General features: G+C 49.3%; 2 protein-coding genes and 2 pseudogenes across 3 annotated transcripts in view; 3 read left to right on the top strand and 1 right to left on the bottom strand.

Moving 5' to 3' along the window:
- Window positions 1–12,110: 12,110 nt before the first annotated feature.
- SBK1 (SH3 domain binding kinase 1) lies at window positions 12,111–65,356 on the bottom strand. The gene is made up of 4 exons (XM_040259105.1): window positions 64,537–65,356; window positions 18,744–18,976; window positions 16,799–17,001; window positions 12,111–15,748 (listed from the first exon to the last, which is right to left on the bottom strand). Exons 2-4 carry the CDS (start codon window positions 18,967–18,969, stop codon window positions 14,909–14,911), a joined length of 1,269 nt encoding a protein of 422 aa, XP_040115039.1. The 5' UTR covers window positions 18,970–18,976; window positions 64,537–65,356; the 3' UTR covers window positions 12,111–14,908.
- Window positions 65,357–90,795: 25,439 nt separating this feature from the next.
- LOC120877409 lies at window positions 90,796–91,765 on the top strand (annotated as a pseudogene).
- A 17,586-nt stretch (window positions 91,766–109,351) lies between these two features.
- Window positions 109,352–125,939, top strand: part of XPO6 (exportin 6) — a 107,043-nt gene continuing 90,455 nt past the window's right edge. For both annotated transcript variants that reach the window (XM_040258494.1, XM_040258487.1), the window contains exon 1: window positions 109,352–109,573. In XM_040258494.1, the coding sequence (XP_040114428.1) occupies window positions 109,571–109,573 (3 nt within the window). In that variant the 5' untranslated portion in view covers window positions 109,352–109,570. The remainder of the gene's footprint in view (window positions 109,574–125,939) is intronic.
- LOC120860172 lies at window positions 114,385–114,617 on the top strand (annotated as a pseudogene).

Below are 125,939 nucleotides of genomic sequence, written 5' to 3'. Positions count from 1 at the left end.
CAGAAATGGATCCCATTATCTATAATAATTACAAAAGTGGAACTTCACATCAGTCAGAGAAGGAAATTTATTTATTTTAAACTTTTTTTTTGGCCCACACTGGTGGCCTGTGGGAGCCTAATTCCCTGATCAGGGATTAAAAATCGAACCTGTACCCCCCATGCAGTAGCACCTCGGAGCCCTAACCCCTGGACACCAAGGAAGTACCAGAAGAGGGCAGTTTATATAGTAATATGTTCCAGCACAACTGGCTGTTTGGAAGAAATAAATAAATAAAATTGAATCAATATCCCCTCACATCATAGGCAAAAGTAAATTAAATATGAATTAAAATCTTAATAATAGTCTTAGAAGAGGGACTTCCTTGGTAGTCCAGTGGTTGAGAATCCTCCTGCCAATGCAGGGGACATGAGTTTGATCCCTAGTCCTGGAAGATTCCATATGCTGTGGGGCAGGAGCCACGACTGCTGGGGCCTGCATGCCCCAGAGCCAGTGCTCTGAAACAAGAGAAGCCTCTGCAGTGAGAAACCCGAGGACTGCAACTAGAGAGTGGCCTCTGCTTGCCATAGCTAGAGAAAGCCTGCGGGCAGCAACAAAGACCCAGTGTAGCGCAAAAAAATTCTTAGAGGAAAATTCAGGAAATTAGATTTACAATCTAGGGCTTGGGGGAAATATTTTCAAACCAAGTCAAAAAGCCCAGAGGCCGCCAAAAATCTTTAGATGATTCTATGTTAAAATTAGAGGGAAAGGTATGGGAAGATACCATCAGTAGAGTTAAAACAATAATTAGGGACTTCTCTGATGGCTCCAGGGTAAAGAATCTGCCTGCCAATGCAGGAGACAGGGGTTTAATCTCTGATGCAGCAAGATTCCACATGCCTCAGAGCATCTAAGCCTGTGCACCCTAACTAGTGAACCCCAAGTGCCCTAGAGCCTGTGCTCTGCAACAAGAGAAGCCACCGCAATAAGCCTGCACACCACAACTAGAGAGTAGCCCCCACCACATCACAACTAGGGAAAAGCCTGAGCAGCAATGAAGACCCAGCACAGCCAAAACTAAATAAATAAAATTATTTTTTTTTTAAAAAGGGATGATTTATATTTGCAAAGATGGTCCAGGCTTGTTCCGCTCAGATAATCCTTACAGGTAGACAGCAAATCCAAATGGCAAATTATTAAACTAAAAATGTTCAATCTCATAGGCAACAGGGAAAGGCAAATTAAAGCTCCAATGAGCTGGCAATTTATACCCAGCAGGTAGGCAAAAATGAAAGAACTGGAGGGGTCTGGGGTTCGTATATTGCTGATGGAAATGCAAACTGTTAACAACTCTTTTAGAAAGCAATTTAGCAACATCCCATAACAATTTTTGCAAGATTTTATGCACATTTTATTGAGCAACTGCAAAAGAACGTGCTCCACCAAAACAAGAGAGGAAATCAAGGAGGCTAAACATAATTTCATATAGAAATAGGAGCTCCAACATAGAAAAGAGGGAAGGGACTCCTCTGGGAAATATTGAGAGACAGACCCCAGGATGACATGGCAACAGGTTCAGAGAGTGGTCAGTCCACCTTGGAGCAGGGCGAGGGGCTCCAGCAGAGATTTTCTTCAAGAAGATTAGATTTGTAAACCAGTTAATCCAACCGAACATCTTGAGAAACAATTTAAACAACTGGTGGAGAGTCTGAGGTTGAATTAACACATGCATGGCTTTTTCTAAGCAAATGGGGAAAAAAGAAAGAAAATTACTAACACCAGGAAAACCAAAAGTGCAGAAAGGGAAGGTAATTATAATTTAATACTTGGCTCAGCACTGAGTAGTGTTTACATGTCTCAGCGACATTGGCTGAGATTCTTGGATGGACAGATTAATCTCTTTCATCAAGTTTAGGAAGTTTTCAGCCATATTTTTCCTCCCTGCCCCAATATGTTTTTCTGTTTTCCCGTAGTTTATTTATTGATTTTTGACTGCACAGGGTCTTCACTGCTGCTCATGGGTTTTCTCTAGTTGCAGTGCTCGGGCTTCTCATTGCAGCGGCTTCTCTTGTTGCAGAGCACCGGCTCTAGAGTGCATGGGGTTTCAGTAGTTGTGGGGCAGGGGCTTGCTTGCTCCACGGCTCGTGTGATCTTCCCGCACCAGGGACTGAACCTGTGTCTCCTGCCTTGGCAGGCAGATTCGTTACCACTGAAACCACCAGGGAAGTCCCGTTATTATTTTTTGGCTGTGTTGCATGGCTTGTTAGTTCCCTAACCACAAATTGAACCGGCACTCTCAGAGGTGGAGGCACCAGTCTTAACCACTGGACCCCCAGGGAAGTCCCTGTGTTATTAATAATAAGTTATATGTAAGTGATTATGAGATTTTGTTTTCATGCAGCTTTGGGGAACCCAAACCCTAAACCCAATTTAGTTTTATTCAGAATGATGAACACATGTGGTGTCTTCTGGTTTATAATTTGATAATTATGCTTTCCTGGTGCAAACTGGCAGCTCTCTGGGGCTTGGCCATGAACCATTTTCTAGGTCATCCATTTTGCCAAGCCTCAAAAGGAAAACATCTTTTTTTAAAACTATAAATTAAAAAAAATAAAATCAGATCATGTCACACCCTGCTTGAAACCTTCCAGGGCTTCCTCACGCACTCAGGATAGAATCCAAGGTCCTTAAATGACCCAGAAGGGCTGACAATAGCAGCCTCTACTCAATTAGGCTGCAGCCATACCTTCTCCCCAGCTTTTTATTTTTCAAATATTCAAACACGGAGGACCTGAAGGAATGGTATAACAATCACTCATCATCTGATTCAATAATTACCAATAATTGCTTTATTGCTTGGGCCATGTGTGTGTATTTTGCTAAAACATTTTAGTTACTTGCAGGCAACATGACGTGCATGCATGCTAAGTCGATTCAGTCATGTCGGTCTCTTTGCAGCCCTATGGATTGTAGCTTGCCAGTCTTCTCCGTCCATGGGATTCTTCAGGCAAAAATACTGGAGTGGGTTGCCATGCCCTCTTCCAGGGGATCTTTCCAATCCAGGGATCGAACCCGAGTCTCTTACATCCCCTTCATTGGCAGGCAGGTTCTTCACCACTAATGTCACCTGGGAAGCACAGAGCTCCTGACACTTTACCCTTAAAGACCTCAGCATGAATCTGCTAAAAATAGGGACATCTTCCTTCACAGTCCCATGCCCTCATCATATCCAAGAAAATTAACAGTAATCCTCAAATATCTTCTAATACTGAAGGAGGAAACAGAACAGGCTCTATCTTGAAAGCAGGACTCCATCTTGGGCCAGACTGTGGACTTTGAGCTATATGCCCAGTATCTATGGAAACGACATACTGACTGGAAAACCAGGCCTCCAGAAGGAAGAGCCCCAGGGCTCTCCATAACCTAAAAGAATACCCTAATTATCTGTGTAACTGAATAGAATCATACATTCTATTATGCTTACTGGGGTATGACCACAGGCCTATTGATAATTGTCCACTGTTAACTACCTAGGCTTAAGGCATATGATCGTGGGTTAACTTTGTATCTTTCTTTTTCCTTTGTTCAGACTAGTTTCAGGGAACCTTATACACTTAGGGTATATAAGGTTTTCACAAAAACTGGTCAAGGTCCTTGGCTAAGAGGAGACTCTGTCTTGGGCCCGCCGGTGGGAAAAACTGCACTCCACTATCTGCATTGTCCTTCTGAGTGAATTTGTTTCCCGGAACCCATGGTTACAACGATACTGAGTCCACATTCAAATGAACCCAGTTATTTTCCAAATGAGTTTATAGATGTTTATTTCTTAAATCAGGACCCAGTAAGATTAATATGTTGCATTTTTTCCAGCCTCTGGTAGTCTAGAACAGCTACGCATGGTGAGGGTCGGGACCGCAGATTAGAGCACCTGGAGCCTGTTAGTGATGCAGCTTCTTTGGCCCTGCTCCTGACCTGCTGTCTCCAAACTCTGGGGGGGTGGAGCCTGGGAATCTGTGTTTCAACCAGCCACGTGATTCTTATTCATGCACAAGTTTGCAAATCACTGATAGACCAGCCTAGCTTTTCTTCCCCCTGCTTCCTTGTCCTTCACCATCTCCCGGAGATTGCTCAAACTCGTGTCCATCATCAAGTCAGTGATGCCATCCAACCATCTTGTCCTCTGTTGTCCCCTTCTCCTCCTGCCTTCAATCTTTCCCAGCATCAGGGTCTTTTCCATTGAGTCAGCTCTTCACATCAGGCGGCCAAAATATTAGAGTCTAGGAATTTAGAACCAGAAAATTGGTAAGTATGCAGCCAGTTATCTTCATGATCATTTCTGGCCATTTCTCTCCACTTTACTCTATCAGTTTCCTCCCTCTTGCTCTCTCTCTCCAGTCCTGTAGCAGAGAAATGTGGCTCCTTTCCTCTTGGGCATCTATTTCCCAGCCTCCTGTATGGTTAGTTATTGTTTAGTCGTTCTGTCATGTCTGACTCTTTGCGACCCTATGGACTATAGCCCATCAGGCTCCTCTGTCCATGGAATTTTCCGGGCAAGAATACTGGAGTAAGTTGCCATTTCTCCAGGGGATCTTTAGATGTGGTCATATGACCAGTTCCAGCCAATGGGATGTGAGTGGAAGGTGTGTTCCATTTCTGGGACAAAGAGAGAGAATTTATCCTCTCTCTATATTGTTTGCCATCTCCCAACTGAGGCCCCAGGGGGAGCAGAACCACAGAGAGAGATCCTTAAATCACCATGCAGAAGACCAGCCTCAGACTGTTTGGTGAGGCAGATAGAATGTTTGCCACATCAGTTACGATGTTAAGCCACAGAGATTTAGAGTTTCATGTGTTACAGCATCAGTTTAACCAACACATTGACTGTTCCTGCTTCTCTAGGCTCAGATTAAACACAGCTTCCCCGTGACTTCTACGCATTCATATTTTATTGAGATTTTGAAGCAGGTATTGATCAACTTCTCAGTTTCAATTCTACACCTCTGGGAGAAAGACTCAAACTGGCCCAACTTGGGACAGCTTGAGACTACCCATAAAGTTACCAGCTATGGCACAAACATGGTAGCGGACCCCTCCATTGCCAGTGGAGGGACAGGACCATTCTTAAAGAAGATAACTATTTCAATACTTTCTAGTCCTTAAAAACATACGCGTATGCAGATAAGGAGTAAAGAAAAATAGGGGGTGAAACTCCCTGGTGGTCCGGCAGTTAGGACTCTGTGCTTTCACTGGGTTTGATCCGTGATAGGGGAATTAGGATCCTGCAAGCCATGTGGCACAGCCGAAAGATAATAAAAATAAAAGATGACATTCTGATGTTAGTTTGCAGGCTTCCATGTGTTGTGCTGTGCTTAGTCACTGAGTTGTGTCCAGCTCTTTGCGAACACACGGACTGTGAAGTAGTACATAAAAAAAAAGAAAAATGGGGAAAAATACAAAGGCAGTTATCCTCAGATCCATGAAGAAGAAACAAACATGGTTTCGTGGCAATGGGAGAAAGTAAGAGACATTGAGCACCCAGGAGCAAACCCCCTTTCAAGCCTCAGGATCACACCTGGGCTCACATTGGGCTACTACCTCATTGACTGCAAGTCATACGCTTTGACCCCAGATTCAAGAGAATGGGCAGGTCATCCTGCCCGTGGTTGGAGGGCACTGCAAAATAATCTGGCAAAGGACGTGGGTGGAGAGAAAGGTGAAGAATTGGAGGCAAAGGATACATCCCCCACACCCCATCTGAATTTTCCTTGGGAGAATACACCCTCTCTGTCAGTTCCTTGAGTGAGGTTCCACCTCCGGCTCAGGGGTGGAGTAGCTGACAAGGCGTCAGCCAATCAGAGAACTTCATTGCCCTGGCTACTGGTGATTGGCTCATCCATGATACAGGATCCATTCAGGACCAACCAAACACAAGGCAAACACTAGCCAGGACAAGACTGAGAGGAAGGGGACTCGCACTCTTTCCAGCTGGGAATCACTGAGATGACGCTGGTTGGGGGGACTGGCAGCCATCCTACACCACCGGCAGAGAGGAAGGCCCAGAATAAGTTGACACAGAGGGGGCCGAGCTGGTGGAGAGGGAAATCCATCGCGGTGTTGAAATTGAAGCCTCTGCATAAGCTGCCCCTGATTTGTGCTTCACTTTTACAAATCAGTTTCAAATCAGCCAGTCTGTGTTGGTTTATCTTTTCCTGCTGCTGCTGCTGCTTAGTCACTTCAGTTGTGTCCAACTCTGTGGGACCCTATGGACTGTAGGTCGCGCCAGGCTCCTCTGTCCATGGGATTCTCCAGGCAAGAATACTGGAGTGGGTCGCCATTCCTTCTCCAGGGGATCTTCCCAACCCAGGGAACCTGGGTCTCCTGCATTGCAGGCAGATTCTTTACCACTAAGCCACCAGGGAAGCCCCATTTATCTGTTATTTGGGATCAAATAGATCCTGATGAACACTCAGGTAATCTCAGCCTGAGAAGTGAGAATCTAGACCCAGAAGGGCTCAGTGGCTTCTAGAAATCAATGTTACCTATGCTGATCCGTGGCTGCTGTGGGACAGGACCCCATAGATACTGGTGGTTTCAGGGGTCTTACAGATTAGGTTTCTCTGCCTACCAGTCAGAGCTCTCTCTCTCTCTCTGTTTAAACTTATTTGGCTGCATTGGATCTTAGTTGCAGCACACCAACTTAGTTGCCCTGTGGCATATGGAATCTTCCCGAATCAAAGATAGAACCTGTGCCCCTTGCATTCCAAGGTGGGTTCTTTACCATTGGGCCCGCAGGGAAGTCCAGTTAGAGCTCTTTGTTTGCAAGGGACAGACAATGAACTCAAATAGATTTGTGAGGATATGTTGGCTCATGTAACTGCAAAACCCATTTTGATCTAATTTCAGTCATGGAAGCATGCTAAGTTGCTTCAGTTGTATCGGACTCTTTGCAACCCTATGGATCGCAGCCCTGCAGGCTCCTCCAACTGACTCTTTGTGAGCCTGTGGACCATAACCCGCCAGGCTTCTCTGTCTATGAGATTCTCCAGGCAAGAATACTGGAGTGGGTTGCCATTTCCTCCTCCAGGGGATCTTCCGAACCCAGGTATTGAACCTGTGTCTCTTATGTCTCCTGCATTGGCAGGCAGGTTCTTTACCACTAGCGCCACCTGGGAAGCCCATGGATCATTCATGGATCCTTGTATTCAAATAATGTCATCAGAGTCCATCACTCCTTGTCTCAACTCCACTTCACTCACTGTGTCGGTTTCATGCTTAACGAGAATCTCCCAAGTGGTGGCAATGATGGCCACCAGGCTTACATCTCATAGGTTACAGCTCTAATGAAAAGAGCATACTTTTTCCTCTAATAGGTGTGGAGAAGAGCCAGGAGCTGCCTAAACGTAGTTATACAACCTGGGCTGTAATACCCAGTTCTGTAAACCTGAGCCAATCGCTGTAGCTCATGAGTAGGAAGATGCTGCTTGACCAGACCTGGGTCATGCGATCACCCCATGGAGCCAAGGGAGTGAGTTAGCCCCACCAGAACCACGTAGATCAAGAACATGCGAGGGAAACTTGGGTTGCTGTCACCCAGAGAGGGCCACATGAGTGCTGAACAGGAAACAGCAGCTAAGTCTTCTGTTATTCTTAGCATCCCATGGTCCTTATCACAGCTGTAATTAATTATAACCCCCAGTCCTCTACTTTCTGCAGTCGCCCCCATTTTCCTTAAACATCAGGATAAAATGTCATGAGCCCCTCACCACATGCTAAGGATATCCAGGCCCCTCCATGATCTTTCTGAGGATTCCCAAGGTGGGGCTCACTGTCTCTTTTTTTTTGGTTGAACCACCTGGCATGTGGGATTTTAGTTGCCTGACCAAGGTTTGAACCCACATGCCCTGCCAAAGTCCTAGCCACAGAACCACCAGGGAAGTACCAGGGCTCACTGTCTCTTGAGTTAGACCATCCTAGTTTATTACTTTTTTTTCCTTAGCTTTATTGAGGTTTAATTGACAAAATAAAATTCTTATATTTAGGGTGTACAATGGGGCTTCCCAGGTGGCGCTAGTGGTAAAGAATCTGCTTGCCGATGCAGGAGACATGGGTTCGATCTCTGAGTTGGGAGGAAATGGCAAACCCACTCCAGTATTCTGGCCTGGGAAATCCCATGGACAGAGGAGCCTGGAGGGCTGCAGTCCATGGGGTCGCAGAGAGTCGGACACCACTGAGCATGCACACCTGCCATGTACGCTGTACAACTTGATGTTTTGACATAAGAGTATATTATGAAATGATCACCACCATCATTAGCTAATTAATATACCTTCAACTCCCATAGTTCAAATTTTATGTGGTGAGAACACAAGGTATACCTTTGTGGCAAATGTCATGTATACAATACAGTATGTTAATTATACAGCCTACTCTGTGGCTGTCCCCATATGCTCTCAGCCTCTGAAGCCACCATCCTCTTTCTGCCCTTTTGGTTCCACATGGAAACCCCTGAATTCCTCCACTGCCCCAAAGCTCTGTTAACCCAAGGCTGGGTGATGAATATTCTCCTCCCCTCAACTTCTAGTAAATACCTCAAATTTACTTTTCCTCCACCCACATTTCCACCCCAATCCAGGCACTAGATGGCTGGGTAGGGCTTGACATTTTTGAGACAGAGATGCTGTGTGGGGACTGTCTTCCTGAGTGATGTAAGTTTAGTAGGCATCGACTGTCTGGCATGAAGGGTATACTGGGAGCTTTGAGGTTGCCCCCGCCAGTGCTCCTTGTCTTGACAGCCTTAGCTGTCACTGGCGAGGACTGGGGAAATTTTGCCTGGGGTTCAAGGAGCACCTTGGGGAAAAAGGAACCGAAGAATAAAATCTCTTCTCTTCTGAAGTTCAGTGTCATAGGAAATCTTTTGAGGGACTAAATTAATCTAGACTGAAGACTATGGGCAGGAAAGGACACTAAATGCTGTGGAGAAGAAACTTTCCATGATCAAGGGGAGGTTCAGTTCAGTTCAGTTCAGTCGCTCAGTTGTGTCCGACTCTTTGTGACCCCATGAACCGAGTATGCCAGGCCTCCCTGTCCATCACCAACTCCCGGAGTCCACCCAAACCCATGTCTATTGAGTTGGTGATGCCATCCAACCATCTCATCCTCTGTCATCCCCTTCTCCTCCTGCCCTCAACCTTTCCCAGCATCAGGGTCTTTTCAAATGAGTTAGCTCTTTGCATCAGGTGGCTAAAGTATTGGAGTTTCAGCCTCAACATCAGTCCTTCCAATGAACACCCAGGACTTCAAAAGCGTCAATTCTTCTGTGCTCAGCTTTCTTTATAGTTCAACTCTCACATCCATACATGACCACTGGAAAAACCATAGCCTTGAGTAGATGGACCTTTGTTGACAAAGTAATGTCTCTGCTTTTTAATATGCTGTGGCCTGGGCTAAACAGAAGGATCCAAGGGATTTCCGGGGGTTGGTTGGGTTCTGAAACAGTGTGATGTTTTATGGAAACCCTTCTTGTCAAGCCCTTTGACCTGGCAGGACGATGACTTCTATCACCTGGAGGATGCCTGAGTTCAGCAGTGGTACTGAATGGCAGACAGAAGCAACAGCGCAGAAAACCAACGCCCCCTAGTGGCAAGTCCTGGCATTCTCTGACACATTGTGCAGTAGCTAAGCTGTGTCCTGCTCCTTGGAGTCCCATGAACTGCAGCACACCAGGCTTGACACACTGCGCGTCACAAAGAGGGGATTTGTACATTTGTACATTTCCCTTCCATCCCCATGTTGTTGTTGTTTAGTTGCTAAGTCGTGTCCAACTCTTGCAATCCCATGGACTGTAGCCTGCCAGGCTCCGCGGTCCATGGGATTCTCCAGGTAAGAATACTGGAGTGGGTTGCCATTTGCTTCAGGGGATCTTCTTGACCCAGGGATCGAACCCATGTCTCCTGTATTAGCAGGCAGATTCTTTACCACTGATTCACCAAAGTGTTCTGTTTCATAGGGGACTGCTCCCAGGTATCCACCTTTATCATTGCAAACAAATAGCAGACATTTTCAAAAAATTCTTGGGTAGGATTCCATCCCCATCTGATCTAGTCTGGGTGGATTTTTTTTCCCTTGCTCTCTCTCTTTTTTTTAAATTTGTTTTTATTTATTTATTTGGCTGTGTCAGGTCTTAGCTGTGGGATCTTCCATCTTTGTTGCCTCTTGTGGACTCTTTGGTTGTAACATGCAAACTCTTTAGTTGTGGCATTTGGGATCTAGTTCCCAACCAGGGTCTGAACCCAGACTCCCTGCATTGGGAGTGCGGAGTCCTAGCCACTGGACCACTAAAGAGGTCTTTTTTCCCGCTTATTTCACACCTTTCTCTTTTATCTCCATGCCTCTCAGTTTCATAGATAGTTTTGTAACCCAGTTAATGCCTGTTTTTAGGAAGTAAGCTTCAGGAGATATGGATTGTATATCTTGTTCATTGCTGTGTCCTCGGCCCCTAAAATAGTATTAGGCATTCATTCATTCAGTTGACAAATTCTTATGGAGTGTTGTGTGCCAGGCCCTGTACTAGGCATCGGGTGGGGGTGGGGAAGGGAGTAGCAATTTGCCAAATACTGACTCTGCGCTTATGGAACTTATGTTCTAGTGGGGAGAGATGGAGAACAAACCAATACTCGGTATCGGGAATGGTGGGGTGTGAAGCAGGGTGAGGAGTGTCTGCTGCCGGAAGTGGACTCTGATCATTGACATTGGAGCAGGTACCTGAAGGAGGGGAAAGGGAGCTGCAGGGAGATTTGGGAGAGTCCAAGGCAAGGACTCAAGTCCTGAGGGTAGGGTGTACCTGGCTGACCTAGAGGCCAACAGGGTCTGAAGGCAGCACAGGCTTGGAGTAGGGAGTGGGACCTTTGACGTCTACTGTAAGGACTTCAGCTCTGATTTGGAGTGAAGTAGGGAGACTTTCTGGGGCTTCCCAGGTGGTGCTGATGGTGAAGAATCCCCAGCTAATGCAGGAGATGCAGGAGACACAGGTTCTATTCCTGGGTCAGGAAGATCCCCTGGAGGACGGCATGGCAACCCACTCCAATATTCTTGCCTGGAGAATCCCATGGACAGAGGAATCTGGTGGGCTGCCATTCATAGAGTTGCAAAGAGTTGGACACAACTGAAGCGACTTAGCATGCATGCATGCAGGGAGCTTTTGTAGGCTTTCCAACAGGATGACAGGTGTCACCGATGCGCAGACTCATTCTGGCTGCTGTCCTGATAAGACCCTGAAGAGGCTCAGGAGAGGAAGCTGGGAGTGAGTGAGGGGCACCACGCAAACAAGGGGTGCCAACTTCCTTGCTGGCAGTGCACGCACTCAGATTCTGGGTAGAGCTGTGGCTGAAGGCAGAGCCAACAGAACTGTTCTGTTGTCAGGAGTACGTAATTAATAAATATTTGCTGAATGAATGTTGAATCATGAAACTCCTCATCGCCCGCCTGACTCCCGAGTTAGAACGTCCATTTGCCTGCTGCCTTGAGTCTGCAGCCTCAGCCAATCAGCTTTTTTGCACCCGCTGTGCCTGCCACCCAGACAACAAGCCTCTGGTCTCCGTCTTTGGGGAGTTCCTGCCGCCTCCGAACTTGACCAGCTTCCCGGTTACATAATTTCGCGGCCCCCTAGCCTTCCACGTGGGTGATGTCTGCTACATCAGTAGGCCACTGGCTGCCCGAGGATGGGGCCCCATCTGTCCTGTTTACTGGCACATGCCCAGGCCCCGCTAGGAAGCCAGGTGCACAGAACGCGTCTGGTAAACATTTGCTGCTGGGCGGCTGGATGAGTCGCCTACTCTGGTCCTCTGGGCTTTTTGGCCGCTATTTCCTGCCCAGTCTGTAGGGCTCCACACTGAAGCTGGAGTCCAGTTCAGGGAAAGCTCCCTACTTCTCCCCCACAGAACCCAGGTCCTTGTTCCTTTCATGCTCCATCATCCCTGGCTGGGGCCTCCTCTAGCTCACACAAGAGGTCACATGGGGTGGCTGCCTTTGGACCCTGCAGACCCCACCTTAAACCATGTGTTGTCTTGTTTCCAGTTAATTCTGTGTACCTCCCTCTCTAGGCCCTATCTGAGACAACTCAAGACACCCAGTGGTAATTTTTCTAAACTTTTCTTTATTTTATAGCAATTGTCATGATTAGAGAAGTAAATAACACATTTAAAAACCTTCTCAGGGCCAAAGGATGCCAGAGTATTTACAAACACACGGTGGAGGACGGTGGCAACATGAGGGTCTGGGGCTGCGGGGCTGGGATCCCACCCAGGCCCCGAGTCAGGCTGGAATGCTGACACCAGCCACCAGGATGGTCCCACCGGCCACAGCGTGGGCCCGGGGAGCATTGGCAGCCTTAGGGCTCTGCTCAGCTGGCCTAGTGGCAGACCGCTTAGTTAACCTGTGGCCCTGCCTCCTGCCCAGGGGCTTGCCACACCCCACAGGCCAGCTCTGAGGGGGCTCTGGGAAGCACCGAAGGACAGGGGGCAGTGTAGGGGGCGCGGGGCTGGGACAGAGGTCGGGGATGACCTGGCCGGCCCCGGGTGGGACAGAGACACGCGCGTGTGTGCGCACACACAAACACCTGCACAGAAGAATCGCGAGGGTTTTTTTCCTAAGTCTTCAGGTCTACGGTATGATTCATTTTTTTGCTATTTACTTGTTCTTTGACAGTGACATAAACTGAGGTAAACATCTGTGACCAACACCTCTCCTAAGGGGCAAAGGGTCCCAGCACCCCCAGCAGAGGTGGTGGCGGTGGCAGCGGTGGCGGCAGCAAGGCCCCAACGGGGAGGGCAGGCACAGAACCGGTTCCAGTCCTGCTTTGCTGTCGGCTGCCGCTGCCCCCCTCTGTGCCTCTGACAACAGGGGCTGGACTACAGAACTACGGTCCCTTCCCAACTCTAACATCCTAGATACTACGACGAGGGAGAGACTCTCAAACAAGATCTTAACAGAGAGAGAGAGAGAGAAAGAGGGCGCACGCGAGGGGTGTCTACTTGGAATCTCGCTTCCGTGTTATTGCAGGAGAGACGGGATGTCGAGAGGCCTAAGGCAAAAGGAGAAGTCGCGGCTGGGAGAGGTGCCCAGATGGGCTCCAGGTGGGCTGGGGCGGGGACAGTGATGGGGAGGCAGGCCCTGCTCCAAGGCTTGGCCCTTGGTGGGAGGAGGGGGGGGGTTGCTACTTACCTGGCATGTGTTGGGCCCCCATGCCCGCCGGGGAGGTGGGTCTCTAGATGGGCGGGCACACTGAGGAGGGAGGGGGACCAGGCCCTGGGGCAACCGCACACTGTAAACTGGACCCGGGCAGGGCGGGGGGACCTGTAGCCCTTTTGCGTGGTGGGAATGAGGGTGAACGGAGAAGTGGGGGCTCCCGGCCAGAGGGTCCCCTCTGGTCAGCGTGGCCCACTAGGGAGCCCCCTCAAATGGCCGAGAACCCCGGAAGGGACCCTGGAAGGTGTGGCCTGGGACAGCGGGCGGGGTGCTGCCAGGCAGAGGGAGCAGCCTCTCCCAGGTTGAGGTTATTGCGGGGTCCCAGGCCTCCACGGACAGGGCAGGAGTTGTGAGGGCGGGCTTTGTGAGTCTGGGCTCCTCTGGCCTGCGGGTGCCTCCTTGCCAGGCTCCCTGAGGGGTGTGCTGAGCCGGGGGCCTGAGCGTCCTCTGGCAGCTGCCCGCTGAGAATCCTGGGGCGGAGTGACTGGGGTGTCTGCGTACAGTCACTGAACACATGAGGCTACATGCACACAGGTGCCTTCTGCATGTGCTCACACTGCACAGGTACCTGTTCACATGCTCACCCCCTCCCATTTCCAGGGCCCCTTGTTCTCACACCCACACCCCAGTACGAGAAACTTGGGAGACGTGGGGACGGAGTCAGCCCCAGGCTCAGATGTTGGACTCCAGCAGAAATTCGGGAGAAATTCCTGGCACAAGTAACCTCGCCGCCTGCTCAAAGTCCAGGCCACTGTCTGGGCTGGGGCAGCGAGTATTGAGAGGATCTGAGCAAGGTTTCCCTGGCCTGGGGAAGGTGCCGGTCGGCAGGCTAAGCTGGGGCAGGCCAAGCTGGGGCGCGCCCGGGCTCTGAACTCATTCCCCGGGCCTGGTGATGCAGGGGCATGAGGCCCCTGGCCACGGAAGCCAGTTGTCCTGAAATCCCTGTAAGGGGAGGGGGAGGGCTGCGGCCTCTCTGGCTGTGTGGTCTTGGCCGGCCGCCCTCCTTTTGGGCTCTGTGTCCTCATGGGTTGGGGGGAAGGACTGGGTGGTGGGAGAGTCACTGGAATCTTGGGGCCTGTGTTTACACACACACACACACACACACTGCTGTGACATCCAGATGTTTGCTACATTTTTGCAGGGGGCGTGGTCCCTCCCCTCTAACCCTCCCTGGAAAGGGGCCGGTCTCGGATGAGCAACACCCCTGCCCTCGGCTCACCGCCCTCCTCCCAGCCAGTGAGTGCCTAGAAGCCCTAAGCCCTTTCTCGGCCCCAACACTTGAGTTCCTTTTCGTTCCCAGCGTGGAGGTGGGGGCGGGAAGGTTGGGAGGGGGGCAGGAAAAGGGGTAGGGCTGCTGGATGATCTGCCGGGGAGGGGGGGGGTGCAAAGGGCCCGGAGCCACTAGTTCAGGGTCCCAGGTTCAGGGAGGTGTGGGGGAGTCTGCCGGCAAGCTCCCTTGCTCCTGGTGTCGGGGGTGGGGGGTGGGGGGGCCTCTGAATCCTCGGGTCTGTGGGGCTGGGCTCCTTTGGTGGCATCTCACCGGCCCGCCGCCGGGCCGGGCGCCTGCCTCGCCTACCACTACTCCCTCCTGCCGCCGCAGGGGGCTGGCCGCTTCGGCCAGGGCGGCTCCCTGCGCCCCGGCCTGGCTGCTGCTCGGCGCCCGGGCCCCGAGGGCGGCGGGGGCGGCTCAGACGCAGATCTCGATGGCCGTGGCCAGCACCACCTGCCCTTTGCTTTTGTCCGAACGGCCGTCGGTCCTGCCGGGAGGCCCCGGGGGGGCCAGGCCGGGCTCGGGCACGGGGACCGGCACGGGCACGGGGACGGGGACCGGCACAGGTCCGGGCCCGACGGCGGGAGGCGCGGGCCGAGAGCCGCTGCCGCTCTCGGTCAGCACCGTCCGCTTGAGCGGCCCGGGCGCCTCGAGGCGCAGCGGCCCGGCGGCCGGCGGGCGGTCCCCGGCGGGCTTGCGCGCGCGGTGCGAGGGCCGGCGCCGCAGCTCGGACGTGAGCTCGTGCTTGAGGAAGCGAAAGACCTCCTTAGCCGGCCCGCGGCGCTCTGGCTCCAGCGCCAGGAGCCGCTGGAACATGCGCAGCGCTGGCTCGGTGAAGCGGCGCCACTGCGACGGCAGCCCCGGCAGGCGGCCCCGCTGCCAGCGCACGAACTCCTCGAAGAAGGCGTCGGCGCCCGACGCCGCCTCCCACGGGAAGTTGCCAGTGAGCACGCAGAAGATGAGCACGCCGAAGGCCCACACATCCACGCCAGTGTCCACCGCGAAGCCGTCGGCGCGGCCCGCCTGGCACACCTCGGGCGCTGTGTACGGGATGGTGCCGCTCACCCGCTTCACGCGGCAGCCCACGCGGCGCGTCATGCCGAAGTCGGCCAGCTTCACGCGCCGGCACTCGCGGTCGAACAGCAGCACGTTCTCCGGCTTGATGTCGCGGTGCACCAGCTGCCGACCGTGCATGAAGTCCAGCGCCAGGCCCAGCTGCTGCACGCAGCGCTTCACGGTGTCCTCGGGGAGCCCCACCTGAGGCCGGAGAAGAGGGCGGGAGGGCGGCTAAGGGGCGCGGACAGGTTCCACCCCGCCCTCTCCTTCCACCCCCGCCCCGCCCGGCCCTCTCCTCCCCATCCCCGCCCCCCCAACCGCCCCCTCCTTCCCCTCCCCGCCCCCTCCTTCCCCTCCCCGCCCCGCCCGGCCCTCTCTTTTCTCCGCCCCCCAACCGCCCCCTCCTTCTCATCCCCGCCCACGCCCCGCCCCGTCCCTCTACCCGAACTCCTTGCGGGGTCCCTTTCCTGGGCATATCCGGGGTCAGCCGCCCTTCCTTATCCTACTTGGGCATCCCCGGCTCCCTCCCTGGCCCCCGGGTTTTCACACACCCCTCGAACATTCCCCACCTTTTCCTCCGGTACCTATACGGAGCGCCTACTTTGGGCCAAGTACTGGGCTAATAAGGACCCTATCCCGCATGGTCTGCTGTATGCCCATCTCCCTTAAACGGCGGCTCTGAGAGGCCTTGTCACTTATCCCGTGAGCGGCAGGGCAGTGTTTCATCCTGGCCGACTGCAAAGCCAGGTGCCGGGAATCCCCGGGGGCAGTCTCCCCATCCCCGGCACCTCCTCTGGGAAGGCCGGTGGCCCTGCCACCTCCCCTCTTGGGTCCCCACCTCTTACGCAGCAGCGGAGGAGGGGGCTGCTGGACTTCATCCCACACACCGGCCGGTCCTTATCACAGTACGGTGCCTAAGTCACTTCAGTCGTGTCTGACTCTGCGACCCTGTGAACTGTAGCAGGCCAGGCTCCTCTGTCCCTGGGATTCTCCAGGCAAGAATACCGGAGTGGGTTGCCATTCCCTTCTCCATCATCTTAGTGCCTCATCTGGCTAACTGTGGAGTGTCTGTTTCCCCCACTAGGCCCATAGCAGGACCTTTTTGTTCACTGTGTATCCGCAGCCCTCCAAACAATGACTGATATACAGTAGATGCCTAATAAATGATTTAAGCGAGTGGCCTGACTCCTCAGCTCTCACACTCGGGGACCCAGAAGAGCCTCTCCCCTCCCTCAGCCACCGCCCAAGTACCTGAGGAGGAATAATGTCGAACAGGTCCCCGGCGGGCGCGTACTCCTGGGCGAAGACATAGCAGTCTTCAGTCTCAAACACGACGTCAAAGACCTTGATGATGAAGGGGCTGGAGGAGAGGCTGTTGGTAATGCTCACCTCCCGCAGGAAGTTCTTCAGCTTGGTTTTGCTCTTGTTCACAAACTTCAGCGCCATCTTCGTGCCTAGCGGGGCGACAGTGAGAGTGGTGAGGACCCCCTCTCCCTGCGCCCCTGCGCCTCACACAGCCGGGCCTGTCTGCGCAGCCTGTCCAGCCGCAGCGCACGACTCCACGGGAGCCCCAGTGGGCAGGCTGTCGTCTCACAGGTAGGAAACTGAGGCCCAGAGAGGGGAAGGCCCTGCAGCAAGCCAGGGGTCAGCCTGGTCCTCTCTGCCCCGCCTGCAGCCCTCCATGAGGCGGGCCTGCTGCTTCCTCCACCCTCTCGTTTTCCTCCTGACACACTGTGTACTTACGCATCTTGTCTGTCTGCCCCTGGTCCCTTGAGCACAGGAAACTTTTTTTTTTTTAAGATTTTTTTGTTGTGGAACATTTTTTCAAGTCTTTCATGAATTTGTTACATTATTGCTTCTGTTCCTTGGCTGTGAGGCATGTGCCATCCCAGTTCCCTGACCAGGGATGGAACGGGCACTCCCCTGCACTGGGAGCTGAAGTCCCAACCACTGGACCACCAGGGAAGTCCCAGGAACCTGGGTCTTGTTTGCTGTTGAATCTCCAGCACTCATGGAAGAGCCTGGTGCACTGCAGGTGCTCTGAAAACGTTTGTTAAGCAGATGAATAAGTAAGAAGGCACTAGACACATAAAGGTGAGGGCCTGCAAGGCACGTGTCCCCGACTCTGAGCTTGAGCAGCCATCTGTACCTACCTGGGTACAGAGCTGCGTGACACGTGTATGTTCACAGAGAGCTTACACATTGCGGGTCCTGCCTTCTGCACTTCATGTTCACAACTCACTTTTTACAAAAACCCTATCAACTGGGCATTAATATGCCTCTATTTTACAAAGGAGGAAACTTAGGCACAGAGAGGTTAAGTCACTTGCCCCAGGTCACACAGCAAGCAAGCAGCCAAGCTCAGGTGACCCCATGTCCAAGGATCCTCCTCCTGGCCCGGTCCCCTCTGAATGCAGCTGTGGGCACCTATGCAGCCCCCATCCCTGGCTGGCTGATGGGAACCGCAGTGAGCTTACACTGTGGGGAAGGCATCACGTTTAGCAGTTACGCGAGAAGGCTCTGGAGCTGATGACTGGGGGTTCATCCTAGCTCACACTTTCTGTAGTTGCATGACCTGGGCTGAGTGACTGCATCTTTCTGGGTCTCAGTGTCCTCGGGATCTGAGGAATGGAGCAGCCACGTGGACTTCACAGGGCCCTCTTCCACCTGCTGTTAAGCATGGTGCTCTGTTCGCGAGGACCCCAGTTCAGTTTGGTCCACCCTCCTGGGGACAGCTATCACATATATGCTGGTCATCCCCCAAACACCACTGCCAGCCCTGACCTTTCCCCTGATTCCACATGTCCCCAGGCACACCTCCTCGACTGTCCCGAGGGCACTTTTGTTCAGTTGCTCAGTCATGTCTGACTCTTGGTGACCCCATGGACTGCAGCATGCCAGGCTTCCCTGTCCTTCACTATCTCCCGGAGTTTGCTGATACTCATGTCCATTGAGTCAGTGATGCCATCCCACCATCTCGTCCTCTTTGGCTGTCTTCAGGGCACTGTGGATGGCCCCAGAGCAGCCCACGCTCCCCAGAGATTCCTCTCTTGTCCCCTCCTTCCTGGGCTGCTTCACGCCACACTCTCTCCACTGGTAGCACAGACTCTCCTTCCCTGCTAGCCATCTGGCCCCACAGAGAGCCCCCGCCAGGTCCCCGCTCCTGTCTTACAGCGGGCACCCTGCAGACACTCACCCGTGCCCTTGTAGGCCACGAGGTCAACCTTCCCATAGGTGCCCTTGCCCAGCTCCCGGACGAGTTCGTAGTGCTTGGTGACGTCACTCGCGGCCACTGTGCGGAGGGTCAGTGCCTGCATGTCTTCGGTGAGGAGGGGCACGCCGGCACCCAGACCGGGGGCGGTCCCTGGCCCGCAGCAGGGCAGGGAGTGGGGCGGCTCGGGCTCTGGGCAGCCCACGCTCATCTTCTCCCTGGTATGGGGGTGGGGAGAGGGATGGAGTGTGACATCAGACCCCTCTACTCCCCACCTCCTCCCTGTCCAGGGCCCAGGATGTCTGGGGCTGGGCCCGATGCCAGGCCTAAGATGACCACCAGGCGGCGACAAGCATCTTTGCTACAAATGGTTGGTTGGTTAGTTGCTAAGGCGTGTCCAAACTCTTTGAGACCCCACAGACTTGTGGCCCACCAGGCTCCTCTGTCCATGGGATTCTCCAGGCAAGAATACTGGAGGGGGTTGTCAGCCTCCGCCAGGGGATCTTCCTGACCCAGGGTTCAAACCTGCATCTCTTATGTCTCAGGACAGGTAAAGCGGGTTCTTTACCACTGAGTCACTTGGTTCAGTGGTAAAGAAGAATCAGCTGGGAAGTCCCCATCCTTTCCCTGAAGCTTCAGGGTCAGGCCTGAGCCAGCGATCCCGAGACACGGCCACTGTCCCACCGCTCCCTACTTGGGCGTCTCATGCTATCATCCAGACACAGTGTCAGGCAAGGCACACGTGTTTATGTCACACAAAGACATGCCACATACTGAGTTCACACGGGTGCTCCCATTCACAAGTATTGATCAGCACCTGCTGTTTGCCAGGTGTGGTTTGGAGCCCTGGGGACACAGCCTTGAACACACAGACTTACGTTCAAGGTGGGGAAATGGACAATACACAGTGAGCCCACAAATTATATATTGCGATAAAAGGTGACATTGGCTATAGAGAAAATAAGGCTGGGGAGGGGCAGGTGGGGTGTGAGGGGAGGTTGTTCAGTCGTGCAGTCCTTTCGGCTCTTTGCGACCCCATGGACTGCAGCACGCCAGGTTCTGCTGTTCCTGGGGTTTCTCAAGCAAGAATACTGGACTGGGTAGCCATTTCCTTCTCCAGGGGATCTTCCCGACCCAGAGATGGAACCCAGGTGTCCTGCATTGCAGGCGGATTCTTCACCGACTGAGCCACCAGGGAAGCCGGAACAGGCGGCAGAAGTCTCAGACAAAACCCTGGCAGGGCGGCGCAGGCTGGCCACATCCCCACCACGGCCTTATAATCCGTCCCCCGACCTCAGACGACCGCACACAGCCCAGCTCAAGTACACAACTGCAGCTGTAGCTCCTGGGTCCCTGCCCAGGCTCCTCGGATACAAGGACAGAATGCCTGTTCTACCACGACCCATCCTCCACAGTCACCGCTGGTCCCCTTCCGTGGGGAGGGGGCTTCCTGGACACACCCACCCCTTTGGGGATACTGAGTTTGCCTCCTGATGGTGCTGGGGGCGCAGAGAGCTGCAGTGGGAAGCGTTCAGGGGTGGGTGACAGCGAACGCTTATCTGGGGTTTGCATTTCTCGTCCGTCTAACGGGGCGGGGGTGGGGGGGGAGGCTTAGACCAGGGAGCCGAGCATCTGGGAGCAAGTGTCTGCGTGCCCATGTCTGCCTGTGCACCAGTGAAGGAGGCCACTGATGAACCCCCTCTGGGCTGAGCTTCAGCAGCCGTCCCCGGGGGCAGCTCCTCTGCCCTCGCTCCCTTCTCCCTCCTGTAGGTGGCCCACCAGCGCTCTCGGTACCCATAGCCCGCCGCTCAGCCCCCAGCTCTGCCCTCACGGTTCAGAGTGAAGGCCCAGACTTGGAGCCAGCCTCCCTAGTTGGAAGCCGGGCTCGATGACTTGCTAGCTGGATGTCCTTTCACAAGTTACTTCCTGTCTTTGTGCCTCGGTTTCCCCATCTTATAAAGAGAATACAGTAGTATCTTTTCCCTGAGGGTTATAGGACATGAAGTGGTTGGTCCCTGGTGCACAGTAAGTGCCCCTCAAGAGGCAGGTGTGGTTGGGTTCTCATTCCGATGATGCTCGCCCGCTGAGCTGGGGTGAGCCCAGCCTGGGAGCCTGGTGTCTCTACCCTGGCCCGGCCGCTCCCCTTCCAGGCCCAAACCCTCTTTTCCTCCTCTGCTTTCCCCTTCCCCCTCGGCACGACCCAGCCTCCCACTTCACGCGGAGAAGAAGAACATCAGGAGGGAACTTCCTGCCTCCCACCCAGCCCCAAACGGAGCTCCATCTGCACGTCCTCCTGGCTGGCTGCGGGGCGGGGTGGGGGGGGGCGGGGGACGGTGGCGGGGACAGGGAGGGCGACAGGGAGGGCGGTGCAGGGAGCCATCCTCCCCTCCTCTGCTCTGGCTCCTGCCCCCTGCTTCTTCCTCGGTATCCTGCTCCCCCACACAGGCCCCTCCCCTCCATTCATGAAGTCCCATAAGGTGCTCTCCCCTCCGAGCGTCTCCAGCGAGAACCTAGGACCCCCAACCCTGCTTCCTCCACCAGCGACAGTGTGTCGAACCCAGCCCTGCCTGGCATGGCCACCGAGTCTATGCAGTGCCTGCTCAGGGCAGGACAGCACTGGGCATCTCCCTGCTGCAGGGCTAAAGTAGGGTGACATCTCCCCATGACAGTCTCCAGGCTAAAAGGGTCAGCTCTCCCTATCCCGGTCACATGTCCGCCCACTGCCTGGGTGGAGAGGACTCCAAGAGGGAACAGCCAGGTCACGGGCTCTGGTGCAGCCTGGGGAGTAGGGGGGTCAGGCTGTTCCTGTGGAATGAGTGGGGCTCCCCCCTGCCCCCTGGGTGCTGATGAGTACGCATCCTCTTCACCTGGAGCTCTTCCCCCCTGCCCATCAAGAGACCCTGGGCTGCCTTGCTGACCTACTTCTCCTGATGTGTGTGTGGACTCCCCAAGGGCTGCCTCGTGTGTGCAGGCACCTGTGTGCACACGTGTGGCGACGCTCCCGCTTCGGGTTTTGGTTCTGTCAGGTCCCTTTGGGGCTGTTTTCTGCATCCCCTGGGAGTTTGACTGGCAACTGCAAGTTGCTAGAAGCCCTTCTTCCCTCCCCCAGGGACTGTGGGGTGCCTGCTTCTCTCTGCCGCTTTGGCCTCAAGAGTTGCCCTGGGCAGGTTCCGCGGGCTGGGTGGGGGGCACACCGGCTTCCTCATCTTCAGGCTCAGCCCAGGCTCTGACCACTGCCCAGCAATGCTGCTCATCAGCTTGAATGTGCCTCTCCAGCACCCTCTGCCATTCCTGCTGGCCTGCCCTCCCTGGCCCCTGCCCCTTATCACATTATCCTTAGGTCCCACTCCTCCAGGAAGTCTTTCCTGCTGACCCAGGTGTCAATTCCTGTCTCTGAGGGGCCCCAGGGTTCAGGCAGGGTCTGTATGCCTCTTCCAGCCCCTGTTGAATATCTTGGGTGGTCGCAGCTTTATCCTGTCAGTCCCCATCAACAGGCCAAGACTACCCTGGGGGCTAGTGCTACATCAAACCCAACTCTCCATGGTCCCTTCCCTTGGTTCTGAGGGTCCAGGTTGTGGGACCTCCATTTCTTGCCCCCACTCCCTTCTTCAACCCCCCTCTTCCTCCAGGCCTGTTCTCTGCAAGGTGTCAGCAGGAGACAAGGGATTGACCTGCACCCGTCACCGATTGATGCTGCCGTGTCATCTCCCAGGTACGCTGCCTCTGACCCAGTTACTACGCACGTGACTTCAGAGGTGCAGTGGGGAAGAGATGGAAACAGCACGGGCCTTGGGGCTCAGCAGGTTTGGCCTTGATCCTAAGGTTTGCCACTTTTTAGCTGGGTGACCTTGAGTAAGTCACATCCGCTCTCGGCCTCAGCTTCCTCATCCGTAAGATGAAGAAAATAACAGTAGTAACAGGGGTGACGGCTGACACTTAAATGTACTCACTGCATGTCAAGCCCTGTTTGGAGGCTGACCTCATCTCTCATTTTCACAATTCCAGGCGTTCGTGCATGCTGAGTCCCTCCAGTTGTGTCTGACTCTTTGCAACCCTGTGGACTGTAGCCTGCCAGGCTCCTTTGTCCATGGGATTTTCCAGGCAAGAATACTGGAGTGGGTTGCTCTTTCCTCTTCCAGGGGATCTTCTTGACACAGGGACTGAACCTGTGTCTCTTATGTCTCCTGCATTGGCAGGCGGGTTCTCTACCACTAACATCACCTGGGAAGCCCACAATTCCATGAGGTAGCTGGTATTATCATTGTTATTGTTACTACTACTATTATTATTTTTGGCTGCACTGCACAGCTTGTGGGATCTTAGTTCCCTGACCAGGGACTGAACCCATGCCTCCTGCAGTGGAAGCATGAAGTTTTAGTCTCTGGACCACCAGGGAAGTCTTCAAGGTAGGGATCCCCATTTTAGGGGTGATGAGCACGAGGCACAGAGACTGTATAACTCGCCCAATGTCATCTCGCTAGTGCTGGCACTGGCTCCAAAGTTGGTGCTTTTAACCACCTCTATTTTTTGCCCCAAGACAGAATGTGGGAACATCACCTCCAGATCCCTCAGTATCCGAGCAGGGAAATGGAGGCCCAGAGGGGGCACAGCCTCAGCCAGGGATGCACATGCCCTCCTGGAGCTCCTGTGGCGAGTCGACTGGGGGCCAGGCACTGGTCCAGGTATTAACTCACTTAGTTCTCACAACAGTCCCTGCGGCAGGTGTGTGCGCATGCTCAGTCGCTAAGTTGTGTCCAGCTCCTTGCGACCCCTTGGACTATAGCCCTCCAGGCTCCTCTGTCCATGGGATTTCCCAGGCAAGAACACTGGGTGGGTTACCGTTCCCTTCTCCAGGGGATCTTCCCAACTCAAGGGGTTGAACCATGCATCTCCTGCATTGGCAGGTGGGTTCTTTACCTCTGAGCCACCTGAGAAGCTGAGGTATACCAGCTCCTTTTTTCAGGTGGAGACTTGAGCCCTCGGCCTCGCTAGGTGGTTGAGGGCATAGATGTCTGGTATCATGGGGAACTTGACCTTAAGCTATTTCACCTTCAGCATCATTACTTCCTCCCCTTGGAGGAGCAGCTCAGAACTTGGTGGCCGTGAACTTCCCAGCACCAGGCGTGGAGGCCCTGGCTGGCCTCCGTTCACCCTGTGTAGTTGGGACTGCGTCTGTGCACACTCCAGGGCTGTGCTGCCCTTGGGGACCCCATGTGACCTGCACCTCCAGTGTGTGTCCTTGCTGATCCCAAGGGAGGCCCTCAATTTCCCATCTGTGGCGAAGGCAAGAGGGCCTCGCCCAGTCTTCGTGGCAGCGGTTGTGGCCCTGACCACAAAGGCTCCAGCCCTGTGGGCTGGGTCTTCCGCCACAGGCTGGGCGGGCCACGGTGGTGGGGGAGAGTTTCCTAAGCAAGATCGAACCACCTACCACTTCCTGTTGGCAGGTGACTCGAGCTGGGTCCCACCTTTGTGAAAACAACACCCAATGTGTAACCCAAGTCAGGTCTACACTGGGACCCCCTTTCCCACCACACGTGTGCACACGCGTGTGCACACACACACACACACACACAGTGCCAGACTGGCAAAATTTCACTCACTGAGTCCTCATAAGTGCCCTCAGAAGGGGGCAAGATGCCTTTATTTTTAAAAATCTGCTTAACTGAGGTGTAACTGGTATATCTAGGCTTCCCTGGTGGCTCAGTGGTAAATAATCCACCTGCCAACGCAGGAGTCATGGGTTTGATCCCTGGGTCGGGAAGATCCCCTGGAGAAGGAAATGGCAACCCATACCAGTATCCTTGCCTGGGGAATCCCACGGACAGAGAAGCGTGGTAGGCTACAGTCCATGGGGTCGCAGAGTCAGACACGACTTAGTGACTGAACAACAATTGGCATATCACAAAACTCCCCCATAGCAAGTGATTTCAGTAAACGTACAGAGCTGTGCAGCCGCTGCCTCCATCAAGTCATCTCCCTCACGGATGAAGGGCAGAGGCCCAAGAGGTGGATGACTTCTTGTGGTTATCACAAAGACGGCCAACTGCCTGTCAGAGCTTTGTGTTCCCTCTTCTGTGATACAGAGCGGTTCTGGAGGGTGGCGGTCAGCAGGGAGCTACATCCCTCCCCTCCCTTGCATCCAGGTGTGGTCACCCGTGGCAGGTTTTCCCCAGTGGCATGTGAACAGAAATGAGGTGTCACTTTCTAGGCTGGGGCTTTTAAGAGTGGCTAAAGTGTTTCTCTTCTTCTGTGCCTTGATGCAGAGGACCCCAAGACTCTAAAAGATGGTGGTGGAACTAAAGATGGGAGGAACCTGGTTCCCCAAGTGTTGGAGGCCTGCTGCTGACCAGTATTACCTGCTCTGGTATTTTGTGAGCTGGAAGTAACATGCTGTCCTGTTAGGCTGCTGACATCACCCTGACTCAAGGATTATGCTGCAGGTAAGCAAAAGAGCTGAGATTTACACCTCAGTGTTTGGACTTCTGGGATGTGGCCAGAGAAGGCAACCCAGATGGTGGTAACACTGGCAACCAAGCGACAAGAATTCAGTTACTGGATTAGGTGGAGGGTGACCAGTCTGTGAAGGTAAGTGAATCTGCTCTTCTCCTGTCTTGTGGGAGAATCATCATCCCGGCAGATATTTACCGAGTGTTGACTATATGCCAGGTGGTATGCAAACAGTGGATTAAATCATTTTATCCCAACAAGTCTGGGAGGTGGGCGCTACTATTCTTATCCCCATTTTACAGAAAGGGATACTGAGGCACAGATAGGTTGAATAACTTGCCCCAGAGCTAATAAATAGCAGAGTGGGATTTGAACTCAGGCTGTGAGGTTTTAGATCCCATGCTCTCATGTGCTGTGTCCTGCGAGGCTCCTGTAGGCAGACAGCAACTCAAAAATGAGACAGTTCTCACAGTCTCACAGTCTCACAGCAGGGAGGAAGTGCGTTCTTCGTCGCTGGAAGCAGAGAAGCAGATACTGGAAGCCCATCTGTTGGGGGGAACCGGTGGGGGATGAGATTGGACTGAGCCAGCCCTCTCGAACTGTCACTCTGGGATTCTGAGATTCTCAGTCCCCATGCCGGGGCCCCCTTCACTCAGGTCACTGGACCCATGCTCTGCCCTTTGCACAGGCAAACCCCAAGGGTGTCCTTAAAAAGCCCTGGCCTGGAAGGATGCCATCAAACAGTGATTGTGCCTTGGGGGAGGGGTCCCCTCTCTGCATCTGCACTATCACTAAAAGTTCCCATGAGAAAGCAGCCAAGATGTGGAATTTCAGGTGATGAATCGGGATGGAAGTTGGCCTCTCTCACCTGCTTCACTTTGCTTCTGTGTCAAATGAGAGGCTGGGCTTCCCTGGTGGCTCAATGGTAAAGAACCTGCCTGCCAAAGCAGGTGACCTAGGTTTGATCCCTGGGTCGGGAAGGTCCCCTGGAGAAGGAAATGGCAACCCACTCCAGTATTCTTGCCTGGAAGACCCCATAGAAAGAGGAGTCTGGCAGCCTGCAGCCCAGGCTTAGCAACCAAACAACAATAACACCAGCGAGGGGCTGTCACTTCATTCCTTCAGCCTGTGTGGCTGAGCCAGCTCTCTGCACCCCACATTCTCCCCTAGCCTGTCTCCAGGTTTCTCCCCTCTAGTCCTCCCCACCTGTGGGGTCAGATAAATTGTCTCAAGGCCAGAGTTGACCTGATCCTTGCCTTGTTCGCATTTTTGGTGGTTTCTTGTGTCGGCCTATAGTGTTGTCTCCTGTTCAGCATCACTTCCCCTTTCTCTGGGGAGTGGTTCTCTCCTTCAGTCCACTGGTTCAGTAGGGCTGTCCCCACCCTGACTCTCAACGCAGGCCTGGTCCAGGGCCAGTCAACCAGGGAGTGCCTCCCATCTGCAAGGTCACTCTGGCAGGTTCTAAGATGAACATGTGCTCCAAGGTGACCCACTGAGATCTCACTTTAGGACTCTTGCTTAAGTTATGAGAAAAGAGATACCTCTGACCCCTGGCCTACAAAGCTGGAGAACACAGGCCTGGAGCTGCTGGGGGCTGGCTTGGCCAGCATGAGGGTAGCCTGAGAAAGAGGCAACAAAGATATAAGCAGCGCTGAAAGATGGAGAGATTTCTGATGACTCTGAGTATCTGGCTCCAGATATGCCTAAAGTCAGTCATACTCCTGAAAGTTTGTTTCCTGAATCAATACATTTCCTTTCAGCTTAAGCCAATTTGAGTTGAATTTATGTAGCTTACAGCCTAAAGCCTCCAGACAAGTATATCTGTTCAAGCCCAGGCACTGTGCTGGGTACTGGCACTGGGTGAGTAGGTTAGATAGAAGGTATGAGCCTACAAATCAAGGAGGCAAACCAAAGAAGGACTCAGGTAATCATAAGGCCAGGAAGGCCATGATCAGTGCTCTGCCATTTCCAAGAAGGACACTGGCAGTGGGGGTCAGGGTGCCTTCCTGGAGGAGGTGACACCCGAATGGGCCTTGAAGAGGATTGACAATCTAACAAGAAACCCAAGAGCTCCTTGAAAGCAAGCCCCATGCCTTAATCATCTTGCTATTCCTAGCTCTTAGCCAGGGTGTGACAAATGCTGGGTGAATAATTCTTTACGTGTTTGGGAAGCTGTAACTTTTTATATCTTGGCTTTCCTGAATGTGACCCTGCAGGCACATAGCTATTTTCCCAAGGGTCTGCATGAGATATCACTAGCCCCATTTTACAGGTGCAGAGACTGATGGCCAGAAGGGAACAATGATTTGCTAAAAAATCACAGAGTCAGTGGCAGGGCTGGACTAGAAGCTAGGGCGTCTGCAGGACAAGGTGCTATCTCCCTATAACAGCCCTCAGCCCCAAACACAGCAGAGATGGGAGTGGCAGTGAGCGACACTGGTCACTGTGAACAGAGAGGCTGGGGTGCCATGATCAGAATGCTGAATACAAGGGAGAGGAAGTTGACAGCAACAACTAACACTTGAGGAACCCCTGTCCTGTGCCAAGTCCCTCATGTAAATGAACTCATCCACTCTATTATTCACTCCAGTTTACAGACAAGGACACTGAAGCATAGAGCAAGTCATGTCACTTGATCAAGACCATCCATCCAGTAAGTGGTGGGGCCAGGATTCCAATCTAGGCATTATCACTGCAGTGTCCAAACGCTTCTCCACTATGCATTACAGCCTCTTAAATGATACATTAATAGTCAAAATGACTATTTTCTCAATTGCCAATGCTTTACATTGCTGCTGCCATTCAAGCTTCACAGCAACCCCATTTTACAAATAAGGATCCTGAGGTTCATAGGGGTTAAGCAATTTGCCCAAGGTCACCTAGCTGGTAAGAGGAAGAGCTGGGAATTGAACCTTGAATGCTTCCTGCTCTGTCTCCCTTTTCCTATCTTTGGTCTCTGGTTTGCAGCCCAGACCTCCCTCCAGCTCCATTATCTTCAGCACCACAGGTGTGGACAGCACCCAGGCTGGCATTAAATGCAAGGCTAGGGGAGGTTCAAGGAGCCTGGACAGCAGGACAGAGGAACTGCTGACAGACCAAGGTCCCCAGGGCATGAAAAGGTTTGTCTGAATATAGGTTGTTGCTGTTGTTTAGTTGCTAAGTCATGTCCAACTCTAATGCAACCCCATTGACTGTAGCCTGCCAGGCTCCTCTGTCCACGAGATTTCCTAGTCAAGAATATTGGAGTGGGTAGCCATTTCCTTCTCCACGGGATCTCCCTGACCCAGGGATCAAACCCACATCTCCTGCATTGCAGGTGGATTTTTTAACCATTGATTCACCTGGGAAGCCCATGGATATAGACACTGCCATTTATTTAACCAACTGATAATGTTGACTGTATACATTCAACCTTTTGCTGCCACGAACAATGAGCAGCCTTGTACATAAGTCCTGTGGCAGTTGGCAGGTGTGTCTGTAGGATCGATTCTAGAAGTGGGTTGCCAGGTTAAAGGATGAGTGCACCTGGGATTTCTATACGGAGCCTGATGTCCCCCAGGGGGCTGTGCCACTGGCCCACCCCAGTCATCAGGAGAGGGCTGTGGGACACAGCTGCTGCCACCCGCTTCCTGGCTCTCTCTGGGCCTCCATATCACTTTGTTTAGTACGTTATTTTGAAGTGAGGGGAGAAACAGGAATAGGTTTCTTATTTGCTTGCATTTGCATAAAGTAACTCTGGATGCAACCAGACACTAATGAAGGTGCTTGACCATCTTCAGCACTCACTCCCACTGTTCTGAGCCATCATCAGGGCTCAGCTACTGTTCCCTACCCCCCTCAACCTCTCCTTAACACAGCAGCCAGGGAGCCCATCAAACACCAATCAGACCACATTACTCCCCAGCGCATCACCCTCCAGGGGCTCCCAATCTCAGTTCAAGTCCTTACAACAGCCCTTGATTTATCCCTCTGACCTGTCTCGTCCCTCCTGCTGCTCCAGACACACTGGTCTCCCTGCTGTTCCCTGAACATGCCAGCTCCCCACCCGGGAGCTGTTCCCTCTGCCCCCAGACATCCACATGGCTCATTTCCTCCAAGTTCTGTTCCAACAGCACCTTCTCAACTAGTGCTATCCTACCGCACTCCTCTTTTCCTGTTTTACTTTCTCCCCCAGCAGAGCATAGCCCTGTCTAACATAACGTCTATTGTGGATGTCTCTTTTCCCCACAAGAATGTAATCATCAGGAGGGCAGGGACTCTGTCAGGCTGGTCTCGTTCACTGCTGTATCCCCAGCTAGCACAGTGCATGGCACATAGTAGAAAACTTAATAAATATTGGTGAATGAATGAATGAATGTCTGGGGAAAGAAGTGGAAACTGAATGACCAGGAGCAGGGCGAGAATTAAATTTTCACTGGGTACAGTCCTGTTGGATCTAGGGGGATATAAGGAACCAGGCATGGTTAGGGGGCCAGACAATCCCAAGGGAGAGTGTGAGGGGAGTTGGTGCCCACTCACCCAGGCTCAGCACCCTGGGGTGGACATCCCCAGAGAGGGGGCTGGTGGGGAGGAGTGGCCCAGCTTGGTTGCCCTGAATCACCACATGGAGCTGGCCCAGGCTCAGGAAGGTGGGGGAGCTGGGAACCCCCCTGACACTCACCCCTGAGGGGAGCCCTCCCCCCTCCTCCCCCACGGCCAGTGCCCCAGTCTGGTTCTCTGTCACTTCACACCTTCTCAGAAGGGTGTCCCTGACCCTCCTGGTTTTTACCCCAGGGCAGAAATCAGTTCACATGTGAGCTCTCCCATCCACTGCAAGTGAGGCGGGGGCGGGGGCCGGGGGCAGGTGGTCCAGAGCTGGGTCCTCTCACCCCAGAAAGAGAAGTGTGAGTTGCCTGGGAAAGCTCCGGCCTTTGCTGCTCATGCCCGGGGAACCTTGTGCAGCCCCGCCCCCAGACCCTTCTCTGCACAAGTTTCCAATCTAGGAAATGAGCTATTTCATGTTCCTTCATGGGTCACCACAGTCTCAGTTCTCTTTACCCTGAAAAATGTCCCCAGCCACTACCTACACACTTCTGCATACGACGTCAGGGCCCCGAGAAGCCCGTAAGAGAGGCCAGGGAAGTCCTCTCCCTCTCCTTGGTCTTTTGACAATAATAACAGACTCCACCAAACATTCCGTTCTGGCTCAAGAGGAAGAGGGGAATATTCTCAGATCTTTTCATCTTCCTCTCGTGGTGCATGTTCTGGCTCTATCCCCTGCCTAAGCCTGACTAAGCCTCAGTTTGTCCATCAGTAAAATGGGATGAGAACGCCCATTTAACATGATGAGCTTCTGTGAGAATTAAAGGGGCACTTCCTACAGTGCTTGGCACAGAGCACATGCTTGGTAAGAATTTGCTGCATGGAGGGGACTGAGACCTTGGTTCCATCCTGGACCCTGAAGACGCTGTACTGTCTTGAGTGTCTTGGTTTTCTAGGCTGGACATGGGGGCCATCCTGGCTCTGCTAAATCTCACCCCCCAGACCTGCCTGAGCCAGGAGGGACCTTGGAGATCACGTAGCGTCCCCCGCCCCCCACATCTCCCAGGTGAGGAGACTGAGCGGGAGAGCTGAGACTGACCCAAGGTCAAGCAGCAGAAGCTGGCAACGACCTGCTTCCTGCTGCCCTCCCCACCAGGGGCGGCCTGGGGTTCCCTGTGCTGCCAGGTTGCTTCTGGCTCCAGCCTTTGCCTCAGCCTCCTGCCCAGCTGGCGCAGTCTGCCCCTTCCCCAGGGCACAGCCTTTGTGGTTATTAATAGTCTGTGCTACGCCTGCCTGCAGCTGGTGCCCAGAGCTGGGATAGGCGTTCTAGCCAGGCCCTGAGGGGAGGTGGGAGCCCTGGGCCTCCTCGTTCCCAACCTACCTGGGGCAGCCCCTATGGGTGCGGGAGGAGGCATGAGCCTTGTTGCTGGGTGATGCGGGCAGCCTGGCCCTCAGGGTCCTTGGCTGATCGGCCACCAGTGGAAGGGGGCAGTCACTGGGTGGGTGAACAAGAGGCTCCCTGCAGAGCTGAGCCCTTCCCCAGCCCTCTCTGCGGCCCCCTGCCCTGACCCCTAGCGAGGGATAGAAGGGGAGATGAAGCCTAGTTTGGGAGCCTGGAGCCCAGTTTCAGTCCCCCCTGGGTGGAACCAGGTCACCACCACATCCTGCCATGAAGAAGTCACTTGGGTAAGTCACTTGCTTTCTCTGTGCTTCCATTTCCTTGTCAGGAAATAGGGTTAATAGTGGTCTGGGTTAAAGTGTTATTAATAATAGCTGACATTTATGAACCACCTAAAGTACTTTAGACATATTGACTCATTCATACTTCCCAACCATTTTAGGAGAAGCTGCTCTTGCTGTTCCCATTATATCCCTCACTGCACAGGAGACTTGAGACTCAGAGAAGGGGCGACTAAGTGACGTGTCCAGTGGCACTCAGTGAGGGCATGGCTTACAGAGCTCTGCCTGGCTCCAGAACATTCAGTAGATGTTTGCTGAGCACCTACTATGTGCTTGGAGGTGGAATACATTCATGAACCAGATGAATAGCCCTGTCCTCAAGGACCTTACATTCTTATTTGCAGACAGACAATGATAAAGATAAGTGAGAGGATGTTCTAAACAAAAAAACAAAGCAGGAAGAGGCAAGGAAATGCTGGGGGTGGGGAATGGGACTGTAGAAGGGCAGGGGACGAGGGGGTCAGGAAAGGCCCTACTGAGAAGGTTGTAAGCACGTGGAGGACTATAGGCTTGTGAGTCTTTTTTCTTTTTAATATTTATTTATTTGGCTCCACTGGGTCTTAGTTGTAGCACACGGGGTCTTTAATTGCAGCCTGTGGGATCTAGTTCCCTGACCAGGGATCCAACCTGGGCCCCCTGCACTGGAAGCTTGGAATCTTAGCCACTGGACACCCAGGCAAGTCCTATGGAGACTGTGGATCTTGCAGGGGAAGAGTCCTCCTGGCAGAGGCATGTGCTGTGCTTGGTGTGCTCAGGGAACTGTGAGGAGGCCGGCATGGCTTGAAGTAGGGGGTAAGGGACAAGGGCCAGAGGGGAGGGCAGAGGTAAGGGGTGGAGGGCAGTGGACAGGGCCTCGGAGGCCGCAGTGAGGACCTGCCTTTCACTCTGAGTAAGATGCGTGCCAGTCTCTGGACCTGAGCAAATCTTTCCTGAAGCTAGCCCATGCGCCAGGCCCCAAGAGGCCAAGAGACAGCAGGAACCTGGCCCTGCTGCACTCAGAGACCCGTTCAGGCCAGCAGCATCCCACCACTGTCCTTGGAGAGACCGAGAGAAGAAGGAGTGGGGAGCCTTTCAGGCTTCCTTCGAAGATTCCTCGGTGCTGCAGCTCTCAGCTGCTGTGGCCCCAGATGAGGTGTGAGGGCAGTATGTCCAGTAACACAGCCAGAGCCCAAGTTAGTTTCTGGCAGTTCCTTCTGTCTGGCCATGCCCTGTGGGCTTCATGTGAATGATGGAAGGATGGATAGAATCCTCTCTGAATCCTAGATATGGACGCTTGAGTAAAGACCTTTAGCCCAATCCTCTTTTTTTTTTTCCCCACCTGTAAAATGGGGCTAACATTCCCCTTCTGCTCAGGGCTTCAGGGGGCTGATATTAACAGCAAAGCATAGAGGGTACTTGGTGCCATTCACAGCACTTTACACAGCTTCATCACTGAGTCTTCACTATGATGCTACAAGTCAGGGACTAGTCTCATCCCCTTTTTTTGCAGCTGAGGGATCTGAGGCACAGAGAGGCTAAGCACCTTGCCCAAGGTCACACAGCAGGTCGAGAAGTTGTGCTTTTGGCCACTAACCCTGTTAACTGCAGGTCCCGCTGCACTTCCTGGAGACATGTAGGGTCAGGGCTGGCAGGTACCTGAGCTCTCAGAGTGGGATGATCTGATCTGCCTTAGGACTTGTGGGCCCCCAGTTTGAGAGAGCAAGACACCTTCTTGCAATGTTGCGGGCCCATCAGATGAGGCGCTATCCTGGGGTGGGGATCGGTACAGCCTCTACAGGGCCTGACCAGGAGGAGGCTCTATCCTGTCCACTATCCAGTCCCCATCCCTGCTCCTCAGGGTCATCCCAACACGCAGAGGCAGCTGGAACATTCTCTGCCTCTCCCAGGACTGGCTAAGGCCACGAGGAAGGGAGTCGCAGTGGCTGGACCCACTCTTCACGGACCCTGCGGCCGGTGGCAGGACTCATAAGTGAATGCTCAAGGAGCAGGTGCTATTAAAAGTGCTCGATCACGTAAACCTCCCCACACTAGGAAGGAGCTCGTACGGTTCCCATTCTTCACCAGAGGAAACTGAGGATGGAGGAGACTGCCTCATCCAAGGTCACACAGCTGGACAGGGGTAGAGGCAGGTCTGATGTTAGTTTCACACGAACCTTTGGGAGTTCACGGGGCTGGGCTCAAATCCCCACACTGGGTTAATGAGGCGCTGTTCTCCGTGCTATGGGAGAGGGGATGTCTAGAGACCGGCGCGGGACACCTGACACTAAAAAATGCTTCCCTGAACCCCGATATTACAGGCTTGCCGAATCGGGGCCGAGCTGGGAGTCTAGACCTGTCCCCTCTCAGGCTGTGGCCAAGCTATATGGTGGGGGCGGTGGATGGGGAGAAGAAGGACAGGAGAGGAGAGGTGCTCTTAGGGCCCCACAGGGCTTTATGCCACCGGTTTCTGAGACCGAAGGGGGACTAAGGAAGTTGGGGAGGGAGGGGGAAGCCTGGAGCAGAACACATCTGTTGGAGATGCTGGTCTGGCTCTGGCCAGAGGCCCATCTGCCTGGACAGGAAGTCTGGGGACACAAGCCTGGCAAGTACCTCACCTGGAAAGCAGCTCTGGTCAGGAAGAGGACCTCAGCTACAGCTAACGTAGATCCCACCCCTCAGGCTTGACTCTCACCCTACCCCCACCCGTAGCAGGGCCATGTCATTAAACACCACACAGAACAGCTCAAACACCCACCTCCCCTTTCCTGAGGTGGAAAAGCCCTCTGGCTTCCCCAGTAGGAAAATCGAGAATAGTTGCTGAGCAAGACTGGCTCCTATTGGAAAGGGCATTGGCAAGTGGATGAGTAACCCTTGGCGGTAATGCCGCCTGGCAGATCCTGTCCAAAGCCTTCTTCATGCTTTAGTTCACTTAATCCCCCTGCTGACCCTGAAGTAGGTATTATCCTTGTTTTCCACATAAGTAAAATGAAGCTCAGAGAGGTTAAGTGACTTGCCCGAGGTCACACAGTGGCGATTCAAACCCCAGAAGTCCAGAGCTCAACTACAGAGCTCTGCTGATTCCTTTGGCCTCAGGATGCTGTTGACCTTTATCCAGGAAGACAGCACACCCCCTTCTAGGGACATGCCCTGTGCCTGGGGCCCACTGCTGACTCCTGACCCCTGTGCAGCTACTTAGTATCACCCTTTGGTTTCCTCAGTGTTTAGGGTAAGTTAATATTTTTGCATGACTTTGGCATGACTTTGAGACACCCCCCCCCCCGACCTCTTCTGCCTGACCAAAACTTAGAGCACTTTAGATTCAGTCCTAGAGTATTAGAACAGCGAGGAAGATTACAGCTGACAGAACCTCTAGTCCAATTCCTCCCTGACACATGGGGAAACTGAGGCCTGGAGGGCAGTCCTCCCCGACGAGGCCTCAGCAAGACCTTGGTCTAGAACCTGGGACTTTTGCTCCTGGGGCATGTGGGACAGTTAAAACAGGATTCTGCTGGCTGAATCCTTCTAGAAGAGAGGAAGGGGCATAAGATGGGGCCCAGAGTGTAAAGTGAGACCAGGGTAGAGATGCTTCTGGCTAATGGAGGAATTCAGGCTCACTTCATCTCTTGGCCTAAAAGACCTTGGAGAGCTGCTGCTCTGTGGTTGTTCTAACCTGGCCACGCGGGAGGCAGGGAAGACCTGAGTGCACAGATATACAGAGACAAAGGTCACCCGCTGAGCAAACATTTTCCGGCCTCTACCTTAGGCCTGCAAAGCTAGATGCTACAAGAGGGACCAGCAGGTCATGTAAATAAGTGAACAGGGCAGGTGGGGCCTGGGGCCAGCTAGATGATGACAGCTTGCCTAAAGGAGGTCATCATTCTTCAGCTCTGGTCTGGGCTTGTCACAGCATTTGATTTTTCAAGAGGACCCCCAGATCAATATTTGTATGTGACACTGCATGTTTGTTTAGCATTGGCAACAAACAGGGGAAAAACACTGTTTGGATCAACAAAATGTGTCGAGAAGTTGTGTTTGACAACATGTGCTGTACAATATGCTGGGCTCTGGGTTAGGCAAAGCCGATGCTGCGGGGAGTGGGGGACAGACCTGGTCCTGTCTCCTGGAGTTCGGAGTCTGGAGGTGGAGATACACTCTCACAGCCACCAACCATCACCCAGCCCAGCTCTGCTCTCCATTCTGTGCCAGCCCAGGTGAGAGCAAAAGGGGAGGGTGGAGACAGAGAGCTGCCCATGAGCCATCCTGCAGTGGGGCTTTTCAGGTCGGGGGAACAACACGTGGTGGAAGGAAGGAGCTGGGGGACAGAGATGAGCCCGAAGTAGAGGATGGAGAGTGAGGAATGAACAGGAGGTGATGCTTGGGAGGTGGTTTCAGGTCACACTGCAAAGGGCTCATTCCAGACTCAATGGGGAGCCATCGCAGGTGAGCCTGGAGGGAAGAGCTTACTCTCTGTCTCCCTCTGGTCTCTTGGTGGTTTTCCCTAGTCACAGTGACTCAAATCTCCACTCATTTAGCCACCGACTCCACTCCTTTGCCGGTGGGTTGTCTGACAAGGCCTTGGGCTCTTGGAAACCCAGTGGGGGAAGAGGAGCTCCTTTAGAGACGGAGAGGGCACACCTGGATACTTCTGTGGGCCCAGGTGCACTCCACATCCACCCTGCCAGCTGCAGAGTGAATGGCTTGCTGTCGTTCTCTTTGGGAGATGCCACATGCTTGCCCAAGGTCACCCAGTCTTCAGGGCAATTGGCTCCCCCACAGCCTGAGCTGAGGCTGGGGGCTGTCTCAAATGTCCTTGAATTTGAAGGTGGGGCCGCCAGGGGTCTGACCTGGAGCCCCCAAGCCTCTTCTCTTGCTGACCACATCCCACCCTTTAAGTCAACACCAGTAGCACGTAGGGGTGGGGGCACTTGGTACTGGGAAGTGGGGAGAAGAGGAATCTGCTACCCAGGCTCAGATGCTTCAGGTGTGGGATCAGAACTGACCAGACCCACCTCAACTGGTCCAACCAAGTACGGGCAAATGGAGACCAGCCCAGAGAGGTGAGGAACAGGAAAGATCAGGAAAGGGGATGAAGTGGGAAGAAGGACCTTGATTCCAGTACCTGGTACCTCACAGACACTAGCTAAAAGGTCTGTTGAATGAACCAGTGAACAAAGGAACTCCTGGTGGAGCTACCTGTACCCAGAGTCGTACCTTCTTCAGCATCACTGTTCGCATGCAGAGGGCTGAGAGAGGAGGCTGGCGGAAACCCCAGTAGCTCCGTGTGTTCCCTTGCACGGTCCCGTCCCTTCTCAGGACCTCTGATCCAGAATTCAAGGATAAAACATCCCCTGGGCCTCTCATCCTCCCATGAGCTGCAGGGGCTGGGGTTCAGGACCTCACTGATGGCCGGGCGGGGATACTGCTTTGTACACCACCTGTAAAGCTGAAGCCGGAACCTAGAATGGTTCCTTGGTTGTCCAGGACACACTGACCCCACCTGAGGTTTGGCCCTGGGTGTCCTGGAGGTCAGAGGACAAGGGAGAGCCTTGGCTTTGCTGCCCCTGGGGCAAATGGGGACAGAAAGCTGCCCTGACCTGAAATGGCTCCCTGATCCAGACTTCTTCCCCTCCCCAGAAACCAGAGCCTCACTTTAGAAAGGGCTTGTTTCCCCCTCCTTGTCCTGCAGGGAGCACAAAGTATGGCCTGGGTGAAGATTCTCCCACGCCCCCTGTAGTTTGGGTGGGTGGGTGGGGTGCAATGGGATCATAGAGAAAAGAAGGGGATCCCACTCATTCTCTCAAACACACCCCTTCCTTGACTTTCACAGACAAAGACACACACCCAAAGCCCCAGCCATCACCCTAGGGCCACCCACTGCAGGCCCCCTCACCTGTGGACACCCCAAATCTTCTCTTCCCAGGAGAGGACTTCATTTGAGAACTCAGCCTGGCCTTGGGAGGAGGGGTGTATATCCTCCAAGGACCAAGGGTCCCAACAGCTCCAGGCTCGCGATTTTGGGGGTGGACTCCCCACCCTCTTCTCCCTTCTTCGCGGCCGAAGGGTCTCTGCCACCACTCCCCCGCGGTCTGGGGAGCTGTGCCCGAACCCCAGGGATAGGGTGGGGGGTGGGGGAAGGGAGAGGAGGAGGGGGCGGCTCCTCCAAGCGAGACACAAAGAGACGTCCTTCAGCCTCGGCTCCATGGCGACGCTGGGGAGGGGGCCGTGCGCACCCCATACTTCCTTCCCGACCTGCAGGGCTAGGGACCTCGGCGGCCACTCACCTGCTGCCCCTCACCTGGGCCCGGCTTACCTGAGCTGGGGCCGCGGGGACGCCGCGGCAGGGGGCCTGGGCGCCGTCTCGGTTTCCGTCGTCAGCCCGGCCCGGGGGGCTCAGGGCGCCACGATCATGGGCCGGGATGAGAAAGGGGCCGCGAGGAGCTCAGTCGCCCTGGAGCTTTCAGTGGGGGTCCCCGAAGCCTCTTGCTGGTGAGGGATAGCTCTTGCTGTCCTCGGGTCCCTAGATTTAGGGCTTCTGTGCGCCAGAATCGGGGGATCTAAGACCCCTGATCTAGGGGCATTCTGAGCTGGATCTTCGTGTCTTGAGGTGTGGAGTTGTAATGGCCAGGATCTTGAGAAGGGGTCCCCACAATCCCGGACAGGGGGTCACTGCGTCCTAGGTCTTGTGGGGGCCCAGACTGAAGAGGGGGAGTCCGCGGAACCGCAGGGAGGTCGCTGTCTTCTGAATACGGAGGTAGTCTCCGCTTTCCCCGGGTGGGGAGTCGATCTCTGTTGGATCTGGGGGGCCACTCGCTTTCCTAAAGGTCTCTGGGTCCTGGATGTGGTGGGGGATCCCCGCGCTCCCCGGCTGCGGGGGCTTGCCGAGTCCCGGCCACCGGCAGGAGCTGGGAGGAAGCCCCTCAGCCGCTGGGGGGCTCCGTCGCCGCCGCTACGAGCAGCCCGGCCCTGCGGTCCCGGACCCCGGCCTGGTCCGGGCTCCGGCTGTGGCTCCGGCTCGCGCTCCGCCCGGTGCTCGGGCCCCGGCCCCGGCGCCCGCCCGGGCAGCGCTCCATCGCGGCATCGCGGCTCCGCCCTCCGGCCTGCGCGCACCTGCCCGCCTAGCCCGCGGCTCCGCCCTCCGGCTCGCGCGCCACCGCCCGCCCCTTTGTCCGCCCCGCTTGGCGCGCGCCCTCGCGCACGCGCACTATCCCCGGCGCGCGCTCGCCCTCCCGCCGCGCCCTCCTGCCGCGCGCCGCGGGGCGCAGATTTTCCCCGCGCGGAGCGAGTGGCGCGCGGCGCCCCCACCCCGCCTTCCGGCCGCGCTGGGTCCTAGCGCCCGTGGGCTGCTTCTCTTTCCTTCATTCCCCGTCTTTTCTAGGTCAGAGCCCACAAGGGGGCGAGAATGAGGTTAGAGAGGACTCGGGGGAGTCTGAGAGGGTCACCTGGTCCACCCTCCAGGCCCCTGCGGGACCAGACTGTCTCAGACTGTCCCAGTCTGTTGTGGGGCGGAGCCTGTGTCTTTTTCAAGGAGGGAAACATCTGAGCTCTGCAATCCGATATAAATTCATCAATCCGTCCGTCCATCCATCCATCCATCCATCCATCCGAGCAGGACCTCAGAGAACTAACTCAGGAAATCCTACTTAGGAAAGAGGTCGTAAACTGGGGCTTTCAGGGTCAAGTCAGCCCAGGTTGCGTTTTCGACCCCTATTGTAAACAGGCAGTAGCCAGTCATGAGATGCAGCTGGGATTCACAGAGTTCACCAGATAGAAGGGAGGGAAGGGGATTCCAGGCAGCAGCATGTGCAAAGGCACTACCCAGGTATGAAGGACCACTGTCTGGTAACTGGAAATTGATGACCTGGAAGGAAGTGGGGTGGATGAGGATGGAGATGAGATGGGAACAGCTCACCCTCCCAGGCTCTATTTTCCTTTCTTTCCCAGCCTCAGCCATGCAGCCTCACCCACACTGTTCCCTAAGGAGAAAACCCCTGCACCTTTCCTGTTTGTCCACCCAGCAGACTCTTTCCAACCACACCTCTCCGTTCTTCTAGAAGCTTGAGTTTGTTTCTGGCTGTGCCACACAGCTTGTGGGATGTTAATTCTCTGACCAGGGATTGAACCCGCCTAATTACTAGTCTGCCAGGGAATTCCCCATTTCTAGAAGTTTGAGAGCCATTGATTGCAAACTGACTAGGGTCAGGCGTGACAACGTAGGGAATGGTGGAGATGAAGCAAACTGAAGTATCATGGGCCCTGTGTGGACAGATGATTTTTCAAGCAGGGAATCCATATTCTAAAATACAATTTTGGCCATGCCACGCAACTTGTGGGATTTTATTTTCCCACCCAGGGATTGAACCCAGGCCCTCAGCAGTGGGAGTATGGAGTCCTGACCACTAGACCACCAGGGAATTCCCCAATTGTCCAACTTTTAAATGTTTGAGATGAATTCCCCAAATTCAGAAATACTGAATGGGTCAAATGAAACATTGGTGTTTTAGTTGCTAAGTCGTGTCTGACTCTTTGCGACCCTGTGGACTATAGCCCACAGGGCTACTCTGTCTATGGGATTTCCCAGGCAAGAATACTGGAGTGGATTGCCATTTCCATCTCCAAGGAATCTTCCCGACCCAGGGATAGGCTCCTGAATTGGCAGGTGGGGTACTTTACCACTAAGCCACCAAACATTCTTTGGGACCAAATCTGGCCCAGGGCCATCAAACCTCTGCCGGGAAGAATATTGCCTTACTTCCTATCTTGTCTCCCTCCAGCCTCTATCGAAGCTTTTAAAAAAGAATCCAAGTCTATGTGACCATCAGCTCCGTAAAGTACAAAGTAGATTGGGTTAGTCCCCTACATAAAATTACCAGTAACTTCCTGTTACCTCTGAAAATACTTTTGAATTGTGATGCTGGAGAAGACGCTTGAGAGTCCCTTGGACTTGGAGGAGGTCAAACCAGTCAACCCTAAAAGAAATCAACCTCGAATAATCTTTGGAAGAACTGATGCTGAAGTGGAAGCTCCAATACCTAGGCAAAGAGACAATTCATTGGAAAAGACCCTGATGCTGGGAAAGATTAAGGGCAAAAGGAGAAGGGGGCAGCAGAGGACGAGATGATGAGAGAGTGTCACAGACTCAATGGACATGAGTTTGAGCAAACTCTGGGAGATAGTGAAGGACAGGAAAGGCTGGTGTGCTGCAGTCCATGGTGTTGCAAAGAGTCAGACACGACTTAGCAATTGTACAACCACCACCTCTGAAAAAATCTAACCTTATCCTGGCATTCAAAGCCCTCAGCCTTTGGAGTCTCCTACTTTTGCTTCTTCTCCATTCGGCCCTGACCTCAGCTGGCGTTCCTAGAACGTCCTAGAACCCCTCTCTGTTTTTCTGTCTCCTCTGTCTAGAACATGTTCTCTTCCTTGTACTCCAAACAGCTTTCCTCCAAGCTACCTCCTCTGTGGGGATTTCCCTGGTGGCCCAGTGCTTAGGACTTCGCGCTCCCACTGCAGGGGCACTGATTCAATCCCCAGGCAGGGAACTAAGATGACCCCACACGCAGTGTGGTTGGGGGGCGTGGGGATTGAAGATGTCTCCTCTATGTCTGTCTGCTTTTCCTCTCTCCTCCCTGTCCTGCCAGTGTTTCAGATTTCATCCTAACTGTGTTCTAATCCTGTCCACCTGCGGCCTTATTGCCCAAATCAAATGAATGGAGGGGTTTGAGTTACTGGGCAGCTCGTAGAGGGAGACTAGAGAGGGAGGAAGGGGGAAGGGTCTGAGTCTAACACCTGAGTCCCAGAACATTAGCTTTTAGAGAGTACTTTCTCTTTTTGCAGATGAGGAAACTGAGGCCTAGAGAAGGGCAGAGGTGGAATTGAAATGTTCCCAGCCATGGTTATCAAGGGTAGTGCTGTTCAAGGCCACTTTCAGCAGAAGCCGTCCCTGATTTTTCAACTGAGGATTTGATTCCTACCACTGTGATTAGTGGGCTTTCCAGGTGGTGCTAGTGGTAAAGAACCCACCTGCCAATGCAGGGCACATTAGAGACATGGGTTCGATCCCTGGATCAGGAAGACCCCCTGGAGTAGGAAATGGCAACCCGCTGCAGTATTCTTGCCTGGAAAATTCTATGGGCAGAGGAGTCTGGCAGGCTATAGTTCTTGGGGTTGCAAAGAATTGGACGCAGCTGAGTGCGTGTGATTAGTAAGTTTGCCAAAATGCACTGTGGGTAATTGGCCTTCCCACCCCCCAGCTCTGCAGGGTTGGAAGTTCTGGTCCCCAAAGGGGGCAAACTCTTACTAGGGGACACAGCATGGGTCTCATTAAAATTTAAGCAGCTATGGTTGCTGCCAGGACACTCTGGAAACTCTGTGTTGTGGGACCAGCAGGTAAGAAGAGAAGTCACTGTTCTGGTGGTAGACACCGACCCTGATTGTTTAATAGAAGTTACTAGAAGTACCCTGGCCAATTATTAAAACTGGTAATTCTAGTACCAATTAGGTAAAAGCAGGGCTGCTTACCTAATTACAAAGTGGGAGCAGGAAGATATACACGTGGAACCCAGTGAGCCATCAGAGTGATCTATTGGTTATGATAACCAAGAGTTTGGCTTTTTAAACTTTTTGTAACTTTTGTTTTTGGTTGTGCTGGGTTGCTGCACGTGGGCTTAGTTGCTCCGCGGCATGTGTGATCTTCCCGGACCAGGGATCAAACCTGTGTCTGCTGCATTGCACTGTGGATTCTTAACCACTAGACCATCAGAGAAGCCCCTAACCTGCCTGGGCTTCCCAGGTGGTGCTGGTGGTAAACAATCCATCTGTCAGTGCAGGAGATGTAAGAGACCCAAGTTCGATCCCTTGGTCGGGAAGATCCCCTAGAGGAGGGCATGGCGACCCACTCCAACATTCTTGCCTGGAGAATCTCATGGACAGAGGAAGCCTGGTGGGGTACAGTTCATAGAGTCGGACATGACTGAAGCGATTTTACATGCAACCCAGAGTTGAGACCCTTCAGGACTAAAGGTCACACTACCAGGTAACCCACCAAGATCTTCCCAGGTGACAGTTGAGCGTTCGGATAATTGAGAATGGGTGTTGGTGGGGGTGGGGGAGATGAGTACCACTTATGTCCTCAGGTCAAGGGCAGCAGAGGGGAGGGGAGCTGTAGTTCGTTCCACTATGCTCCCTCTTGAAAGTTTCTGCTTGGAAAAAGAGGTTCAGGGCACCCATGGAAGAGCCATGCAGCACAAGGGGCGGGATGGGGCAGTCCTGAAAACACACCTCCCGGAGCTCTGACTGCAGGGCTGCTGACTCTGGGGGCAGCAGTCGTGGAGTCTGCAGAGTTCACAGGAGGTGCCTTTGATCCCCTCCAGCCCATCCCAGCTAATGACTGAGTGTGGCAGGGACTCTCAAACATCTAGTTCCTGGGAGACACAGGGCTTCTCTGATGGGCCACTTGAGATCAAGGACTCTCCATTGGCTTTGTGGGACCTTTCTTAACCTTGCACTGCAGTTGAAGACTCTTCCTATCCCCTATTCCTTCCTTCTTTCCCTTTGCCAAATATCGGCTCTCTTGCAGTCTGATGGTTCTCCCAGCTTTCTCTGGCTCCTTCTGTATGTTCCTTCTCAAGCATTCCCTGCCCCGTACTGTAAATCCCTTGCACATCTGACCCCATCGTGGCTCGCCTCTTGGAAGGCTGAACCAATACAGTGTATCTGAAGAGAAGAACTAGACCATCTGTTTGAATGCTGCAAACATTGTTTGACATTCAGAGACAATCCACCTTGGCCCCCTCACAGTTTTGTATCCACAGCAAATGCTGCCTTTGCAAGAGAGGGTCTTGATGGCTGCGGTTTGCATTTATTTATTTAATTTTATTTTTGGCTGCACTGGGTCTTCGTTGTTGCGCTCAGGCTTTCTTTAGTTGAGGTGAGTGGGGGGTATCTCATTTTTATAGCTTCTCTTATGGAGCACAGGCTCTAGGGCGCGCAGGTTTAGTGGCTCCGCAGCATATGAGATCTTCAGGGATCAAACCGGTGTCCCCTGCATTGCGGGATGGATTCTTCACCACTGGACCACCAGGAAGTCTGATGGGGGTGATTTGAACACAAAGTAAACTTTGACTGTGACCTCCATAGCGACACAGAAGAAACGCTGGAAACCAGAGATCTCCATTTAGATTCCCTTGCCCATATCCCTCTCCAGTGCTGACATGTCCTCATTCTCCCGGGCGGTCACTTGCTGATCTCCTTGCAGGGAGGCAAGTGAGACCAGGAACTTCAGGATTTCTGATGATTTATGCACCTTCCCCCCAGTTGGCTGCATTTTATATTCATTGATGTGTCAGGAGTTCCTGTTACCACTGCGGGAAGCAGAGAAATCGAAATAGAATCCTTGTCCTGTGGTAGGAGGAGGGTCTTTGTGGCTCAGATCATAAAACAGTCTGCCCGCAGTGTGGGACACGATATCGTGTTTCAAACTGTATGAGTTTGGGTAACTCTACCAGCCGTACTGAAAGGGCTCTGTTGGGACAGTGTCTTGGCCATATCGATTGTCTCCATCAGTGGAACAATGATGGCTCTTGTAGTCTGTGTTCTGTGGTGCTCCTTATCACCTCTGGCCCCAGTCATGATAGGGAGAGGACGTTCCTGGCTCGTTGATCTGCATTACGATTGGCTTGTGCAGAGACAATCTCCTCTCCTGGATGGCTACCATCAAGTCCAGGACCTTGCTGGTGGCAACTGGCTCGTGCAGCATGATCAGGGACCCTGGTGGCACAGTAGCTCAGAGCTGATCAGGCTTAGGATGCTGAAGACAACGGCATCTTAGGCAAAGGTCCAAAAGCTTCTGGGGCTTCCCTGGAGACTCAGTGGTAAAGCATCGGCTGCCAATGCAGGAGACACAGATTCAATCCCTGGGTCGGGGAGATCCCCTGGAGAAGTAAATGGCAACCAGTGTTCCAGTATTCTTGCCTGGGAAGTCCCATGGTGAGAGGACCCTGGCGGGCTACAGTCCATGGGGTCTCACAGAGTCGGACACGACTTAGCGACTGAACACGCGCGCACCAAAGCTGCTCACAGCCAGGGGTGGGAACATTCAGGGCCACTGGGAGACACAAGTCAATTTGTAGCTGATAAGGAAAACCATGAATCCACCAGAACCCACGATGGATCAGAGAGAAGGCGGTGGGGCAGTCCAGGACATATGACAGCTGGAGGCCATGGATCTTTGAATCTCTCATCACCTTTTTGGAGAATATATTCTGAAGTGAAAAACATTGTGTTCAGCAACAGTCCTGATGGGCTCCACAGCTCCCCGGTGGAAATACAACTCTGTGATGGCAGCCAGCAGGATGCCAAGGATGACGGGAAGTACAGAGAGGAAAGAACCCACTTTTTATGACATCGCAGAGCTACTGAGTTGTACTTGGAGCTGCTTTGAAGGGAATTCTGTCCCTTGCAGCTGAAAGCATGCCAGCTGATTTGAGAAGACATCTGTGGTTGCCCCTTAGGGATGGAATCCAGGAAACGGGACTGGGGCTGGGGCAGATCATGGGAATTCACTTTTATCTGTTATATTTTAGTCTTTTTTGTTCAAAACATCTGACACAAATACAATAAAATGTTACCATTGATTTTAGTTATGGATAGGCACAGGGATACCCTTTTCTGTTTTCTTTTTCAAAATAAAAATTACTAACTGGGAATGCTTTTAAATGGGATCTGGAAAAAAGAGAGGAAAGGGACTTCCCTCGGGGTCCAGTGGCTGGGACTCTGAGCTCCCAGTGCTGGGGGTCTGGGTTCGATCCCTGGTCAGGAAACTAGATCCCCCATACTGCATCTAAAGATCCCACATTCTGCAGCTAAGACCTGGTGCAGCCAAATAAATGTTTAAAAAAGAGAGAGAGAAAGAGAGAGGAAAAAAAGAACTTTTTCACTTGGGGATTCTGTTTTCTAAAGCCAGGTCTAAGAGCTATCTGAAATGATCTCATCTCTTGCTCTCTGAAGGCAGAAGAGAGTGACAGAGGATGAGATGGTTGGATGGCATCACCAGCTCAATAGACATGAACTCAGGCACACTCTAGGAGATGGTGAGGGAAAGGGAAGCCTGGTGTGCTGCAGTCCCTGGGGGTAGCGAAGAGTCAGAAACAGCCTGGAGACTGAATAACAACAACTCGACCTCTGAGGATTGTAGGAATGGGTAGTATCGAGTTGGCCAAAAAGTTCCTTTGGGTTACAGAAACGCGCGAATGAACATCTTGGGAAACCCAATACATTTGGCTCCCGGGCCCCCAATACCAGTCCCTACTGCTCACGGGAGATCAGGACACTCAGGCCCCTTAGGGCTGGATGTGGCTGCTTCCCTGGAGGTTGTGACCTGAGGATCTGAGAGGTCTTTGCCCCTCCGCTTTCACACTTACTGCAGGGGGACCAGGGAGCTTCCTTGGAGCAGAGGCTACTCAGAGCCCATTCAGTCTCTGCTCCTGCCTCAGGAACGTAGACATTCTGAAGGAAGCCAGTGTGGTCTGGTATGCATCCCTGGGGGGCTGGCTTTGACGATGTCCTAGTTTGGGTTTCCTAGAAACAGACCCTGAACCAGGAATTTGAGATCAGTTTCTTTTGTTGTTGATGTGATCCCAGGTAGAGGGGTAGAGAAAAGAGACAGGGAGGCAGGGAGGCACCTCAAGTTAGCACTGCGGGCAACTAGAGGTAAACCGACTGGAGAGCCCTCAGAGATAGTGTAGAACACACACGGACACACACTGAACACGTAGGATATCCCATCTTGTGTCAGTCATTGTTGAGAGCTGCCGGTTGAGGGGTGCAGACTGTGCTGTGGGCCTGGGCAGAGCAGACTGGAACAGAGAAGGTACTCAGGAAGAGAGGCAAGGATGCGCGTGAGGAGAAGTGGGGAAGGGGCCCAGGGAGATCTGAGGCTCCCCAGGTGGCACAGTGATAAAGAATCTGCCTGCCAAGCAGGAGACCTGGGTTCGATCCCTGAGTTGAGATGATCCCCTGGAAGAGGAAATGGCAACCCACGCCAGTATTCTTGCCTGGAGAATCCCATAGACAGAGGAGTCTGGCGGGCTACAGTCCATGGGGTCACAAAGAGTCAGCCACGACTAAGCATGAGCATGCATGCATTCCAAGGAGACACAGGCAGAGAAGGGACAGTGTCTGCCACAAATAACCAGCACTTAGAACAGGGCCCTGGGGCTGGCTTGATGCTCATCTATTCCAACTGGAGTGGAATTCTGGTACCCAGTATCACCTGTCCCTCATTTTTACCAACAGAACCCCAATTTTCCTTTGGGGACTCACATTCCTTGACATACCTTTCCCTACTCATTAGGGGTTCTGAAGGTGGGGCTTACCTCTTCGGTTCTAGGGCTAGGCTTGTGACCCCAGCTCCCATCAATTAGCATATGCCAGCCCCCTGGCCACAGTGATTGTTTCTGAGACAGGTCTGTGATCCATGCCAGCCTGATATGCCAGAACTTACTATTGCACTGAAAGAGCGTGGGATGTCAGCCTGGAGTTGCTTCCACCAGGGAGAACATCCCAGAGGAAGAAGCCAACATAGCAGAGAGCAGTCAAGAGATGGAGAGTACCAGAAGACACATGCCATCATTTGAACCCCTGGATCCAGCCATGCCTGAAGTCCCTGGACTTTTCAGTCTTATAACCTGATAAAGTCCCTTTCGTGCTGAAGTCAGGTGGAATTGGGTCTCTGTCACTTACACCCCCAAGTGTAAACTATGTGTAAATGGGGGTTTCTAAAGTGTTTAAGGATGCAGGTGTAAGTGAAAGGTTTTCCTCTCTGTCTGCCATAATCACTATTTGCTCAGCACCCCAGGATGTCTGAGGAGATTCTCAGAGGGAGCTCAGTGTGTCCAGGAACAGGAGTTTGGAATCCTGGGAGTTCCAGCTCCTGTCTCCTTAGGGTATTGCTCTTGGGGTCATGTGAGGAGCTGGGGGGCTCACAGCTGAGCATGCAGGGTGGGAACCTGGGCTGCCATGTGGCCCACTTCCCTCTAAGCATCAGGAACCTCTGGGTTCCTGCATGCACGCATGCATTCATACATTCACACTTATTCGTGGGCACCTACTGCATAAAGGGGGCTTCCCCGATGGCTCAGGGGTAAAGAATCCACCTGCAATGTAGGAGACCCAGGTTCAGTTCCTGGGTTTGGAAGGTCTCCTGGAGAAGGGAATAGCAACCCACTCCACTCTTGCCTGGGAAATACCATGGACAGAGGAACTTGGCGGGCTACAGTCTATGGGGTCACAAAAGAGTCAGACCGAGTGACTAAATAACAACAACTGTAAAAGGGTACCAGGATAAAAAGGTGGGCTAAACAGACAATCCTTGCTTTCAGGAGCTTCCAGTCTAGTGGGGGGTGGGGGTGGGAATCTCTATACTAATTATACCAATAAATGTCAGATTCTGAGCTAAGTAGGTAAAGGGCCACGCCAGTGTTCAGGGCCTCATCTTACTCCCTTCTGATTCTTGATGACTGCCCATCTCTCCCCTGGAGCCCGCTCAGCAGCTCAGACACACTTTTTCTCCTTCACACCTTCTGGATCTTGTACTCCTCAACCCCAGAAGTCCCACCTCAGGTCTAATCTGCATCCTGCCTGCTGCCTGCTCAGCCCGCTTTCTTTGCTTTGGTCCCCAGGGAGGTGAAGGCCATTGAGCCTCTTTTTGTGTCACCTCACTGCTCAGGGATGAGTCTCTAGACATTTATCAAGCATTGAGGGTGTGCCAGGTGCTTGCAGAAGGCTAGACCTTCCCCAGATGGAGAAACTGGGGCATGACCGTGGCAGTCCTGCGCTAACAAGGCCAGCCTCTCCCGTCCCCTGGAGTAGGAACGGGACACCCTGTCCTGTGCCCTTGCTACTTGTCCTCTTAACCTCTCCCAGGCCAAGGGTTTCACTAGATTGAGGGCAGGAGGAAAAAGGGGCAACAGAGGATGAGACGGTTGGATGGCATCACCGATTCAATGGACATGAACTTGGGTAAATTACGGGAGATGGTGAGGGACAGAGAGGCCTGGCGCGCTGCGGTCCATGGGGTCACAGAGTCAGACACGACTTGGTGACTCAACAACAGCAACAACAACAACAGGCCAAGGGTCCCTCCCAGTTGGCAGCCCCTGCTTGCAGTTCCTAGGCCCAGTCCACTGCCTGCACCCCAGAGCCTGCCTGGGGGTGGGGGGGTCTCCCTGACCCCTGAGGGATGGCCCCTTCTGCCTGTCTCCTCCCCTCCTCCAGCCCCTCCTACTTATTTAACAAACACAGATTTGGCCAGATTTGAAGCATGAACTCATTTAAACTTCATAATATACTTACTGTGTGGGTGAGTGATCATTTTGTATCTGAGATGCAGGGAGGGAAGAGGTTGCCGAGGCTGACCCATTAGCTGGGGCTCGAATCCAGGCCGGCTCTGGAGTCCAGGCCCCTAACCACCTGGCTGCCCAGCCCCTCCAGCCCCCACCATCCTGGCCTCCTCTCACCTGATTCCACTGATCTCACCTGCATCCCTCTTCCCACCCACCTCTCACTCTCGATTTCCAATCCTTTGGTCCTGGGCTGCAGCCCGGGGAGAGGCACTGGGCTGGTCCTACCAGAGGGAGGGACACTGGGTGGAGGCCTGAGAGCTGGGGGGCCCAGCCCCGCCCCCACCAGTTCCCAGTCCTGAGTGGATGAGAGGATGGGCTGTTCCAGGGCCCTCGAGGAGGTGGGCAGGGTTGCAGCAGGGAGGGGAGGCTGGGTGGAGCCAGGCCTGCAAGCCCTAATTAAGTCAGTTAATTAGGTGGGGAGGAGAAGCCTGTGGGAATTAATGAGCTTGGCTAATTAAGTGGATCTGGCAGAATGGCTCCGATCCTAGTGGCTCCGGAGAGATGGGGGCTTAGGCAGGACACAGGGTCGGAGGCAAAGTGCTGGGCACCTCCCCTTTTCACCAGATCTGCAGCCTCCACTGGGCTAAGGCCACTACCAGGGCCCGCACTGACCATCAGGGTCTGCGGCCACCTCCTGAAGTTACAGGCCATGCATGCTACTGATGCTTGGGTTGAAGTCCTCATCGACAACCTGGTGCCCTGTTACCCATCCCTCAGGGGTTAAAGCTCTATCCCTCCTTTGAACATTTCGGAGATGGAGGCTGAAAATGAGCCCCGACCAGGCTCCTAGCAGAGCAGCCACTACAATCCCTGACCAGGAACCATGACTGCCACCCACACGTCCCCCAGGTTTCAGAGGGAAACCTGCCTGGTGCTCTCCCAGCTCACAGATGCTGCAACTGAGGCCGAGAGGAAGGGGCGTGGCTTGTCTTCCACCCATTCCTTACAGCAGTGGCTGGCCCGGGAGCCTGGGGGCTTTCTCTTGCTGGGCACTATTTCCCTCTGATCGTGGGCCGTTGAGTAACAACAGCAACAGTGCCCATGGCTGGAGTACATACTGTTTGTGAGGTGTGTGTCCTTGACACAAGGGCCAGCTACAGAATGTGAGGCTTCTTGTCTAGAAAGCAGGAGAGAAGCTTTCCCTTCCTACCCAAGCCTCTCTCTGCCTGCCGCAGTGTTCTATATTTGCTATTGAACATGCTGCTGCCTTGGGCATCATGGATGCCTCGGGCCCCTTGATGCACACCTGACGTGGAACCTTGCTGGTATCCAGGCCACTGCTAGACCAAGCACATCAAACTTGACTGTGGCATGCAGGACTGTAGTTCTCCGACCAGGGATTGAACCTGGGGCCCTGCAGTGGAAGCACAGAGTCTTAACCACTGGACCGCCAGGGAAGTTTCGCTTGTGCCACTGACACTCAGACTTCACTTACACTTGAAAGATGATATAATGAAAAATGGCAAGCTGCTGGGAATACCCTGGCAGTCCAGCGGTTAGGACTCTGTACTAACCTGAGGGCATGGGTTCAATCCCTGCTTGGGGAACTAAGATCCCACAAGCTGCATGGCACAGACAGAAAAAGAAAAGAAAAAATTCTAAGATACCAACCACAGAGCATTAGAGCCCAAGTTTGGGGCCCTGCGTGATACATATTAACTGAGTTCTCACAGCCACTCTGCTTACTGGGATTGTTACTGCCCTCGTTTCACATATTTGTTCATTCATCCATTAAATTACTAAATATTATCAAGTGCCTCCTATGTACCAGGCAACATTTGCAGTGAACAAAACAGAAAAATCACTGCCCTCGTCCATTGTAGTGAGGGGAGAAGACAACAAACAGGGTATGTGAAGAAAGGACCATACTTCACGGGATTCATGGAGGGAAAACATAAAGCAGGGAGGGCTTCACAGAGAAGGTTCCTTTTGAGCAGAAACTTGAAGGAGGTGAGGGAGGAAGGGAGCCATGCTGAAATGAGGGCAGGCAGGCAGAGGGAAGAGCCAGTGCAAAGGCCCTGAGGCCAGAGTGTATGCTTGGGGGTGCCCAGGAACAACGAGGCTGATGGAGCCTGGGAGGAGATGAGAGGTGATGGGGACAGTTCATCCAGGGCCACAGTAAGCCTTTGCCTTTGACTCTGAGAGCAGTGGCAGTCCTTAGAGGGTTTTCAGCAGAGGGAGAAGGTGGATTATAGATTTTAACAGGCTCCCTCTGGCGGCGCCAGAAGGGAAGTGAGGAGGCTCCAGTACCCGGCGAAGTGAAACAAGATAGCAAGGGACCAGGTAGTAGGACCCGAAGTGATGAGAAGTGACAGGATCTGCTGACAGATTGGACAGTGGGGTGGGGTGTGTGTGTGTGTGTTATTTGCCTTCAGCCTCTGGACCGTGAAATTCCACCAACAGCTGAGGACACCGAGCAGCTCTCTGGCCCCTGGATTCCTTGCCCCTGAAGGTCTGCTCTCATTTCCGGGAGCTTATCTCTTCCCCTCTGCATTTCTGCCTGCCTGGGGCCAGTGGCTGCAACATGGACAAGGTACGTGAAGCCTCTCGGGCACGGTTCTCCTTTCATGGAGTCAGACTGAGACACTGGGTCCCCAGGGAGGGACTGTGAATGGGGTGCGTGACCTGGGTGCGGGACAGTGGTGAGCGGGAGAGCCCTAGCCCATCTGAGTGGTGGCCTCCCCTCCCCTGTGGCCCATTGCTGTCACGTGGGAATGTGAACTCAGGTTTTCAGAGCTTCTAATTTTCCAGAAGTTAGAAACCTGGATCTGATTTGTAAAATGTTAGCAAATCATTGATTAAAAAAAGTCAGGCAGCCTAGACCCCCTCTGAGGGACCAAGGATAAGACAAGAGGGGCTGCTTCTGTGGGTCTTCTACACACCGCGACCTCCATACCAGCGGCCTCAGCCAGCCTGGGAATACAGACACACAAAGACACTTCTCCCCGAGGTGTGGCCTCGTAGGCCAGCTCTTGGCTGGTCTGGGCAGGATCCTGGAAGGACTCGGGCAGTTAGGATGGAGTACCCCTTCTGAGCCCTTGGAGGGGGCACCAGATGGTGACATTTCTCAAGGATGATATGGTTGCCAGGAAAGGGCAACTGCTGGTCCCCTGGCTGCCCGGAGGAGCAGGAGAAGGCCTGGGATCAGAAGGAGAAGACCATGGCCAGGAATGAGCCACAGGGTGAAGTCTGCTCCCAAACAAAGAGAACCAGCAAGACTAACAGGAAAGGGAGGCACCCAGGCTTGTTCCTGCCTTACAGGCCACCCTTAACTCTGCCTCTGCTCTGGAACATTCCAGAAGTTGACCTCTGTTTCTTCCCCTGGATCTAGGCTGGGCAGGGCTGGGCTGAGGGGCTGCAGGAGAAGCAGAGAGAGAGAGGCGGTGGCAGAACCTCCGGCACTGTCAGATCGGGTTAGCCATCGCTCAGTGTGGCGCAGCGCTTCACACGCCTGACCTCATTCATCCTCTGAACCGTCTCAGGTCAGAGTTACAGCTGTACGGAGGACGAAACTGGGTCACAGAACGGTCGGGTAACTGGCTAAGGTTACGTAGCCTAAAAGTAGCGGGACCTGGAGTTAAACCCAGGGGTATGTACCTGCAGAATCTGAGCTTGGACATAAAATCTGTCAGAAAAAGACCGAAGCATCACGGACGGACGAACGAGCGGTGCCGTCCCTGCATATGCGGGCGCGGCGCTCCCTCTAGTGGCAAACTTCCCGCAGTGCAGGACAGACGAGGGGCTTGCCGGCCGCCGGACTCGCTGTCTCTGGGTCTCTGTCTGTCTCACACGCCTGCACGCACGCACGCACGAGCGCGCACACGCATTCAGTTTTCCAGCGGGAAGACCGCAACATCTCCACCTTCTCACCTGCCACAAGCGGCCCCTACCCGGCTTCCTCTTTCCCCCTGGTCAGGCTCCATCAGCGATGCCAGCACCAGGGAGCCTTTCGGTTACTCCCCTGTGTCTCTTTCTCTCTGTCAGAACCTGGGTGTCCTTGTCTATACCCGTGGTTCTCAAACTCTGCTGCACATTCTAGTCTGCCTGGGAGCTTTCAGAAGTCCTCATGCACGGCCACGCCCAGAGCAAAGGAATCAGCCTCTTCTCTCACCATCACTAGACCTTCGGAGTTCAAACCTCAGGTGGAGGGTGGAGATCTCAGCCTCTTGGTTCTCTGGCCTTTTCTGACACCTTTAACCCTCTCTGCTCCCTTCCTCCTCCGAGGCTCACATCCCAGACCATATAATTACCCCACACCCCACCCGCTCTGAGATTCTGTTTTGATCACCTCCCTCTGTGTTTCCCTCTCCATCCTCTTCATCTGGTACCCACAAGCAACAGTTTTTTGACCCCATCGAGGCCACCAGTCCACGGCCCCCATCCCTTTCTCACTGCCCATCAGCCCCCTTCTGCCATGATGGTCCACCGTGCCCTGCTTGGGCTCTGCACACCATCACCATGGCTGCTCCCTGGCACTCTCATTTCCACCCCGCTGTGTCCAGCTCTCCTGTTGGAGAACCTGCCTGGCAAAACGCCAACCATCGCCTGCTTTCTGCCTGCACCATACAAGCCAGCACTGGTCTGAGGGTCCCCCACCAAGTAGAGAGTTTCCCTTCATGGTCTTCAAGGGGCACTCGCTGCCACCCCACAACCCCAGTATGCCTGCCATGGCCCTTCCCCACTCTCTCTGACCAGGCCTTCTCAAATTTTAATTTGCTTGCACCTCTCCTAGGAATCTTGGTGAGGCCTGAGCTTCTTCTGCATGTCTAACCAGCCCCCGAGGGGTGCAGATGCTGTTGGCCTCTGCACCCTCCTCTGAGCGGCAATGTCCTCCAACCTTCTCCTCACTTCTCAAACCACGGTTCCCATTTCACTGAGAATACAGGTGGACCAGATGCAGTTTCACTGGCTCCTTTTATCAAAGCACAAACCCACCCAGCCCCTCACTCTCACTTCTTCCAGCAGCTTCAGTGGGGGTGGGGAGGCCCTTCTCCTGAGGCCAACCCCTCCTTTGGGCCCTGGATTCTTCAGGACTCCCCTCCACCACACGTCTCCATCCATTTCTACCAAGAAACACGGGCAGCTCTCACTCCCATTTCCCACTGCTTTGGGACAATCATTTCCATTCTTTTAGCTGATTATTAGTAATATCATTCCTATGTTTCCTGCGTAGCATGTTTTAGGTTGTGCCTTTTATCTGCACTTCTCATCTGGAGGATGAAGATGAAGCCACTTCCTGTCTCCCACCCTCCAGGAACAGTTGCATCATAGCATTGATAAGATTGGTAGTGTTGGCGGGACTTCCTTGGTGGTCCAGTGGTTAAGAATCCACCTGCAAATGCAGAGGACATGGGTTCGATTCTTGGTCCAGGAAGATCCCGCGTACCGCGAGGCTATAAAGGCCATGTGCCACAATGACTGCACCCTCCTCTAGTTTAGACCTCCTTTAGACCATGCCCTAAATCCTGTGCACCTCAATCAGAGAAGCCTGAGAAGCCTGCAAATGGCATCTAGAGAGTAGCGCACACTTGCCATGACTAGAGAAAGCCCTCGTGCGGCAACGAAGACCCGGTACAGCCAAAAATAAATAAATAAATAAAATAAAATAAAAACGATTGATAGTGTTGGGGACTTTCCTAGTTGCCCAGTGGTTAGGGCTCTGTGCTTCCACTACAGGGGGCGTGGGTTCGATCCCTGGTTGGGGAACTTTGCCGCACAGCCAAAAGGGAAAAAAAAAAAAAAGATTGGTAGTATTTACATAGTGTGTAAACACAACTTTCTGTGGGATACTATGATTTCTTTCCCCCTTTTTCCCTTTTATGATAGATTTTCTGTTTTAGTTTTAGATTTATAGAACAACTGAACACAAAGTACAGAGACTTTTCACGTATACTTCCCCCCTCTGCATTTTCTCTGATTATCAGCATTTTGCATTAGTGTGGTGAGCTTGTTACAACTGATGAACCAGTGCTGATAAACTAATATTAACTAAAATCCAGTTTACATGAGGGCTCCCTCTGTTGTACAGTCTATGGGTTTTGACAGATGGATGGGGTCACAGACCCATCGTTCCAGTATCATACAGAATAGTTCCACTGCCCTAAAAATCCTCCGTGCTCCACCTACTCACTCCCCGCTCCCCACCAGCCCCTGGCAACCACTGATCTTTTTCCTGTCTCTAGTGTTGACTTTTTCAGAATGTCATAGAGTTGGAGGCATACAGCTCATAGCCTTTTCAGACTGGCTTCTTTCACCTTGTGGGGTGGTTGTTGTTTAGCCGCTGAGTCATGTCTGACTCTCTGCCACCCCATGGACTACAGCTTCTCTGTCCATGGGATTCCCCAGGCGAGAATGTTGAGTAGACTTCCTTCTCCAGGGGACCTTCCTGACCCGGGAATTGAACCCCCCGTCTCCTGCATCGGCAGGCGGGTTCTTTACCGCTGAGCCACCAAGGCCATATGCATTTAAGATTCTTGTATGTCTCTTTGTGGCTTCATGGCTCATTTTTATCAGCGAATAATATTTCATTGTGTGGATATATCATAGTTTGTTCATCTATTCGCCTGTTGAAGGACATTTTAGATGCTCCCAAGTTTTCAGGCAATTATGAAAAAGAGCTTTTATAAACATCCATGTGCAGGGTTTTGTTCAGACATACGTTTTCAACTCATTTGGGTGAGTACCAAGGAACGCTATTGTTGGATCGTATGGTAAGACTATGTTTAGCTTTGTAAGAAACTGCCAGACCGTCTTCCAAAGTGACTGTATCATTTTTGAGTTCTCACAGCAATGAACGAGAGTTCCTGTTGCTCCACATCCTCACCAGCATTCGTAGTTGTCAATATTTTGGGTCAGTGTGTAAATGTATCTCACTGCGGTTTGAATTTGCTATTTCCTCATGACATCTGATGTTGAGCATCTTTCATAAGCTTATTTGCTGTCTGTATATCATCTTTGACCTAGTGACCGTTCAGATCTTTGGCCCCCTTCTTTAATGGAGCCGTTCATTCCCTTTCTTCCTTTTCTCTTTCTTTCTTTCAGCTGCACTGGGTTTTCATTTCAGTGCGTGAGCTTCTCATTGCAGTGGCTTCTCTTGTTGCAGAGCACAGGCTCTAAGCTGCTTGGCCTTCGGTGGTTGCTGCACGTGCGCTCAGTAGTTGCAGTTCCCGGGCTCTAGAGCACAGGCTCAGTAGTTGTGGCGCACGGGCTTAGTTTCTCCTTGGCATGTGGGATCTTCCTGGACCAGGGATCGAACCCGTGTCTCCTGCATTGGCAGGCGGATTCACCACTGAGCCACCAGGGAATCCCTGTCCTAACTCTTTTAAATGTTTTCCATTTCTGCTATGATTTCCTTTAGGATTGACGGAAATCAGTCAGTCTTAAAGGAACATCAATCCTAGAGGAAATCAGTCCTGAATATTCATTGGAAGGACTGATGCTGAAACTGAAACTCCAATACTTTGGCTACCTGATGCAAAGAACCGACTTGTTGGAAAAGACCCTGATGCTGGGAAAGATTAAAGGTGGGAGGAGATGGGGATGACAGAGGATGAGATGATTGGATCGCATTACTGACGTGATGGACATGAGTTTGAGTAGGCCCTGGGAGTTGGTGATGGACAGAGAAGCCTGCCGTGCTGCAGTCCATGGGGTCTCAAAGAGTTGGACACGACTGAGTGACTGAACTGATCTGAACTGAAATCTGCTATGATACCCTTTTTTTGAAAATTGAAGTACAGTTGATTTACAATGTTGTGTTAATTTCTGCTGTACAGCAAACTTATTCAGTTATACATACATATATATGTACATATATACATATATAATATATATTCTTTTTCATATTCCTTTTCATTCTGACTTACCACAGGATATTGAAGATCATTCCCTGTTCTGTAGAGTAGGACCTGTAGTTTACCCATTCTATGTATACTAGTTTGCATCTGCTAACCCCAAACTCCCATTGCTATAATATTCTTAAATTTTAAGAACTTTTTTGTTTTGTTCATCCTCGGAGGTTTGTTTTCTTTCAAAACAGCATCTAGTTTTCATTTCATAGTTACAATATATATTCCTAAATCTCTGAGTATTGGAGTAGTTTTTTTGGGGGGGCTCTCCAGGTGGCATTAGTGGTAAAGAACCGGCCTGCCAACACAGGAGACGTGAGACACAGGTATGATCCTTGGGTTGGGAGGATCCCTTGGAGGAGCTCATGGCAACCCACTCCAGTATTCACAACTGGAGAATTCCATGGACAGAGGAGCCTGGCGGGCTACGGTCCACGGGGTCTCACAGAATTGGACACGACTGAAGCAACTTTGCATGCATGCAGGGAGAGAAGAAAACTAAAACCGGAAATAAGAGACCAGCAAGAACAAAATACCCATTGTCAACATATTCCGAGGCTGAAGGGAGTGAACTCTGCTGTGTCCTGCCTGGAGAGTCTGGACCAGATTTCAGTGTGCTGGGAGCCGAGGTGGGAAGGACGCTCCAGGTGATGGGGGCAGGGGCAGGACACCCCACATTCAAGATGCAAATATTCAAATAATCCCTCCAGTAGAGCATAGAACTCCTCCTTATCCTCTGGGTGCCCTGTCCTGCAGTTCACAGACCCTGTGTTTTATCCTCTCTGGGGAATAAGCCTTCAGTCTTTGTCAGGGTGGGGGAGGGGCAGCTGCCCCGCGGAGCTGAGCAGAGAAAGAAATCTGAGAATTAAAGCCCTTCTTAGACCAATCCTCCTGGTTTTGGCCCTAGCTTTACTCCCTCTTCCAGAGGTACTTAGTCCATTAACACTAGGGCCTTTTGAGGTTTTGTGGTGGAGATTGTGGTGCCCCTTGTTTTTTTTTCTCATGCCCAGTTTAGGGTTCCCTTGAGGCACCACGTCACTGGACTGCTATATCCCTCACCGTGTTCATCTGTTTTCTAGATTCCAACATCGTGTTGCTCTTGTCTCCTTTTTCACTGTATAAGTTCTTGCTGATTCATGCTGTGGGAGGCAGAATAATGCCCCACCTAATTCCATTAATGTCTATGTCCTCATCCCCAGAACCTGGGAGTATGTTACCTTAGGTGACAGAAAGAGGCTTTGCAGGTGTGATTAAGGTTAAGGACCTTGGACTGGGAAGATAATCCTGGCTTGTTCAGGTGAGCCCAAGATAATAGCATGCAGCATTAAAAGCTGAGAACATTTCCCAGCTGTGGTCCAAGAAAGATGTTGAGAGAAGCAGGGCCAGAGAGACGCTGCCTCGCTGGAAGGAGGGGGGCCCTCTGGAAGGCGGTACCTTGGAAAAGATAAGGGGGTGGATTTTCCCTGGAACTTCCAGAAAGTTCTTCCAGAAAGAGTTCCCAAGAGCAGCCCTGTCAACATCTTGACTTTAGCCCAGGGAGACCCATGTTGGACTTCTGACATATAGTCAGTAAGATAATCAATTTGGTTTTGAACAACTAAATTTGCAGTAGTTTGCACCTTAAAACCCACTCACACGTGGAGAAAAGGGCTTCTTACACTGTTGGTGGGAATGTAATCGATGCAGCCACTGTAGACAACAGTATGGAGTTTCCTTAAAAAGCTAAAGTAGAGTTGCCCTACAACCCTACATTCCCACTTCTGGGCCATATATCCAGGGAAAACCCTAGTTTGAAAAGATACACGTACCCCCAATGTTCGTAGAAGCACTATTTACAATAGCCGAGATGTGGAAACAATCTCGATGTCCACTGACAGACAAATGGATAACTAAGAGGTGGTATATTATGCACAGTGGGATATTACTCAGCCGTAAAAATGAAATAATACTATTTGCAGAAAAATGGCTGGATCTTGAGATGATCATCCTAAATGAAGTCAGACAAAGACAAGTATCAGATGATATCACATATGTGGATCTAAAATATGGTACAGACGAATTTATTTGCAAAACAGAAGCAGACTCACATAGAAAACAAATTTGTGGTTACCAAAGAGGAAAGGAAGGGGGAGGGATAAATTAGCAGTTTGGGATTAATTGATGCACACTACTATATATTAAATAGATAAGCAACAAGGTCCTGATATGTAGCACAGGGAACTATATTCAATATCTTTTAATAAACCATAATGGAAAAGAAAAAAATAAACCCCACTCGTTTCTTTTTCATGGGGTTTCAGGACACAGAGAACTTAAATGTGTGTATTCAATCCACCATTTTTAACCGGAAGTCTCCACTCACCCCAGCTCCTGTCTCCACCCCGCCAGGAATTGTAATTATCCAGGTCACTTTTGACTTCTGTGCTGCTAGATCGATTCTTCTTTTCCTTGGCTGTTCAGCATCTTTGAAGCCAGTTGTCCACCTCTCTCTCTGCCTTGAGACACTCGTCTCTTGGTTTCCATGGCTACCCACGCTCCTGGTTTTCCTCCTACTTTATTTCTCTCCCGCCCTGTTAGCATCTCCTCCACGTGACCTCACATTGGTAGTGTTCCTCCAGGCTCCATCCTGGGGCCTCTCCTCTGTCCCTCCAGTGTGACCTCATGGCTTTCAAAGCCACCTTCATGCCACAGTCTCTGATATCTCCTAGGTGGCCCACAGACTCCTGCTTTGAGCTCCAGTCTCTTAGTACCAACTCCTCCTTTGACATCTTCACTTGGGCGTCTCATGTGCTTCTAGGTTGAAAACCTCCATGGCTGAATTCCTGAATTTCCCACTATCTGTCTTCCCGCCCTTGAGCCTTCCCCTCATCCACACATTTATCCAACCTAGAAACCTCAGATTCATCCTTGATTCCCTTCTTTTAACCCATCAGCAAGTTCTGTCTCCTAAATTTATCTAGAAAGTATCTATTTCTCCCACGTCCTAGGGACACCTTGGTCCAGGCCGACACCACGGCCCCCCTCCTTCACCGCCATGACTTCCACACTGGTTTCTGGGGTCTGCTCTGGCCTGGCTGCCATGGATTCTCCCCAGAGGAGCCCAAGTGATCGCTTAAGATGTCAATCAACTTATGCCACTTCCTCCTTTTCCAGTCACATTTTATACCAGAATAAAATCCATCCTCCTCATGAAGGCCCATAAGGCCTGTATGATCCAGCCCATCCCCATCTCCCCTCATTGCCCATGTCTCTCTCCCCATCACTTACCTGCCCTGGCCATACTGACCTGATATTTTCTCACATTCCCCGAACTCTGACCTGCCTCTGGGCCTTTGCACTCCCTATTCTCTATGCCAGGAATACTTCTCCCTCAACTCTGCTCGGCTCCTTCTCTTTCTTGAGGTCTCAGATGAATTGTCCCTACTTCCCCTCCCCCTTATGCCAAGTGGTGTCTCCCTACCATGCCTCTGGTAATTTCCTTAACAGTATCTTTTTAAAAAATATATAATATTTGTTTACTTATTTGACTGCATTGGGTCTTCGTTAAAGAACGCGGGCTCTTCGTTGTGTCACATGGGGTGTTTTTGTTGCGGTGCATGGACTCAGTAGTTGTGGTACCCAAGCTTACTTGCTAGGCGGCGTGTAGGATCTTAGTTCCCTGAACAGGGACTGAATCCATGTACCCTGCATTGCAAGGCAGATTCTTCACCACTGAACCACTAGGGAAGTCCCAACAGTGGGTTTTGAACGTGGGTGATTGTATTTGTTTGTTTACTTGTGTTTTGTTTGACTCCCACTTTGATAAAAGCTCAATGAGAGGGAATTCCCTGGTGGGCCAGTGGTTAAGACGCCATGCTCCCAATGCAAGGGGCATGAGTTCAATCCCTGATCAGGGAACTAAGATCCTGCATACTGCACTGCAGGGCCAAAAAAAAAAAACAACAACAACAACAACAAAATTCCGATGAGAGCAGTGAGATGTGTTTTCTCTGTCCAATTTCTAGGACTAGTCCACTGAGGGTGCTCAGAGAAGTCTGCAGAATTTCTGCACAAACATGCTGGGCACCTCTTCTGTGCCAAGTGCTTTCATGTATACCAAACATATCATCTTCACAACAGGACTATGTTCCCGAGGTTTCTCTTGCAATTAGCTGCCCTGGCCACACAGCGTGGGCAGGAGTGAAGTAGGCCACTTGCAGCTTTGGTTTGGAAAACCGTTCCGTGTGATCTCCACCCTTCTTTGACTGCCCGTGAAAGCAGAGAATCCAGTGGGTTCTAAAGCCCTGGGTGATGACGGCATCACCGGTGGACGGAGCCTGGGTCCCCAAAAGACTGAGTGGAGCAGTCTCCCCCGGCCCCGCCCAGCCCTCTCTGGACCTTGCATGAGCAGCCAGGGAGGGTCTGCCCTTTGAAGCACATGTGGTTCCAGGCTCGTCAGTGGAGCCTCACCTAATCACGCATCAGACATCAAATAGAGATGGCTGGTGGGTGATGCTTTTGTTGACAAGTTCTCATTAAATGCAGATGAGTTCTTGGTGGGGGCGGTTTCTCGCTTCAGCCCCGAACAGAAACGGAGTTCACACCTCAATGGCAGCACGTTGCACTGCAAGCCGTTGTTTCAGCGCGTGTTCTCTGGCTCTTCCAGGGAAATGCCTGATTCGTGTTCATCTCTTTGGCCTCAGCCTCTAGTCCTGGGAAGCCTTGGGGAATCTTTGTTGAATCCACAAATGAGGGAACTGGTCTCCCTACAGTCCTTCTTGCATCTCTGTCCCTAAAAGCGCCCCAGCAGCTCTTTAATTTTACAGAGGCTCAAAGAGAAGAAAGGACTTCCCTGGCATCCCAGAGAAGCAGGATGATGCAGAATTAGCACGCCTTGGGGCAGCTAAACGCGGCAGCAAATTGGGAGTGAAACCTGGCGCCTTCCAGGGGCTGGAGAAAGGCTGAGAGTGGTGGGGGTGGGGAGCAGGCTCCTCTAAACCCCCAAGGTGACCCCACCAAACCTCACGGCTCACTGCCCCTCCTCCACTAGGGAAAAAAACACTGCAGAACTTCCCCCCGCCAACACTACCCACTAGCACTGCCTGGCTCCTGCAGCCTGGGCGTCCACATCACTCAGTATTTTTAGCTTCACCACCTGGCACCTGTGGTCACTGTCTTTGCCCAGCCTGGTGGTGTCCCCTCTCCAGATCTTAAAGGGCCAGTACCCACCAGCTGGAAAGGAGACCAGATTCTGCCAATGCAGGTCACCATACTGCCAGGACAAGAGGCTGAGGGGCATGCCCTACAGAAGGAGTCCCCAGAGTTGGAGGAGGAAGATGGGGGGATGAGGGAAGAGGGCAGGATCTCATGACTGCCTGACTCTAGAGACCATCCCTGTCTCATTCTGGGGTTTCCCAAATGCTGGTTTATCCAAGCTGCCCACCTGGTGGTGGTTGGTTATTGTTTAGTCAGTCCATCCTGTCTGACTCTCTGTGCCCCCATGGACTGTAGCCCCACCAGGCTCCTTGTCCAAGGGATTTCCCAGACAAGAAAATTGGAGTGGGTTGCCTTTTCTTTCTCCAGGGGATCTTTCTGACCCAGGGATCAAAACTGGGTCTCAATCAGGTGGATTCTTTACCACTGAGCCACCAGGGAAGCCCCATCTGGTGGGGGGCTGATTAGAAATATATATTCATCCCCTCTGAGACGTGAGGCCACGAAGTCTCCAGGGCAGGGCCCGGGAGTGTGTATTTTTTTTAACAATCTGCTCAGTGATTCTGATGTTCCATCTCCCCACATCTCATCCATCCATCCATTCATTCAATCATTCAACGAGAATTTTGAGTTCCTATTACGAAAACAGTGATGCTCTCAGGAGTCCATTGTTTTGTTCGGGAAACATTTCCACACCTGTGGTCTCACTGAATCACCTAACTTGTTCCATTTTGCTTCAACACCCTCCCCACAGCTCGCTCTATCACCTATAGATCAAGTCCTGGGCACAGCAGTCAAGACCCCTGGTGACCTGACCCCTGCAGACCCTGCCAGCCCCATGCCCGCCACGCCCACACAGTTTCTTTCTCACGTCACTGGGTCTTTGCTCTCTCTCCATCTCTGCTGTCTGGAATGGCCTTTCCTTAACTTCACTCCTAGACTCACAGACGTGGAAAACCATCTTATGGTTGCCGGGGTTGGGGAAAGGATGGGGGGAAGGGATAGTTAGGGAGTTCGGGGAGGTCAGGTACACACTGCTATATTTAAAAGGGATAACCAACAAGGACCTACTGGGTAGCACAGGGAACTCTGCTCAGTATTAGGTGGCAGCCTGGATGGGAAGGGTGTTGGGGGAGAATGCATGCATGTGTATATATGTTTGAGTCCCTTTGCTGTCCATCAGAAACTGTTACAATTTTGTTAACTGGCTATACTCCAATACAAAATAAAACGTTTTTAAAAAAACTTTACTCTGTACCTGGAAGAGGACCTGTCCTTTAAGACAGACCTGCAGGGGCTCCCAGGGTTCCCGTGGTCAGGGGTGGTCAGTCTCTCCCCCTCCCTCCCTGAGCACAGCGCACTCATGCCCAACCAGTGCCCATCACCGCCAAACTGATCCGGGTGATCGAGGTCTCTCCTAGCAGGCTGGACCCCAAGAGTGCTGGGGGTCCTGGTGCTCTGAGTCACTGCTGAAGGATGAACTGACCACCATGCACCATGCACAGAGTAGCCCACTGTTCCACAAATGAGAAGACAGAGGCCCATGGAAGACAAATGACCCACCCAGGTCCACCAGTGAGATTTAAGGGAGGAGCCTGTCCCAGGCTGCAGGAGCCCCCGCCCTCCTGCTAGGGGCCAGGAGGGCACACCTGGGCTGGCACTGAGCCTGCCTTTCTCCCCACCCAGGGCAGTGCTGACTCTGGTGGTGATGGAGGTGTGGGCGGGCTGGGCTGGAGCAGAGGTGACCCCTGTCTCCCCTACAGATGTTCCATCTATTCCTGGAGCCTGTGTCACAGCTTGGGAAATGCACTTGGCTGGAGCCTGGGTTTCCCTGAAGGTGGGGGTGGGAAGAGGTGGCCAAAGAGACACTGATCTGTAGGGCAAGAATCCCTCACCCCTCCAGGCCCAGTGCACACCCTGCCCCCTACCATGAGTACATAGAACTCACACCTAGTGCCACAAACATGTACACACACACACACACACACACTCACCCCCAAATACCCAATCACCTAGACACACAAGCCTTCTATCCCCTCCCCCCGTTTCTTTTATACAGACACACACACACATGCGTGCGTACGCACATGAAGACATTTCCACTTGTTAATTCAACAAAAACCTAACACTAAAAAAGTGTCAGTGCAGTGTAGGGAGGAAAGGTGACTCTCAGCTTGGGATGGGGCAGGGGCTTCCTGGAGGGCTTCTTGGAGGAGGAGGTATGGCAGCTGGGCTTGGAAGGAGGGGAGCTAAGGGAAGGCAAGTCTGGGCAGGGTTTCATGGAGGGTGAATACAGGAGAGTAGAGTGAAGATGAGGTGGGTGGGGCTGATCTGATCTCACAGGCCTTGAATGTCCAGCTGAATATTGACTTCATTGTATGGGAGCCGGGAGTCATGGAAGACTCTGAGCAGAAGGGGCATGACCATAGAGGGAAAAGACAGAGGGGTCACTGTGGGGGCAGGATGGGAGAGATGGGGAGGAGGCTGTGGGGTACCCTGGTGAGAGATCTGGGAGTCTGACACAGGGAGGGGCTGGGGGCTGGTAAGCAGTGGACAGAGGAACTCAGAAGCAGGACCCCCGGCCCCCAAGGGGCCCCTGCCCAAGCCCTGTGCCCTCACCTTGCCCACCCACTGCCCACCTCGGGCACTGACCTCTGCAGTGGGACCTCTTCCAGCAGCTCCTCCTCCTCCTCCCTGTGGAAACAGATGAAGCAGAAGGCTGGAACATCCTCCTTCCCACAGCGTAGGGGCCAGGCCGGAGGCAGCTCCAGGACGGGGCAGGGGTGGCCGGTGGCGGCCTCGACAGCATCGTCCCTCGCCTGGGCAGGGCTCCCCGAGCCAGCGTGCTCCAGGGTCAGTAGCCTGTTGGCCTCAGGACCCTGTGCCTGCGCTTGCCCACCTGCCACCTGTGCCTTTTCGCTCAGGTTACCCGTCGCCTCGGTGAGCGGGAGAGCCCGTGGCTCTGTCTGATGGGATCGGCTGTCCTGACCCACGGACCTTCCAGCCCCACGGCTGGGCCCTCGGAAGCAGCTCCCAGTCGCCTGGACTCAGAGGCAGCTGGCCGGTGGACAAAGGTCCAGGCAGGGCCCCTCGCCACCCCTGGTGGTGCCTGAGGCTCCTCGGCTGCCCGCTCCACTGCAGCTGGTCAGAGGCGCGGGCCGGAGGACAGGCTCACAGATGCCCTGTCCATCTGTTCATCTGGCTGTCCGGCTGTCTGCTCCTTCCCGGCCGGCCAGCACAGGCGATAGACGTGGTTTCTCCAAGAAAGTTTGTTCTCCCCAGGGGGGGTGGGTGGCATGGGTGGCCTCCAAGAGGGAGGGTCGGGACCTGAAGCTGAAAGGTGGGCGAGGACCAGAAGAGGCTGGCACGGTGCCCACGCTGTCCACGAGAAAAGTTCTGGTCCCTGGACTCCTGGCTCCAGTGCCAGCTCGGACTGGAGCTCCCTGGGCTCAGGGCTCCTCCGCCTCCTCCAGCGGCGGCTGCTCTGGCACACCGGCTTGGCTGTGGGTATTAATAGCTCCACATTCACACTGAGAAGCCGGGAGGTTAACTCCTTCTCTGCCGGAGCTGGGAGGCCAGTGGGCGGATGGCCACAGGGAGCAGAGGGAAGGCGGCGCCTGAGATCTGCCTGTGCAAAAGCCTAGCCTGGCCCCCTCATCCCCCCTGCGGGACCCTCTGATGCCACCTCCTGCCCGTGAGTGACTATGCAGTGCTCGGCATCTGGATTTCCAACAGAATGCCCCGGCCACCTGACCCCACCACGTGCGCCTCCAGGAAGCTGGATTAGACTGGGGGCTCAAGGCAGGGTCCCTGGCAAGGTCAGGGCACTGAGTTCTAGGGAGCATCCCCAGGACTCCTTCATTTACACATCCCACTCCTGGGGCCCCTTGGCATTCTCTTAACAAACAATTACCCTCACCAAGTCTGGGGCCAGTTTTGTTACTGGCTTCCTGTGGGATCCCCCACTAGATGAACCATACGCAGCCCCAGAGATGGACCACATGCGTGGTGCATCCTACTGAAGAGTGTAAGGAGTGGATGGGAGTGGAGGAATCTGAGTAAGGTTTGTTTGCTTGAAAAATGTTTACTGCAGGACCTTCCTGGGGTCCAGTGGCTAAGACTCCACGTTCCCAATGCTGAGGCCCAGGTTCAGTTCCAGGTCAGGGAACTGAAACCACATGTCACAACTAGGAGTTCACAGGCTGCAACCCGTTGCAGCCAAATAAATAAATATTTTTTAAAAATGAAAGAAAATGCTTGAGCACCGGCTATGTGCCAGGCACTGTGCTGAGCACTGGACATACAGCAACGGAGATAGCAGACACCTCCTGTCCTGGTGGGCTTGCCTGTCACAGCTGGAAGCCACTGGGGCTGAAATTTGTATACCTGGTGGCCTGGCAGTGTGTGAATTAGGGAAGGTGCTCCCGCTGGGCAGGTGCAGCCTCTTCCACACCCCCAACCCCTGTCCCCAGCACCCAGCTTGTAATGTGGGTCACAAGGTGGCCTTTAGCCTCACTCACCTCCTCTGCAGCTTTCAACATGCATAGCCATTCATTGTGGCCCTGGAATCACCAATAAACAAAGGAAGAATTCAGCTTGTGAAAAGGCTTATGAAAAAAGAAATCAGGGAGAGGTGAGGGAGACTAGCCGGGAGGTGGTTGGATAGGGTGTTGAGGGCAGACCTCCCACGGGGGTGACACTGGCTGGAGCTGTGGCCGGCAGGAAGAGGAGCTAGTGGAATATCTGGATGGAAGAAGGGTCAGCAGCTGCAAAGGCTCAGAGGCAAGAACTAGCTGGTATGTTTAAGGAAGAGAGTGAGGAGCAGTGAAGGTCTTTAAGCTGAGTTTGAGCGTGAATAGAGTTTCCCCAGGGGCTCAAGAGGTGGGGTATCACCAGCAGAGAGGGCAGAGTTCCTGCAAAGACTCATGAAAGGATGCATAGGGCTTTCCTGGTGGTCCAGTGGTTGAGAATCCACCTGCCAGTGCCAGGGACATGGATTCGATCCCTGGTCTGGGACGATCCTGCCTACGATGGAACGACTAAGCTCATGCGCCACGACTCCTGAGCCTGTGTGCCGTAAGTGCTGGAACCTGCGCTCCACAACAAGAGAAGCCACCACAATGAGAAGTCTGCTCGCTGCAACTAGAGAAAGTCCATGTGCAGCAACAAAGACCCGGCCTAGCCAAAAATAAATAAATAAATTTTTAAGGAAAAAAAAAAAGAAGGGAGGATGCATGGTGCCTTGCAAGGCAGGAAGAATCTGCAGGCACGGTCAGAGATGTAGGATTCATTCCCGAATTGCTTCTCCTGGGGCTCTGAGGAGGAAGGCTGGGTGGGAGGAGGATGGAAGCAGGGACCTGGGCCAGCCGAGGGGCTGAGGAGGTGCGTGGGAGATGGAGCAGCTTAGAAGGAAACATCAGTTCAGTGAACTGAATTCTGCTGGCTGGGAGGACAGATCTGGGTCTCCCTGGCCCAGAAAAGGTGGAACCCCCACATACAGTTGTTTAGGCTGCACACTCTGCACAGGGCACACCGGCAAATGGTGAGTGGGGGCTGACATCCAGCCCTACCTCTTGCTCTGCCAAGCCTTCCACCTTTAAAACTGTGACCTCATTGGGGGAGGGCACCTTTTTCTCATTGGGCCACTCAAAAGAGTTCCTGTTTCTTATTGGTCAGCCTGAAGAGGGTCTTTTTAAAAGTTAGTCCAAGGATCTCCCTGGTAGTTCAATGGCTAGGACTCTGAGCTCCCAATGCAGGGGGCCAAGGTTCGATCTCTAGTCAGGAAACTAGATCCCACGTGCTGCAACTAAGAGTTCGCAGGCCACAACTAAAGATACTGCATTCCGCAAAGAAGAACGAAGATTCCCACGTTCTGCAACTAAGACACCAGTGGAGCCAAATAAATAAATATTAAAAAAAAAAAGATTAAAAAATCAATCCACTTAGAGGGATCTCTTTTGAACTAGCCTGTTCAGAGGGCACACTTTCATCTAATTGGTTCCCCCAGACAGGTGCCATTTTCCAACTGGTCAATCCAAGGGGAGTGACCTTTTTTTGGGGGTTTGCATAAAGGTACCCTATAGGCTGGACTGGGAGCAAGGATGACTGGAGGCCCCAAGTCCTAGTGTGGGCTCTGTTTGCAGACCTGCTGTGTGCTTTGGGCCAATCACTGTCCCTCGCTATGGAACCACAGATCTATAGACTTAGCCAGAGGAATGAGCCCAGAAAGGGGCAGACTCCCCCGAGGTCACACAGTGACACACAGCAGAGCTGGGCAGACCTGACTCTCCTCTCGGCACTCCTGTCTTCCTAGGTCGCTCACCTTGGAGACTTGTTTCTTTGAGACAGGAAATGAGAGGGGACAGGAGGACTAGTAGAGATTCATGGAGGAGGAGAGGAGGGGAGGTCAGGCCAGGCCAGGACTCCCCGGGGGGTGGGAGTCATAAGGGGTCAGGTGCCCCAGGCCTCTGGGCACCCCTTCTCCCTCCCCTGGGCCCCCTGGGGTTGTCATTTGTGGATGTTAATTATTCATGATGCTGGTGCGCTGCCTGGTTTTAATGCACTCTGATGGCCTTCTCTAGCTAATGGGGAAAATCAATAGGTTTTAATTCTCAGTGGCTGTGAAGCTCTGTCTGTCTCCTGTTTGGGTGGCTGGGTCTGGCTCTTTGGCTGAGGGTGGGGGGGTGGAGGCTCAGACCCAGTTCTCAGGAGCCTGAGACTCTGGGTCCCACCCCCTCTGACTTCAGCCTGGAGAGAGAAGATTAGTCATCAGGCATCTCCAAACTGCCCTGGGCATCCTGGGAAGAGTCTGAGCACTACATCTCAGCCATTTCACCCCCTCCAAGAGGGACTGCCCCGGCACCAGACTTACGGGCCAAAAATGCATCAGCAGGGGCAGTCCCACCAGCTCTGGGGGACTGGAGTCAGGCCTGCAACCCTTGGCACTTAGGGTCACCGCAGCCATCCTCCTGGGCTCAGGCTCCACTCACAGAATTGTCTCAGGCATCAGAGGAGTCTGGCCCAGGCTTCTGAAGAGACTTAAATGTAAGCTTCTGCTATGGTTTCTAGATGCAGTTATATATTCAGGCATGACAATTTTCTGATGGGGTTGATAACCAAGAACATTTATGGAACATTAAGAGCTTGTCCCATCTCAGATTACATTCTCCCCTGACCTCATGGCTTATCCCTGAGTCAGTGTCCTTTATGAATCCTGTCATTGTCTTGGAGTGGAATATCTGTCTTGCACTCTATTTGCACGTGTGTTAATTAGGCAAGTGTAAACATTTCTGATGGGTTTCTCAGACGGCGCTAGTGGTAAAGAATCTGCCTGCTAATGCAGGATTCATAAGAGATGACAGTCGGATCCCTGGGTCAGGAAGATCCCCTGGAGGAGGAAAGGGCAACCCACTCCAGTATTCATGCCTGCAAAATCCCATGGACAGAGGAGCCAGGCGGCAAAGAGTCGGACATGATTGAGTGAATACGCACACACATAAACATTTACAATACACCGCGGTCTTCATTATGCTGTATTTGGCATTTGTGAATGTTTCCAGGACACAGTGAGCCTCCCAAAAAGAAGGAGTCCTGGAACTTCCCTCGTGCTCCAGTGGTTAAGAATCTGCCTGCCGATTCAGGGGACACAGCTCAGCCTCTGGTCGGGGAAGATCTCACGAGCTTCGGGGCAACTAAGCCCGTAAGCCACAACTACTGAAGTCAGTGCTCCTCAACTGGAGTCTGTATGGTGCAATGAAAGATCCCATGCGCTGCAACTAAGACCCGACACAGCCAAATAAATAAACATTTAGAAAAAGAAGAAGTGAAAGGAAAGAGGCTTGCGATGTGTTCACCTTGGAGAGGCCCTGCCTTCTTCTCTGAGAACCTGGGCCTTTTCTGATGGACTCTGGACCCACGTCTTGCTGTCTGGAATCACTCAGACCATTTGCTGGGTTCCCAGCCTAGTACCCTGGCCTTCGGAAACCAGGAACCAGTGTGAACAGTGACTGCCAGGCCTACAACCTGTCCTGCCCACCCAGGCCCCGTGCCCCTTATTTTCCATTTGGACTCAGGGATTCAGAAGGCAGAGCTCATTCTTCCCTTCAGTTCATGGCGGGGACTTCCTTGGAGGCTCAGATGGTAAAGTCTGCCTGCGCTTCAGGAGACCTGTGTCTGATCCCTGGGTGGGGAAGATCGCCTGGAGAAGAGAATATCAACCCACTGCAGTATTCTTGCCTGCAGAATTCCATGGACAGAGGATCCTGGTGGGCTACAGTCCATGGGGTTGCAAAGAGTCGGACACGATTGAGAGACTATCACTTTAATTTTCCCTTTCCCTTTTCAGTTCATGCACATTGTTATTCTCAGTCTTTGCAGACCCCCTTCTCCCTTGTTTTGACTCAATTCTCATTGTTTTTCACCCCCAAGGATGGTGAGCAGGCAAAAGCTGCTGGGGTTTATTCCAAACACCCACGTTGGGGGATTGTGGGGAGAATTGTATGAGCCAGTCAAAAAGAGGCCTCCAATTACAGTGGCTCAAAAAATCTTCTGACAAATTAATTAAGTGCACATGCCAGAGTTTTACTTCAGGTTTGCCATGGAGAAAGAGAGTTATGGCCAAGTTGATTCAAGGAGACCTTTCCCTTTCAGAGGAAAGAGACTGCTGAGATATTTGTTGTTTGATTAGAAACAAGGAAGAAGAGTGTGTGTCTGATATTAGAACATTAGCTCCCTGAGTGACTGACACCTGCATAGATAGGAAGCTCGCTTCCTAGAAGAGGTCTTACTCGAATTAAGGTTTATCAGAATATTGCTTAAGCATTTTGCCACAAATGCCAATGTTTTCTCAGAAGGATCTTGAGAATTATATTACATGGAGAAAGTTATATCTCAAACCCAGGTTTGTTCCAGGTTTTCTTTATTACAAGTGAATTTTGTTTCTTTTTAGGTAATAATCTAGAGATAGGTGGTCCTCTAGGTTGAAGCTGGCTCATGGGCATCAGGCTGAGTTTTTAGTCCTCAAGAAAGAGGAAAGATGGAGTGATGTAAAGGGGCTTTCCTCACCTTCACTTGTATTCTGTCAGCAAGCAATAGGTCCTTTAGCTGCAAGAATGACTGGGAAATTTAGCCCCGAACTGCACAGTCATTACGCATTTTTAAAAACCAGGGCAGGGGTTGGGTATTACGAAAAGGGAGAGGGGAATCCAGTTTGAAGCCAAGAAGGACTAATTCATAGCTGAGGCTCTGAACTCTCCTTTCTGCTTTCTGCCATAAACTCTGTTTACCAGTCCACCTTTTGATCTTTTCAAATGAAAAAATAGAAGGGGTAATCAGTCTATATTGGTCCAAGAGGACAAAGGTGCCAAGATGTAGATTATATGATGTATGTTTGGATCTATTAAGAAGAGACTTTTAGTTTTGTCAAAGGGTTTGAGTATGCATTAAGGAAGGTGAAATGTAAAAAAAAAATGAAGAAATTATTAACTCCAGGGAAAACAAAAAGTTGCACAAGAAAGGAAATGTAATCAAGGTATATTATGTGACTGAGCTGTGAATATTATCTATGAAAGTGAAAGTGTTAGTCACTTAGTCTTGTCTGACTTTGCGACCCCGTGGACTTTAGCCTGCCAGGCTCCTCTGTCCATGGAATCCTCCAGGCAAGAATACTAGGGTGGTCGCCATGCCCTTCTCCAGGGAATCTCCCTGATCCAGCGATTGAACCTGGGTCTCCCGAGTTGCAGACTCTTTACCATCTGCGCCAGCAGGGAAGCCCATCTATAAATAAATAGCAATGTCAATAACAAAACTGTTTTAAACAAAAAGGTTCCTGACTATATTGGGAGGATGGGGATAGGATGCACATGTGTGGGGACAGGGGGAGAAAAGAACAAAATTTTCACTTTCTATATTAGGAAGTAAGATCAAAACCAAAATATCAAGAAATAGCTATATTAGCATGTTAGTTAGAAAAATGCCCAAAGAATGATGGACAGGTAGCATCAACATCATCTGGGAGAGCTTGTTAGAAATGCAGAATCTTGGAGCTCGCCTCAGACCTGCTGAATAAGAACCTGTATTTTAACAAGATCCCAGGTGATTTATGTGCTCCTTGAAGTGAGAAACCCTGACTTAGAGAATGGAAAAGATTAAAAAAAAAATTAAAAAAAGAAAGAGCAGCAATCAGAAGGGACAGCTGAAAGATTTGAAAAGACATGGAATACAAGAAGGGGGAGGGTAGGTGACTGCTAATTTTTTATATAAGCCCTGTAGCTCAAACTGTGTGGAAGACTTACATTGCTGAAAAAGGTAAATCACATGTGTGATTTAAAATCCCCTAAATATCAAATGGTATGCAAAAGTTTTCTCCCACTTGAGACCCCAGGCTCCCTTTTGCCTTGTCAACAATTTCTAGAATATTCATTCAGGACATTTCTCTGCACATCCAGCCTGCGTGCATCTGGTCATCCTGCTTATTTCGTACAGATAAGAGCCCATGCAATGCACTGTTCTGAGTCTTGCTATTTTTATTCAACAATACCTTGGAGGTCATTTCAAATAAGCACATATAGATCTGCTTAATTCGTTTATAGGTTGCTTTTATAGACTATTACAGGATGCCTAATACTGTAATTTATTTAACCGCTCCCCTACTGATGGGAAATTAGGTTGTTTCCAGCCTTCTTCTGTTACAGACAATGTTGCAATATAAGAATTTTGTAACTGCAATAAGGGCACAGGCCCTGGATGTAGAATGCCTGGGACTGGAGACAGGCTGCTGCTAAAGCCAGTTATTTAACCTTTAATTTCTGTAGCTGTGAAATGGAGATAAAAATAATACTGGGATTTCCCTGGCTGTCCGGTGGTTAGAACTTCACCTTCCAGTGCAGCGGGTGTGGGTTTGATGGCTGGTCTGGGAGCTAAGATCCTGCATGCCTCGTGGCCAAAAAAACAACAACCATAAAACAGAAGCAATACAGTCACAAATTTAATAAAAAACTTTTTAAATGGTCTACATAAAAAATATTTTAAAAATTTAAAAATAATACTTCTGAAAGTGGTTGGGAGGAATTTGGTCAACAGATATTTTTTGAGCACTTACTTTGTGGCAGGCACCATCCTAGACACAAAGGACTCAGTCATGATCAATGATAAACATATAAGATAAAGTAAAAAGCAAGATCAATTAATAAAATAAGCATATAAGCAAATAATAAAATAAAAAGCAAATCAGCAAATAATAAAACAAGCATATAAGAAATAACAGGCTTGTATTCTAGTGGTAGTAAGCATACAAGAAAGATAATAAGCAAGATCGATTAATAAAATATATGATAAAATGTTCTAGGGAAGTGGAGCAAGGAAGAGGATGCAGAGGGAGGTTTGCAATTTTAGATAAGGTGGTCAGGAATGGCCTCACTGCTAAAGTGACACTTGAGTGACAGACCTGAAGGAAGTGAGTGGTGAGTTATGTTAATACTTGGGAGAAAACCATTCCAGAGAAAGGGTCACTGACGGGGAACTCACTGCCTCCCAAGATGGATTCTGGAAATGGGAAGGGCCCCTGTGCCTTCTACCCACTAGCCCTGTGTCTACCCCTGGGGACTCAAGCTAAAGAAGTAAAATCCTTCCCCTCCGTATAGCAGCCCTTCCAGCAGATGCCAGCTAGAGAGCGGCTGCCTCACGCTCCTGTATTGTCATGAGCTGTCCAAAGAACTACCGTGGTATCAGCCATAGCTGAAGAAGCCTGGTGGCCTTAGAGATGTGACCGGATTCCCAGCCCAGCATGGTCAGTCCTTGGCACCAGTGGACTCTGCCTTCAGGTCTGGGTTCTCCTTCTGGAGTGGTATGTGGTGGGGAGGAGGAACCAGAGAGTGGGAGGCAGGGAATGTTGTCTTTGGGTCAATATACTGGGTGGGCTCAGCTTTGCGGAGAAGTTTCCTGGGCTGGGTGAACTGCCAGCAGGTCTCAGCAAGGTGGGGGCTTCCCAGGTGGCACTAGTGGTAAAGAATCCGCTTGTCAATGCAGCTGATGCAAAAGACGTAGTTTCAATTCCTGGGTTGAAAAGATCCCCTGGAGTAGGAAAAGGTAACCAGCTCCAGTAGCCTTGCCTGGGCAATCCCACGGACAGAGGATCCTGGACGGCTACAGTTGCAAAGAATCGAACACACTGAGCGACTGAGCACTCAGCAAGGTAGGTCTTGGACCTGGGAGAGCAGCCCCCTTAGATCTTGATGATCTCTCCTTCTGAACCCAAGTAAGGTCAGTTTCATCATTTCTCCATAGACATCTTTGGGAAAGCAAGCTGATTACAAGAGGAAGAGGAGCTTGTTTAGAGGCAGCGATGGAGAACCAGGCTGCCGCTGAATTTGATGTTTATTTGCGATGACTTTGTAGGGGGTGATTGATGAAGTGGTGGGAGAGGTTAAGCCCCTCAGTCACCCATAATCATCACCATTGCCCCAGGGTCAATGTGGGTCCTCAGTCCTCCAGTCCCGAAGTGTGCCTCTGGCGCCCCCTATGGGCAGAGTTTACCACAGCGCGCTCACCCCGGCAGAAAGGTGGCTTGCAGGGTGAGCCTCAGTTCAGTTCAGTCGTTTCTGACTCTTCGCGACAGCATGGACTGCAGCACGCCACGCTTCCCTGTCCATCACCAACACCCGGAGTTTACTCAAACCCATGTCCATTGAGTCAGTGATGCCATCCAACCATCTCATCCTCTGTCGTCCCCTTCTCGTCCTGCCTTCAATCTTTCCCAGCATCAGGGTCTTTTCCAATGAGTCAGTTCTTCACATCAGGTGGCCAAAGTATTGGAGTTTCAGCTGCAGCATCAGTCCTTCCAATGAGCCTCAGCCTCTGCAAATCACTTCCCAGGTGGCTCAGTGGTAAAGAACCCGCCTGCCAATGCAGGCGGAGAAGGCGATGGCACCCCACTCCAGTATCCTTGCCTGGAAAATCCCATGGACAGAGGAGCCTTGTAGGCTGCAGTCCATGGGGTCACTAGGAGTCGGACACGACTGAGTGACTTCACTTTCACTTTTCACTTTCATGCATTGGAGAAGGAAATGGCAACCCACTCCAGTGTTCTTGTCTGGAGAATCCCAGGGACGGGGGAGCCTGGTGGGCTGCTGTCTATGGGGTTACACAGAGTCGGACACGACTGAAGCGAGTTAGCAGCAGCAGCAGCAGCCAATGCAGGGGATGTAAGAAACACAGATTCGATCCCTGGATCAGGAAGATCCCCTGGTGGAGTGCATGGCAACCCACTCCAGGATTCTTGCCAGGATTTCATGGACAGAGGAGCCTGGCAGGCTGCAGTCCGTGGGGTCTGACTGAAGGGACTTAGCACATACGCATCCTATGCATTGCAAAGTCCAGTATAGCAGGGGTAGATCTGAGCTCAATGCCTGGTCCCTGGGACATTTCAAATTAGTGAAAAAAAGATGGCTTATTAAAAAAAAAAAAAAAAGATGGGCTTTTTGATAGTCTTTGAAAAATAGAAATCTGGGCCCTCACTCATTGTATAGCTCACTCGTTAAAGCATAGGAAACAACAGATGGATCAGAGATCTCAACGTTAAAAATAAAGCTATAAACGAATTAGAAAAAAATACGAATGAATTTAAAAAATAATCTCAATGGGAAAGTGTTTTCAGGGTGAGAAACCAAGTTCAGAAATTATAAATTTGACTACCAAAAAAAAATATTAAAATTTCTACACAGCAAAAACTGCCACAGAACAAACACAAATGGCCAACTATTTTTAAAGTATAGTACAAATGGCAAATAAAAGCTAGCGTCCTTAACAGAAAATTTCGCTCTTACAAATCAGAAACAAAGGACCATGAACCCAATAAGAGCAGGAGCACAGTCTGTGAACTGGCAGGCAGTTTCAAAACAAAGAAAAAAGAAACAGCCAGTAAGTACCCAGGGGAAGATATTCAACTTCTCTCATCTCCGAAGGGGCTCTGCATTTCCTGTTCATTTACCTGGAACACTCCTCTAGGTAGCAGCATCGCTTTGCCACAGGGGCCCTCAAGTTTGTGTTGCTCATGTCACTGTATTGTCTAAGGACTGTAAATGACCAGAGCCTGAATTTCACAGTAGTTAAGCTGGGGAGGCCCCTGGAAGATCATCTCTGTGACGTAAGGCCAACAGGGACCAGGCTGTGCGAGCTGGTGAAGGGTTTCGATTTGATCCTAAGAGTAAAGAGAGGCTAGTGACAGGGACAGATTTGTGACTTGAAAAATTCCCTCTGGCTACTGGGGGCAGGATGGGGGTGGGGGACTCACGTGGGAGATGCTGTGGTGGTCCAGGTGACAGTGGCCTGGAGTGGACTGGGAGATGAGGATGAATGTGAAAGCTATGTTGAGGGTAAATCTCGGGGTATGGTGAGGTTGGAGGACGAGGGGCACTTCTGGGCTCCTGGCTCATGTATCTAGACTGGCAGTTTCGCCAGTCACTGAAACAGGGAACGTGGAAAGAGAATTGGTAGCAGCATCAGGTGGGCAAGCTTAGCCTCATGGGCCCTGCGGGTGTGGGAAACATCCAGGTGGAACTGACGAGCAGGAAGTTAGATGTGCAGAACCAAACCTCAAGGGTGGGTTTGGCCAGATGGTGATTAAACTCAGGGAGTGAGTGACATCAAGGAGGGTTAGTGTGGAGTGAGAGGAAAAGAGGGGTTAGGACCCCACCTCGGGGAACGCCCATGTTTAATTGCCACATAGAGGGGGATGAGCCAGGAACGGGAATGAAGAATGGGAAACCTGGTCACAGAAGTCAGCTTTTCAAGATGCAGGGAGGGAGGCTGAGTGTGAATGCTGCTGAGAGGCCAAGAGTGATGAAGACTGAGAAAAGTTCCCCTGGATTTAATGTCGCTGGCAGAGGCAACCTCAGGGCTGGGATTCTCAGCCTCAGCACTGTGGATGTTTGTGGCCTGGACGATTCCGTGTTGTGGGGCTGTCCTGTGCCTTGGAGGGTGTGTAGCAGCAGCCCTGGCTGATGGGGTGGCACATTTTTGAACGTCCTTTGCCACTCCTTTTTTTTTGGTGGTGGGGGGCTGCGCTGGGTCTTACTTGCAGTGTGCTGGATCTTTGATCTTTGCTGCGGCACATGGGCTCTTTAGTTGTGGCATGTGAAATCTAGTTCCCTGCCCAGGGATCGAACCTGGGCCCCCTGCACTGGTATCTTGGAGTCTCAGCCACTGGACCACCAGGGAAGTCCCTTTGCCACTCTCTCATAGGTGAGAAATAGCCTCTCAGTGTGATTTTGATGTACATTTCTCTCATTATGAGTGAACATGGCATCTTTTCATAGGTTGAGGGGAAATTTCTCTTTAGAGATTATTCTTTTTTTTTTTTTTTACATTTTTACCCATTTTTCCTATTGATCCATTGGCCTTTTTTCTTATTGACTTAGGAATTCTACAGATTAGGTAGAAAATCCCTGCATTTGTGATATGAGCTGCAATAATTTCCCTTAGTATGTCATTTTTCTTTAAACTCTTGTGAGACAAAAGAGACATAGGCCCCTGTGTATATTTCCGATAGGCTGTGCAAATTGGTACGATTCTTGTGATTGGTAATTTGTCATTGTCTATCAGAATTAAAGATGCCTTGGCTGGGGGATAGAAGGATTGGGAGTTTGGGATTAGCAAATGCAAGCTATTATACATAGGATGGCTTCCCTAGTGACCCAGGTGGTAAAGAAGCTGCCTGCAGTGCAGGAGACCAGGGTTCGATCCCTAGGTCGGGAGGATCCCCTAGAGAAGGAAATGGCAATTTACTCCAGTATTCTTGCTTGGAGAGTTCCATGGACAGAGGAGCCTGGAGGGCTACAGTCCATGAGGCCACAAAGAGTTGGACATGACTGAGGGACTAACACACACACGCTCATACACAGACACACACACACACACTGTATAGCAGAGGCAACTATGTTCATTCTCCTGTGCTAAAGCATAATGGAAAATATTATGAAAGAGAATATACACATATATAACCAAATCATTTTGATATACAGCAGAAATTAACACAGCATTGTAAATCAACTATAGTTCAATAAAATTTTAAAAATTACAAGTGCTTTTATACTTTGATTAAGAAGTCTTACCTCTGAAAATTTATGCTATTGAGCAACTTGGCATGGATGAAAATATGTGTGTCTATGTGTGTGTGTGTGTGCGTGCGTTGGTTACTGTTTCTGTTGACCATTTTTCTTACAAGACTGGAAATAGCCCAAGAAGCCATCAACAGGGGACCATTCACTGCATAAGAACTTTTGATAAGAAATAGAAATACTTATCAAGCTTTTAGAAATTATAGCAGAGGAAGAATAAGATAGTATGAAATTTGAAAAGATAAATATTATCATAGTTTTAAGCAACTTGAAGGTTGTTGGATTGAAATTATTAGTCATTCATTCAAATAATAAACATTTTATGAATACTTGCTATAGACTTTTTAAAAAGACTGAATCACTGCTATAAAAAAATGAAAGTTTCTATGTACTGTAGTGGAAAGATTGCTGGGATACACTGTTACGTGAAAAAAAAAAGCAAGAGAAGAAAGAGTGTATATAGAGTGCCATCTTTTGTGTAAGACACGGGAGAAATGGGAAATAAGAAAATGTATTTTATTTACATTAAGCAAAACACTGAAGGGAAATAGTAAAAAGTGATTACCACAAAGGGTTGGGACACAGGGAGGCTGGAGAATAGAAATGACAAATAGAAATTTATTTTGTTTTTAGCATTTTTTTAAACAGTAAATTATTTACTCAAAGAAATTAATGGGATGGATTTCACTTGAGAGAAAGTGTTGGAAATATAGAAGAGAGGGGTTATCAAAAAAGTAGGAGGGTTGGGGGACTTCTCTAGTGGTCCAGGGGCTAAGACACTGTGCCCCCTATGCAGGGGGCCCTGGACTTGATCCCTGGTCAGAGAACTAGACCCTGCATTCTGCAACTAAAGTTCCCACATGCTGGAAGAAAGATCAAAGATCCCACGATCTGGAGCAGCCAAATTAATTAATTAATTAAAACAAATTTTTAGAAAATGTCTTAAAAAAAAAGAAGGTAGGAGGGTTGGGATTCAAGGCCCAGGTGTAAACGTAGGGGTTTGCCTCAGTTTCACCATCTGTACCATGAGCTAACCATGAAGAGCACTTAGCACTGAGTTTATTAAATGGAACTCTTGCTTCTTCTCTGAGGCCCTGAGTAGGCTGGCTGCAGATGCCAGGTGTGGGAAGAGACCTTGTCCATACCTCCTCCAAGCGCATCCTGGGAGGACAGTCAGCAGTCAGCGCGGGGCCTGAGCCGGTCCTAAGCCTCACCGTGGGAGAGGGAGGGAGACCGTGAGTGAGGTTGAGGGGCGGGGAGGCTGCAGGCCTGTAGCTGTCACTTCACGAGTCCACCCACACCCTTCTCCAGCTCCACAAGCCCACGGTGGGGACAGATTGGCCCTAAATTTAGCTAAAAAGCAGCCCCAGGGGGAGCTTGAGAAGCAAAACGCACAACGGGAGACATCAGCAGGTTAAGCCCCTTAAGAAAGGAGAAACCGATGCTTCACAAAAGAAGAAACCGAGGCTCAGAACGGGCAGGAGGCCCAATTACCCAGAGCTCCACAGCAGGGTGGGTCTGGCCCCTGGTGGCAAGTGTGTGTTCTGGAGTGCTGTCCCTCTACCCCACTTCATATGTTGCTTTTGAACTGTGGTGTTGGAGAAGACTCTTGAGAGTCCCTAGGACTGCAAGGAGATCCAACCAGTCCATCCTAAGGGAGATCAGTCCTGAGTGTTCATTGGAAGGACTGATGTTGAAGCTGAAACTCCAATACTTTGGCCACCTGATGTGAAGAGCTGACTCATTTGAAAAGACCCTGATGCTGGGAGGGATTGGGGTCAGGAAGAGAAGGGGACGACAGAGGATGAGATGCTTGGATGGCATCACTGACTCAATGGACATGGGTTTGGATGGACTCTGGGAGTTGGTGATGGAAGGGAGGCCTGGCATACTGCAGTTCATGGGGTTGCAGAATCAGACATGACTGAGCGACTGAACTGAACTGAACCCCAAAACCTTAGAATGTCACTATGTCTGATGCACAGTGAGGCCAGACAAAGTATCGGAGTTTGGAACAGAAAAATGTTTATTGCAGGGCCATGCAAGGAAGGAGATGGCTCGTGCTCCTCAAGCCCCCAATTTCCTGAAGGTTTTCAGGAAAGCATTTTTATTTTTATTATCATTTTATTATTTATTTATTTTGGCCTGGCTACTCGGCAAATGGGATCTTAGTTCCCTGACCAGGGATCAAACCCATGCCCCCTGCAATGGAAGCATGGTGTCTCTTTTTTCCCCCTTTAAAAAAATTACTTATTCTTAATTGGAGGATAATTGCTTTACTATGTTGTATATGTTTCTGCCATTCATCAACATGAAGCAGCCATAAGTATACCCACGGCCCCTTGCTCTTGGACCTCCCTCCTACCTCCCATCCCTCTAGGCTGTCACAGAGCACCAGGCTTAGCTCTCTGTGCTCTACAGCAATTGCCCATTAGCTATCTATTTTATACATGGTAGTGTATATATTTCAATGCTACTCTCTCAATTCGTCCCACCCTCTTTTCCCCTGCTACGTCCATAAGTCTGTTCTCTGAGTCCTTATTCCTGCCCTGCAAATAGGTTCATCAGCATCATTTTTCTAGATTCCATATATAGGTGTTAATATATGATATTTGTTTTTCTCTTTCTGACTTACTTCATTCTGTGTAATAGGCTCTAATTTCATCCACCTCACTAGACCTGACTCAAATTCGCCCCTTCTTATGGTTGAGTAATATTCCATTGTATAAATGTGCCATAGCTTCTTTATCCATTCATCTGTTGATGGACATCTAGGTTGCTTCCATGTCCTGGCTCTTGTACATAGTAATGCAATGAACATTGGATACATGTGTCTTTTTCAATTATGGTTTTCTCAGGATATATGCCTAGTAGTGGGATTGCTGGTTTTTAAAGAAATCTCCATACTCTTCTCCATAGTGTCTGTATCAGTATACATTCCCATCAGTAGTGCAAGAGGCTCCCCTTTTCTCCACATTCTCTCCAGCATTTAGTGTTTATAGGGAAGCACAGAGTCTTAGCCACTAGACTGCCAGGGAAGTCCCAACAAAGCATTTTTAAAGGCAAGGTGAGGGAGGGATGTGGTTGGTTGTTGCAGACTTCTTGGTGTTGGAATCCTTTGTTCTTGCAGTTGTCCACATAAGTCAACTCAAGGTGTTCCTGTAAACCTCAGGAGACAAATATTATTCTGTCTACAACTTTTTATGTCTGTATGAGTGGAAAAGTGTTAAACTCTTAAAGGTCAGAGTGTTGAGAATGGGCTGTTCTCTATATTTCAGGCAATAAGCAACATGCTTAACTGGAAGTAAAGGCTATAGAACACAAAGGTTAAAGCAAAAGAAACAGGTCTAATATGGAGTCAGATTTGTTCTTCCCTGTTACAACTGTATTTGGAGATGGTGTCTTTAAAGAGGTAATTAAGGTAAAATGAGGTCATTAGAGTGGGCTAATCCAATGACTGGTGTCCTTATAAGAAGAGGAGATTAGGACAACACACAGAGGGAAGACCAAGTAAAAACAGGGAGAAGACAGCTGTTTATAAGCCAACGAGAGAGGCTTATTGACAACCCTAAATTTCTAGCCTCCAGAACTGTGAGAAGATACATTTTGTTGTTTAAGCCACCCATCCTATAGAACTTTGTTATGGTGCTCAAGCAGACTAATATAGTTCATTTTCCATTCATGTCAAATAAGCCTGGAGTAGGGCAGTCCAAGATGGCATGGCCACTTTTACTTCACTTTTCTCCACTTTTACTTCCACTGTCTATTTTCAAGGTTACCTCTTGGACCAAGATGGCTGCTGCAGCTGCTTTATTCCAGGCAGCATAAAGGAGGAAGGGATAAAGTAAAGTAAAATAAAAAATAAATTAAAAAAAAAATCTAAAAAAAAAAAAAAAAGGATGGGTCCCTCCCTTTTAAGGCAACTTCCTTCAAGTTCCATGGAGCAGTTTTGATTACATCTTATTGGCTGTTTCTTAGTCACATGATCATACCTTGCTGCAAGGGAGTTTGGGAAGTGTGCTAAAAGCCAGGGTTTATTCCTAAGGAGCAAGGGGAGAATGGATGCTGGGGGAAGCAACCACAGACCGTGACCTCAGTCTGTGTACTTACTCACGGGTACATGAAGAACTTTCTTTGCATTTTCTGTATCTTAGCATAATTTCTATTGCAAGCCAGAATGGCACTTACATGTCACTGTGTGAATGTCTAATTTCCTGGGTGGTTTTTGAAATGCCCAGCAATGCTGAATGATATCTGTCCTGAAGTCCTCTATCTATGTTGTTGTTGTTAAGTCACTAAGTCGTGTCTGAATCTTTTGTGACCCTGTGGACTGTAGCCCTCTAGACTCCTCTGTCCAAGGGATTTTCGAGGCGAGAATACTGAAAAGGGTTGCCATTTCCTTCTCCAGGGGACCTTCCTGACTCAGGGGTCTGCACTGCCAGGTGGGTTCTTTACCACTGAGCCACCAGGGAAGCCCTCTGTCCATGTTGGTGTGTCCAGACATCAGCTCTCAGGTATCTGCCACTGACTTGTTCTCTTGTTTCTGTCTGTGAGTTCTTCTGGACTGTCCTCCAGGCTCAGGGATCATTCTGTTGCTCGAATGCCTGCATTCTTTCCACCTGCTCTCAAAATCTCTTTCTGGGGTACTTCAGGAAGTAGTTCTCCTGGGTTTCCTTACCCTACTGCCCTCCACCCGGGTGCCCTTTCCCAATAAAATCTCTTGCTTTGTCAGCACATGTGTCTCCTTGGACAATTCATTTCCGAGTGTTAGACAAGAGCCCAGTTTCGGGCCCTGGAAGGGATCCCTCTTCCTGCAACAAATGGTGACTCTGGTGGGACTCTTCTTCGCCGAGACTGACATCCTGACCACTCAGGGTACTCAGGGGCCAGCTTGCCTGCCAATGGACCAGACCCAGCAGCCACAACTGGGACCCTTTTGTCCCTGGTCTCCTCCTGACACGGACAACTGGCCAGAGTGCCCCGACCGGTAAGGAACAAGAGACTTTATTGACCTCTCTCCCCTTCCCTCTCTCTTTCCTCTCCTTAACCCTTCCTATCCTTCCCTGTTTTTCTAGTCCCCCGGTCCTGGATGCAGGAATTTGGTCGAAGGGCCCTCAGCCTGAGCTGAGGATTGGAGACTGATCATCTCCTCTTGGCAGAGAACTCGAATTCTGGCTCTGGTCTGGTCTGATTTCTGGTAGGGCCGAGTTCCAGTCCTCCCTTCTCTGGAGGCCCAGGGAAAACTCCCGTAATGCCTGGGTATCTGCAGGTGCCAGGAGACGTCTGTAAGGCCACCCCTTTTGCCCCCCTCTCCCGCCTCCTCCCCCTTCTTCTTTCAACCTGGCTTCCTTTCCTCCCTTGAAATCTTTGATGTTAGTACTTGGATCTGAAGTTCTGTGTCTCTATAGGAGGTTTTCTGAGAGACTGTATTCTTGTATTTAAGGGCTTCCCTGGTGGAGCCGAGGTTAAAGCATCTGCCTGCAATGTGGGAGACCTGGGTTCGATCCCTGGGTTGAGAAGATCCCCTGGAGAAGGAAATGGGAACCCACTCCAGTAATCTTGCCTAGAGAATCCCATGGACGGAGAGGCTTAGTGGGCTACAGTCCACGGGTCACAAAGAGTCAGACACAACTGAGCGACTTCACTTTCGCTTTCACTTTCAGGAAGTAAAGTTCAGGGCCTCATCCCCAGAGACTTCCCAAACTCTCTTTTTTTCATTACCTCTCTTCTGCCTCTCTCTCTTTTGTCCCATACCTCAGGGGAATATTTCTGATCTGAGGTTGGCAAGCCTCTATGTTTCTCCAATTAGAACTTAAGCGACTGGGACACAAAAGCCAGATTCATGGCTTTTTACTGCTTTCTACCTGCTCACATTCCTCTCTTGAGGTGACAAGCACAGGTTTTGACTTGACAGCAGGAAAGAAAAAAGAAAATATCAAGGAATAGGAAAAAAAAAAAAAAACAGGTTGATATCTCCAAATATTATCCTGCCACGTGTTCAGTACACTTTCCTGTGGTTGACACTATTTGGCATTCCCCACCTTCTTTCTTGCCACTACACAGTCTAGAAAGGCTAAATGTTTTCTCTCCCAGCCTCTCTTACAGCTTAAGGAAGTTGTATTTCTCAGTTCTCATCAAAAAGATGAGAGCAGAAGGCTGTTCAAGGTTTACAGGAAGGCTTTAACTTAATTAAAAAAAAAAAGAGGGGTGGGGGGGCAGATGTGGCTGCCACCACCATCTCTTTCCCTCTGCTTCTTACTTAGAATGTGAACACAATACCTGGAGCTGCAGCAGCCTTCTTACCATCATGAAGGCAAATCTAGGAGAATCGGAGATGCTGTGGAGCCATTGAGCAGCTGAGTCTACCTAGCATCACTTATTTACTGTTAAGCAAGAAAAATGTCTTTGTATCTTGCTGCTGAAAGCACTTCTAATGTATATACTATCGCTTCCTTCAAGTTAGCACAGATGAGCTTCTCTTTGTTGTTGCAGCTGGTCCCTAGGCAGTGACAGTGTCTTAAATTCTGGGCCATGCGGATACAAGAGAATTCCTAGCTACCTTCCATCATGTTCAGCGCAGACCCAGTCAGCAGTTCTGTACCCTGGTGTTCCCGACACTAGGCTCTATGTTTCAAAGGGAATCACGTGGGTGAGTAAATGCTGCTCAGCAGTAATGAGTGGACAATCTTGGTTCTTCACGTAGGCTGAAGGGTGGAGATAGTCCACCTACCACTTTCAACCTTGGGAGCCACCACACCTCCTTGGCCTTCCTTCTGGGAAACAGAGGGCCCATTCAGTGAGCATCTGAGGAAAATCCAAACATTTCTAAAAGGGTCTTCTCTAGGGTGTGTCATGATATGTCAGGCAGGTTCCTGACTGCTCTGGGGAGAGGTCCCAGCCTGAGGTCTGTCTCCCTTTATGAGAAGGCAACTCCTTTTTCGAGCCCCTTCCTTCTGCACTCTTCCTCAACTGAAGTCATTAAGGCCTGAAAATAGAGGGGTGACAGTACAGATGTGGTCAGCGTGTGAAGCCTGTGTACTATCTAGAACTTAAATCTGACTTCATACAGCTCAACAGTGATAGCCCAAGCCTAGCCAATCTAGAATAAGTACTCAGACTCTTGCCAGAACATTTCAGGAGGAAAATCTTTCTTTCCTTTAGAATTATTCCTGAGAGGATAATAGTCCGGAGCAATCAGGGTCCACAACTAGAGGAGACCCTGGCCAAGTGCAAAGCAAAAGTGAAGTAATAGAAAGATAGTTGGTGCTTTTGAATTGTAGTGCTGGAGAAGACTTTTTGATAGTCCCTTGGACAGCATGGAGATCAAACCAGTCAATCCTAAAAGAAATCAACCTTGAGTATTCATTGGAAAGACTAATGCTGAAGCTGAAGCTCCAGTATTTGGCCACCTGGTGCAAAGAGCTGAGTCATTGGAAGAGACCCTGATGCTGGGGTCTCTTGAGGGCAAGAGGAGAAAGGGGCAAGATGAGATGATTGGATGGAATCATCAACTCAATGGACATGAGTTTGAGCAAACTCTGGGAGATAGCAAAGGACAGGGAAGCCTAATGTGCTGCAGTCCATGGGGTCACAAAGAGTTGGGCATGGTTGAGCAACTGAACAACAAGAGAAACCAAGGATGTGGGAGGAACCCCTGGATCAGGCTATGCCTGAAGGTCACCTGCACCTAAACTTTTAAGAATATATGTGAATCAGAATACATCACTGTTTTCTTAAAGCCAGTTTGAATTGCTTTCTCTCATACAAACTAAAACCATCTTGAGAATTTCAGCTCATGATGAACAGTGTGGCATGTAGGCAGCTAGGCTGAGACTTAAGGCTCACACTGTCTGCTGTCAGATCCATTGCAATGCAGTGATTGACCAGAGCCTGATTCTAAAGTGTCCCTGGGAGAACTTGTGAGCACATAGCTTCTCCTGATGTTTGAGCTCTGCTTTGTCCCTGAGGATTCTCAGACCATTGGTTCTAGCCCGAAGTGCACCCCTCAGCCCTCCACACTTATCTGTGCAGTGCCTTTGGCACTAAAGTGTGAACCACTGCATTTGTTGCTATCCCGAACGAGTCTTTGAAAGTGAAAGTCACTCAGCTGTGTCTGACTCTGCAACCCCATGAACTATATGGTCCATGGAATTCTCTAGGCCAGAATACTGGGGTGGGTAGCCTTTCCCTTCTCCAGGGGATCTTCCCAACCCAGGAATCGAACCCAGGTCTCAGGCATTGCAGGTGGATTCTTAACCAGCTGAGCCAAAAGGGAAGCCCAAGAATACTGGAGTGGGTAGCCTATCCCCTCTCCAGTGACTCTTCCCAACCCAAGAATCAAACCGGGTCTCCGGCATTGCAGGCAGATTCTTTACCAACTGAGCTATCAAGGAAATTTCCAGGGAGCTGGTCTTTAAATCTTGGCAAACTTGGGTTGCTCTTAGCTTTTCGCTTTTTATGTGAACTCCTCCAGGCCAGGTACTGGTTTAGACAGCTTAGGGCTCTGCACACAGACCGAACTTTTGGATGACAGCATGGAACAATGGAAGATACACTGTCTTTGAATCCTGGCTTTGCCACATACTAGCTGGGTGACCTTCAGCCAGTTACTTAACTATTCTGAGTCTTATCAGGGTTGCTGTGAAGACTAAATAATATAAAATATCATTCATTTTTTTCTCCATTCAATAAATACTTATTTGAGTGCACACTCTGTGTCAGGCATGGGGCCAGGGGCTAAAAATACAGCGAGTGAGTGTATCAGTCGAGATATATTTTGAAAAATCTTAAAAAAATATTTATTTGTTGCTGCGTGTGGGCTTTCTCTAGTTGTGGCAAGCGGGGGCTACTCTCTAGTTGCAGTGCACAGGCTTCTCATTGCAGTGGCTTCTCTTGTTGCAGAACATGGGCTCTAGAGCACACAGTCTTCAGTAGTTGTGGCCTATGGGCTTAGTTGCCTTGTGACATGTGGAATCTTCCTGGATCAGGGATTGAACCCCACGTCCCCTGCATTGGCAGGTGGATTCTTAACCACTGGACCACCAGGGAGGTCCCAGTCAAGATATACTTTGTTTGGTAGTAAGCGATGGTGGCAAGCACAGTTTCCTTGTTCGCTCTGGCACACAGCTGGACTACATTTCTTAGTTTCTCTTGCAACTGGGTGGGTCCATATGGCTAAGTTCTGGCCAATGGACTCTGGGTCAGAAGTGATATATGACACTTCCAGGTCTTTCTTCTAAAGTACCTCCAGTGGAATCCTCTACTTTCTATTTCTTTTTGCCAGCGGATGCAGAGGATCTGAAGGACTCCAAGTTCCTAAAGGTGCGTTGAACCCCAAGATGCAAAAGGTCTGGGACCCTGAATGACTATGTGAAATGGAGCCCTCCTGTCAAATCACTGATCATGACATGAACATCTGATAAGCTACGGAGATTTTATTTATTTTTTGACAGCACTGTGTGGCATGCAGGATCTTAGTTCCTCAAACGGGGATTGAATCTGCACCCCCTACAGTGGAAGCGCAGAGTCTTAACCATTGGACACACCAGGGAAGTCCTGCTACTGAGATTTTAGATTATTTATTACAGCAGCATAGCCTACCCTCACATCACCTGTGGCCAACTTAAGGAAAAGTGAATTTCTTGGAAGGAAATAGGCTGCTCATGGAGTCAACAGGAAGCTTGGAGATAGGCAATTCCAGAGACCAGGAAGGGGAACTTGCTACATTAAGTGGGCACCGTATCTGAAGCCACAGTCCAATCATTTCACTCTCTTTGTCCCAATATTCAAATTCCCAGGAAGAGGGCTCCTTCTGGCCTGTGTGTGTGCTTACGTGTGCTCAGTTGCTAAGCTGTGATCCTCTGGACTGGAGCTCACCAGGCTCCTCTCTCCATGGAACTTCCCAGGCAAGAATACTGGAGTGAGTTGCCATTTTCTCCTCCAGGGGATCTTTCCAACCCAGGGATTGAATTTGGGGCTCCTGGGGCTCCTGCACTGGCGGGTGGATTCTTTACCACTGAGGCGCCTGGGAAGTCCATCTGGCCTACTGTTAACCATATGCCCCTTCCCTTTGCTAGAGAAGAGAAACCTTTTCTTTAAAATTTATTTTTGGCTGTGCTGGGTCTTCACTGCTACATACCAGCCTTCTCTAGTTGCGGTGAGCAGTGGCTACTCTTGTTGTGGTGTATCGGCTTCTCACTGCAGAAACTTATTTTGTGGTAGCATGGGATCTTGGGTTTCAATAGTGGCTCCTCTTGGGCTCAGTAGTTATGATGCATGGACAGCATATGGAATCTTCCTGGAGCAGGGATTGAACCCATGAACCCTGCACTGGCAGGGGTATTCTTAACCCCTGGACCCACTAGACCACCAGGGAAGTCCAGAAAACCTTTGATTTCAATCCCTATTAATTGTACCTGTTACCAAGCAAGGGCTCCTGTATCCATGGCACAGAAAGCCAAACTCTGACAGTGGATGTTTGCAACAAAGTAAGGGTTTATTTGCAGGGTGCCAAGCAAGAAGAAGAGATGGCAAGAAAACACAGAAGAACTATACAAAAAAAGATCTTAAGGACCCAGATAACCACGATGATGTGATCACTCACCTAGAGCCAGACATCTTGGAGTGCGAAGTCAAGTGGGCCTTAGGAAGCCTCACTACGAACAAACCTAACGGAGGTGATGGAATTCCAGCTGAGCTATTTCAAATCCTAAAAGATGATGCTGTGAAAGGGAGTCACTCAATATGCCAGCAAAATTTGGAAAGTTCAGCAGTGGCCACAGGACTGGAAGAGGTCAGTTTTCATTTCAATCCCAAAGAAAGGCAATGCCAAAGAATGTTCAAACTATGCACAACTGCACTCGTTTCATACCCTAGCAAAGAAATGCTCAAAATTCTCCAAGCCAGGCTTCAGAAATATGTGAACCAAGAAGTTCCAGACGTTCACGCTGGATTTAGAAAAGGCAGAGGAACCAGAGATCAAATTGCCAACATCTGTTGGAAAAGCAAGAGAATTCCAGAAAAACATCTACTTCTGCTTTATTGACTACACCAAAGCCTTTGACTGTGTGGATCACAACAAACTGGAAAATTCTTCAAGAGACAGGAATACCAGGCCACCTTACCTGCCTTCTGAAAAACCTGTATGCAGGTCAAGAAGCAACAGTTAGAACCGTACATTCAACAACAGACTGGTTCCAAATTGGGAAAGAAGTATGTCAAGGCTGCATATTGTCACCCTGCTTATTTAACTTATATGCAGAGTATATCATGAGAAATGCTGGGCTGGAGGAAGAACAAGCTGGACTCAAGATTGCCAGGAGAAATATCAATAACCTCAGATATGCAGATGACACCACTCTTAGGGCAGAAAATGAAGAGGAACTAAAGAGCCTCTTGATGAAGGTGAAAGAGGAGAGTGAAAAAGCTGATTTAAAACTCAACATTCAAAAAACAAAGGTCATGGCATCTGGTCCCATCACTTCATGGCAAATAGATGGGGAAACAATGAAAACAGTGAGAGACTCTATTTTCTTGGGCTCCAAAATCACTGCAGATGATGACAACAGCCACTAAATTAAAAGATGCTTGCTCCTTGGAAGAAAAGCTGAAATAAACCTAGACAGCATATTAAAAAGCAGAGATGTTACTTTGCCAACAAAGGTCCGTCTAGTTAAAACTATGGTTTTTCCAGTAGTCATGTATGGATGTGAGAGTTGGACCATAAGGAAAGCTGAGTGCCGAAGAATTGATGCTTTTGAGCTGTGGTATTGAAGACTCTTGAGAGTCCCTTGGACTGCAAGAAGATCAAACCAGTCAATCCTAAAGGAAATCAACCTTGAATATTCATTGGAAGGACTGATGCTGAAGATGAAGCTCCAATACTTTGGCCACCTGATGTGGAGAGTTAACTCATTGGAAAAGACTCTGATGCTGGGAAAGATTGAAGGCAGGAGGAGAAGGGGATGACAGAGGATGAGATGGCTGGATAGCATCAGCAACTCAAAGGATCTGAGTTTGAGCAAGCTCTGGGAGTTGGTGATGGACAGGGAAGTCTGGCATGCTGCAGCCCATGGGGTCACAAAGAGTTGCACACAGCTGAGCGACCGAGCTGAACTGACATTCCACAGACAGAGTATCAGACATCTTGGAAGGCAAGAGGCCTTAGGAGAAACACATTCCACAGAGTATGGGCCGTCTCAAAAGACAAGAGAGGCCTAAACTTTCATGTTTTGAGACAGTGAGATTTTGGGGTTGGTTTGTTACTGCAGCATAACCTGGCCTTTCCTGACTGATACACATGACCCTGTGTGCAAAGATGAACCCCCATTGAATCGTATCTATCAGTGTTCTCAGCCTTATGTAGTCCCTTGCCCTTGAACCTGGACTGGCCCTGTGAATTCACTTCTGACCAATGAAATGAAGTAGAAGGGAGCATGACTTCCAAAGTTAGATCTTAGAAAGCCTACAGCTTTTGCCCAGGAATATTTCCCTTCAGAGCAAATCAGCCACTGTGTAAGAAGTCCGATTACCAAAGACGGCCATGCTGTGAGGAAGTTCTGGCAAGCCACATGGAAAGACAGTGGGAAGAAGGAGACAGTTGGCTGATCAGCTTCCAGCCATCACAGCTGACCCAGCGGAGGGATGAGGCCATCTTGAATGGTTGAGCCCAGTCAGAACTTGGGAAGACTGCAGGCCCAGCACCTCTCTGACTGCCGCTGCGTGAAGGACCCCAAATGGGCCGTCGTTCTCCAACGCCAGCGCCGCCTCAAGCTCGCCGAGCTCCAGCCGAAGGAGAAGTGGGGTAAGTAAGGAGGTCCCTATACCATGGCTCGTACAAAGCAGACTGCCCGCAAATCGACCGGTGGTAAAGCACCGAGGAAGCAATTCTCTACAAAAGCCGCTCGCAAGAGTGCGCCCTCTACTGGAGGGGTGAAGAAACCTCATCGTTACAGGCCTGGTACTGTGGCACTCCGTGAAATTAGACGTTATCAGAAGTCCGCTGAACTTCTGATTCGCAAACTTCCCTTCCAGCGTCTGGTGGGGAAATTGCTCAGGACTTCAAAACAGATCTGCGCTTCCAGAGTGCAGCTATTGGTGCTTTGCAGGAGGCAAGTGAGGCCTATCTGGTTGGCCTTTTTGAAGACACCAACCGGTGTGCTACCCATGCCAAACATGTAACAGTTAGGCCAAAAGACATCCAGCTAGCACGCCGCATACGTGGAGGACGTGCTTAAGAATCCACTGTGATGGGAAACATTTCATTCTTTTACAAAAAAAAATTCTCTTCTTCCTGTTATTGGTAGTTCTGAACGTTAGATATTCTTTTTTCCATGGGGTCAAAAGGTACCTAAGTATATGATTGTAAGTGGAAAATAGGGGACAGAAATCAGGTACTGGCAGTTTTTCCATTTTCATTTGTGTGTGAATTTTTAATATAAATGCAGGGACATAAAGCATTAATGAAAGTCAAAATGTTTCCGTGAACAAGTTTCAGCAGTTCAACTTTATAACAATTATAAATAAACCTGTTAAATTTTTCTGGACAATGCCAGAATTTGGATTTTTTTAAAACAAGTAAATTTCTTATTGACTGCAACTAAATGGTGTTTGTAGTATTATATCATACAGTAGATTCCATCCATTCACTATACTTTTCTAACTAAGTTGTCCTACATGCAAGCACATGTTTTTAATCTTGTCTGTCTTCTGTGCTGTTCCTGTAAGTTTGCTATTAAAATACATTAAACTAAAAAAAAAAAAAAAAAAAAGACCCCAAATGATATCCAGCTAGGGCTGGTCAATCCACAGAATTGTGACAGATAATAATAAGCTGTCTTAAATCATTTACATATTGGGAGACAACAGTATATACCCAGTACCTGTAACAATCCGGAACCAGGACGCTATAGCAAGGTCTGCCCTTTAAGGGAGCCCGTAAGGAGCCATCACAGCTCCTTGCATTTCAGACTATGAAAACCAGTTGACCATAACCCCAGTCAACCACCGGGCAACCCCTTGACAGGAGACCTGGCCCATTTTCTGTTGACTGTGTCCTTAAAAGACAGAGAGTGCCTGAGGCTCACATCTTGGAAGATCAAGACCATCCAACCTGGAGACACACCCAGGTCTCCCACAGGTTCACTGAGCCCCAGGCAACCTTCAGATCAGAGCCCTCCAGCTCAAACCCAACCCCCCACCTTCACCATCAGCTACTTGCTGACAAGGATTTCTCTTTGAAAGAATGGCAAACTTTGAAAGAATGAAGCAGGGCATATGTATTATTAATTTTTAAAAAAAATTGCGAGGTTGCAATACCTTGATCCTGAGCAGTGTATGGAAGAGATATATATTTTTTTGTAAGAGATATTTTTATCTAAATTATTTCCTCAACGTCTAAATTTAAGAAACCCATAAATAACTTGCTTTTTTAAATGGCAAATGAACATGGGGAGGGTGGTAAAAGATCGCAAATGATTTCCAAAAATATGGTGCTGACAAAAGAGAGGATGAGCCCTGGTTTGTAGACAGATGAGGACAAACTGGGTGCAAAACACCTCTATTTTATATGCAGATTAGACCTAATGGGGGGAAAAATGTATAATGCAGAAAACTAAAAGGACAAGTTATGGTAATTCCCTGGCGGTCCAGTGGTTGGGACTCTGCTATCACTGCCAAGAGTGTAGGTTTGATCCCTGGTTAGGGAACTAAAGGTCCACCAGCTACATGGTGCTGTAGTCAGAGTTTTTTTTAAATTAAAAAAGAAAAACACTTCTTATGAAGCAAATGACAAAGAGGAGATAAATCTAGGGCTGTAATGAAGGAAGATATAACAAGAGAAATTAAGTGATGTAGCTACCATATAATCAAAGTCTTAAATACAAGTATAACCCAAGTGCCTGCTGTGTCTTTGTCCTCTGACTCCTGTGTGCTCTCCTTTTTTCCTTACATCAACCTGGATGCAAAACCCAAAACATCTTCAAATTTTCCCAGACAATTCACTCACACCAAAGCAGTGTTTCCAGCTGGGGGTGCAAACAGGTCATGTATGAGAAACATCTCACTAGATGGCATGACCCTGGCCACAGAGACAGTAAGGATCACGCCCTCACTCCTGGTAGTCACCGCAACCAGTAAAACCAGCTCCCAAGTTTTGGTGGCACTAGTGGTAAAGAACTCGCTTGCCAATGCAGGAGACATAAGAGACGTGGTTTCAATCCCTGGGTTGGGAAGAGCTCCTGGAGGAAGGCATGACAACCTAGTCCAGTATTCTTGCCTGGAGAATCCATGGACAGAGGAACTGGCAGGCTACAGTCTATAGTGTTGCAAAAGCATGACTGAAGTGACTTAGCATGCACAGGGACAGTACCATCCTCAAAAGAGCAACTGTGCACCAGAGCCATGAGGACCCATCTTTACTAAAGTTTTCATAAGAACTCAGAAGAGGGGACTACATCACCCATCCCAATGCAAAATAACCTAAGACCTTCATTCACGCTTTCTGCTTTTTTTCCTACAATTCTTGCATCAGCAAAACTGCTACTGGATTATTTTTCCTTTAGCTCATATCTCTCATAGTGCCTGGCAGTCTAGTTCATTTCTCTCCCTCCAGAATTTCATTCCAAATCCCAGTTTCTCTCCTTAGTATTACACAGAGATGGGACATATCACTGCCCTGGATGCTACCCCATGTTTACATATCCATGCTCATCATTTGCTCAGCAAAGCAAAGGACCCTCACATCGAGAACCCGTTATTCTTAAAAGGTGGTTTTTTTTTGGGGGGGGTTGTTGTTTTTTTGGCCACACCACCCAGCTGGCAGGATCTAAGTTTCCCAATCAGGGATTAAACTGGGCCCCGACAGTGAAAGCACCCAGTCCTAACCACTGGACCAATAGGGAATTCCCTAGAAGGTGGTTGAGCCACTATCACCAGTTACCTGAAAACACCTTGAAATCGTACAGAAGTGCTATGTCAGCTGTGTTTGCTCTGGAGCATTCTGACAAAGCCAGCTGTTTGTACCTTGTTACACAGGAAGAACATGGAGGGTACAGGACTGTCATTTTCTTCCTGTCCCTTGTTCTGAAAACCCCAAAATTGCTCAGAAGGTAACTTTCCTCTCCTCTCAGTGAAGTATGGCTGGACTGATCCCACACCTTGGTATCATGTGACCTGAGGCGTAAGCATGTGACCCTAGATAATATATTTTCCATTCTTTTAATAACAAAACCAGTGCTGTAAAATATAATCTTGTGCATCTATGCATGTAAGCGGACTAGAGTGTCTATAGACTAAATTCACCAAAGTAGAACTGCTGGGTCAAAAGGTGTTTTTGGTGGACTGTGCCAACTCACTCTCGGGAGTTGTGGACTCCTACCAGGATATGGGCATGCTAAGTCGCTTCAGCTGTGTCCCTATGGGGGACTCTTTGCGACCCTATGGGCCATACTCCTCCAGGCTCCTCTGTCCATGGGATTCTCCAGGCAGGAATACTGGAGTGAGTTGCCATGCCCTCCTCCAGGGATTTTCCCAACCCCACATCTCTTAAGTCTCCTGTGTTGTCAGGTAGGCCCTTTACTACTAGGCCACTTGGGAAGCCCCCTACAAACTACACAGAGTATCTATTTCCACACAGACTGGCCAACAGGATATGTTGTTAAACTTCTGAATTTGGAGCCAAACCGGGAGGCGACATTGCAATTTTTTTGTGAACTGTCAATTTACGTACTTTGCCCCTCTTTTCCTACTAAATTGTTGGACTCTTGTCTACATTTCTGAGTTCTTTTTGTAATTAGGAGATGATTATCTCTTTGTGACATTGACTTGCAGATATTCTCCCCAGATTGTCATTTGTCTCTTGACTTTGCTTATGCCTTTACTTTGCCAGGAAGTTTTAAATTTGTTTTTTTACAGTTGAATTAATCAATCTTTCATGGTTTCTAGATTTTGAATCGTATTAGGTAAGGATGCTCCCATGCCAATGTTGAAAGGAATTTGCCCAGGCTTTCTTCAAGTGCTTTTATAGCTTAAAAAAAAAAAAAAACAACCAACAACAACAGGTAAAACTTTGGTCTCCTTAGAGTTTATTTTGGTGTACAGTGTGAGGGTGAGGTATGAATCCAGATCTGGCTTGAGAGAGGAGAAATCAAACCCAAACCAGGCACAAACTAAGGTGACTTAGTTCCCAAAAAGAGACCAGGCCAGTTGTCAGGACCTGATATACAGAATGAAAAACTGACAAAGAACTGACTAAGGTTAGACTCCAGGACAGCAAGAGCCAACAACAGGTCCCAGTAGGAAGATGGCAAGAAGTGGGATCAGATAGTGCATCCAAGGTCCCAGGCAGCAGAGGAACAAGGAGGCCAGGAGAAGGCCTGGGTAGCTGCCTCTGAACTCCAGACAAAGCCTAAATATAGCATGATCCCTGGGAAAGCCTGTGACTCCAGGCCTCCCCAGCCTCATGGTCAACATCAGCTTGAACCCTACTAACCTGATACATGAAGGGAGGTGGAGAGAGTCCTTGCCCTCAGTAAAGTCCCCCTTAGGGGCATCCACAGGGAATTCCCTGGTGGCCCAGCAGATAAGACTACAAACTTTCACTGCAGGGGACCCAGGTTCGATCCCTGGTTAGGGAACTAAGATGCCAAATGCCTCCAGGTACAGCAAAAAAATCGAGGTAGAGTCACAGCTGTCTGCCACTAATTCTAATAAAGATTGGAAGCAGAATAAAGGTCAAGGAACACTGATCGGGTTTCTGCTGGTGGTCCAATGGCTAAGACTCTGAGCTCCCAATGCAGGAGACTGGGTTCAATTCTGGTCAGGGAACTAGATTCCACACACTGCAACTGAAGATTCTCTGTGTTATACTTAAAACATGGCAAAGCCAGATAAATAAATAAATATTGGGGGAAAAAAAAAGGAACACTGAGCAGTACATTCTGACCAGGGGTGCTTCTTGTAGGAAGTGAAGGCATTTGAGCTGAGACTTAAAGAGTGATAAAGAATCTGCTTGCCAATGCAGGAGATGCAAGTTCAAGTCCTGGGTCAGGAAGATCCCTTGGAGGAGAAAATGGCAACCCACTCCAGTATTCTTGCCTGGAAAATCCCGTGTACAGAGGAACCCGGTGGGCTACAATCCACGAAGTGGCAAAGAGTCAGACACAACTGAGCACACGCGCAGACACATTAAAGAATTAGTGAGGTTTGAACAGATGGGATGGAGAAGGCAATGGCACCCCACTCCAGTACTCTTGCCTGGCAAATCCCATGGACGGAAGAGCCTGGTAGGCTGCAGTCCACGGGGTCGCTAGGAGTCAGACACTACTGAGCGACTTCACTTTCACTTTTCCCTTTCATGCATTGGAGAAGGAAATGGCAACCCACTCCAGTGTTCTTGCCTGGAGAATCCCAGGGATGGGGGAGCCTGGTGGGCTACCATCTACGGGGTTGCACAGAGTCGGACACAACTGAAGCAACTTAGCAGCAGCAGCAGCAGCAGCAGCAGAACAGATGGGAGTTTTTTTTTTTTTTAATTAAAACAATATTTACTATATAGATCATCTTAGGAAGAAGTGGCATCTTTATGCTGTTGACTTTTCCTTCAAGAAAAAGTTGGTCAAGTTTGTCGAGATCTGACTTCAGTCTTCTTTAGCATCATTCGGCAATGTTTTAAAGTTTCCTTTATAGAGATTTTATTCATTTCTTAGTAAGTCTGTTCTTAGGGCTTCTTCCTTTTGTGTTGCTGTTGCAAATGGGGGTCACCACTTCCATCATATCTTCTAAGCAGTTGTGGTTGATATAAATAGGGAAGTTATTGATGTCCTTAGTTTAATTTTGGACCCAGCCAAGTAACAGAAGATTTTTATTATTTGTTTGTTCAACAGATTCACCTGGATTTTCCAGATATACAACTGTATCATCTATAAACCATGTTCGTTTTACCTCCCTTTTTCTTTTCTAGAGATGACTGAAAATCAAAGACGGCATTCCTCCTGGTTTCAAATCCTACAAGTTTGATAGTGAGGAAGACAAGAGAAACTCACACCTTCTGTAGTACCTCGTGGCCTTTACATACATTTTTTCCTTTGCCACCACCTCTCCTTTTACATTGGAGAAGGAAATGGCAACCCAGTCCAGTATTCTTGGGCTTCCCAGATGGTGCTAGTGGTAAAGAACCCACAGATGCAGGTTCGATCCCTGGGCTGGGAAAATTCCCTGGAGGAGGGCATGGCAGCCCATTCCAGTATTCTTGCCTGGAGAACCCCATGGACAGAGAAGCCTGGTGGGCTATAGTCCATGGGGTTGCAAAGAGTTGGACACGACTTAGCAACTAAACAACAACTCTTTTACATAGGAGGTTCTGATTCCCATTGAGACAGGAGGGAAGGAGGTAGGGCCCAACTATTAAAAGAATAACATAGTTGTTGAGGATACCACAAAAACTGGTTAGAACCAACTAGCTCCAAGATGGCAGAAGATCTGACTTCTAGTAGGTCTTGAGCTTCACTATACATTTATTTTAATGCATTAACATCTAAATGATATCAGCTTCCCTGGTAGCTCAGCTGGTAAAGAATCTGCCTGCAATGCAGGAGACCCTGGTTCGATTTCTGGGTCAGGAAGATCCGCTGGAGAAGGGAAAGGCTACCCACTCCAGTATTTGGCCTGGAGAATTCCATGGAGTGTATAGTCTGTAGAGTCACAAAGAGTCGGACACGACTGAGCGACTTTCACTTTCAGTTTCACTAAATGACACAACCACAGGTGCCATGACAGTTCTGAGGCTAACCATAAAAGGCCAAAAAGTGGGTTCAGTTCAGTTCAGTCGCTCAGTCGTGTCTGACTTTTTGCGACCCCATGAATCGCAGCATGCCAGGCCTCCCTGTCCATCACCAACTCCCGGAGTTCACTCAGACTCAAGTCCATTGAGTCGGTGATGCCATCCAGCCATCTCATCCTCTGTCGTCCCCTTCTCCTCCTGCCCCCAATCTCTCCCAGCATCAGAGTCTTTTCCAATGAGTCAACTCTTCGCATGAGGTGGCCAAAGTACTGGAGTTTCAGCTTTAGCATCATTCCTTCCAAAGAAATCCCAGGGCTGATCTCCTTCAGAATGGACTGGTTGGATCTCCTTGCAGTCCACGGGACTCTCAAGAGTCTTCTCCAACACCACACTTCAAAAGCATCAATTCTTCAGCGCTCAGCCCTCTTCACAGTCCAACTCTCACATCCATACATGACTACTGGAAAAACCATAGCCTTGACTAGACGGACCTTAGTTGGCAAAGTAATGTCTCTGCTTTTGAACATGCTATCTAGGTTGGTCATAACTTTCCTTCCAAGGAGTAAGCATCTTTTAATTTAATGGCTGCAGCCACCATCTGCAGTGATTTTGGAGCCCAAAAAAATAAAGTCTGACACTGTTTCCACTGTTTCCCCATCTATTTCCCATGAAGTGATGGGACTGGATGCCATGATCTTTGTTTTCTGAATGTTGAGCTTTAAGCCAACTTTTTCACTCTCCTCTTTCACTTTCATCAAGAGGCTTTTTAGTTCCTCTTCACTTTCTGCCATAAGGGCGGTATCATCTGCATATCTGAGGTTATTGATATTTCTCCCGACAATCTTGATTCCAGCTTGTGTTTCTTCCAGTCCAGCATTTCTCATGATGTACTCTGCATATAAGTTAAGTAAGCAGGGTGACAATATACAGCCTTGATGTACTCTTTTTCCTATTTGGAACCAGTCTTGGCGACCCCCAAATCTCTCTAAATACACTTGGGCTTTCACTACTCTGTCTCATTCTTGAATTCTTTCCTGTGTGAAGCTATGGACTGTCACTTGGCAACTGGTCCCAGGGACTCCCCTGAGACCTGGGAAGTGACCATCCTCTCGTACCCCATTTTTTCTTGTAACACCATCACTCTTCAAGCCTGAGATTAAGTGTTGCCTCCTCTGGGAAACTCTCTCTGACCACATGGCCCAAGTCTAGGTGGCTTGTACTTCTCCATCATGGAGGTCACCCCAGTCCATTGTACTGCCCTGCGGGAGGATGTGATTAGCCTGGGCCTCCTCTAGGCTGGGATTCTTCAAGAGAAGAGAGTGCTCATTGGGGAGCACTTGTTTTCAATTACTGAACATTCATCTCCCCCTCAGTTTCCTTTTGACATTTTCTTCCTCTTACTGAATATGAAACTGAATCTCCCTCAAACTAAGTTCTGCTGAGTTTATGATTAATCTCTCCATCCAAAACTTTATTCACTTTCTTGTCCCAACCCTGTTCCCTTCAGAATTGAGGAATATCGAAGAAAAGGGGGGGGATTGAAGCCAAGCAGGACCCTGCGGGCCTTCTCAGGCACAGAAGTCCCTCTGTGACCTCCATTTCTTTCTTCTTCTTTTCTTAATACTTTTATTCATTTATTTTTGGCTGTTCTGGGTCTTTGTTGCTGCATGGGCTTTTCTCTAGCTGTGGGACGCAGAGCCCACTCTCCAGCTGCAGTGCGCACAGGCCTCTGATTGTAGTGGCTTCTCCTGTTGCAGAGCACAGGCTCTAGGGTTCTCAGGCTTCAGTAGCTGCAGTGCGTGGACTCCGTAGTTGCAGCTCCCAGGCCCTAGAGCACAGGTTCAACAGTTGTGGTGCACGGGCTTAGTAGCTCCGCAGCATAGGGGATCTTCCCGGATCAGGGATCGAAACTGTGTTCCCTGCGTGTGGCAGGTAGATTGTTTACCACTGAATCACCAGGGCAGCCTCCCCTCCCAACCTTTTTAATATAATTATTTACTTGGCTGCAAGTAAATAATTTGCAGGTCTTAGTTGTGGGTCCTTTCAGGATTTAGTTGCAGCACTTGGGATCTTCGATCTTCCCTGCGGCATGAGCTCTCTTAGTTGCAGCTTGTGGGACCTAGTTCTTGATCAAGGGTTGAACCCAGGTCCCCTGCATTGTAAGGTGGATTTTTAACCATTGTGCCACCAGGGAAGCCCCTCCATTTCTTGTTTGTAGGAGAAAAAAGGCTTCAGTCTCCAAGGCCATCCCTGAATTTCAAAGAGCAGGCTCAAGCAATCAGTGATTAGGACAAGAACCACAGGACTCCTAGTTCCTCCTAAAAGGAAATAGATAACAATTTGATGCATATCTTTGGGTTGTTCTGCAGAAACTAAGAACCCCCACCCAGGTGGAGGATGGTGAGTTCATGCCGCTTTACAACAGACCCCCTGCTGACTGGAACCAGAAGGTTGAGATTCCTGAAACATCACCATGTTACCTCACCACCAACCAGTCAGAAGAATGTCCATAAGCTGTCCACATACTATGACCCTCCCCTCACCACCATCTTTAAAAACCCTTGCCACTGAAACCACTGAAGAGTTTGGGTCTTTTGAGCATGAACTCTCCTGTTTTATTGTGCAGTCACTCAGTCTGACTTTTTGCAACCCCATGAACTGCAGCACACCAGGCTTTCCTGCCCTTCACCATCTCCGAGTTTGCTCAAACTTATGTCCATCGGTCAGTGATGCCATCCAACCATCTCATCCTCTGTTGGGCCCTTCTCCTCCTGCCTTCAATCTTTCCCAGCATCAGGGTCTTTTCTAATGAGTCAGTTCTTTGCATCAGGTGGCCAAAGTATTGGAGCTTCAGCTTCAGCATCAGTCCTTCCAATGAACATTCAGGACTGATTTCCTTTAGGATTGACTGGTTGGATCTCCTTGCAGTCCAAGGGCCTCTCAAGAGTCTTCTCCAACACCGCAGTTGAAAAGCATCAATTCTTCAGTGCTCAGCTTTCTTTATGGTCCAACACTCGCATCCATACATGGAGAAACCATAACTCTGACTAGACGGAACTTTGTCGGGAAAGTAATGTCTCCGCTTTTTAATACGCTGTCTAGGTTTATCAAAGCTTTTCTTCCAAGGAGCAAGAGTCTTAATTTTGTGGCTGTAGTCACCATCTGATTCTGGAGCCCAAGAAAATAAAGTCTCTCACTGTTTCCATTGTTTCCTCATCTATTTGCCATGAAGTGATGGGACTGGATGCCATGATCTTTGTCTTTTGAATGTTGAGTTTTAAACCAGCTTTTTCACTCTCCTCTTTCACTTTCAAGACGCTGTTTAGTTCCTCTTCATTTTCTGCCATAAGAGGGTTGTCATCTGCATATCTGAGGATATTGATATTTCTCCTGGCAATCTTGAGTCCAGCTTTTGCTTCATCCAGCCTGACATTTTACATGACGTACACTGCATATAAGTCAAATAAGCAGGGTGACAATATACAGCCTTCATGTACTCCTTTCCTGATTTGGAACCAGTCTATTTTGCCATGTCTGGTTGTACCTGTTGCTTCTTGACCTGCATGCAGATTGCTCAGGAGGCAGGTTAGGTGGCCTGGTATTCCCATCTCTTGAAGAATTTTCCAAAATTTGTTGTGATCCACACAGTCAAAGGCTTTGGTGTAGTCAATGAAGCAGAAATAGATGTTTTTCTGGAATTCTCTTGCTTTTTCTATGATCCAGCGCACGTAGGCAATTTGATCTCTGGTTCCTCTGCCTTTTCTAAATCCAGCGTGAACATTTGGAAGTTCTCACTTCACATACTATTAAAGCCTGGCTTGGAGAATTTTGAGCATTACTCTGCTAGCGTGTGAGATGAATACAATTGTGCATAGTTTGAACATTCTTTGGCATTGCCCTTCTTTGGGATTGGAATGAAAACTGACCTTTTCCAGTCCTGTGCCCACTGCTGAGTTTTCCAAATTTGCTGGCATATTGAGTGCAGCACTTTCACAACATCGCCTTTTAGGATTTGCAATACCTCAACTGGAATTCCATCACCTCCACTTGCTTTGTTCACAGTGATGCTTCCTAAGGCCCACTTGACTTCACATTCCAGGATGTCTGGCTCTAGGTGAGTGATCATATTGTGATTATTTGGGTCATGAAGATCTTTTTTGTATAGTTCTTCTATGTATTCTTGCCACCTCTTCTTAGTATCTTCTGCTTCTGTTAGGATACCATTTCTGTCCTTTATTGTGCCCATCTTTGCATGAAATGTTCCCTTGGTATCTCTGGTTTTCTTGAAGAGATCTCTGGTCTTTCCCATTCTATTTCTTTGTGAAATGTATTTCTCTCTAAATAAATCCTTTTATTACCTATCACTTTGTCTGAAAACAAAATCAGCTCATTCTGCTGGTCTGGTGTGGGTCAGGAAGTGGTTCTGTCCTGTGCAATCACTTCATTTCATGGTGCCACAGTTTCAACATGGTGCCTCAGGGTTCACTATGGCAGGGGAGAGCAGAATGGAAGCGAATCACCCACGCAAGGAAATGCTCTGGCCCAGCAGTGACAGGGGTCACTTCCACTCAGTCAGCTGCAAGGAATGGGGAAATACAATCTGTCCTTGACATGGCTGGACATTAGAGGTCTCTCTTGCATAATACGGTACCCATGGATGATTCCTGTTGGATATTTCCAGGGGCTGTTACAACCAGGTAAAGCTGCAGGCAATATTTCTCCAATATCATATTAATGATGGTTTATTAACTCCTTTTACTCAGGTGGCTCAGATGGTAAAGAATCTGCCTGCAATGCAAGACTGGGGTTTGATTCCTGGGTCAGAAAGATCCCTTGGAGAAGGGAAGGACAACACACTCTAGTGTTCTTGCCTGGAGAATTCCATGGACAGAGGAGCCTGGTGGTTTACAGTCCATGGAGTCACAAAGAGTCGGACAGGACTGAGCACCTAGCACTTTCACTTTCATTTTCTTTTACTCCACAGGAAGAGGACGCTCTGTGGGAGACATCTGCTTTTGGTCTTTGGGATGAATAGGAGATTGAAAGGGGTGAGGAAAAGGTCATCCTAAGATGGAACAACATGAGCATAGGCGCAGAGACATGAAAGAGCCTACTGTTTTCCAGGAGCCATGAGGATTTGAGGACGAGGAGTTTGAAAGGAGGGCTGGAACTAGGATGGAAATAGTAATTGCTAGCTAAAATGATTGAAAATCTTTAGGGACTTTCCTAGTGGTGCAGAGGTTAAGAATCTGCTTGTCAATGCAGGCGACATGGGTTTGATCCCTGTTCCAGGAAGGTCCTACATGTCATGGGGCAGCTAAGTCTGTGAGCCACAACTAAGTGTACACCCTAGAGCCCATGTTCTGCCAAAAAACAAAACAAAACCCAACAACAAAAAACTTAAAAATTTTAAATGCCAGGTTTTGTTCTAAATACTTCATGGTACTCTGCTTGTTCTCTTCTATTCCCCTTCTCTGCCTAGCCCTGGGTCTAAGAGGTTGGTCTCTATGAACAGTATCAGCAGCATCCCTTGGTCCCTGGCTTCTAGTTGGATTTATGCAATGGGGAGTCCCAGCAGGAGAGAGGGGGAGGGAAGACAGTGAGGTCAGCATATTTATTCCACTGGCTTCTTCCCTGCAGGATCACCTTGGCTGGATGCTTACTTCAGCTGCTTTCACATGATTCTCCCTTGTCAGATTCTGGCAACCATTCCTCCTCTTGCCCTGTTAGGTCTAGAGGTGCAAGTTGTCCTACTATTGCTAGACTTGGGGTACTGTATTACCCTTTGTAGGGTTTCCTTACCCCCCTTTGAATTACACCCTTGTCAATCCTTCAAATCTAAACTAGGGTTTCCTGATAGAATCTGACTCACACAGGTACCTGTACTGATGTTATTCCCATTTCATGGATGAAGAAACTGAAGTACAGAGAGTTTAAGTGACTTGCTCAAGGCCACACAGCTAGTAAAGGGCAGAGTAGAGACTCAGCCCAGAGAGTCTGGTTATACAGTTTCAGACTGTCAAAGGCCTTGAATGACAGGCTAAAGACAGTTTTCCTATCACCTATAGAGGGTGCACACACTTACCTTTTTTTTCACCCCCTTCTTTCACCAAGTCCATACTGAGTGTTACTGTTAACACACCTTTTGAGAAACTAACATGTTTCCTCATCTGCAAAATGGGAGAATTCTCCAGATTCTAACAGCCTGGCAGAATTGTGGTTGGACTCAGAGAGAACTTGGCCATTCCCTTGAAAGAGACATTGTGGAGCTTGGGGTGGAGCATGTGACCAATGTCCAGCCAATCACAGCATCATATTCACCCTTGGTTGGAATGATTGGGTCATAGTGAGCCAACGAAAGCCAATGGGATTATTTTCCTGGAGCATCTGTAGGAGAGGCATACTCTCTTTTCTACCAGGTTTCCATCTGGGAGAAGATAAAGCCTGGGTATGCAGGGCCCACCAAATGGGTCTTCAAGCAGAACCAAGAAGTGGGGAAAAACTGAGTTTTGTAATGTCATTTCATACCCAGAATTCATTTGTGTCTGAAATCCATGCAACCCGTTGGATCTCTCCTAGAAACAATACAGTCCCTTTTTTGTCATATGATAGTTGAGTTCCAACTTTAGAGTCCCAATTTTGTCACTTGCAGTGGAAAGAGTCTTGTCACAGTAGAAGACAGCTTTGAGTTGGAGTAGGAGTTGGGGACACTGCTGCATTGAGGTGAACTTCTATTCATCCCAGAAGATCCAACTGAAATGTTACCATTTTTGTTTAGCCTCACAACTACTTCCCCTACTATTGCTAGAAGACTTATGAAAGTGTGTGTGCTCAGTTAGTTGCTTAGTTGTGTTTGACTCTTTGCAGCCCCATGGACTGTAGCCTGCCAGACTCCTCTGTTCATGGGATTTTCCATGGGAGTGGGTGACCATTTCCTACCCCAGGGATCTTCCCGACCCAAGGATCAAACTTGCATCTCCTGCATTGGCAGGTGGATTCTTTACCACTGTGCCACCTGGGAAGCCCAGAAGGTTTGTATCTATCTTTATTATAGCATCTCTCACACTGTGGTAATTGTTTGGTGGCTGTTTCTACCATGAGGCAGTGAACAGTTTGTCTGAATCTTATTCATTTTGGAAATCTTAGGTTTTGCAAAAGGTCTGGCAGAAAGTTGATACTAACCGAATATTGAACAAATAGCAGAATGAATGAGACCAAGGCAGTAGCAATAGGAATGGGCAGAAAGAGATGGATAGGGGCCATCCCTGCAGTGCCAACAAAAGGTAACAGCAGCCTTAAATCTTCTTTTGGAATAGACACGCTTCAGATTAATATTAATAACAAAATGTTATTTAGTTGACTTGGACAAAATCCCTGGAGTAAAATTAATAATAGCTGTGATGTATTGTCTGCCTTATGTGCTAGATGTTTTGTGTACATTAAATTTAATCTTCACTCTAGCCTGGCAATGGAGGTATGATGGACATGACGGTGACGCCAACAAATCCACTTTATTCTGGGGAATTGAAATCAGCCCCAGGGGAGGCTTCTTTAAGTCAGTCTTAGCAATTCCATCTTCCTCTACATGGCTAGTTCAGGGATGGGCAGGCCTGGGTCGATTAGGACCAGAAGTATAAAACTTACTGCCATGAGATAAGACATGGGAAAATATGCTCTCTCTCTTTTTAAAATATGCATTTATTTGGCTGTGCTGGGTCTTAGTTGTTGGATGTGGGATCTTTAGTTGTGGCATGTGGGGCATAGTTCCCTGACCAGGGATTGAATCCTGCTCCCCTGTACTGGGTGTACAGAGTCAGCCCCTGGACCACTAGGGAAGTGCTCTCTCTTGCTGGATGTGAACAGGGAATTGTGTGGCCCTGGCTGGCACTGGCTGCCATCTTGAGGACAAGGCTGATACACCTAGGATGGCAAAGCCAAGAAAATCCTAGATTAATGGATCCGGGGCACCCATTACTCCCAGCCTGAAGCTGACTTATTTCTGGTTGTCCAGGTTTGCGAATCATGTGAGCCAAAGGCATACGTCCGTTCTTTTGCCATGTGGCATGTGGGATCTTGATTCCCTGACCAGGGATTGAACCCACAGCCCCTGCATTGGAAGCACCGAGTCACGACCACTGGACCGCCAGGGAAGTCCTGGTGTACTTCTTGTTGAGAGTGAGTTGACTTCCTGTTGTTTCATCTAATTACACAGTGAGAAAATAAAGACTTTAATAGTCTCTTGCTCAATATACTTCAGCTAGTGATTAAGAGTGGAGAAGGCGATGGCAACCCAACTCCAGTACTCTTGCCTGGAAAATCTCATGGATGGAGGAGCCTGGTAGGCTTCGGACCATGGAGTTGCTAAGAGTCAGGCACGACTGAGCGACTTCACTTTCACTTTTCACTTTCATGCACTGGAGAAGGAAATGGCAACCCACTCCAGTGTTCTTGCCTGGAGAATCCCAGGGACGGGGGAGCCTGGTGGGCTGCCGTCTATGGCGTCGCACAGAGTCAGACACGACTGAAGCGACTGGCTCAGATGGTAAAGTGTCTGCCTACAATGCGGGTAGATCCGGGTTGAATCCCTGGGTTGGGAAGATCCCCTGGAGAAGGAAATGCCAACCCACTCCAGTATTCTTGCCTGGAAAATCCCATGAAGGGAGGAGCCTGGCAGTCTGTGGGGTCGAAAAGAGTTGGACATGACTGAGCGACTTCACTTTCACTTTCAGTGATAAGAGCTGGGTTTCCCACTCCAAATCTCTCATTCCAAAGTGTCTTGGCTCATTTCACTACACTGAGCCAAGACAGGGCAGGCCACTTGGCATCCATCCTGATTCATCTGTTTATCTTTTGAGATGGCTTCTCTTATACATACAGCTGGAGATTCTTTCCCCTCACTTTGCCTAGCTAACTACAACATGTCATTCAAGCCACAGGTAAATAAATGTCACTTCCTGACTGCCTTTCCATCCAAACCCCCAAGATTAGCTTAGATCCCTTGGCTATTAACCCTCAAATGGTTTGTATTTTTCTTCAATGCTCTTATTGCAATTATAAGTGATGACTCATTTGGTAATACTTTTAAAATAATTCATCTCTCTATTCCATAAAGGCCCAAGTGTGTCTGTTTTATCAGCACTGAATCCTCAGAACAGTCGTTGTCACTTAGTGGGCAACAATAAATATTTAATGAAAGAATAAATGAGAGCCATTGCTTTCTGTGGCCATGAGGTATATCAGCAGTCCCCCAAGTGTGATCCCTGGACCTGGAGCATTAGTATCACCCAGGAACTTTTTAGAAATGTAATTTATGAGTTTCTACTGATTAGAAGCTCTGGGAATGGGGAAGGGCAATCAGTGTTCTAACAGGCCCTCCAGGTGATTCTGATTCATGCTGGAATTTGAAGGCCACTACACAGATTTCCACAATAAACTGTGGACAATTCTGAGAGATGGGAATACCAGACCACCTGACCTGCCTCTTGAGAAATCTGTATGCAGGTCAGGAAGCAACAGTTAGAACTGGACATGGAACAACAGACTGGTTCCAATGCAGAGTACATCATGAGAAACACTGGACTGGAAGAAACACAAGCTGGAATCAAGATTGCCGAGAGAAATATCAATAACCTCAGATATGCAGATGACACCACCCTTATGGCAGAAAGTGAAGAGGAACTAAAAAGCCTCTTGAGGAAAGTGAAATTGGAGAGTGAATAAGTTGGCTTAAAGCTCAACATTCAGAAAACGAAGATCATGGCATCTGGTCCCTCTTCATGGGAAATAGATGGGGAAACAATGGAAACAGTGTCAGACTTTTATTTTGGGGGGCTCCAAAATCACTGCAGATGGTGACTGCAGCCATGAAATTAAAAGATGCTTACTCCTTGGAAGAAAAGTTACGACCAACCTAGATAGCACATTCAAAAGCAGAGACATTGCTGACTAAGGTCCGTCTAGTCAAGGCTATGGTTTTTCCTGTGGTCATGTATGGATGTGAGAGTTGGACTGTGAAGAGGGCTGAGCGCTGAAGAATTGATGCTTTTGAAGTGTGGTGTTGGAGAAGACTCTTGAGAGTCCCTTGGACTGCAAGGAGATCCAACCAGTCCATTCTGAAGGAGATCAGCCCTGGGATTTCTTTGGAAGGAATGATGCTAAAGCTGAAAGTCCAGCACTTTGGCCATCTCATGTGGAGAGTTGACTCATTGGAAAAGACTCTGATGCTGGGAGGGATTGGGGGCAAGAGGCGAAGGGGACGACAGAGGATGAGATGGCTGGATGGCATCACCGACTCAATGGACATGAGTCTGAGTGAACTCCAGGAGTTGGTGATGGACAGGGAGGCCTGGCGTGCTGCGATTCAGGAGTCGCAAAGAGTTGGACACGACTGGGCGACTGAACTGAACTGAACACAGATTTGGTTCAGCCCATGACTAGCAGCACTTCTGCTGCTGGGCATTGTTTTTTGCTTAAAGTCACTTCTTTCACAAGGAAAGTGGGTTGGAGGATAGGAACCGGAACCTACCACGTCTTTGCCTTGTTAGAATCTCTGCAGTTGCTGTTCCTTAACTTTGATCACGCTGGCGGCTATTGACTTTATCCTCAGGCTTGTTTACATTTCCATGCCTCCCTTCCATGTTTTATCTGGGGCCCCTGTGTGTTTGTTCATTCATAACATTCACAACAGTTTCTTACAATTAATTTATTCACTTGGTTGCTACTTGCTGCTTATCTGCCTCCTTGAGTGCAGAGACTACATTGATCTTGTTTACTGTACTAGTCCTGGCATCCACAGCTGAGCCTGGTCCACAGCAGCTAAAATGTCTGTGGGCTGAATGGATGTAAATTCCACAAGGGAAGAGGCTGCGTGCCACCGACTTCTAGCCGGGTACTGGGCAAATAGAAGGTTCTCTTTCAAGATGGGTGGAATGAATGAGCTCAGGAAATGAAAGAGAAACCGCCCCTTTACCAAGATGGCAGGGCCAGTTCCCTTTACCAACATGGCCGCTTGCCCTCGTGGACCGGCGGAGGGCTGCGGGCGTGGGGCGGGGCCTGGCTGGGCGGGGCCAGAGGGAGCCGTCAGGTGCGGCCCCGCCCCGCGCCCCCCAGCCCCCGCCCGCTCGATTCCGGATTGGTCCGGTTCCAGCGCCGCAGCCCGGCGGCCGCGCCGTGGGGCCGCGCCGAGCGCTCGCCACTTCCGGCGCGTTAGGGCTGTTGGTCGGGGGCGGCCGCGCGGCGCGAGCGGGCAGCTCCGGGGCGGGCGCGCGCAGGGATGCTCCGGGGGGCGGCGGCAGCGGCTGTGTGGGCTGAGGCGGCAAGGATAGCGTGGGCTCCCGGGCCTTTCCCCTGAGTCGGCCGCTCGGACTGCGCCGCCCAGGCCCCTTCAGCCTCCGCCCCTTCAGCCTCCGGGCCGGGCCCGCCGCCGTTTCTGAACGCGGGGGCCGGGGAGCCCCTGCCTGGGCCCGGAGCCTCCCCTCGGGGGTCGGGCCCGGGCGGGGGGCCCCGAGCCGCTGCCCTCCTCGTCAGCCCTCCGAGCCCCATTTCCTGCTTTTTGCAGTTTCTTTGGGGAGGGGCGGGTGGGTCTGGATGAATTGTTTCGGGGGTCCCCGATGAGGCGGGCCGGGGGGCCGCACTCTTTTTAGAGGGTCCCCGCGAGGCTCGGGGGTGGGGAAGCGGTTGTCTTTGCATGGGCGGGGGACTTCCCGAGCCTGCCGGGACCATGACCTGAACTGTGCAAGCCGGACGTGTCCGAAGCCCGAGAGCCAGCTCACCTGAGCCGCCCCCTCCCCCGGCCAGCATGGTAAGTGGGGTCGGAGCCCCTTCCTTCCCGGGTGCCAAGTCTGAGCGGTGGGAGCGGGCCCGGGACTGCTGAGCCATCGCTTCTCCCTGGGGCGGGGAGAGGCGCGTGCCGAGTCCGGCGTGACACATGCGTGCAGGGTTTGCAGCCGGGCTCTGAGCTCCCATCCCCCCCCAAACCCCCCCTCCACCCCGCCTCCCGCCCCAGGGATGGTTCAGGACTGGGAGGGACCTGGACGCGGAGCAGACACAACCCTTGCATCTGTTGTTTGCCTCTCGTACTTTGTAGCTCATCACGACAGTAGCTAACAGTTCTGTGCTAAGTGATTGACCTGTGTTATTTAATTAGTACACCAGCCCTGTGTTCTGAAGTAGGGAGACTGAGGCACAGAGCAACTAAATAGCCAGCTCAGGATCACTCTTAAGTGACAGTGGCGAGGTTTGAACCTAGTTTGATTTCAGGCTCCTAATAGAACACACTTGACAGAGCTGGAGTGGATCTTGTTTTAGCCGGCTCAGTCGTGTCCGACTTTTTGCGACTCCATGGACTGCAGCCCATCAGGTTCCTCTATCCATGAGATTCTCCAGGCAACAATACTGGAGTGGGTTGCCATCTTGGTAGAAGCTTATATACAGGGCAGCTGAGAGGGTTTGTGGTTTGCAAAGGTCACTTACCTAGATGATAGCAAAGTCAGGAACTGTACTCTGTTGACACTCACCCTGCCTGTCTTTCTACTACATGCCCTGACCTTTGCCCTGGAGTGCCTGGAGATCGCTTCTTCTTTCCAGATCTGGTTCAGAAGCCACCTCTTCTGAGGATAACATTCCACATTTTCCAGGCCCAAAGGCACTCTCAGTACTTCCTGAGATTTGTGCACATCTGTTTTTAAGCATTTGTCTTGTTGGAGTGATTATTTCTGAGCCATAGTCGTCCATTGCGGTGAACTCAGTTTCCTCAAAGGTGAAATTGTCAGAATTTTTATCTTCTCTGGCTCATGGTACATAGTAAGCCCATGGAAGGTGGTTGATCATCAAGTCTGTGTTTGAGCACCTCCAGTTATAGGGTGCCCATTTTATCTCTGTCATGTTAGGGGTTTAGTGGAGAAAAGGAGGCCATGACATCGTCTGTGATAATAGCTCTTCAGGCCAGTGTGGTTTTCTGAACGTTGGAGTGTCCTGTGGGTGATGTGTTAGGTCTGGTACAGAGAGAGGAGACCTAGGCTGTAGCCCTTGTCTTCATAGTGCTTATAACCAGTCAGATAAAATGCACCATTAATGCCAGGCAGCACTGTATAGTGTTGCCTGTTCCAGGTGTAGGTAGGATGGATAGTGGCAGATAGTTAAGCTTTTTGAGTCCCAGGGTCCTCAGCTGTAGAATGTGGAGACAGGAATTCTCTAATGAACAAAGGTATGAGGTGTAACACTGAGTGAATGATGAAAGTAGTATTCAGTGGTCCTTCATTGATTCTTTCAATGAATTAAAAAAAATGGTGGTAAAATATAGGTTACATGAAATTTACCATTTTAACCTTTTTTTTTTTTTTCTTATATGCACGGGTTTGGTTGGTCTGGAGCATGTGGGGTCTTCCCAGACCAGGGATGGAACCAGTGTCTCCTGCATTGGCAGGTGGATTCTTTACCACTGAGCCACCAGGGAAGCCCCATTTTAACCATCCTTAAGGGTACAGTTCAGTCACATTAAGTACATTCATATTGTGTCCATCCCCAGAATTAGTTTCATCTTGTAAGACTGAAACTATACCCATTAAACAAAAACTCCCATTCCTTTCTTCTCTGTCCCCTAGTGACCACTCTTCTACTTGTCTCTGAATTTAACTACTGTGTAAGCCTTCATATAAATGGAGTCATACGGTTTTGTTTTTTTGTGACAGGCTTATTTCACTGAGCATAATGTCTGCAAGGTTCATCTGTGTTGTAGCATCTGTCAGGATTTCCTTCCTTTTTAAGACTGAATAATATTTCATTGTGTGTGAAGCCCACTTTTTGTTTATCCGTTCATCTGTTGATGGACACTTGGGTGTCTTCCACCTTTTGGCTATTGTGAAAAATGCTGATATGAACACGGGTGTACACATCTTTTAATGAATTTTAAGTAGCCACTGTATGCGAGGCTCTAGCAAATGTCAGATAAACAAGACAGACAGGTACCTTCTCTCAGGTAGCTGACAACATTGCTTTAGAACAGAATTGCTTTTGGGCAGAATTTTAATGTTTATCGACTTAGCTGGCCAAGCACCCTTGTATTCAGGTTTCATTTTAATTGGGAGTCAGGAGAGCGTTATGAAAATAACCACCTTTGAGCAGTTAATTGTAAAGTAGTTGACTTCATGATCACCATTTATAATTTTTTTCTAAGATAACTTTTGAGTCAAGTTTTTTGTTACCTTCCCCTCACTTATTTTAGCACATAGTGGCTGACCACAGCGGATGTAAGGCCAATAGGACTGTGAAATCATGTCCTCTTTGCAGCACTGATCCCAGGGGTTTGTCTCCTTAGGTGTCCCAGGTTCAGGGGTGTGGCTGGGGCAGGCCTTGCCCCCAGCTGCAAGGAAGTTGTTGCCTGGTTTGTGTCTCATTTGAGGGGAGGGATCACAGTTCTTTATTTGTTCCAGAAACTCTTTTTCCATTTCGTACTGACTTAGCATTTTTGCTTTAAAGAGCCTTGAAAGAGTTGGCAAATAAGTTGGGGCCTTTGTAATATCTTCTTTTTAAAATTTCAGTTCCCTTATAAGATGAAAATGGTGTAATATGATAGACCTACCATTGATTAAGTATCTACACTAAGCTAGCTGTGTTTCATTTATTTGTTTCCTTTCTGTCATTCAGTGTCAGTCACGCACACCAGCCCTGCTAGGTTGGTTACCATATTGCCATCACTACTAGAGGAGGAGGTGAATACAGCTGGTGTAGGGTACCTGTTTAACAAGAGGTGGAGCTGGCATTTGGACGCAGGCTGCCCTTCTCCAAAGCCTCTGCTGCTTGAGCCAGATGCCGCCTCACATGGAAGATGGTTGGGAATGTAATCCAACTATATTTTATTTGGTTCTGAGATAGTGATGTGGGCAAGGGACCATGGGAATTTCCTTTAAAGTCTCCCTCTAGGAAGACGAGCTTTGACCTGGAAATTTAGAATTAGTGAAAGATTTGTAGGTTCAGCACGGAATACCTAGAACAGTGAGACTGTAACTACCTTTGATGAAATCATTTTGGGTTGAATTCTCATGAGTTCTCAAGTGATGTAACATCTCAGAGGTTCCCACCACTTCTCTGAAAAGTTCTTACTTAATGTCAAATTTGCTTATTATGGAAATTTTGTGCAAAATTGAACCCTTGCTTAAATTAGTGGGTTTTTTTTTTTTTTTTTTAGTTGCCTGGAAGATTGCTTTGGTTACCAAGCCTTCTCATTTTTGAATGTCCTCTTCTGTGAACAGTCCCTGTAATGGAGGGAAAATCAGACGTTAAAACTGGCTCCTCGCTTGGTGTGCCTTGCATTAGTTTAGCAGCTGTACTGCACTGTGCACTGCAGGGCTGGAGGCGTGAAGAAGCTGTGGTGCTGGAGGGAGACCACAGGGCAGGGTTCAGCGGTACTCAGGTTCTCTGTGGCAGTCATGGCCCAGAGGTTTTCTGGGAGACAGGTTAACTATCCAGAAATGACTTGAACAGCTTTTGAAAAAATCAGGAGATGGTATGGTTCAAATGATAAAATGACCTGCTAAACAGATCCCCAAAACACTGTTAACGTGGTGTCGAGAAGCTATTCTGTACAACAGGCCAGAGCTTTGTGGTGCCTCAGTTTATTCCTCTGTTTATTGACTTCCTGCATCAAGCTTAAAATCCTAGGATCTGTGGATACATTATCATCATGAAAGAGTCTCTGTGAAAGAAAGTGAAAGTCCCTCAGTCATGTCCAACTCTTTGTGACCCCATGGACTGCAGCCTGCCAGGCTTCTCTGGAGGTCCATGGAATTCTCCAGGCCAGAATACTGGAGTGGGTAGCAGTTCCCTTCTCCAGAGGATCTTCCCAACCCAGGGATTGAACCCAGGTCTCCTGCATTGCAGGTGGATTCTTTCCCGTCTGAGTCACTAGGGAGGCCAGAGTAGCCATTCCCTTCCCCAGTGACCTTCCTGACCCAGGGATCAAACCCAGGTCTCCTGCAATGCAGGCAGATACTTTACTATATGAGCCTTTCAAACAATGCCAGGAGGCAGAGACTATTTTTATTTCCCATTTTATAGATGAGAACATTCAAGGCCCAGAATGGTTAGGCAGCTTCTCAAGGTCACAGTGCAACCAAGTGATAGAACTGGCATTCAGAGCCTGGCAGTCTGGTTCAAGAATCAGTGCTCTCAACTGTTATACTTTTACCCCAGGAAGGGTTATATTGCCCCTGACCTCTGAGAGTCAGTTCGTGAGGAAATGGGACATATATTCTGGTAATTATGAGAAGCTGTGTGATAAGGTTTAGCATAGTAGAAGAATAGGGCTTCCCTGGTGGCTCAGATGGTGGAGAATCTGCCTGTAATGCAGGAGACCTGGGTTGGATCCCTGGGTAGGTAAGATGCCCTGGAGAAGGGAATGGCAACCCACTCCAATATTCTTGCCTATAGTCCATGGGGTTGCAAAGAGCTGGACGCGACTGATTGACTAACGCGTAGTAGAATAATTCACTGGTACAGCGGTAGCACACCTGAGGGAGGTTAGTGGAGCAGAGAGGCCAGGGAAGAGTTCCCAGGAGAAATATTTGAGTCGTGAAGGATTCAGAAGAGTTAGACAAGGAAAAAAAGGGCCTTCTAAAGACTTTACTTTCAGGGATCATTTCTATAGTTCGTTACTAGAGAAGTTTCTCTGATCGTGTAGAGCGCCCGAAACCACGAGGAAGAGACACAGCGTTTTCTCCTGGGGAAAAAAAAAAAAAGGGCCTTCTAATTGAAAATTTGCAGATAGTTACAAAGATTAGATATAGATCAATAAAAATAATAGAAAATATTGTGGAAATGAAGGAAGGAATTAACATCTGTTGAGTGCTCAGGACTTTGTCGGGCCCAGTAGCTGTGGTGCACGGGCTTAGTAGGGGCTCTGTGTGCCCGTATGGACACAGTACACAAACATGCTATTTTTCCTCATCGTGAGTATCTTTACTGCTACTTTCCTGGCCAGCTGCTGCTCTGTTTCCTTGTTCCTCTGCAGCAGAACTCCAGGAAAGAGTGGTCTTTAATTCCTCACCTTCCTTCCATTCCCTCTTAAGCTCGCTTGTCCAGGTTCCTCCCCACAGTTGTTGAACATAGAGGTTAGTTCTCATCTTACTCGGTCTGTCGGTAGCACTGGACACGTTGAATACTCCCTTCTCTGTTAAGTCTTTCTTCACCTGGCCTCCAGGATGCTAAAATGTGCTTTTGGTTCCCCCCATCTTACTGGATATTTCTTCCTCATCCCACGATCGATCTTTGAACAGGTGGAGTGCTCTAAGCCTTGGGTCCAGTGAGCTCCCAGGCCGGACCTGTCTCCCCAGCTGCCTTTCTCACATACACAGCTGCATACTTGACATGCAGGCTTGTTTGTCAGGCATGGCAAATGTAACCTGTCTAAAACTCCGCTCCCAATCTTTGCCTTAATTCCTTTCCACCCACAGGGTGTCTCTGTCTCAGTTGGGGGCAGCTCCATCCGTTTAATTGCTTGTGCCAAAAACTTGGAGTCATCCTTGACCTTTCTTTCTCTTCTGTCCCACATCTGGTCTGTATCAGGAAGGCTGATTGTTTTCTACCTTTGAAATGTAGCCAGGATTTTCACTTCTTATTCCCTCTACTGCTGTCTCTCAGTTTAGGCCTTGAGCATCTCTTGCCTGCATTATTGCAGTTGTCTCCTAACTGTTCTCTGAGCTTCTGACCTTGTGCCTTTATAGACTGTTTTAACACAGTAGCCTCAGTGGTCCTTTGAAAAATCGAAGGCACCTGATATCTTTGTTCTGTTTCCTTGGCTCCTCAGCTCACTCAGAGTGCAGGCCGTGGTGCGCCTCCGTGGCCTGCTCTGCGCTCCATATTCTGGCCTTGATTACTCTCTGAACCCATCTCCTGCTCTTCCCTGCTCGGCTCACTGTTCAACTACCCTGGCCTTCTTGCTGTCCTTGAGAAGCTCCAGATGTGTGCCTGCCCCCATCTATTGTCTCTCCTTGGGCTGTACTTTCCCCTAGATAGCTATAGGAGCAGTGTGAACTTCTTCAAGCCTTCTCAAGAGTAATCTTCCCAGTGAGGCCGGTCCTTATTGAAAACTGTGATCCCATCTCAGAACTCCCATTCCACTTCTTTTTGTAGCATATACACTTTTAAACATTTTACAAAGTTAATGTTATTTATGAGGTCTATTTTTTGTTACCTCTTTCTGCCAAAATATTAACTTCCTATGGCTTTGCTCTGTTCACTGATGTATCCCAGGAGTATAGAACAATTCCTGCTGTAGTGGTGGTGGTGGTTTATTCGCTAAGTCGTGTCTGACTCTGTGAACCTATGGACTGTAGCCTGCCAGGCTCTTCTGTCTGTCCATGGGATTCTCCAGGCAAGAATATTGAAGTAGGTTGCCATTTCCTTCTCCAGGGGCTCTTCTGACCTGGGAATCAAATCAGGGTCTCCTGCATTGCAGGCAGATTCTTTGCCAACTGAGCTACGAGGGACATCCTAGACAGTTATGTTGTAGTTAGGAATGCTGTGGCAGTCTTGTGTGTTCAAGGTTTTTAGAGAAGGAGAGTGAATAGAACTTGGAGAGACGGGGCACTTCAGAAGAGAAGGGTATAACTGAACGTGTAGTGTTAAGATAGCGTCTATAATAGACTAGTTTGGTGGTGGTGGTGATTTTTGTGAAGAAGCAGTTAGAAAGCTTATAAAAGCAGTAAAAAGCTGGATAATGGAGGGCCTCCAGCCCTACCCTAGGGAGTTTGGCTTCATTTTTTGGTTAATTTTTTCCTTGAAGGAACACTGATTCATCTGCTGTGTGTAGGTTAGATTGGTGTAGGAAACCAGATAGAACACCTATGTGGACATGACAAAGGCTTGTCTTTGGATTTGGAGTTAGGAGTGGAGAGGAAGACTTGACCAAGAGAGTCAGCACTTATAACGGACGGACTCCAGATGCAAGGGACGAAGAAAAGGGAGGAGCTCAAGCTGATTTTGGAAGCCTCTAAACTGGTGATTGGGAATGGTGGGAAATTGTGATTAATTGGTGATTGGATTTGGTAGAGATGAAAGAGATGGCAGGTGAACTGATAGGAAGATGACAGGAGATAAGCCATGGGCTGATAAAATAAGGGATTTGGCTCTGTCTGTACATACAGAGTCACTGCTCTGTCGAGATGAAGGTGATTGTCTTTGGACAGGACAAGGATTGTGACGATTGAAGGTGGTTGGGTTGTCGACGTTAAGTGTCCTGTGCAGTTACAAGGGAGATGTAACTGCACAGGCTGGGGTGAAGAGGGACAGAATTCTTGAATGTGTAGCTGTTACTTATTGCTTCTTTTTCCTCCTCCCTTTTTCTCTCCACCAGTGGTTTGTTCTGCAACCCATTGCAGACTGATTTGTCGTCACTACTTTCCAAGACCACCAGTGACCACTGTGTGCTGAATGCAGTGTACAGTCATCCCTTGGTGTCCATGGGGTTGGTTCCCGGAGCCCTGAGTATACCTAAATCCACAGATTCTCAGTTGGTGTGGTACAGTGAATACATAAATAGCCTCTTTTCAGTCCTTATGCCCTCTTTTGGCTATTGGCAACCACTGGTCCCTTCCGGCCTCCCACCCGCCCTTCCCCACTCCCTGCCCCGAAACACTTTTTCTTGGTTCCCTTGGCTTCCATGATATAACTCTTGTTTCAGTCTCCCTTGATCTTCTTTCTTATGACTTCAGCTATGACCTGTGAGGGGCTTCCCTGGTGGCTCAGACAGTAAAGCGTCTGCCTGCAGTGCGGGAGACCCGGGTTCAATTCCTGAGTTGGGAAGATCCCCTGGAGAAGGAAATGGCAATCCACTCCAGTAATCTTGCCTGGAAAATCCCATGGACAGAGGAGCCTGACAGGCTACAGTCCATGGGGTCACATAGAGTCGGACATGACTGAGCGACTTCACTCACTCACTCACTCATGACCTGTGAACCAGTGAGAACTCAGTCACCCTCTCTTGCCTTGGATGTCCACTGGAGTGTTCTGTAGACATCAAATTAAATGTGTCTTAACCAAACCCATTGTCTTCCATTTAGGTTAGTGCCTCCTCCCCTATACCCTAATTCTCTTAGTGATCTTGTTCACTGGATACTCCAGTGATAAAGCTGAGTCATCTTTAAATTTCTCTTTGCCTTCAGTCCCCCATTTATGGACTTGTTGATGCTGTAGCTAACTTATGTCTGACCTCAGCCTTACCCTCTATTCCCTCTTGCCTTGGTGAGGCTACTGTCATCTCTTGCTTTCATAGTTGGTGTCTTCCCAGCTTCCAGATTCTTCCTCCACCAGTCCATCTTTTTTCCATGTTCCTGCCAGAGCTACCTCATGGACCTCAGATGTGGTCATGTCACTTGACCCCGAAGTGTTCTGAGCGGAGGGTCCCCAGTGTTGTCAAAGACCAAGTTTTATCACAACAGAGTAGTGGAAAGCACATGGGCCCTAGATTTTCACAATTTCTCTTACTTTTAGTCCTCTCAGTAAGGATGAAGATGATTTATTAAATGCCTATAGTGGTTTGTTAGGAATATCTTTTAAAGACTTCTCAAATTATATCTTGTTCTATAGCCTCTGCGAGCCAGTTGTCATTCCCAGAACACTGAGTACACTTTGATATGTCTCTGCCTTTGTTCAGTGCTATTCCCTCTGCTTGAACATCTTTTTCTTCTTTTTGAGACCTTACCTACCATGACCATGACCCCCTTGAGGCTTTCCAGCCACCAGTTTAACATTTATCATCTTTGATTATAGTTAGTTTTTTTTTTTACTTCTATTATTTTGATTTATTTGTTTTTATTATATAAGAATTACAAGACTATATTCTTGTAGTAAGTGTCAAATAATTCATAAGTTTGAAGAGCAAAATGGGAACTTCCTCCATCCTTTCCCTAGCTTTCTCTCCCTTCCTCCCTCTCCAAACCTGGGGGTGGGGAGGATTGATTCCTTCTCTTTATGATCCCATAGCAGAATGAGTCTCACTCTTTACATTTCCAGTGCCCAGTAAGCATTCAGCAGATATTTAGGTAATTGAAGAAGTCAGGTGTGATGGGCCTTCCCTGGTGGTCCAGTGATTAGGACTCTGCTTTTGCTGCTGCAGGCTCGGGTTCAACCCCTGGCTGGGGAGCTGAGATCCCACAAGCTGTGTGGTGGAGCCACTCCCCCCGCAAAACAAAAGAAAAAAAGAGGTGTAAAAACAGCAAATCCCAGAAGGTCAGTGTACGCCCTTGAGGTTAATAGTTGATAGTAGCAGCATTCAAAGAGTGTAGTAAGATTGAAATAGAGCATGAGTATAATTTTTCCAAAAGCCATGTAGCCAGCAAGCTCAGGTAATTTTTCGGGCAGGTAGAGGTGAGGAGCAGGTGAGCAAGAGGAGTTGTCAGAACAAATGCTGTGTAGATGGTACACTTTCTGGGAGGCCTCCAAAACTGATTGCTCCTGTGAGAATTGCTGGGGGGACGAGTGGGGGTGGGGTGAGGTGAGGTGAGGGCTGTGGATAGTGACTGAGGAAACCCACAAGGCAGAGAGAAATGAGGGAGGTGAGAGAGACTGATGGGAAGGGAAAGAAGCTGGGGGTTAGAGGGAGAAAAAGGTCTGTGTGTGTTTCACAGTTACACTCCGTGCTAGCTTCGTTTAGGGCCCTCGTGTACTCAGTACCTCATTTTGTCTCTTACAGGTGTTCTGCAAGGTAAGTATGATTGTTTGTTCCCATTTTACAGTTGAGGAAGATGAGGACCCCGAGGCTCAGGGAGGGTAATGTAAGTACGCAGCTTTTCCAAAGTTACATAGCAAGTTGATAGAGACGGGGTGTAGACGCCAAATTCTAAACTCACAGCCCATGTTCTTTCTGTAGCACTAGGTTTCTTCTTAAGCCTGTGCACGTTTACATAGGCATATTTACTTGAAGTGTAGCCCAAGTGGGTATATTGTCCCAGGAGAAGCAGTACATATAGTGACAATAACCTTGAAACTTGCATAATTTACCTCTTATAATAGAAAGGGCAATATGGTAAAAGTTTGCTGATAACAAATGAGAGAAAATAGATTTCTGCTCATTCTCTGATGTGATAGAATAGAGAAAATGTGCCTCCTGAGGGTAACGTGGTAGCTGGAGCACGTTACAGAACAACATAAAGGAAGATTCTTTGACTTTATGTGTTTCAGTTCAGTTAAGCCAGTTAGGCTTAGCATATGCAGTAGTTCATTTGTATCAGAGCAGTCTGGTGCTCTTTTATATGAAGGTTATAATGAAAAAGGTGTTTGGTCTCAGACTCCCTGGAAAGGTAAAGGTATTTTATGAGTTAAGTGCAGTTAAGGTAGAGGGGAATCATTGGTTTTTCTTTCTCTCTGCCTTGTGAGGATATGCAGGCAAGAATACTGGTGTGGGTTGCCATGCCCTCCTCCAGGGGATCTTCCCGATTCAAGGATCAAACCTGTGTTTCTTATGTCTCTTGCATTGGCAGGTGGCTTCTTTACCAGTAGCCCCACCACCTGGGAAGCCCTCATTGGTTTTTAAATTGGCTAATAATCAGACTTGGGATAAGTGTTTTTTTTTTTTTTTTAGAATAACAACTGGGTAATTTTTATAAAAATTATGTATGCTCATTCAAAATCAAGCAGTATCAAAAGGTATAAAGAACATGGCAAAAAAAGAAATCCTCTAAATCCTTGTACCCTGAACTATGATTAATAGTCCATATATCTTTGTTTCTGTCTATAAGATGAGAACAGATGCCTAAAATAAGTACTTTTATTAAAAAAGTGATCATGCTGATTTTTTGGGGTCATGCTTATTTAAAATAAAAATCATTTTATTATCATTTGCATTTAAAAAAGTATATTTTTTGCAAGATGTATATACTCAGAGGAAGTTGCAAAATGAGTACAAGGCTTTCCATTGTACCCTTCATCCAGATTCCCCCAATGGTGACATTTTACATAGCTGTGTGCAATATCAAAACCGGGAAACTGACATTAGTACATGTCAATTATTGACTATACTATAGACTTATTTCCCTTTTTACCATTTGTAACCTGCATTTACGTGTATGTGTGTGGTTCTGTGCAATTTATTCCATGTATTGATTCATGTAACTACCACCACAGTCAAGGTACAGAGCTGTTCCATCACCACTGAAGGTCTGACTCATTCCTAATATTTTTTTCCCCCTAATACCCTTTGTAACATTCCTCCTTGTCTCCTGGCAACCAGTATACTATCTGTTCTCCATCTCTGTAGTTTTGTCATTTTGAGAGTCGTGTGAATGTAATGTGCAGGCTGTAATCTTTTGGTATTGATTTTTTTTTCACTGAGCACAGTGCTCTTGAGGTCTCTCTATTTCATTTCAGTTTAATAGCAGAAAAAGGAACAAATGAAACTGAAAGATGATTTGTTAATTTCAAACATCTTTGCTTCAATAATTATTAACTCTTGATAAATTTCAGTAGGTTAAGGAAAAAAGGTTATGGAAGTGGAAAACATTTCTATGTAATGGAAACCATTACAAAGATGGCATTATTTTTAATATATTCCATGTTTCAGTTCTAGGCAGCATCAGTGAGCTTCATAATAGGAGAAATAAGATGTGTAGTCTTTCCACTTTTCCCTTTTTACTCTTGTTATTTTACTTTGTCATTGTCTTCAGAGCCTTTACAGTCTGTTCTATAACCACAGCACCCTCAGTGTTTAGTCTTAGTTTTATATTTTACAGAATCCAAATGTCTCCCCAGTAGTTCTTTTAACTATGGTCTTTCCATGTCTGAAATTTTTGATTCATTTCCCTGTAAGCTAGATTTTATTGTCACTCTTAAGAAATAGTGCCTTATTTGGTGATTTAAGAATGTCTCTGCCTTTTTATATGAAGGACATCTTGGCTGGGTATAAAATTTTTGGAAGACACTCATTCCCGTAGATCTTGAAGACATTGTTCCACCATCTGGGATTGGGTGTTTTCTTGAACCTTTTAATTTATTTAACATTGATGAGCTGATATATAATGTGTGTGTATACATATATAATTTTTTTTACCAGAAGAGTTTATGGTTGCTCTGTTTCCTGAATTACTCATTTTGAAAGTTTCTGTTGTCCTTACCCATAAATGACAGCTTGGCTGGGTGTAATATTCATGGGTCATACTTTTTTTTTTTTTTTTTTAGAATTCTTTGGATATTTCTCCATTGTTTCCTTCCATTGAAGGTTCAGTTCAGTTCAGTCCAGTTCGTTCGCTCAGTTGTGTCTGACTCTGCGACTCCATGGACTGCAGCATGCCAGGCCTCCCTGTCCATCATCAACTCCTGGAGTTTACTCAAACTCATGGCCATTGAGTCAGTGATGCCATCCAACCATCTCATCCTCTGTTGTCCCCTTCTCTTCCCTCCTTCAATCTTTCCCAGCATCAGGGTCTTCTCAAATGAGTCAGCTCTTCACACCACCTGAGTCAGCTCTTCACACCAGGTGGCCAAAGTATTGGAGTTTCAGCTTCGACATCAGTCCTTCCAGTGGACACTCAGGACTGATCTCCCTTAGGATGGACTGGTTGGATCTCCTTGCAGTCCTAGGGACTCTCAAGAGTCTTCTCTAATACCACACTTCAAAAGCATCAATTCTTCGGCACTCAGCTTTCTTTATACCAACTCTCACATGCGTACATGACTACTGGAAAAACTATAGCCTTGACTAGATGGACCTTTGTTGGCAAAGTAATGTCTCTGCTTTTTAATGTGCTGTCTAGGTTGGTCATAACTTTTCTTCCAAGGAGTAAGCGTCTTTTAATTTCATGGCTGCAGTCACCATCTGCAGTGATTTTGGAGCCCCAAAGAGTAAAGTCAGCCACCGTTTCCACTGTTTCCCCATCTACTTGCCATGAAGTGATGGGGCCAGATGCCATGATCTTAGTTTTCTGAATGTTGAACTTTAAGCCAACTTTTTCACTCTCCTCTTTCACTTTTATCAAGAGGCTCTTTAGTTCTTCGCTTTCTGCCATAAGGATGGTGTCATCTGTATATCTGAGGTTATTGATATTTCTCCTGGCAATCTTGATTCTAGCTTGTGCTTCATCCAGCCCAGCGTTTCTCATGATGTACTCTGCATATAAGTTAAATAAGCAGGGTGACAGTATACAGCCTTGATGTACTTCTTTTCCTATTTGGAATCAGTCTGTTGTTCCATGTCCAGTTCTAACTGTTGCTTCCTGACCTGCATACAGATTTCTCAAGAGGCAGGTCAGATGGTCTGGTATTCCCATCTTTTTCAGAATTTTCCACAGTTTATTGTGATCCACACAGTCAAAGGCTTTGGCATTTGTCTTTGAAGGTTGTTGTGTCGGAAAGCCTTGTTATCTTGATTGATGTAATGTCCCTCTCCCTTTACTTCAGTGAGAGAGAACTTGCCTTTTTTGCATGGTTGCTGGAAGAAATCTGTATCACTAAAGTTCAGTAACTCAGTTAGGTTATCTCTAGTGTGGATCATTCTTTTATGATTTTTCCTGGGAACATGGTATGCCTACCTTCATGTTTATACCTAGTTTCCTAATGTTGGATACGTTAGATTTCTAGTGTGTTTTGCATCAGAACTACAGTAAACACATTAAATGTATCTTTATCCATTTTTGTGAGATTGTTGGATAAGTTTCTAGAAGTGGAATTGTGGGGCAAACAGTACATTTAAAAATTCTGGTATTTAGTGCTTTTTGTACAAAATGATTATATCAGTTTATATTATCACTAGTGGGATTCTGGCTGACACCAGTAAAACTTTTTAATGTGAAAGATGAAAATGACACTTTAGGAATTTACATGTTATGTTTGGTTTTGAGTGAAGTGGAACATCTTTGGATGTTTTATTTCCATGTGTTTTTTCCCTGTGTCAGCTGACCATTCCTGACCTCTATTCATTTTTCTGTTGAGTCAGCCAACAATGTTTTGAAAAATGTAATTTGGCTGACTAGTTTCAGAATGTTGATAAAATTAGGTTTGGAATAGCCTATACATTTGGTTGATTAAGCTCATGCCACTAATTTTAGTTAGATTAAGAACACTATAATTTCTTGTACACTGATATTGTAGACTTGAATAAAATGATTGTCTTGGGATAGGACTATATAATCTGGTAGTTTTGGTAATTTTATGAACCGTCATACATTTACCTTTTGTCTATGATCTGTGTAGTTTAGTTGTGTATTCCTCCCCACTTGGTTTCAGGTTTATTTGTTACAACATAATGTAAGAACAGGTTTAATTGCAGGAAAGTGGTTCCATTGCCAGAAAGTTGCAGAACTCACCCTGGTGAATGGTTTTTCTGGTAATCATTTGTTGCTGATCCTGTTGGTTTGGTGTATTAATTTAGAATGTTAAAGCATATGTGAAGTAACTTCATAGGAGAGTTTATCAGTCACGCTTAGGATTTCTCTGATTTTCTGCTGAAATTCCTCAAATGGCAGAGAGCCTATACTTGCTTAAGAGAAGGCCCTGTCCTGGGGCTTTAGGTCAAAGCAGCTCTCTTCAAACCTGAAATTTCTTGCAAATCTTGAACTGTATGTTAAATCTTTATTGTTTAGAAGTCAATAATATTGTTTAGAAGTCAATATATGTTTTTCTTTCTTCCTCTCTCCCTCTCCTTTTTTCTCCCCTTTCCTCCCTCCCTGATCTTTACAAAGATCCAGGCATATATATATGTGTGTGTGTGTGTGTGTGTGTATATATATTTTTTTTAAGTCTTTATTGAACTTGTTACAATATTGCTTCTGTTTTATGTTTTGTTTCTTTTTGGCCACAAGGCATGTGGCTTCTTAGCTCCCCAATCAGGGATCCAACCTGTGCCTCCTGTATTGGAAGCTAGGAGTCTTAACCACTGGACTGCCAGGAAAGTCCCAGAAACATACATTCTCTTTGAGGAGCACTCTGTGTCCACTGTCACATTTTTCTGTTGGGGTTGACTGATCCATGTCTCCAGAATTCTATGGATAGACATACTTATCTGAGGAGTGCTGAAAAATCATATCATGGTGTATCTGTGAAGGAGACTTCTTATGAAGGGAAAAAACTTGAAGACTTGAAAAGACCCCAGAAATATAAACCATCCCTCTTTACACCTTAAGAGTGAACAGATTGAAAGAGAACTGTTGGCATACTCAGTAGACTCTTGATATGTAATACTTGTGTTTTTGGTTATTTGTCAGTAACTTTCAAAGCCTTTGATAAATCATTTGTTGTTTTAGAGAAGTGTGACTTGCAGTGCCTTCAGGTGTCTGGAACAAGTCTCTTGGCTGGCATATAAGTGGGCCTGTCTGATTGCCTAGTTCAGTACAGCCTGGGGGGTTCTTTACTCTTCAGAGTTATGACTTGAGAGTTATGAAAATCTTCATTACTTTATGAAAAGTAATCCCCGAAAGAAATTCAATTCGTAGAACTGATGATGCAAATGAAACGATCTGAGGAAGTTAAAAGTTCTTAGTTAGCATAGAGGAGTTATGGACAAATTAGAGTACAGGGTTAAAATTTGGTGTCTTCCACACTCTAGTTGTGGAAAGAAAGGAAAGCAATTCGTAATACTAGGTGTGAATGCTGGGCGGTGGCAAACATTGCTGATTGTAGAAAGTTGAAAAGACAGTTAATTTGTGATGTTACTTTGTTCACCAGGATATCTGTAATTTGGCAAACATTGCTGATTGTAGAAAGTTGAAAAGACAGTTAATTTGTGATGTTACTTTGTTCACCAGGATGTCTGTAATTTGTAATTCTTCACTGAAATGCAAAGTCAGGAGTGGGAGGAAGCACTGTTGGTGAATTTGGGGCCTCACTTGCAACAGAGTTCCCAAATAATTGCAAATCAGCTGGCCTGCAGCTATTGAGTGTAAACATGGGAAGGGCAACTAGAAAGTATGGGCGTGTGTGTGTGTGTGTGTGTGTGTGTGTAGGGGTGTGTGTGTGTGTGTGTAAAGATGGGAAAGGGTGACTAGAAGGTGTGTGTGTGTGCGCGCGTGCATATGTGCACGCTCAGTCACTCTTTGCGACCCCTTAGACTGTAGCCCGCCAGGCTCCTCTGTTCATGGAATTTTCCAGGCAAGAATGCTGGAGTGGTTTGCCATTTCTTTCTCCAGGGGATCTTCCAGACCCAGGGATTGAACCTGTGTCTCTTGCATCTCCTGCGTTATTGGCAG

Source organism: Oryx dammah, unplaced genomic scaffold, assembly GCF_014754425.2.
Source record: "Oryx dammah isolate SB20612 unplaced genomic scaffold, SCBI_Odam_1.1 HiC_scaffold_2, whole genome shotgun sequence".
NCBI lineage: Eukaryota > Metazoa > Chordata > Mammalia > Artiodactyla > Bovidae > Oryx > Oryx dammah.
Note: the sequence above shows the minus strand (reverse complement) of the source record. Positions and strands in the feature narration are given on the sequence as shown.

Coding starts and splice junctions, on each gene's coding strand:
- SBK1 (XM_040259105.1), bottom strand. CDS start 18,969: ATGAGCGTGGGCTGCCCAGAGCCCGAGCCGCCCCACTCCCTGCCCTGC. Junction 17,002..18,743: donor CGTGGCCTACAAGGGCACGG/GTGAGTGTCTGC, acceptor TCGCCCCGCTAG/GCACGAAGATGGCGCTGAAG. Junction 15,749..16,798: donor TCGACATTATTCCTCCTCAG/GTACTTGGGCGG, acceptor CTCCGGCCTCAG/GTGGGGCTCCCCGAGGACAC.